The sequence below is a fragment of the Helianthus annuus genome, chromosome 14 (genome assembly GCF_002127325.2).
Source record: "Helianthus annuus cultivar XRQ/B chromosome 14, HanXRQr2.0-SUNRISE, whole genome shotgun sequence".
Lineage (NCBI taxonomy): Eukaryota > Viridiplantae > Streptophyta > Magnoliopsida > Asterales > Asteraceae > Helianthus > Helianthus annuus.
Genome location: NC_035446.2, coordinates 151408907 through 151553085, shown reverse-complemented (window position 1 = coordinate 151553085; position 144179 = coordinate 151408907). Strand labels below are relative to the sequence as shown.

Sequence of the window (144179 nt, the reverse complement as noted above, 5' to 3'; positions counted from 1 at the left end):
AACTGTTACCAAAACTCTTTAAATCTACCTCTTAAATAAATTTCGGGACGAAATTTCCTAAAGGAGGGGAGACTGTAACGCCCTGCTTTTTCATACTTTCCATAATTAGAAAGCTCGCCTTGTAATGCTATTTTTGGAAATCTTGTATTATTGTAGTCGTCTTTTCGTTGTAAAATCCGAGACTTGGATCATAAATAAAATTCGTATTTCTTTAAATTCGCCATCTACATATTCATACATGTTCATACGTTGGAATTCATTGTACATCGAATCCTTATTTGTAATTCATACTTATACGATACTTATTCACGATGCATGTCCATGCTTGTCCTCAAATTGTTACCTAAAAACCCCTAATAATATGCTTATTTATACAACGGTTAATCATCTAATATGTGACATATACTTGTCACTTACAAACATGTTACATACTTGTACATTACACTTTTTACCTAGTTAAATCATGTTTTATTTCATATTTCACCTTGTTACAAGTTAGGGGAAACATTGTTGCATATTATTACACAACTTAATTAACAAAATTACTCATTATAATGTTTTAAAAGAATAAAAAAAATAAAGAAATATGGCAGCCCCAATTCAGCAAAATTCAGCCCCATATAGTTGGGCTTTGTGGCTAGTTTCAAGGTGTAACCCCTTCTAAACACTTCCAAAGCCCAACCCATTGAAACCCTAATCCTTCCCCCTATAAATACCACTTATAACCAGCCTCCCTACCACTTTTGCAACACTAAAAACTCTCAAAACATCCTCCAAACCGTAGCTGAAAGCAAGGGTTCGAGCAGATTGACACCCCTTCACAAAAATGAGCATAACTCACTCATTTCTTAACGAAATCACTTGATTCTTTTTCCTACTTACTTGGATAATCATGGGGTTCGATTCCTAGACTTCTCCTTGGAGAAATCAGACCTGGAAATGCCCCGAAATCGTCCATAAACTTTCTGTTTGTTTTTATGTTTATCAAAAACTTGTTTAAACCTATGTAACTTGTGTTCAACACATCTCATACCTATGTCCTAATGCTTACAACTTATCTCATGGTTGGTTAAGCTTAAAAACAAGGTTGAGACATTTAAAATCAGAGGATTAAACCTCATAAACTTGGTGTTTTGTTTAGGGTTTCAACCCACAAATCATGTCAAACATAGCCTTTGATACATGAGTGATTATGGAACGACTTGGGTTGTCCTACATACAATCCTCACATGATTTGATGATTTCTCTATAGTTAGGTTGTTTATGTTATTGTGCAAATCCTAGTTCGTGACCCTCCTTGGTTGTTGTTACACCAAGTGAAGTGGTGAACATTCAAGGGGTTCCTAAATGGAAGCATGTCCTTCCTACCCCATACATGACATCTATGATAATACGAGGTGCCTAAATGAAGATCCTAATCTTCTACCTCCTACTTGAATTATTGGACTAAATAATATGTAGTACCTAACCTAAGTATATATATACACTCATTCGAACCTTTGATGTTGAACTTGTGTTTATATGTTAAAGTAGTAGAACATCACCTAAGACCTAAACCTTGTTGTGATTCTTATGGGTGTTCAACTCATGAAAACATTATCATAACCCTTGTGGTTACCAAGTGTCATACAAGGGTTAAGTGTTGAAGATGATTATTTTCACATGCTATTCTCATATCTTACTTTTATGTTGTTTTAAATACCGAATCTCGACTTTAAGCATACTAGAACTTTAACCCTACACATTCAACTTTCTAACCCCATCAACTTCGTCACATTGGATAATCGGAAAGCATATGCAAATTTGTGAGTATACTCGCAACCCCCTTTTTATGTTTACCACTTTTTGGGGTGTAACATGTTTTAGTATTAAACTACACTTAAACTTATTCTTTATGCAATGCACAAAACAATCCTTATACATGAATACTATGTTATGATACTTGATGCTTACGTGGACCATACTTATGTGATATGTTTTAGTCATTAGCTCTCACGAGCCTCCCTTCGACATGTATAGCACTATAGGAGTAACGCACCGCCCCCCTTAAACTTGGGTCATGTTGAATTAATTAAACTTTCTTGCGTAAACAGAGGTTGGCTAGAAATATTGCATGCCACGATAGGTTGATCTCGTATAAACTAAGTTGTCATGTGGATTCGTTTTAAACTTTTATACTTATACTTATACCTATGCTTAAACTTGTATACTCGCCTTTACTTTTGCATTGAATTGTATTTTAAACATGTTACAGGTTGATGATGACGATGGTATGAAAAGAAGTAGCGTTGATGCCTAGATACACATATAGACGTTTAGGTTTAATATGTGGTATCAATTTTGCTTATGTTGTTATGTACTTCTTTGAACCTGTTGTATTTGAATTTCTTGTAACATTGACAATCTATTTTATGAAATGAAATCGGTTTATTAAATATTATCACAAATAGCGTTATGATGTCTCTAGCAATCTTCACACTTCGTCTCATCCCGATGTTTCCGCCATTGGTTGGGGTGTGACAGGTTCGACTTGGATTAGAGGCGATGTTTTACCGATTATTCCACCGTCGTGCCTTCGGGCGGGTGGAGGTCGGGTTTCCGCGCATCTGGGGAGAGCCAAGGGGCTGGCGGCGATCGAGTAGTCGACCTTGGCCACAGTGTCCGGTGTCACGATGGTTGGCACGTCGTTCCATGCCGTTCAAAAAAATGCGGCATAGCAGGCTATAAATAGTATTTAATATGAAAATGCCATATCGAGAGTGTAGTATTACTGTATTACACAATATATGGAATATGATCGTATGATATTATAAGGTATAAATATATATATTAGATACCTAAATAACATAAAATAATTTCCACGATAAGAATAAGATTAAGATAATTCCTACAATTATGTTTTGTCAAAACACATGATATTAATGCGTGTTGTGATTTTATTAATGTGTGAATACTTTTAAAAATATATACAGTTTAGATTTCATAACCAGAAGTCCAGAATTCTCAGTTCGTGAAAAGAACTAGACTCGTCACCTTTTTACAAAGTTAATTTAATTAATATAAACGCTTTTGTCTAATATGTATTTTCGATTTATTCTTAAAATACATATACAACAACAGAGATAAGATTTGTTGGCAGCTCCTCTTGGAAAATTTGCATGGCATTAAATGAAGCGGTGTCGGTGTATTCTAACCTGTTTTGGAGTATAAATTACGACGATGACATGTCGTAGCATCAATTAATAATATTAAAATATATGGTAAGTTGGTAACATAAACTTACGTTTCTTATTGTCCAACGTTTTCCGTGAAAGAAGCGTAAAAACCTGGAAGTTACATTATAAAGGGAGCTTTCAAATTCAAAACTCTACAAATAGAATAGTCTAAAATAATTGATATAAAATAGAGTTGGAGTAACATTTCCTGTTAAAAACATAAAATATAGATACTAACAATTATAACAGACTAAAATTATAAAAAAGAAAAAAAAAATTTGAATCGTTATCAAGATAAATCAATGTTGGTTGGCCATGTGTAATGGTTTACATCAAAATCACGCCCTATGCCGCACCTAGGATTTCTAACCCCCCCCCCCCCACTCGTGCCCCATACACTGCTCCACGCTAGATTTTCACGAGCGTGAGCCCTCATTTTGCATGTAGAATTAATATACAAGACCAGCGAAAAACTCCATCTCATCAACCAACTTCCCTTTCAATTAACCGATTAAAAAAATCCACATGCAACCTTATTTTTAGTTTTTAAATTTGTATAATTAAATATTATTTAATTGCATGATGGATAGATAAAACTTGTGAAACCATTATACACTAAGACTATACAGTGACATGGCGTAGAGAGAGGAGGGTAGAGCCCATGCACGCCCCAACACCACCCCATCCTTGTGCGCACATTTAATTACGAATGTCATTGGTTGATTAAGTAAACACATCAAAATTTTTCCCATAAAAAGTTTATGAATACCATTGGTTGATTAAGTAAACACATCAATTCACTCATTTTTATTTCAACAGTGAAGGGGTATGGTCCCAAAAAGTCGCGCAAACCTCATAACAGGTTGCACGTGAGACCATACTCCTTAGCATAACAACTTGATAATAACAGCCTCGCGCAACTTACGTCACATTATGACTTAGCCCCGCGCGAGGAAGAGCACATAATGAAGACAGATAGCAACACTTAGCATGAAAACAATGGTATAAGTGAACACACTAGCCCCGCGCGGGTTAGTCGCCACCAAGCAAAGTCATCTTCATAAGAAGACGCGCTGTTACCTACAGAGGTACACAGGGTACGAGTGGCAGGAAAAAGAGCCAATGAACGTCCAGCAGGCTCTGTTCAATCGTGCGCCACGATCTTCTGACGATAAGTACACAAGGACGCCTACACGGCACCAATCAAGAGACGGGGACAACTGTCCCACGATCTCCACTTGTCTGCTGATGACAGAAGGGACAACAAGGCCGACAACAATGACACGTGGCTCCAATCAAGGTGCGCCAGCACCGACGAGCATCTAGAAGCCACTAAGCAGTCGAGGCCAGCGAGGCAAAGAGCATATTCGTTGTCCGTTTCTGGCCCAAGGCCCATCAGCCCACAACCTCTTACACCACTCTGGCTATAAATAGAGAACTCCATCCCTCAGGTTATTCATTCTATTCTCTCGGCTCTCACTCTTTACTACTTAATTACTCTCAAAGCAATCGCTTATTCTCACGCCGGAGCCCGGTTAAGAGGGAAACCCCCACATTCCCCTCTTAACGAGGAACGGTGTTCTGTTTTGCAGGTTGAGTAACCAGTCGGAGCTCAAATACCTAAAAGAAGATTAACCTCCATGAAAGGAACATAAACCCATCTAATTAATACCTTAATTAGAACCCGTGTTTCTTCAAACAGCAAAGCAATTTTATTAAAAACGATCGACAATGAGTTAGAAAAATAACACCGAAAATGTGAGAAAGAGGTGCCTCTCCATAATCTATTGAACAATCTTAATGCAAAAACATCAGACATCACTGAACAACCTTAATGCAAAAACATCAGACATCAGGGTGGAGGGAAGCGCCCTATGCTCCCAAATTTCCATGTGTGTCATATGTGCATGACTGCACCACATTATTTTTTCTCCACTTTCCTTAGTTTTTCTTAGTTGAGAATGCACGGTGTCCTCTTTGTTATTCCCAAAACTAATTAATTTAATTTAATTTAAACATTAATGTATTTTAAAAAGTATGTAAAATTTTATTAAGATTCTAATAATGTACCATTGTATAATTTACTTACGACGAAATTACAAAAAAACTTGTTCTTTGTATTTATATCAAATTTCAAAGATTGTCCTTACCTTAAAATTGACAGGATTCATACTATGTTTACAAATATTGAACATTACGTCCTTTGTCCCTAACCCAATTGAAAGTTTATGTTAAATCTTTTACGGTATATAAAAATGATTTTTTTCATAAATAAATATGCCCTAAATATCAGGATTATTGAGATATCAATAAAAATCACACAAGTAAGACCATCCATAACGGTTAATGCCTCCTTACGGGCATTCTCTGGCACATCAGCATTATAACGCGGCTTAAAAATTGTGTAATGGTTAACGCTCATTAATGTCCTTCAATCATTTACTTTCCAAACTAATTCTCCTAATTGGGCGTTATACTAGAAACACTTCTCCCCTTTCATGTCCCCATAACACATACGCGAGCGATATTGAAGACGTTATCAATCCTATTCACACCCATGCCCGGTCTAAAAAATACGATTTCTATAAGACTATAATATAATAACGTAAAAATAGAACCACTGTGTCAACTCATCCTCCGATTTAAGTGGCGTATTCCGATTAGTGTACAGGGTTCATTGACTTAATACAAATACATAGACAACAAACAAAATCAGTACAATTAGCCGCAAACTTGTTACAAATCTTACAAACTGTGGAGAACTTGTTTGCGTTATCCTTCTTAGTGAAAGATCCGTGGGCCCTATTGTCGGATCTGTGACTCCATGGAAGATGTGATTAAGGTAACTACTGAATCACACCAATTCGTTGAAACCACACATTCGTGTCTTGTAGTTTGGAAAGATGACCGAATAAAAACTAAATGACTTATGCATTCGAAGATCCTTGCACTGGGCACAACACACTAAAAAATAAACTTCAAAAATTAAAAAAATAATACGATACGCTATAATACGATACTTAACAATAAAAAAATAATAAAGATTTTAACACTCATTAAAACAAAAATAACCAATAATAAACACAAATAACAAACCCAAAACACCAAAAACCAAACACAACACATAAAAAATAAACTTCAAAAATTCAGTGTCTTAATACGCATCGTATAGGCTTATACGATGCGTATTATGCCAGCCGCCAGACAACACCTGCATCTGTTAGTCTATCATGTCTTTTTCAATACGCATCGTATAGGTATAGTACGTATTGAAAAAGCAAAGTGCATGAATAGATAATTAGGTGTGACAATACACAATTTTATTACATATTAATAATATTATTTTCTTGGAAAATTGGTATTTAATAAACCAACCTTTGCCCAGTTGGTAAATAATAATCCAACGTACAGAATTGGTATATAATAATCCTACCTATCAACATGTTGGCACTCAATGGACCTCCGTTAGTTTTTTTTTAACTGAAGTTAGTTTTTAAGTTTTATTTATTACACAAACAGTCCCTGTAGTTGTAATTTACTAGTTTTAAGTTTTATTTATTACACAAACAGTCCCTGTAGTTGTAATTTACTAGTTTTAAGTTTTATTTATTACACAAACAGTCCCTGTAGTTATAAAAAAAATCATAAAAATCAAAAAAATTCTAAAAATTATAAAAAATTCAAAAAAATTCTAAACAATCAAAAAAATTATAAAAAATCAAAAAAAATTCTTCATCTTCATCATTTTTGAACAAACCCTAACTCCATAACACACCCACATAAGCAGCCGACACCCTCAAAAACCTCTCTCACCCTCACCTCGTCGGAGGTAGACAGACCAGGCAGCAGCACTGCACGGCAACAGACGAGGAGGCTCCGGTCACGGCGCCGCCGCGTGCGGCGGGGGCGGTGATGCTGTGACGATGATGGCGATGGCGGTTTCTCCAACAACCCAGCCGACAACCCTCACCCTCCTTCCTATATCACATCCACAGCCACCTGAACAGATTGAGAGAGAGAAGCCGGAGAGAAGAGAGACGGCGACGGCAGCGCCGCCGCTGCGACGACGGTGGTGGCTCTGGTTCGACATGTTTTCCGGTAAAAACAAACCCCTGTTCTCTTTATTTTTGTTTTTTTTAGAATGTGGTGATAGTTACGTTACTGTTTCTGTTGGTGACGGCGACGACACAGCGGCCGGAGCCACGCCGGCGACGGCGTCAGTTGTGATGAGGGTTATTTTTTACTCGGGTCATTGTTTTTCCAGCTTCGGTTCAAAGTAGATCTGATTGGTTCGAGTTTTGTTTCAGATTCGGTTCTAATTTAGTTCGGTGCGCGTCAGTTGTGGTTCGGGTTCGTGAAACGGGTCGACACAGTCAAAGTAGGCAACTCAGTTCGATGTTCGGTTCAACAAGTCAACGGATAGCTCGGTTTGGTCAACGACTCAGATTTTCGGGTTTAGAATTTTTTTTGATTTTTTAGAATTTTTATGATTTTTTTAGATTTTTTTTGAATTTTTTAGAATTTTTTTAGAATTTTTAGATTTTTTTTGATTTTTATGATTTTTTTTATAACTACAGGGACTGTTTGTGTAATAAATAAAACTTAAAACTAGTAAATTACAACTACAGGGACTGTTTGTGTAATAAATAAAACTTAAAAACTAACTTCAGTTAAAAAAAACTAACGGAGGTCCATTGAGTGCCAACATGTTGATAGGTAGGATTATTATATACCAATTCTGTACGTTGGATTATTATTTACCAACTCGGCAAAGGTTGATTTATTAAATACCAATTTTCCTATTTTCTTTTACGATATACAAAATTGCTTCTAGAATTCCTTAACCACATCCCTTTTAACTTACCCATACCCCTTTTAATTTACGCGTGTGTGTGTTTTCTTTGACCTTAATTCACACACTCACACACTCTCTCTCTCTCTAAAATAACGGCATATTCATCTCTCCCAAAACAATTCGAGCTTTCTCCGGAGACACAATAATAATCCATTCAAGAAAATACCCACATTGAATTGAATCTCTCCAAATTTCTCGAAAAAATTCCTCAAAGATCCGAAAACAAAAACACCCACATCCTTAACTCATGTAAAGTTTTCATCTCTCTCTAGAATGGTGGTGAATGTGATCAAATGGAGGCCGTGGCCGCCGCTGCTGTCGAAGAAATTCAAGGTGAAATTGGTGGTGAAGAAGATGGAAGGGGGGAGGTGTGATCCTGTGCATGAGAAGGATTACCATAATAATAGGGCTGTGGAAATTAGGTGGAAGGGCCCCAAGATTAGCTTGACTTCTTTTAGGAGGACTGTCAAGAGGAATTTCACAAGAGAGGTGAAAGTTATGGAGTCAAACGGTGTCGTTCAATGGGATGAAGAGTTTCATACAATTTGTACCCTTTCTGGTTCTAAAGAAAATGCTTTTAATCCTTGGGAGATTGGTTTTACTGTCTTGAATGTGAGTTTCTTGATTTTTACCCCCCTTTTTTAATTTTTTGATAATTTATTATTTTTATAGGTTGATTATAATTTTTATATATGAAATTATGAATCCATTTTCATGCTTCATGGTTTAAATTACTTTGAATTGTTTTCCCCTTTTTAATAATTGGATTTTTTGTTCACACTTTCTTGATGGTTGTGTTTATACACATACACTATATCTATATGTTTCCACACATTCAAGGGTGCCTTAATTAGGGTTTCATTGTTCCTTTGATGATGGTAAACCTTCATTTGGGTTATTTTTCAAACAAATTGCTATAAATTTTAAATCTTTTTTGCTTCTTTCGGCTAGAAACTATGATATGCAGCTGTTTCTTGGATCAACTGAAGTACTTAAAAGAACAAACCGATGGAGATTATACTAATTTTGACAAAATTTATTAAGGTTGTTTTGTTGTCCTAAGTCGTCGTAGGTATATAAATAAGTTTTGCTATATTATAAGATGTTGAAAGCCCTAGTTTAGCTCAAGATATGATCAGTGTGTAATGTTGTTATGAAATTTTTGGATACGTATATGGATGACGCAGATAGCAGATTGCCGCGTATTACGTACCGCTAACTTGTCGCATTATACGTATCCTATAATGTTGCATTATCTATATAAATAAGTAAAACCGACCGCTGTACTGTATGTCTGTATGATGTATTTATGTATCCAATTTGTCATTAAACTAGATGATTTGTTTCTAATAAACAGATTCATTGCATGCATACATGTGTGCAGAAAGTTAACCATAAATGCCTTAACCTTCTTCATGATTTTTTCAGGAAGTTCATGTTTTCTTGATAAACACGTTTTATTATATTTCGGAACGCAATGCCAAACACCCCCTTAGCAGTTTCAATGAGGCAATCTCTATATAAAGCCTTTATGATATTGAATGCTAATAGATTCATATGATTTCTTTTAATCCCAGGGATTAAGCGCAGGACCAAAAAACAAAATTCCTATAATTGGAACAGCATCGTTGAATCTCGCTGAATTTGTTTCTGCCGCCGAAGAAAAAGATCTTGACCTCACCATTCCGCTCACCTTATCATGTGAAGCAACCGAACCTCACCCCACTCTTCACGTATGTGAGCTTTATATATTATTTTTATTATTTTGTTTTTTCACAAACGGGAATACTAACACACCGCGTTTATATTTAGCATTTGTGTATATATTAGATGTTTTCATTATACTTGTGTACTTAAGTGCTATATGCATGTAGGTCCCGCAAAATAACATCGTTCTTTCTTTTGATGTACATATAGAAATACTTTACCTTTCCCATGAGAATTTAATGTCTAGCTATAAATTTTAGTAATATCTGTAGTGGTCAAAAAGGTAAATTCTCCTTTGAAACTTTTTCAGAAAGGTAAATGTACATCTATTGAACTACTCGACCCATGGAATTAAAATCGTATGTTTGACTCGGTACATATTTTAAGGAACACAATTACCAAAATACCCTTAAACAGAGTCCGAAAAGAAGAAACCAGTGGCCCTAAATGGCTAAATCAATAACATCGTTTATCAGAAAAAGTTGATATGAAAATATGCAAAAATAAATTTAAATCTTTTTTATAATCTTGAGGTTGGTTATGCAGATACAACTTAGTTTGATGGAGTTGAGAGCTGATCAGGAGCCAGCAGAACCTACACAAAGTCAAAGTCAAACATCGGAAAGTTCATCAGAAGAGAAAGACGAGCTTTCTGCACTCAAAGCCGGATTAAGAAAAGTCAAAATCTTTACCGAATCAATTAGGCGAGGAAGAAAAACGTCCGGTGACGATGATCATGATAACAGGAGTGACGAAGGCGATTTATCCTCGTACCCGTTTGATTCCGAATCACTTGAGGGGTCTGAAGAAGGCGAGTTAAACGAAGTCAAAGAAGACGATGACGCAGCGTTCAGGAAATCGTTTAGCTATGGTACATTGGCGTATGCTAATTGTACCACTGGATCCCTTTATGAAGACGGTGTTTATTACAGTAATAGAAAATCTGATGTGGGTTGCTCTCAAAACGATGATTCAAATGCTTCGGTTTCCGAACCGTATGTGATACCTAGTCAAAAACGTGTTATCTTTCCTTGGAGGAAAAGGAAAATGAATTTAAGATCACCGAAAACTAAAGGTGAACCACTTTTAAAGAAAGCATATGCTGAAGAAGGCGGTGATGACATTGACTTTGACCGCCGACAGCTAAGCCCTGACCAATCTCTTGCGGTAAAGCCTTAAACTATTTTTTATTTTCAACATAAAAAGGTTCTTTTTCTAAAGTATTTTCATTTTCTTTGAACAGTGGTATATGTTGAATAACCAATCTTCGGTATCTGAATTTGGGGATGATGATTTTGCTGTCGGAAATTGGGAACAGAGGGAAATAATCAGCCGTGACTCTCACATGAAGCTTCGAACACAAGTTTTCTTTGCTTCAATAGATCAACGGTCTGAACGAGCCGCCGGTGAGAGTGCATGCACCGTCCTAGTGGCAGTCATAGCCGATTGGTTCCAAAATAATCATGATCACATGCCAATTAAGTCCCAACTCGATTCTTTGATCCGTGAAGGCTCGTTAGAATGGAGAAATCTTTGTGAAAATGAAATTTACCGGACCCGCTTTCCCGATAAACACTTCGATCTTGACACCATTCTTGAAGCCAATTTACGTCCTCTATTGGTTGTTCCGGAAAAATCTTTTATCGGGTTTTTCCACCCTGAAGAAATCCAAGAGGGTAGTTTTGACTTTTTGCATGGCGCAATGTCTTTCGATACTATGTGGGATGAGATTAGTCGTGAGTCAGAGCCACGTGTCTACATAGTGAGCTGGAATGACCACTTTTTCGTCTTGAAAGTTGATTCTGACGCATATTATATTATCGATACTTTAGGGGAGAGGCTTTTTGAGGGGTGTAATCAAGCTTATATCTTGAAATTTGACCGAAACACGGTGATTTATCAACTTCCGTCATCCGAATCCGGTTCTGATGATTCTAACAGAAAGTCAACTTCAGAAGCCGTGGAACCGGTCAAGAATACGATCGAAAATGAGGTTATCTGTGAGGGAAAAGAAGCTTGTAAGGTGTATTTAAAATGCTTTTTGGCGGCCATTCCTATTAGAGAACTGCAAGCAGATATGAAAAAAGGTTTAGTTTCTTCAACACCGCTTCATCACAGGCTACAGATCGAGTTTCACTACACTCAGTTACAACCACCACCTGCTGATACATCTGCGAGTCCCGACCTCGTTCCAGTTGTTGCCACAGCAAAGCCGGTTGTCACATAGGATAGTTTTACAAAGGGCAATGCGGTTTTAGATTTAAAGTTTAAAAGTTTAAACTAGCTTTGTTTCTACTAGTTATTTGTTTTTCTTGAATGTTCATAGTGTTTGTTTTAAAGACTCATAGGATGGAAAGTTAAGGGGAATCCTAACTGTGTAGTCTCTGTTTCCATCTTTCGCATAATGAAGACGTTGACTTTTTTGGGTCAACTTTAGTTTTTCGGTTTAAATTTTGTTTAGTGGTTGATGACTTTGTGTTTCTGATGATGGTGTTAGGTTTGCTGCAGATAAAGATATTGACTTTTTAGTCAACTTAATTCATAATATGTGGTTTGGTACCAACTGTCTTGATTTGAACCCACTTGTGATTGTAGTTTCCATGTTGAGGGTAATTGGTATTTTTGCAATAATGTTGATTGTTTTATGTAACCAACTAACTGTGTGTCTCTTGTGTTTAAAAAAGACCTCAACTTTTTGGTCAACTTTCTTTTTTGTGCTCCAAAGAGTGTGGTCTGAATCCAATTATCTTGATTTGAACCCACTTTCTGATTCCAATTCCAAGTTGAGGGAACAATTGGTCAGTGATTGTAATGATTTTTTTTGGGTCACCATGTGATTCTTTTTATTGTCTTGGGCATGTATTTGCTGTAAAGTTTTCACCTTTTCCATTTGTGGACATTGAATGTTGATGGTGACTTTTTGTTATCTGTAAAATTTCTTTTTGATAAAAATCAATTATTTGTTACCAGAAAACTTACTACACCCTACCAATACAAGCTATTTATAACTTCTGTTGTTTAAGACATATTAGGGTGGAGGTAGCGGTCACCCCTTGGTGAGTGTTTAAACAGTTTTCTAGCCAATAATGTCATGTCATGTCAAGTCCATACTCTACTCTTCATTTTGCACTCAATCACTGGTAATGGTCAAACACATGGGTAATCTATTTCTTTTTTTTTTAATATATTTTTTATTCCTCAAACAATCACACTCAATCACTCGGTGACTAGTCACCGCCCTCCCCACTCAACGATCACCGATTTGGGGCCGGCAATACATTACCTCGCAACAAAAACCTATCCCCGCCCCACTCCCCGCTACCATACCGTTCACCCTTAGTAAAAACCGATGGAAAATTGGATTTAAACCTAAAATCTTCGCTAGAGGGACTCAAGCATGTATACCACTACGATGCCCCTTGAAGATTATCTCTACAAAAATTTTATAAAATCAAGAACTTAAATTTTAGAGTTAAATGCCTACAAAAATTTTATAAAATCAAGAACTTAAATTTAGAGTTAAATGTCATTTTAGTCCCTGTGGTTTGGGCCATTTTATCAGTTTAGTCCAAAGGTTTGAAATGTTGCCATTTTAGTCCAAATACTTTCAAGCGTTGCCATTTTAGTCCACTTGGTTAACTCCGTCCATTTTTTATGTTAGCTAGAAGGGTAATTCGATCATTTTATATGGTCGAATTGCCCTTCTAGTTAACAGAATTACATATAAAATGACCGAAATGCCCTTCTAGTTAACAAAATAAAGGGACTGAGTTAACCCAGTGGACTAAAATGACAACGTTTAAAACTATTTGGACTAAAATGGCAGCGTTTCAAACCTTTGGACTAAACTGACTAAATGGACCAAACCACAGAGACTAAAATGACATTTAACTCTAAATTTTAAATCTAATAGATATGTATTGAAATATTATTATATCTATAACCTAAATATATTCTTACACATGTTGAAACTCACTTGTTAAATATCATGCATTCGTGATGTATTTTGTATGGCATATCATTATTCCATAAGTTGGTTTTGTTTAAAAGTACAATGCACATGGTACAACTTGTGATGCACTAAAAGTGGCATCATTCTTGCTACATGGCAATTAGCATATGCCATATCGTACAATGTAAAATTCTGTCTGAAAACCAAGACCACATGTATACAAATCAAATTATATTTTTAAGTAGGGACAAATATTATATTCTTCTTTACATTATTGCTATACTTGGACCAACAATGCATAGTTCATTACCCATTGCTTTGGTAAAGAGGTGCTTAACGAATCTAATTTTGAATACTCGAATCGAACTATTTGAAAGTTTGAAGTTGCATTCAAATTCGATTACTGGAAATCGAAATCAAAATTAATTTTGAGTTTTTTTAGTCCGATTTGAATACAAACAACCCTGAGACCGTTGACAAACTACGATGAGATTGTTGACTTCAATGATAAAACTATAAGAGATGAAAAGAAAGTCTAAATGATTTCGAAATATTACAATGTAACAAGCTAATGAACTCGAAAATGAATATATAAAATCAAAACCGAGTTAATGTTGTCAACTAGAGTGAAACTGTAGAAACAGCTTTGCGAACTAGCTTCGAGGGTTGTTGAGGTCGAGATAGGGGCACGGTTGGGTTGTTCATTTATTTATCGTTTTTGCATTGGAGTGTGATTGTGGAAGCAGCGAAGTGGATTCTGATTTTTTAGGTATATACGTTTTTGACCTACAGGTTTTGTAATTTTTTTTAGTTATATACATTTTCGCCTGAAAGAGAATTAAGTGTTTAGGTTCAGTTATTAAAAAAAATAAAGGGTTGGAATTTGAAAAGTTTTAAATGTATTATTTTGGAAAGGGATATAAAAGGTAAAAAGAGGAGGTGCATTTAGCCTACCGCTAGTGAAAATATCGGAAACATCCACAGATAACTTTTTTATTTATTGAAGTTTTTTAAAAAAAATTATTAATTCTTGGTCTAAGATTCTACAATTTCCTTAATTTGTACATATTCTATAACGTTATATTTCTATTTTATACTTTATAGTAGGGGTGTCCCGGTTCGGTTTGGTTTTTGGGTAAAATTAATACTGAAACCGAAATGTTGGTTTTCGGTTTTTTAAAACCATTCGGTTTCAGTTTTTTCGGTTTTTATGTCGGTTCTGTTTTTTTGATTATTTCGGTTTTTGGAATAAAATTATGTAAGATTCAAAAAATAAAAAAAATATATAATTTAAAAGATAAGAATCTTTCTTATATGTTTACATTTAAGTTATTATATTTAACCTCTTTAATTAATATTGCTTACATAAACCTAACCTTTTAATCTATTTTTATGTTTCTCTAAAATTTTGATTAAGACATTTGCTTTTATAATAATTTGAAGATCATTTAATTTTTATTTTAAATTTTGTTATTTCTTGTAGGTAATAAATAGATCATTTCAATTACAAATAAACATGTAATGTTTTTATTATAAACACTTAACATTCAAGAATAAAATTAATAATTCCTACTAGCATTGGGTTAAACACTTAAGTTTAAACATAAAAATATATGGATTGTAACTTATCGGTTCGGTTCGGGTTTTTTTCGGTTATTGAAAATGGTTATTCGAAAACCGAACTGAAATTTTCAGTTATTAAAATTTCGAAAACCAAACCATCAGTTTTTGTTTCAGTTCGATTATTTCGGTTACGGTTCAATTATTTCGGTTTTTTCTCAACCCTATAAACTTTATAGAGCAGATTGGCTATTACAAATTTACAGGTTTTTAATTGCTTACAATCTTACATGTATAGTAATGGGCTTATATTTACTAGACCAAGAGCTCGACCCAGTAAGCTTTCTTTAGTTGGGCCAATTTTTGGGCCCCGTTGTCTGTATTAACTATTAACATTTGAAACTATCAATAAAATTTTAGTAATTAAAGGGGAAAAATAACATGATAGTTAAACTGTTAATTCGAGTCGAACTAAGCTGATAAAAAAAACATTAATCTCGTCTTCTTGCAATTGGAACTAGCGAAGCCAAAGAGGTCGAAAGTGGTGTTGCCATTGTCAAAGTTGGCTTTTTTAGGCACGTGGTGTTCACCCGCAGCCACGGGTCACCAGGCTCGACATGAACAATATGACCACAAGTCCACAATCAGGAAGTTGTCTAACCATATCACTTCCTTTGCAATCAGCAAACAAATAGAACAACAAGTGAGAAAACCTAAATCTCACTTATTGATCTTCACATGTATGTGAGACGTGTAGTAATTAAATAAAACACTTATAAATTAATTATACATAACAAGTTTTACATTGTTATGGTTTAACCTAAAAAAAACTACTTTTAAACCATATATGAAAGTGAGCAAACACTAGTTTTTAATCTAGAATTCTAATTATCTAACTCTAATTTTCTAAGACATAAAATAATATAAAAAACGTGTTAATTAAAAGGAAAAAGTCTTTACATAAAAGAGGATAACCGAAAACAAGTGTGAATCAACATGTATACAAGATAATTACAAATTAGACAAAATCAAAATGTATTTAAGAATACTTAGAAAATTAGGCACTTTGTCAATCTCGTAACAATTAATGTAACTAGAACAAGTAGTTGCCCTAAAAAAGTCAAAATTGACATTTTTATTGTTTTTGATGTATTTCTATTAAAGAGCATGGTTTCCTCAAAAGATACCTAACTTTAAAAAGTGCCAATGAGAAGTCTAATAAAACTTTAAAAAATGTAACTCAAATAGTATAAAACTTAATAAAGTGTTTCTCAAATCGTCTAAAACTTAAAACAGATGCCTCTCAAGTTGTCTAGAACTATTAAAATGTGGTCCACTCAATGAGTCGAGTCTAATTAACCTTTGGCTATGCCTTTGGATCCGAATGTGGGTAGCTGATGATGGTGATAATGGTTGCATATCTCGATTGCAAAAGCAAGAAGCTAGAGTTGTTGTGATAAGCATAAGAATCCCTACTGAGATTTTGATGCCATAACCAAACCCGCTGATGTTTTGCGACCCGGGGAATCCCCTGAAGAATGGATCCAGTGACATCGTGTTAATCTTCTTGTTTAGGAAATAGGTGAATGAAATGGTGAGTTGTTGATTTTGCCAGCCATTTTTGTTGGGTGTAATGTGGAGTAGGGCTGACAATAGGTAACCTGCATAAGACACGATTAGACATGTTTACTGAAAAATATACCATTTGATTTTTCATTTTTTTTTTAAATAATAAAATTAAAAGGTTAGAATCCGTCATTTCTCCTTCTTATTACATAAAATATACAACTGTGTTATAGACATTGGATATAACGTAATTCATATTTATGTTTAGAACTTGTGTTGTCTACGTCGTCAAATAACTGTTAAATCCTTTAAGACACGATTTGTCAGCCTAACGTGAAGAAATGGCTATCTGGTGGGGTTGATTTTTGAAATATTATTTTTCATGTTCAACACTTAAGTGAAGACCAACGTGAAGACGGAATCAAACTTCAAAAAGTAAAAAGAAAATAGTGAGGAATTAAGTGTCATCTTTCAGATTTTAATATTATTAAATTATAAAAAACTTACTTTAAAAAATGTCAACGGTTTCATTTTTAACGTATATATTATTGAAATATTTGACATATAGTTAATTTATTTCTCTTATCAAATCGTTATTAATTTATTTGACATATATGAATTTTTTTAATTTTGTTTTTAAACCGACCGGTCGTTTTAAACCTTTTTTAGTCGTGTTGTTTTTTAAATTGTCTGACGTTCATCTCTAAATACATCATTACGACGTGTTTTTTATTTATGTTTAAACCGACCTATTGTAATGTTTGGCCGTCGTTTTTATCTTTATATACGTTTTGGTGAAAGCTTTTTTGAATAACTTGGCTTTCGCATACAACGACGTAACTTTTCCGTGATTTTCGAATACACCGTCGCGACATGGTTTTTTAGTAAGGCTGGCAAATCGTGTCTTAACAGGTTTAACAGGTTTCTGACGGCGCGCACAACATAAGTTTCAAACATGATTACGACTCGTTTAACTACTTTCTACCTCATGTTTATAAAACAGTTTTATGTTTTATGTACAAAGATGAATAAATTATAGATCCTAACATTATAATTTTAATTATTTTAAAAATTAAAAAAGTCAAAGAATGTATTTTTCAGTCAAACAGGTCTAATTGTGTCTTAACAGGTACCCAATTGTCAGCCTTGTTTTTTAGCATAACATTCACAAATTAGTTATTATCTACGTTTCAAACGCACCGTGAAACACGATTGACAGCCCACTAGTTATTAATAAGCCCTATATTAACACTCAACAACTTATACCATTTTCTAAAACATCCCCAATGCCGCCCGTGAGGAGTGTTCGTAGGAGCCCGGTTGGATATGACAGCATTATACTAATTACTTTAGACTATCCACTATGGTGACCAAACTTCCCAAACGGTTGCCAGGTGGATAATAAGACAAAAAAACAAGCATTTTTTTAATTTAATAATTAATTATTTCTCACAACCAGGTTGTGTGGACAACCCAATGTTGCAACCACTTATATTAATATTTAATTGTTTTTTTTGTCTTTTTCTTTGTAAACAATAACTATAAATCATTTTTATTTAATAAAATATTAGTTTAGGTTGGGTTGTGATTGTGGGTGAAAAGTTGAATTGGGTTGGGTTGTATAGGTGGAAGAGAGAGAAATTAGTATTTTAATGAAAGATTGGGTTGGATTGGGTTGGATTGGGTTGTGATAGTGGATAGTCTTAAAGGGTCGCACGCTAATCAATCTTTATTAACTACACTAAACGTTATACATTATTATTTGGTGAAATCTATACTATATAATAAAAGAAACCACTTTGGTGACACATGTCACTCATTGGAGCCATCTATTTTTTAGCCTATTAAAATTAAATAATTATTTATGAGATATACGTAGAGATATACTATTTAATATATATAATTATGAGATATACATAGAGATATAGTATAGATTAAAAACTTATTTAGAAAATATACTATTAATATTAAATTATTATTTTTATAATATATTTCCTTAGACATAGGAATAGGTTACATTATAGTTTTATTATATCGTAGAGAGATTTTATTTTAATATTTACGTTTATACTTTTACATCCGAATTTAGGTAACATATTTAAATTGTCTATGACTCTTTATAATCAGTAATATGTTTTAAATATATTTAGCTCTTTATAATCAGTAAACGTTTTAAATATATTTATTTTAAATAAAATATTATATATTTTTTAAATATATTTTATAAAAATAAGAATATGACTTAAGATGTAATTTTAAGGAGAGAAAAATTATTATTATTTAATAGGAGAGAAAATGCAGGAAATCAAAATCTGAAATTAATCAGAACTCAACTCGTGTATTACACGAGGTTTTTTAAAGATATAAGTTTTTATTATTTACTATATAAAATTACATTTATTCAACTTATCCAACCCGTGTAATACATGAGGTATTTAAAAATATAGTTTTTTTTTATTATTTGATATATAAATTCAACCCGTGTAATACACGGGGATTTTTAAAGATATAACTTTTTTTTTTATAAATTACTATACAAAATTACATTTATACAACCTGTGTAATACATGAGTTTTTAAAAAAATATAACTTTTTTTATTATTTGATATATAAAATTAGATTTATTCACTCCGTACAATACACAGGTTTTTTAAATATATAAATAATTTATTATTTAGTTTTTTTTTCATTATTTGATGTATAAAATTATATTTATTCAACCTGTACAATAATAAAAGGGGTTTTAAAGATATAACTTTTTAGTTTTTAGTATATAAAATTATATGTATTCAATCCATGTAATAAGCAAAGTTTTTAAAGATATATTATTTTATTATTTAGTATATTAATTCACATTTATTCAGCCCGTGTAATACACGGGGTTCTAATCTAGTAATGAATATGATCAATGTTAAATAATAATTGTTATTAATTATAATATATATTACTAGGTTATAACCCCGTGTATTACACGGGTTGAGTAAATAAATTTATATACTAAATAATAAAAAATTATATCTTTAAAACCACATGTATTACACGGGTTGAATAAATGTAATATTGTTTACCAAATAATAAAATAATACATCTTTAAAAAGCCTCATTTATTACACGAGTTAAATAAATGTAATTTTATATACCAAACAATAAAAAAGTTAGTAAATGTAATTTTGTATAGTGAAAATAAAAATATTTAATATATTAATACAAAGTTTGGTTTTCGTGATAAATAATTTGTTTTATTTAAAATGTTTTAAATTAACAATTTACAATTTCGGATAATATTTCATTAGAAAAATAGAAGAATAGTATTCGAAATTTAAAGCAGGATAAAATTTAATATTAGCTCATTATTCATTTATTTATATAATTAAGATAAAATAAGTTTGGAAGTGAGGCGAGAAAATCATAAAATAAATACCTACAATGAACGACATGTGTCACACATTAATGTTTTATTATATAGTATAGTATAGATAAAAATTTAGATTGATATAAATAGATTATTTTGTTGTAGCAAAATTTGTTAACAAAGTCTCAATAAATTTAACCCATTATTTAAAACCCCATAAATGTATAAATGATAAATAATATTAGTTAGAGTAAATTTTAATTTTGGCCCCTCTGGTTATATCACTTTTACCCTTTTAGCCCAAAAAAGAATTTTTTAACATCTGAGCCCCCAACGTCTTTTTTTCTAACCATTTTGGCCCGTAACACTAACTTCATCCATTAAATGTTAGGGGCCAAAAGGGTTAGAAAAAAGACGTTAGGGGCCAAAAAGATTAGAAAAAAAGACGTTGGGGTTCAAATGTTAAAAATTCTTTTTGGGCTAAAAGAGTAAAAGTGATATAACCACAGATGTCAAAATCGTAATTTACTCTATTAGTTAAATAAATAATATTATAAATGAGAAGGAGATTAAACTAAATAATAATTATCCATAAGAAATTTTACTTAATAATATTTAGTAGGAGGATTATCTATAATTAATTAGAAAAGATTAAACTAAAATAATACTTATCTATAAAACATGGCCTAATATGATGACAAGTGTTTCCAAAATGGTTTCTTTTATTATATAGTAAGTATAGATTGAATGCAAGTTAAAATCATTAAATAGATTTGTGTGTGTAATTTTATTCAAGTAAACAAGGTTTGCTTAAATCTTCTAAACAATCGAAGTAAAATACAAATTTTATATGTATATTAATGCACTTGAAATTCTTGAATATGTTAAAAGAATATTTCTAAAATCTACAGTGATAATTGTCCATCTTCAACGATTGCTTATCCTTCTTTGCATTCTCAATTAATTAGTGTTTTTCTTCCTATTCATATTTATATTCATATTCATACTAGGTTATCATCCGGGATTACTTTCCGGGCTCAAAAAAAAAATTATATTAAAAACTATTTATTATTAATACATATCATACAAAAAGTATGACATATTACATATCTTGGTTATAGATAAATTATAAACTTAATCACGGATTATAAACATGTAATAAAAGTTATAAGCTTAGTGATTCCTTATGATTCATGTTTTAAATTACTTTTTATTAAAAATGAATTTTATTTAAAGACAATTGAATAATAAAGCAGTAGATTGCAACAAAAAGTATGGAATTAGAGAAGATAAATGTTCCTCAAGACTACCAACAAAATAGCTATTAAAATACAAACAGCAAATCTTTATGAAAATAACCTATGCTACTTATTACATAGATGTAATAATTCCAATTAGCAATATTCCGAACCAAAATATGTAAGCTTCACATCTAGAAACATAAGCAATTTCATAAAAAACAACCGTAAATAACATAAAATCAAATGTATACAAAAGAAAGCAATAAAAATTAGCAGGTATCATATTTGTACCTGTACAAATCAAGATCATAAAGCATTCAGCCTCAATTTTGTGTGATGCAAGCAAAATCTGCAAACTTCAATCTAAAAACCATAAGCATTTTTATAAAACCACAAACGTAGCTAACACAAACGCAAACTATAATCATTGTATAGGTTTCCTGGTGGGTACAGGTTGGGTTCGGGTAGGTAGAATGTTTACTCAGGTTTTCTGGTGGCTTTGGGTTGGATTCGGTAATTGAGTTCGGGTTGGATAGGTCATACATTCTTACTCAAGTTATGAGTTTCTTTCTCCCTATTTTATTTTGACCCGCTTACGTTTTTAATCGTAAGAAATCGCCAAAAATGACGCAAAACCACCCAACCCGAACTCGATTATTGAGCCAAACCCATCTAAAGAAACCTATTAAAACGATTCCGTGTTATGCTATCATAGTTGTTTAGACTCGGTAATAGCTGTTTATGATTACTCAATTCACTATATGTGAATATAAATGTACATATATGTGTATACACATACATGTAGGCCATACAGTTCACACATAGTTTATTTTGATATATTAAAAACATAAATAGCTAATTAGTTGATTATGTAATATTTTAAACAAACCTTTAAACTCCGTAACGGCTGCTGAAGTGATCGCAAGAACACCTCCGGGTTAGAAAAACATAACCTTCGAAGAGATTATATATAATAAACCTTACACAACGTCAAAACAATAGCAACACAACTTTACATCTGCTGGATCTGTCACTCCATATACCTTGGTAGTTTTAAACAATTCGCAACCAGGCTTCAACACCCATTAAACTCTTGAGCAACTTGTCAAAGTGGAATCTTGTGATCTACCAAAAATTATGATAATTAACTAATTATTACAGTTTAAAGAGGTTAATTGAAATAAGCGTGCTATTATGTAAAAGAAGAAAGGCACTTAGTAATAAAGCTTGGGTGATGATAAGAGGATTGACATCCTCAATTTACTTTATTTCTCACCATTCTTAATCAGCATGAGAACCGGGTCATCCTAAACCATTCCATAGAACAACACGTATGCACTTTCATAGTCACAAGAGTTGGGTACAAAACCAAAATAAACAAACGTTACCTCATAATTAAGAAAACCTCTCTCGCGCAGAGAAGAATCGACTTCTTCTATATTGCACTTTAGGATCAACTTCAATGGGCAGATAAGAATACCTGTTAGTCGAAAAGTCCCGAGTCGCTAAAGATTCTAAAGAGGCATTCATCTCTTTCCTTTCTAACTGCTCTCTCCAGAATAAAAGCATTTCATCATCTTTTTCCTCAGTCTCATTCAGTTTAATTCTATATCTATCAATCCACTCTTTGATTTTCATTCCTCCTACAGCTGATTTTTTTTTTCAAAAAAGCTAACACAAATTATCAATCAAATCACATTGGGAAAACTCTGTAGAATAGTAACACAAATCATGCATGCAAAACTATCATATCAACATAACAAATCATCTAGTTGCAATCTGGTCATACTAACCTCTACATAACTAAAACTTACAAATATTCCTAATTATCTACATCAATTAACCATATTTAACACATCACAAGTATTCACAACACTATTGCATTCAAAATTAGTTACAACTGGCATCAAAAATCAAAGAGTAGCTCTCTCAAGATTATAAAAAAAAAAAGTTTAATTGCAAATCAAAGACATAACCTGCATACAAAAGTAATAATCATAGACAAAATCACATAGTAGCTCTCATTCTAAATCATCTTAGTAATATTAAAGTAATCTAACTCCACAACCCTAACTTTTGCTAGCTCTCATTCTAAATCATCTTAGTAATATTTAAGTAATCTAACTCCACAACCCTAACTTTTGCCTAACAAAGTTCGCACAAAACCCTAACTTATCCTAACAAATGAAAAGTAAAAACTCACCACGATATGGAAGTGATACAACATTCCCACTTATAAATGAGATTTGTAGTGTCCGGTAAACGAACGGTTTTAGGATTCAATTTTTCGTGCTATCTAAGTATACGGGTCCATCTATCAGCATATACTCAAAACCTCATATTTGCTTTTTTACTGAAAAAAAACCCTTATAATAAACACATGTGTTAGAATTAACTTCAATTCATTTGCATAAAAAGGAAATTACAGATGCTAACTTATCGACCCATGATGAAGTATACTACTAATTAAAGATTTAACCTTCAAGTACTTTTATGGAGTGATGAGATCTAAAGAGTGAGAATGAAAGTAGGGATCTGGATGAAGATGAAGTATAATTGAGAAGAGGGTTGGGGTTGTGGGATTAAGCGATGATGAAGATTTGAGTTTCAAAGAAAATGAGATGGAGGAAGAAGAAGCGTATGATAGTTAGGGTTTCAGGAAATTAGGATATTGTTTTTATAAGATCCGAATATAACATTGGGTTTGACCCACTTTAGGACCCATATAGAAAAAAAAAGCACGCTGCACTTTCCCGCCAAAACCAAAATGTAGAAGCCCTAATATCGTGACACGTGGCCCAAATTATTTTTATTTATTATATATAATAGATAATAGATTCACATCGTTTAAAAGAAAATTACCTAGCTGGTTGAATATGTTGTCAAGTCATAATGCCTTTAATTATTCACGACATGCTCAATCAACATTCTCTTCGCGTATTGAAAAGCTTTAATGTTTATCAATGTGTTTTTAGAGTTTTTGCCAGTGTGTTTTTGATGTCTATCATGGTCTTGCTATTGATTACATATAGTTTTTTATTTGACGCTCAAAGTCTTTGTGGGCATGAAAAACGAACGAGTTGCATGAACCGGGAACGTATTATTGAGGCCCAAAGTCTTCATGAGCAGGAACATAATTAAATATCATGTCTATTAATGTTTATAACAATATGAATAACTGAAGGGGTATCGTCTCAAAACCTGCGCCGACTAATCAGGTTGTGTGCGGAATCATACTCTTATCAGACTAATTTGGTAACTTTTTCAACCTCGCGCCAGCCAATCAAGTGCAATCTAGGTCGCGCGCGAGGTCAAAGCAATCACAAGACCAGATTCCACACTTGGCTTCTTGGATGAAAAACCCTCACTTCCTGGACCTTGCGCCAGCTACACGGGATATCCCCGATGGTCGCGCGAAGGACAGAAGCGCAGATAATCCAATGACAAGTACCAAAGGTACAAGTGGCAGAGCAGTGGACCAATGAGCGTCCAACAGGCTGTATCCGATCATGCTCCACGATTAACAATCGTACATGAGACAAAAGGGTACACAAGGACGCATACGTGGCACCAATCAGCGTGCGCCGACAATTGCTCCACGATCTCCACTTAGCCGTTGATAACAGACGAAATAACAAGGACAACGGTCAGGCCACGTGTATCCATTCAGCGTGCGCCAGCTTCCCTCTCGCCTAGAAGCACCAACTATAACAACCCTAACATAAACCGACACCCGCATAATTTTTCCAACACCCTAAAAATTATTTAAAATGTCCCAATATGTCCTATATTACGTCCCGTATGTGAAAACCGAGCCCAAAATAGATCATAACATATAAAATAAATTTAAAACAAGAAAATCAAGTTGAGGCGGGCCGCGTAGACCCACCCCAACATCTCACGCGGGCCGTATGAAGATGTAAACCGGATTCCTTTGATTTTTTTAAGTCGAAGCGGGCCGCGTAATAGTTCTCGATAGTTAACGCGGGCCGCGAGTGACCTAAGTTGTGGCGCAGCCCTGAGCTGACACGTGTCGATATCGTGTCGAACCTAGTAGATGACCGGGCCAAGCTATTGTGTTGACCAAGGTTGATGCGGGCCGCGTAAACCTGGCCTGTGTCTTACGCGGGCCGCCTGGAAGTCTGATTTCACAACTATAAATAGAACGCATCAGTTTTCGATTTCCGTCGCTCACAGTTCAATTCTCAAATCACAATTTCTGTAGGAAGTTATTATACCCGGGTATTATACCCCCTAAATAGCGAGGTTCTGCTCCGTTGTAAGTATTATAACCCCTGGATACGTATTAGATACTCTGCCCGATTGATCTAGGGTTCCGTAACGGCTGTCGTGGTTCTGCCCGACGTAGTCGTTGGAATACCGTCTCGGGGAGGGTATTACTAATGTTAAAATGGGTTATTATACTAACACACGTGCATTTGTGTAATTTATAGATTATTCCCAGGAAATCCTTACTGAAAACCCTAAAACAGGAATGTGAGTAATCCTCTTTTTGTTAACTGTTTTTACAAAACCTTAAACATCTTTCCATGCGAATAACAGTTATTGAGTATTTGTAAGAATACAATTACAGTCGGTAAATTTGGGGTTTTGTATACAAAATTTGTTACCACCTGGTAAAGGAGTAACATGACCATAAGTCGGAACGACATTACCGTGTGGTAGTAATTGATATAACTTGGAAACAAATGTAATTGCGGATGCGCCCTCAATACTGTTCACTGTGGCTTTTTATTTAAACTTGATTAAACTGGGATTCACTCACCAGTATTTCCCACTGACAAAAATGTTTTTAAAACACGTTTCAGGTAACAAAATGTGAAAGCCAATTAGAAGCCAGCTGGACAGCACTGAAGGCTTGGAAAAGTGGCAATAAAGTTACCTAAAGATAAAATAGATGTTTTTATTTAATAAAATAGGATTTATTACTATGAAATGTGTGTTCTGAAAACTTGGGTTTTACCTATGTGTTTAATGTTATAAAACGTGGTGGTTTACTCTGATTAAATATTTCCTAACTACGGTCCTGATGAAAATTTTCCGCTGCCAAATTGAATAAATAAACGTGATACCACCAAAACTGGCTCGCGGCCGCCCGTTCCCGGGGATCAGGGATCGGGGGCTGTGACAGAAGGTGGTATCAGAGCTATGCCACTGATTCAGCCACAGAAGTGTTATGCTGACATCAAAATTCAAAGTGTTAGGAAATAAATTACGAAAATACGTGCATAATTGTATTTTCTTGTTATATGTTATCTGATAGTTTACAGTATGAGCGACCAAGGACCATCTGACGCGTATCGTCAATTGTCTGGTTCGCCTAGAAGAGAAGGCACCTCCTCCTCTCAGCCTGCCCTCTCAGGGTACTCTGCTGATACTGAAGAAGGAATCTTTGTGTTTCAGGCTCAATCTGAAGAGCCATTTCCTCAGAAAAAAGAGGGGATGGTTCAATAGGGGAGCACACGAGCATAGGAAATGTATGAAAAAGTTGCAGGAACAGCGAGTGTTAGCCACAGATAAAAGAGAAACTGATGCCTATGCCCAGGATATGCTCAATAGGGGTATAGCCAATATCCATATTTTAGCAACTACTGCAGCTGACCCAAACCTGGAGCAAATGCTAGCACCCCAACCGCAACCACTGATTCTTGACCAACCCATGGAGCTAGAAAACCCTGAAACCAAATAGAAATGCCTGATTACAACCCGGAGGAGATACCTAGGGTACCTGCACCAATTCCCCTAAACCCAAACAATTACGACCCCTGGTGGGACGATGTTAGGGACTATGTGCAACAAAACTCGATACAGGAAAATGTGCAAATGCCCAATCTAGGAGCCTACCCAGGGTTAGTCCTCAAGATCCCTATTACGTTAATGATGCATACATTAGAGAGATCCTAGAGAATCCCTACCCATACCAGGCCCCGTATCAGGAACCCGCACCTCATATTCCAAACCCAATCCTAGAACCTGCACCCCCAATGAGTGTAGAAAACGTACAAGAACTTAGGACTTTCGGTGAGGAAATTTTAGAAAGCAGTGAGAGAATGCGACAGGTGGGAGAGCGTCTCGTATGGAAATACGACGAGCGCAATATGGATTTTTGGATGAATCCATATCAGTAAATGTGATGGTGGAAACGGTAGTAATAATAATAATAATAATAATATAATAATATATGTGTGTACGTGTTAGAAAAAAAAAACACTACGGATGCATACTACTAGTATTGTAGCTTTACATTTCAGTCGGTATTGTAATTTTAATTTCAGTACTGGTGTGTAATAGATGCATAATATATGAATAGATTAAAAGTTGCAATGCTCGACGCTTTTGACTAAAAGTGCGTGTCATGTGATTGGCTATATTCAAATATTATTTGTGATACTAAAATTTGGTAAATGTTTAACATTCAGATGGCCGACGAGGGAAATCAAGATAATCTGAATAACGATAACCAGAGTAACAATAACGTGGTTAATGAGAATCCAAAAAACAATGGAAACCAAATGGATAATAGTGTCGTTCAACACATAGTGGCACAAGCAATTATAGATGCAATGCCATGTATTATTCAAAATGTTCAAGAAGCGAATAATAAAAGTAAGCATAGCAGTAAGCGACCAACTGAACCAGAACACAGCGTGAACAATGGACCCATACTTCAAGCGCCCATTCCCAAAAAGAAGAAGAACCATGCCATATGGTTGTTCTTATAAAGAATTATGGTCCTGTAAACCAATAGAATTCTCAGGCAATGAAGGACCCATTGCAGCTCTACGCTGGATAGAGAAAACTGAGGCTGTTCTGAAAATAAGCAAGTGTGCTGAAGAAGATAAGATAATGTTTGCTTCGAATCTGTTTAAAAATGCAGCTCTAGAATGGTGGAACACTACCCTCCAGTCAAGAGAAGTGATAGGATTTATAACATGGAATGGGAAGAATTCAAAAACATGGTAGAAAGGAAATTCTGCCCTCCCAATGAAAAGGAACAGATAGCAAATAAGTTTCTGAATCTTAGAATGACCGGGTGGACAGTAAGGGTTACACTACCATATTCTTTGAATATGCTAGGATAGTACCAACCCTTGCATCACCTGAACCGGTATTAATTTCCCGTTACATCTGGGGATTAATTGGGGAGATTAGACATGTAGTCAAGGCAGCTAGACCTCAAACCATAGAAGAAGCTGTAGAACTAGCCAATACCTTGACTGATGAACTAGTGCGAACTAGAGAAGAAGACCAGAGAAGAAACCTATCCCAAAGGCTTACTCAAGAATTCTGTTCTGGGAATTACAACCGTAGAACATACTGCAAAGCCTGCAGAAAGAAGCATTCAGGAAGATGCTCTACTTACTGCAATTTCTGCAAAGCACCAGGACATAAGGAAGAAACCTGCAGAAGGAAACCAACAAATGGATTGTGCTTCAACTGTGGAGAAAAAGGTCATATCAAGCCAAACTGTCCAAAGTTAGCTCCAGCTGCAAACAACAAGAACACTAAAAATGCTAGAGCATTCGTTCTAACTGCAGATGAAACCAGGATGATTCCGGACGTCATAGCTGGTACGTTTTTAGTTAATGATATTTTTGCTAAAGTATTATTTGACTCTGGTGCAAACCAAAGTTTTATTAATACTTCGTTTTGCAAACTTCTAAATCAATCATTAACTAAACTACCCCAAGAATGTCTAGTAGAGACCGCGAATGGAGAAACCGTTAGAATTTCGGAAATCTTGCAGGGAGCAAGAATAGAAATTTTTAATCAAAAGTTTATTGCAAACCTTTACCCAATGAATCTGGCTGAATTCGATGTCGTGTTAGGAATGGATTGGTTAATAGCCAATAAAGCCAATATTTTATGTGATCAAAAGTCAATTCAAGTCAATTCACCAAGGGGTGAAAAGATCACAATTAAAGGAGATAAACCATCTAGATCCACTAAATTCATCTCTGTGATGAAAACTGCAAGTTATATAAGAAAAGGATCTATAGTGTATTTGATTTCTATAATCACTAACACTAAAGGAAAAGAATTAAAAGATATTCCAGTAGTGTCCCAGTTTTCAGATGTCTTTCCAGAGGAATTGCCAGGACTACCGCTAGACAGAGAAGTTGAATTCAGAATCCACCTACTACCAGGGACAACACCGATTGCCAAAGCACCTTACCGTTTGGCATCCGCCGAAATGCAGGAACTGAAGAAACAGTTAGACGAATTATTGGAGAAAGGATTCATACAACCAAGCTCATCGCCATGGGGAGCACCGATATTGTTTGTTAAAAAGAAGGACGGATCAATGCGTATGTGCATTGACTACCGTGAATTGAACAAGGTCACGATTAAAAATCGGTATCCATTACCAAGGATCGATGATCTGTTCGATCAACTTCAAGGCGCTCGATTTTTCTCTAAAATTGATTTAAGATCAGGATATCATCAATTAAAGGTACAGGAAGAGGATATTCCTAAAACCGCATTTAGAACAAGGTATGGTCATTATGAATTTACTGTCATGCCATTTGGTTTAACCAATGCCCCAGCCGCATTTATGGACATGATGAACCGAATATGTAAGCCATATTTGGATAAATTCATAATTGTCTTCATAGATGATATTCTAATTTACTCTAAAAGTAAAGAGGAGCATGCAAAGCACTTGCCCTTACTTTTAAGTTTATTAAGAAAGGAAAAGCTTTACGCTAAGTTTTCAAAATGCGAGTTTTGGTTAGAACAGGTACAATTTCTTGGACATTTAGTTAACCATGAAGGAATCCATGTGGATCCAACAAAGATCGAGGCAATTACTGTTATGGGTGAAATTCTGAGCTCATATCCTGATTTTGTATCTTGATTTTTTATTAGTTGTATATGATCAGGATACCGGATCAGGATACCGTATCAGGATACCGGGCCAGGATATTGGTAATATCCTGAGGCAGTATCCTGACTATTACTAACGATTGGCTTGTAAAACGTTGGTTGCAAGGTACCAACGTTAAAAGACTTGATCTACCTGAAGATTCGCTCAAGGTGGTTGAAAAATGGACGTTGATGGTGGAAGAATGGGTCTTGTAATGGTCAGAAAGGCATATTCCGCGAGAATATCGGATGTTGGTCAATGTTATTGACATTGTAACGGTTATATGAGCTGAAGACCCGGTTTTGTAGTCAATAAGCACGTGGAAAACAAGTAGAAAGAGTCCCCCAACGTTCAGAATGGAATATTCCCAGCATCCCGGAATAATAGGAGAGTTAGTTTGTTTTTTGTAACTATATAAAGGGGCAATCGGATCATAGGTAGACACAACTTTTCACACACTTTCACTCACACTCTTTGCTCTCTAGCTACTAGCAACCACTACGCACAAACACTTGTACTCAAATCTCATTGTAACACTTAGCGATCCGATCAATATCCTGCACTGTATCCTGACGTTTGAAGTAATAGAAGAACAAGGCAGCTGCGATTGTCAGCTCCCGAGGTTTTATGCCGGCGATCTAGATTGATCAAGGGCTTTCCTCGTACATCACGTGTCAACCTTTACTTTTTTGCTCATTGTTTGATCACAGATACGGCTCTATATCCTGAGCCGTATCCTGAAACTGTTTTTGCAAATAACTCAATTAACATATTTTTGAACACATTCTCTTAGCACACTACCTCACTTAACTAATTTGATCACTTAATTGCTTCGGTAATTTTTTACCAAAACAATTACCAAATGGAAAACCCCTGAGTCACCAACCGAGGTTATAAGTTTCTTAGGATTGGCCGGTTATTATAGAAGATTTATTCGATATTTTTCTAGAATAGCCATTCCCTTAACCAAGTTAACCTGTAAATCTGTTAAGTTTGAATGGGGACCAAAACAAGAAGAAGCATTTAGAATCCTTAAGCAAAGATTAACCCATACACCCATATTAGCGTTACCAGAAGGAACTGAAGACTTTGTAGTCTTTTGTGACGCTTCTAAGTTAGGTTATGGATGTGTATTGATGCAACGTCAAAAGGTTATAGCTTACGCCTCTAGACAGCTTAAGAGTCATGAAGAGAATTATTCAACCCATGATTTGGAATTAGGAGCTATAATTTTTGCTCTTAAGATTTGGAGACATTATCTTTATGGTAGTAAGTTTACCATATTCACAGATCATAAGAGCTTAAGATATGTTTTTGGGCAAAAAGAGTTAAATATGAGACAAAGACGCTGGATGGAATTGCTTAGCGATTATGATTGTGATATCCAGTATCATGCAGGAAAAGCAAATGTAGTGGCTGATGCTTTAAGTCGAACGTATCACGAAAAACCAAAAAGGGTACGTTCTCTTAAATTAAATCTACAAGTAGATTTAAACAATCAGATTAGAAAAGCACAAGAATCAGTAATCAAGGAGGATACTGAAAAATTAAAAGGAATGATTAAAGAATTAGAACAATGAACAGATGAAATTTGGAGGTTCCATAAAAAGAGAATGTGGATACCTAAATTAGGAAATTTACGTCACCATATATTAGAAGAAACCCATAAATCTAAATATACGATGCATCCAGGAAGTGATAAGATGTACCAGGATTTAAGGAAAAATTTTTGGTGGATAGGAATGAAAAAGGATATAGCAGCTTATGTTTCTAAGTGTTTAACTTGTTCACAAGTCAAAGCTGAACATCAAAAACCCTCAGGTTTGTTACAACAATTAGAAATTCCAGTTTGGAAAAGGGAATTGATAATAATGGATTTTATTACCAAGTTACCAAAAACAAGAAAAGGTAATGATACAATCTGGGTGATTGTAGATAGGCTAACCAAGGCAGCTCATTTCTTACCAATGAAGGAAACTTTCAGTATGGAACAATTAGCCAAGTTATATGTAAATGAAATTGTTTCATTACATGGAATACCTTTATCAATTGTTTCTGAAGGGATAGCCGTTTTACTTCTCATTTTTGGTCAAGTTTCCAAAAAGCAATGGGAACCAAGCTGAATCTAAGCACCGCTTATCATCCTCAAACAGACGGGCAAAGTGAAAGGACAATTCAGACAATGGAGGACATGCTTAGAGCTTGTGTAATTGATTTCGGAGATAATTGGGACGATCACTTACCTTTAATAGAATTTTCTTATAATAACAGTTATCACACAAGTATTAATGCTGCACCATTCGAAGCACTTTATGGACGAAAGTGCAGAACCCTAGTCTGTTGGGCAGAAATTGGGGAACAACAACTATCTGGACCCGAGATAGTACAAGAAACAACTGACAAAATCATTCAAGTCAAAAAATGACTGAAAGCAGCACGTGATCGACAGAAGAGCTACGCTGATAACAGACGTAAGCCGTTAGAATTCCAAGTAGGCGATAAAGTGTTACTAAAAGTCTCTCCTTGGAAAGGAGTGGTAAGATTCATCAAAAGAGGAAAGCTAAGTCCCAGGTATATTGGACCTTTTAAGATTATTAGAAGAATAGGACCTGTAGCCTATCAGCTACAACTGCTAGAGGAAATGGCAGGAATACATGATGTATTTCATGTATCTAATCTCAAAAAGTGCCTAGCCGATGAATCACTAGTAGTACCTCTCAAGAATATAAAAGTAAATGAACAACTCAAATTTGTGGAGAGGCCTCTACAAATTGAAGATAGGAAAATCAAGAACCTCAAGCATAAGAGATTAATTCTGGTCAAAGTGAAGTGAGACTCCAAAAGAGGACCTGAGTACACATGGGAGCTTGAATCAGAAATGCAAAAGAAATATCCGCACTTGTTCCAATAGATCTCGAGGACGAGCTCTAAAACAAGGTGGGGAGGATATAATAACCCTAACATAAACCGACACCCTCATAATTTTTCCAACACCCTAAAATTTTTTTAAAATGTCCCAATATGTCCTATATTACGCCTCGTATGTGAAAACCAAGCCCAAAATAGATCATAACATATAAAATAAATTTAAAACAAGAAAATCAAGTTGAGGCGGGCCACGTAGACCCACCCCAACATCTCACGCGGGCCGTATGAAGATGTAAACCAGATTCCTTTGATTTCTTTAAGTCGAAGCGGGCCGCGTAATAGTTCTCGATAGTTAACACGGGCCGCGAGTGACCTAAGTTGTGGCGCAGCCCTGAGCTGACACGTGTCGATATCGTGTCGAACCTAGTAGATGACCGGGCCAAGCTATTGTGTTGACCAAGGTTGACGCGGGCCGCGTAAACCTGGCCTGTGTCTTACGCGGGCCGCCTGGAAGTCAGATTTCACAACTATAAATAGAACGCATCAGTTTTCGATTTCCGTCGCTCACAGTTCAATTCTCAAATCACAATTTCTGTAGGAAGTTATTATACCCGGGTATTATACCCCCTAAATAGCGAGGTTTTGCTCTGTTGTAAGTATTATAACCCCTGGATACGTATTAGATACTCTGCCCGATTGATCTAGGGTTCCGTAACGGCTGTCGTGGTTCTGCCCGACGTAGTCGTTGGAATACCGTCTCGGGGAGGGTATTACTAATGTTAAAATGGGTTATTATACTAACACACGTGCATTTGTGTAATTTATAGATTATTCCCAGGAAATCCTTACTGAAAACCCTAAAACAGCAATGTGAGTAATCCTCTTTTTGTTAATTGTTTTTACAAAACCTTAAATATCTTTCCATGCGAATAACAGTTATTGAGTATTTGTACGAATACAATTACAGTCGGTAAATTTGGGGTTTTGTATACAAAATTTGTTACCACCTGGTAAAGGAGTAACATGACCATAACTCGGAACGACATTACCGTGTGGTGGTAATTGATATAACTTGGAAACAAATGTAATTGCGGATGCGCCCTCAATATTGTTCACTGTGACTTTTTATTTAAACTTGGAAACAAATGTAATTGTAATTGCGAATAGTGCCAGGCAGCTGCCTGACACTCCCCATTGGACCAACATGTTTATTGTTTTATATCAATTTTAAAATTACGTTTTTGCCCCCAGCTCAAAATTAAATTACGCTTTTTGTCCCCATCTCAAAATTACGATCTTGCACACAATTCAAAATTACGACTTTGCATGGCACTCTCTCATTGGACCAACCAGTTTATTATTTTATATCCATTCTAAAATCACGTTTTTGTCCCTCTTTAAAATTACGGTTTTGCCCCTAGCTCAAAATAAAATTACGCTTTTGTCCCTATCTCAAAATTACGATTTTTCCCTCCATTCAAAATAAAATTGTGGTTTTGCCCTCAGCTCAGAATTACCTTTTCGCCCCCAGTTCAAAATAAAATTCTGATTTTGCCCCCACTTAAAAATTACGATTTTGCCCTCTTTTCAAAAATGTGATTTTTCCCCGTTTAAAAATTGTGATTTCGCCCTCAATTCAAAATTACGTTTTTTCCCCAGTTCAAAATAGAATTATATTTTTGCCCTCCAACTCAAAATTACAATTTTGCCCTCGGTTCAAAATAAAATTGTGCTTTTGCCTCAAGCTTAAAATTTTGATTGTGCTCTTAGTTCAAATTTATATTACTTTGTTACCCCAAGTTAAAAATTACGAATTTGCCCCTGTGAAAATTTACAATTTTGCCCCATGTTTAATTTACAGTACTGCCATTACTTTAGATTGTAACACCCCAAAAATATTTAATATACATAAGCTAAATGTAATATTAAAGGATGATGCCTAAATTTAATTATGATGAAAATAGAGGGATCAAAGTTGTAACTATCTAAAATTGGATTAATAAAAATAACAATTAAGAAAAGCCCACACACAGTACGTGTGTGGGAGTTCTGTGCGATCGAACAAGGCAAAAGGAGAAGGGAAACCCTAGTTCAAGAAATCAAGCAATCCAATCCAAATTCATAAGCTAATTTGATGCATGATCCCTAAATTGTGATTAGTTAACCCTAATCTTTTAAGTGGTAAGTTCAATTTCTGAAAATCTTGATTTGTAGAATGAGGGGATTAAACCCAATCTCGATTTCTTGAATCAAAATAGGGAAATCTGAGTTGTAATTGCCTTCTAGAGCAAGAATTATGCTTGATTTTAGGTTGTATGAAAAGTGTAGTGAAAACCCACTTTGTAAAGATTATGTTACTAATAGGAAGTTAATAAGGATTATGATCATGTGTTAGTTGATGTGTGAAATTGTTGTGATGCTTGAATGCTAGATAAACTGATTTAGGATGGAAATTATGTGAATTCAAAAGAAGATGATTCTTGTGTTGTGATGAACTAGTAGGAGCATGCTTAATAAACTTGTACCTTGTACCTTAAACATGATGCTTACCAAGTGTTCGATGAAATGCCTAAAAGAACAATGTATGTGGAAATAGTATAACGAAATGACAAACTAAATGAAGTGAATGAATGTTCTAATGTAGGCATAAAGGAAGAAGGTACAAGCACCAAGAAAACGGAAGGAGCGCAAGATAGAGGTATGTTTCGTTGCATACAAGTCCTTGTTATATTTTCTTTTTATATAATTTGATGTAAAACTATCCTTGTATAACAAATGCGACAAGTAGTAAGTAAGCAACAAATCCCTAGTGGATTTGGGTATGCTAACGAAAGTGGTGATAAGCTATGCGTTTTGATCGATTGAAATTCAATCGTGTCAAGTAAAGATGAACGCCATCCGTTCTAACGGATAGCTTCGAATGTTAAAATAAAGATGAAGGTTATAATCCGTTTTACCGGTAGAAGGAAAGAGTAATGTTGAAAGCAAATAAACCCAATTAAACGGGTTGAATGTGTATGCTTAACTCTCGATGAGAGTGTTTATGCTAAACCCAATTAAACGGGTTGGATATGTATGCTTAACTCTCGATGAGAGTGTTTATGCTAAACCTAATTAAACGGGTTGGATATGTATGCTTAACTCTCGATGAGAGTGTTTATGCTAAACCTAATTAAACGAGTTGGATATGTATGCTTAACTCTCGATGAGAGTGTTTATGCTAAACCCAATTAAACGGGTCAAATGTGTATGCTTAACTCTCGATGAGAGTGTTTATGCCGAACCCAACTATTGGGGTAGTCGAATGTGTAAAGTAAGAATGTTTTCGTATGAATAAAGCTAAAATGAAAGGTTATGATTTACTATGGTGATAACTAACCCTTTAAAATTTTTGGTGGTTAATGTAGGTAAAACACCTCTATAGGCGATTTGGAGATATGGAGCGAGCACATGTTCAAGCCTTTTTATACCAAGCGCTTCCGCAAGTTTATATGCATGCTTTTGGGTCCATGTTTTTGTTACTTGTTAAACCTTGTTAAAAGTTTTAGATTTGAAAACTTGTTGTTTTTGTTTAGGATGGTTTAATGTAAAAAGGGTCTTATGTGAACGTTGTCTATTATGTCAAAAACAGGGGTTACGTCCGTTTTATGAACGGGTCATGCCCAATTTTTGCAAAATTTTTCATTATGTGTTAAGTTGGTATTTTGATTGTCCGAAAAATCATCCTTTTGTGAGTAATCTAACATTAAAGAAAAGCGGACCTTACAAGTTGGTATCAGAGCCAAGGTTTGAGGGATTCGGGCAAGAGTCCTAGCGCTCGAACTCAAACCAAATGGCTCGTGCTAATGTGCTCGCTCCAAGATCGCCAAAGAGGTAATAATTTAAGTTCCCGATGAATACTAGTATATGTAATGAGTTTGAGATGTAAAAATTAAGTTAAGGATGTGAAGTAAGTAGTATGGGTAGCAAAACAATGAATTCCAGGTACCGTATGGCTGGAAAACGAACCCGAGAAAGAATTAAAACGTTAAAAATGAAGCTGCAGCGGATAAGCAAACGGCTGGCCGTCGCCGACGGCCAGACACCCGTCGCCGACGCTGTACCCCCACCCGACGCCTTAACACCCTGCCGACGGGTGATCATGTCCGACGCCCATTTTAAGAGCCCGTCGCCGACGGGCATTCTAGCCGTCGCCGACGGCTTACACAATGCCGATTTGCTGATTCTTTTGTTTCTCACGTTATGTGTTGCCGGGCTACCCAAAAACTCATTTTATGACTAAACAGAATTCATATAAGGCTTAATAGGAGTATGTAATCACAAATGGTGATTTCAACAAGAATGATTTCGTAAGAATATAAAGTGATAAACCGAATTGTATGAGATGAGCTAAGTAAATGCTGATTAATGAACAATGATATATACCGAAAGTTTGTGATTTGTATTAAACGAAAATATGCTATTGTATAGATGGCTGATGCAAGCAACGTTAATGATGATGATGATATGGTTAGACAAGAAGCATTTGAGAGCAAGGTCGCGGAAGTAGCGGAAGGGGTTATGCAAGCCAATCTTCCACGGTTGGCTCAAGAAGTAGAAAGCCGAGTTCTTGGGGTCGTGGATGCCATGATGACCAGTAGGTTTGAAGAGTTGAAAGAATTAATCGAAGAGTCCAAGGGTAGAGGTAAGGAAAGAAGGTGCACTTACAAGGATTTTATGGCATGCCATCCGGCGACGTATGACGGTAAAATCGACCCAGTCGAATGTCAAAGATGGGTCTCGAATATAGAGGCGGTGTTTATACGAAGCCGGTGCGATAAGGAGGACCAGGTGATGTTCGCTACCGGTTTACTAACCCATCAAGCGAAAGATTGGTGGGATGCGCACAGTAAGGAAATAGGCGACGATAGGCTGCAAGTTATAACTTGGCAAGAGTTCAAGGGGCCCTTCATGAGATATCATTGCCCTCAGTCGGCCATCGACAAGATTCAGGAGGATTTCTTGCGCCTCCGGCAGAAAAACGAATCAGTAAACGAAATAGCAAACACTTTTATGGATAAGATGAAGTTCTGTGGGGAATTGGTAACCACCGACAGAATGAAGATAAATCGTTTCTATGGCGTGTTAAAGGCAGAAATTAGAGAGTTCATCACTCCCTCAAAATGTGAAACCCTCGAGGAGCTCATTGATTTAGCACGGGATAGGGAGATCGAGATTAAAAGGCAAGAAGAGCGAGGTGAAAAGAGACCGAGTGAAAAGGGTGCAAGTTTTAGTCCATCTAAAAAGGGGAAGTTTCAGGATCAAGGAAGAAGGGGTAAGTCGAAAGGTGGAATTACACCATGCAAGACGTGTGGGAAGCTCCATACCGGAGAATGTTTGTTAGGCAAAAAGGGGTGCTTCAAATGCGGGAAGGAGGGGCATTCGTCTTATCAATGCCCGAACAACCCAAAGACTTGTTTCAACTGCTTCGAAAAGGGGCATATCAAGTCGGAATGCCCAAAGCTTCAACAAGAGTCGAAGAAAGAAGATAAGAAGCAAGAGGGTTCTAGGGCAAAAGGGAGAATGTTTCAGATCACATCTGAAGAAGCCAAGTCCCAGCCAAATGTGGTCTCAGGTATCTTTCTAATAAATTCTATACCGGTTTATGTTTTGTTTGACACCGGAGCCACTATGTCGTTTATCTCTAGTGAAATCGTTCAACATCCATCCTTTAAGATTGAACGAATGTCGATGCCCTTAGAAGTAGAAATAGCAGATAGTAAAAATTATTTGCTGCACGAAATATGTAAGGATTGTAGATTAACCATCGAGGATGAGGAGTTTGCCATTGATCTCATACCTATGATCTTGGGGGAATTTAAAGTAATAGTGGGTATGGATTGGATGTCCCAAAACCACGCGGAGATAAATTGTGAAACCAAAACTATACACCTCCAAGCTCCAAGTGGAAGACGATTATATGTACAAGGCGAAAGAAAGATGGAAGCGAAGTTATGTACCCTCGTTCAAGCTACCAAGTATGTGCTCAATGGGAGTAGAGCATATTTAGCTTACGTAATAAATACTCAACAAGGCTCCCCGAAGCTCGAAGATGTTGAAATTGTGGACGAATTTCCGGATGTATTTCCGGAGGAATTGCCGGGACTCCCTCCCGAACGAGAAGTAGAGTTTAATATCGAATTGAATCCGGGTGCGAAACCGGTTGCGAAGGCTCCCTATAGATTAGCTCCCACGGAAATGCGAGAATTAATGACACAATTACAAGACCTCCTAGACAAGGGCTTTATACGCCCTAGTGTGTCGCCTTGGGGAGCACCTGTCTTATTTGTTAAGAAGAAAGACGGGACGATGCGCATGTGCATTGACTATAGGGAGCTAAATAAGCTGACCATAAAGAACCGCTACCCTTTACCTAGAATTGACGACCTTTTTGATCAGTTACAAGGGGCGAGTTGGTTCTCCAAGATAGACCTGCGATCGGGGTACCATCAAGTTAGGGTACGGGAAGAAGACATTCCAAAGACCGCATTTAGAACCCGTTATGGACATTATGAGTTTTTAGTTATGTCCTTCGGGTTAACAAATGCGCCGGCGGCATTTATGGACCTTATGAACCGTGTATGCCGACCCATGTTGGACAGGTCTGTGATTGTATTCATAGATGATATTCTGGTTTATTCACGAAGCAAAGACGAACATGCAGTACACTTGCGTGAAGTACTTGAAGTTCTCCGTAAGGAGAAGCTCTACGCAAAATTTGCAAAATGCGCCTTTTGGCTTAGGGAAGTGCAGTTTCTGGGGCACGTGATAAATTCGGAGGGTGTTTTGGTTGATCCTTCAAAGATCGATGCTGTAATGAAGTGAGTTTCTCCGAAAAACCCAACAGAGATAAGAAGTTTTCTGGGTCTTGCGGGATACTACAGAAGGTTCATACAAGATTTTTCCAAGATAGCCTTACCCTTAACAAAATTGACAAGAAAGAAAGAGAAGTTTGTGTGGGGAAAAGAACAGGGGGAGGCTTTTCGAATGTTAAAAGAGAAACTATCACGTCCCCCGGTCTTGACATTACCAGACGGAACTGAAGACCTGGTGGTCTATTCAGACGCTTCACACCAAGGATTAGGTTGCGTTCTAATGCAAAGAGGAAGAGTTATCGCTTATGCTTCACGACAATTGAAGCCACATGAAGTGAACTACCCAACCCACGATCTAGAATTGGCTGCGGTAGTGTTCGCATTAAAGATTTGGAGGCATTATCTATATGGGGCAAAATGCACCATTTACTCGGACCACAAAAGCCTTAAATACTTCTTTGAACAGAAAGACCTAAATATGAGGCAGCGGAGGTGGTTGGAACTTATCAAAGATTATGATTGTGATATCCTTTATCACCCGGGAAAGGCAAACGTGGTAGCCGATGCGTTAAGCCGTAAAGAGTATCCATCTCCCCTTCGAGTGAAATCCATGAAGATGACAGTTACGCCACGATTACTCGAGACGATACGCGAATCCCAAATAAAGTCGCTCGGAGCGGAAGACCTGAAGAAAGAACGATTAAAAGGCGTGATCGATAATTTAGAAGAGAATTCGACCGGACTTAAGACGCGGTTCGGCCGAATTTGGATCCCACGATTCTGTGAGGTCAAGGTCGCTTTGCTCGACGAAGCACATAAGTCTCGATATTCGGTCCATCCCGGGGCTACAAAGATGTATCGGGACTTAAAAGCCAATTATTGGTGGCCGGGCATGAAGCGTGACATAGTTAAGTACGTCGCGAAATGCCTAACATGCTCTCAAGTGAAAGCAGAACATCAAAAGCCGTACGGGAAATTACAACCCTTGGAGATACCGGTATGGAAGTGGGAGGAACTAACGATGGACCTGATAACCAAACTTCCTAAAACAAAGAAAGGGCACGATACAATTTGGGTAATCGTAGACCGACTTACAAAAAGCGCTCACTTTCTACCCATCAAAGAAGCTTACTCTTCCGAGAAGATGGCAGAAATTCATATGAACGAGATCATATCCCGTCACGGAGTGCCTGTGTCGATTGTCTCGGATCGGGACACTAGATTTACTTCTCGTTACTGGAGAAAGTTTCACGAGAGTGTGGGTACGAAATTGCACATAAGTACCGCCTACCACCCTCAAACTGACGGCCAGTCAGAAAGGACCATTCAAACACTTATCGATATGTTGAGGGCGTGTGCCTTAGATTTTGGGGGAAATTGGGACGACCAATTGCCACTGGTCGAATTTTCTTATAATAACAGTTACCATAGTGGTATTCAAATGGCACCTTACGAGCTACTATACGGGAGGAAATGTAGGACTCCCGTATGTTGGGGTGAAGTAGGACAAAGAGAACTTGCACCAAGTGATTTAATAGCAGTAACGAATGAAAGGATCAAATGGTTAGAACAAGGTTGAAAGCAGCTCAAGATCGGCAAAAAGCTTATGCAGACAAGAGAAGGCGTCCTATCGAATTCCAAGTCGGAGATTTTGTCTTGCTAAAAGTGTCCCCATGGAAGGGTATAATCCGTTTTCGCAAACGGGGAAAGTTAGGTCCTCGTTACATCGGGCCGTTTAAAATCTTAGCTCGGGTTGGAAGGGTTGCGTATCGACTAGAATTACCGCCTGCTCTAGACGGGATTCACAATACCTTCCACGTGTCGCAATTAAGAAAGTGTCTTGCGGATGAGACAGCACTAGTACCACTCGATGATATCGAGTTGGACGAAGGGTTAAATTATGTCGAAAAACCCATAGCCATTAAAGACGTCAAGGTGAAGAAACTCCGCAACAAAGCTGTTAAACAAGTGTTGGTCCAATGGCTTCACCGAAAAGGGTCGGAGCTTACGTGGGAATCAGAAGACGAAATGCGTAGACACTACCCTCACCTTTTCGGTATGTCAATGTTTAAATAGTTATGTGTTCAGGTTTCGGGGACGAAACCTCTTTTAAGGGGGATAGACTTGTAACACCCCAAAAATATTTAATATACATAAGCTAAATGTAATATTAAAGGATGATGCCTAAATTTAATTATGATGAAAATAGAGGGATCAAAGTTGTAACTATCTAAAATTGGATTAATAAAAATAACAATTAAGAAAAGCCCACACACAGTACGTGTGTGGGAGTTCTGTGCGATCGAACAAGGCAAAAGGAGAAGGGAAACCCTAGTTCAAGAAATCAAGCAATCCAATCCAAATTCATAAGCTAATTTGATGCATGATCCCTAAATTGTGATTAGTTAACCCTAATCTCTTAAGTGGTAAGTTCAATTTCTGAAAATCTTGATTTGTAGAATGAGGGGATTAAACCCAATCTCGATTTCTTGAATCAAAATAGGGAAATCTGAGTTGTAATTGCCTTCTAGAGCAAGAATTATGCTTGATTTTAGGTTGTATGAAAAGTGTAGTGAAAACCCACTTTGTAAAGATTTTGTTACTAATAGGAAGTTAATAAGGATTATGATCATGTGTTAGTTGATGTGTGAAATTGTTGTGATGCTTGAATGCTAGATAAACTGATTTAGGATGGAAATTATGTGAATTCAAAAGAAGATGATTCTTGTGTTGTGATGAACTAGTAGGAGCATGCTTAATAAACTTGTACCTTGTACCTTAAACATGATGCTTACCAAGTGTTCGATGAAATGCCTAAAAGAACAATGTATGTGGAAATAGTATAACGAAATGACAAACTAAATGAAGTGAATGAATGTTCTAATGTAGGCATAAAGGAAGAAGGTACAAGCACCAAGAAAACGGAAGGAGCGCAAGATAGAGGTATGTTTCGTTGCATACAAGTCCTTGTTATATTTTCTTTTTATATAATTTGATGTAAAACTATCCTTGTATAACAAATGCGACAAGTAGTAAGTAAGCAACAAATCCCTAGTGGATTTGGGTATGCTAACGAAAGTGGTGATAAGCTATGCGTTTTGATCGATTGAAATTCAATCGTGTCAAGTAAAGATGAACGCCATCCGTTCTAACGGATAGCTTCGAATGTTAAAATAAAGATGAAGGTTATAATCCGTTTTACGGGTAGAAGGAAAGAGTAATGTTGAAAGCAAATAAACCCAATTAAACGGGTTGAATGTGTATGCTTAACTCTCGATGAGAGTGTTTATGCTAAACCCAATTAAACGGGTTGGATATGTATGCTTAACTCTCGATGAGAGTGTTTATGCTAAACCTAATTAAACGGGTTGGATATGTATGCTTAACTCTCGATGAGAGTGTTTATGCTAAACCTAATTAAACGAGTTGGATATGTATGCTTAACTCTCGATGAGAGTGTTTATGCTAAACCCAATTAAACGGGTCAAATGTGTATGCTTAACTCTCGATGAGAGTGTTTATGCCGAACCCAACTATTGGGGTAGTCGAATGTGTAAAGTAAGAATGTTTTCGTATGAATAAAGCTAAAATGAAAGGTTATGATTTACTATGGTGATAACTAACCCTTTAAAATTTTTGGTGGTTAATGTAGGTAAAACACCTCTATAGGCGATTTGGAGATATGGAGCGAGCACATGTTCAAGCCTTTTTATACCAAGCGCTTCCGCAAGTTTATATGCATGCTTTTGGGTCCATGTTTTTGTTACTTGTTAAACCTTGTTAAAAGTTTTAGATTTGAAAACTTGTTGTTTTTGTTTAGGATGGTTTAATGTAAAAAGGGTCTTATGTGAACGTTGTCTATTATGTCAAAAACAGGGGTTACGTCCGTTTTATGAACGGGTCATGCCCAATTTTTGCAAAATTTTTCATTATGTGTTAAGTTGGTATTTTGATTGTCCGAAAAATCATCCTTTTGTGAGTAATCTAACATTAAAGAAAAGCGGACCTTACAAGTTGGTATCAGAGCCAAGGTTTGAGGGATTCGGGCAAGAGTCCTAGCGCTCGAACTCAAACCAAATGGCTCGTGCTAATGTGCTCGCTCCAAGATCGCCAAAGAGGTAATAATTTAAGTTCCCGATGAATACTAGTATATGTAATGAGTTTGAGATGTAAAAATTAAGTTAAGGATGTGAAGTAAGTAGTATGGGTAGCAAAACAATGAATTCCAGGTACCGTATGGCTGGAAAACGAACCCGAGAAAGAATTAAAACGTTAAAAATGAAGCTGCAGCGGATAAGCAAACGGCTGGCCGTCGCCGACGGCCAGACACCCGTCGCCGACGCTGTACCCCCACCCGACGCCTTAACACCCTGCCGACGGGTGATCATGTCCGACGCCCATTTTAAGAGCCCGTCGCCGACGGGCATTCTAGCCGTCGCCGACGGCTTACACAATGCCGATTTGCTGATTCTTTTGTTTCTCACGTTATGTGTTGCCGGGCTACCCAAAAACTCATTTTATGACTAAACAGAATTCATATAAGGCTTAATAGGAGTATGTAATCACAAATGGTGATTTCAACAAGAATGATTTCGTAAGAATATAAAGTGATAAACCGAATTGTATGAGATGAGCTAAGTAAATGCTGATTAATGAACAATGATATATACCGAAAGTTTGTGATTTGTATTAAACGAAAATATGCTATTGTATAGATGGCTGATGCAAGCAACGTTAATGATGATGATGATATGGTTAGACAAGAAGCATTTGAGAGCAAGGTCGCGGAAGTAGCGGAAGGGGTTATGCAAGCCAATCTTCCACGGTTGGCTCAAGAAGTAGAAAGCCGAGTTCTTGGGGTCGTGGATGCCATGATGACCAGTAGGTTTGAAGAGTTGAAAGAATTAATCGAAGAGTCCAAGGGTAGAGGTAAGGAAAGAAGGTGCACTTACAAGGATTTTATGGCATGCCATCCGGCGACGTATGACGGTAAAATCGACCCAGTCGAATGTCAAAGATGGGTCTCGAATATAGAGGCGGTGTTTATACGAAGCCGGTGCGATAAGGAGGACCAGGTGATGTTCGCTACCGGTTTACTAACCCATCAAGCGAAAGATTGGTGGGATGCGCACAGTAAGGAAATAGGCGACGATAGGCTGCAAGTTATAACTTGGCAAGAGTTCAAGGGGCCCTTCATGAGATATCATTGCCCTCAGTCGGCCATCGACAAGATTCAGGAGGATTTCTTGCGCCTCCGGCAGAAAAACGAATCAGTAAACGAAATAGCAAACACTTTTATGGATAAGATGAAGTTCTGTGGGGAATTGGTAACCACCGACAGAATGAAGATAAATCGTTTCTATGGCGTGTTAAAGGCAGAAATTAGAGAGTTCATCACTCCCTCAAAATGTGAAACCCTCGAGGAGCTCATTGATTTAGCACGGGATAGGGAGATCGAGATTAAAAGGCAAGAAGAGCGAGGTGAAAAGAGACCGAGTGAAAAGGGTGCAAGTTTTAGTCCATCTAAAAAGGGGAAGTTTCAGGATCAAGGAAGAAGGGGTAAGTCGAAAGGTGGAATTACACCATGCAAGACGTGTGGGAAGCTCCATACCGGAGAATGTTTGTTAGGCAAAAAGGGGTGCTTCAAATGCGGGAAGGAGGGGCATTCGTCTTATCAATGCCCGAACAACCCAAAGACTTGTTTCAACTGCTTCGAAAAGGGGCATATCAAGTCGGAATGCCCAAAGCTTCAACAAGAGTCGAAGAAAGAAGATAAGAAGCAAGAGGGTTCTAGGGCAAAAGGGAGAATGTTTCAGATCACATCTGAAGAAGCCAAGTCCCAGCCAAATGTGGTCTCAGGTATCTTTCTAATAAATTCTATACCGGTTTATGTTTTGTTTGACACCGGAGCCACTATGTCGTTTATCTCTAGTGAAATCGTTCAACATCCATCCTTTAAGATTGAACGAATGTCGATGCCCTTAGAAGTAGAAATAGCAGATAGTAAAAATTATTTGCTGCACGAAATATGTAAGGATTGTAGATTAACCATCGAGGATGAGGAGTTTGCCATTGATCTCATACCTATGATCTTGGGGGAATTTAAAGTAATAGTGGGTATGGATTGGATGTCCCAAAACCACGCGGAGATAAATTGTGAAACCAAAACTATACACCTCCAAGCTCCAAGTGGAAGACGATTATATGTACAAGGCGAAAGAAAGATGGAAGCGAAGTTATGTACCCTCGTTCAAGCTACCAAGTATGTGCTCAATGGGAGTGTATGCTTAACTCTCGATGAGAGTGTTTATGCTAAACCCAATTAAACGGGTTGGATATGTATGCTTAACTCTCGATGAGAGTGTTTATGCTAAACCTAATTAAACGGGTTGGATATGTATGCTTAACTCTCGATGAGAGTGTTTATGCTAAACCTAATTAAACGAGTTGGATATGTATGCTTAACTCTCGATGAGAGTGTTTATGCTAAACCCTATTAAACGGGTCAAATGTGTATGCTTAACTCTCGATGAGAGTGTTTATGCCGAACCCAACTATTGGGGTAGTCGAATGTGTAAAGTAAGAATGTTTTCGTATGAATAAAGCTAAAATGAAAGGTTATGATTTACTATGGTGATAACTAACCCTTTAAAATTTTTGGTGGTTAATGTAGGTAAAACACCTCTATAGGCGATTTGGAGATATGGAGCGAGCACATGTTCAAGCCTTTTTATACCAAGCGCTTCCGCAAGTTTATATGCATGCTTTTGGGTCCATGTTTTTGTTACTTGTTAAACCTTGTTAAAAGTTTTAGATTTGAAAACTTGTTGTTTTTGTTTAGGATGGTTTAATGTAAAAAGGGTCTTATGTGAACGTTGTCTATTATGTCAAAAACAGGGGTTACGTCCGTTTTACGAACGGGTCATGCCCAATTTTTGCAAAATTTTTCATTATGTGTTAAGTTGGTATTTTGATTGTCCGAAAAATCATCCTTTTGTGAGTAATCTAACATTAAAGAAAAGCGGACCTTACATAGATTTTGTCAAATTACGATTTTACCCCAGTCAAAAAATACAACTTTCCCTAAGTTAAAAATTACAATATTGCCATTGTTTTAGTTTTTTTAACAAAACTATAAAAGTGTTTTGTTTTAATTGGTTGACTCGATTTAATTGTTTTTCGTGTCAATGGGCTGACTAACACTCGCTCATTATTCGACCATCGCCCCGCAACGCGGGCGGGGCACCAACTAGTTATCTTCACATTATCACAATTTAGGAGAACTAGTTATAAAAACCGTTGCCGCGTTGCGGCGAAATTGTTTTGTTATTTAGTCTGCGTTTATATGTGTTTGAAATCATTACGAGCACGTTACACACGGAATCGCTGACAAGAAAAAAATGTAGAAAAAACACTAAAAAATAAATGAAAGAAAATCAACTAAAAAGTTGTATGGTAATGATGTTGTTTAATAGAAACCCGTAGTCAGAGATGAGCAAATAGTAATGGGTACCGGTACCAAATTTCCTGAACCAAAAGATCCTAAGTACCAGTTTGGTACTGACGTTTGGCGTTCCTGGTACCGGTTCGCTGCCGGTTTTTACCTTCATATACCGATACCGTAACCGGTATTTTCTGTACCAATACCGATTCGGTATCAATTGGCACCGAGCTCATCACTACCTTTGAATCTAAAAAAAAAGTTGTACGATACCGTTGTTGTTCGTACGGTACCCGTGATCAGAGATGAGCAAATGGTACTGGGTAGCAGTACCAAATTTCTCGAACTAAAAGATTATTAAACTCAATCCGGTACCTACTTTGGCGTTTTATGTACCACGCTGGTGTTGGTTTTTACCTTCACGTACCGATAACGAACCGGTATTTTCGATACAAGTATCGGTTAACACCAAGCTTATCAAACTTAAAAAGTAAAGAAGATAACAATCTGATAGTAGTGACATCTCTATTCCTATTGGTGGAGATGTAGCATTTCTTTTGGCATGTACCTTTTTGGTGATCCATTGTTTTTGGGTGATTATGTGTGTCCCTTTTAGTGCTCGGTCTTTTTGGGTATATTTATTATCTTTCTGGGTCGGGTCTTAATCCTTACCTCTTCACGTATGTTTCGAAACATTTTTTTTAACTGCAAACTAATCTACCATAAATATACCGTTTGTCTACAATATAACTAGAACTCTCACCACTTCGGAGAAGATACACCTTAACAAATACTTTGATTTTTTTTTTTGAAAGGCAAATTTCATTAAAACACCAAAGCCTGGGGAATCTCCAAGGCGGAAATCCCCACAAGACCAAACAATTACATTACATCAAAAAGGAAAGACTTCCAACCCTTCCAATCCACTACGCCAAATCTACCCCTATTACATAACCACAAATACGTCAACGATTTAACATCTGCCACAATGTCTACCACTGACCTGGACGTCGATTGAAAACCTTTTCATTCCTAGCTTTCCATATCCGTCAGCAAACCACCATGAAGATGCCGTATAAAATTTCTTTCTTTCTCTTCGACCATCCCGATTTAGATACCACCTCAACAATATCTTTGACCGTGAATAAGAAAATAGGAGGTAAGTGCACCCAATTCGCTATCCCGTTCCAAACACCATTCGCCACCCTACAAACAGTAAAAATATGGTCCGCACTTTCTTCAACCCATCACAAAACTCACAAAGACATTCTCCATGACTGATGTTTCTTCTCCGCAACGCTACTTTAGTAGGAATTCTATCTTGCAAAACCCTCCACATAAACACATTACACTTTAACGGAACCCACTTGCACCAAACAAAATCAAAATCACTTAGCGAATCAATCGGACGACCACCTTGCAGCCATTTTTTACCTCTTGGACCGTAAACTCAGTCGGCCCATCAAGATCCCAAGCCCATTTATCTCTATTATCTGCCACTCGTTGATCTGCTATAAACCAATGACAAGATATCAGGTCGCTGACTTCTTGATCCGAAGAAGGTGTCACACCCCTATTTTCCACATGTCACCGGTGGGCCCGGTGGGGAGTATCGTGACGTCATTGATATCATCATAGTCAAACGACACAACATATAGAATGCACAGCGGAAGCAAAATATATAGATTTATTTCAACTGAACAAAAATGTAATGTTTAAGTATTGCAACACAGTTGAAACAGATCCACAGGCGGATCAAATAAAAAGGAAAACTGTTCAACAGACTTTGACATCTAAAGCTTGCGAGACTTGAGTAATGATGCCTGGAGTAGCCAGCCTATTTCGTCTAGCACCTGCACTTAGCCTTTTTGGAAAATACGTCAGTTTGCACTGGTAAATACAACTTAACTGACTCATTTTAAAAAGAGTTTGAAAATTGATTTAAATGCACTTCGGCAAAAATATTTTATAAGTTGGGACAATTATTCAAAATAATCTTGTATACAGTTTTACTCATTTGTCGTCCATTAGGGCCGGTTTGTAGGGCCGGACTTAAGTTAACTGACACGCCACAGGTATAATGCCCACAAGGTCGATTCCTTATAGTGGGATACCAGTTTTTACATAATGCAGCTGTCAGGTGTACGCCTACACCCCGTGCTTAGGTCGTGGCCATTTCATGAATGATGCCAAGGATATCCGGGACATGGTCATTTAACCCCCAAGGGCCATACACCAAATAATACATATCAAACAGGTTATGCAAATACATCAATCACAATTCGATTTAAATGACTACATACACCCGACCAAGCGGTACTTTTATAGCACCGTATCCCAAGCCCGTATAGGGAAAATAAGTTAAGGGTATTTACCTGAGCTGAATATAAATTCAATCCCAGCCGTATATCAGATCAGAAAGTACAAATAGCTTTTACTGGGCTCCTAATCTGGAACGAAGGTTTTTAATAACCTATTAGAATCCTAACGGGTCTTTAATTTAGCCTAAGCTTTAGATCGGTTAGTTTTCAAAGGAAGGCACGGTTCAACGCATGATAAAGCGAAGACCGGCTTAGAATGTGGTTTTGACCCAACAAGCTTGTATACTTGTTTAATATGGGTAACTTAAACACATTCTGAATTTTGAGACAAAAACGATTTGGTTTGACCCGTTTCGGCTTATATATGCAAACTAGTCACATAGGCCGATCCGAACGCGAAACATGCGTAACGGGTAACCATAAGAGTCATGAACATGTTCCATAAGTTAATATGCCTTTGATATGTTGTGATATCAGTATGATACCTTCCATTATGCCCAAAACGAGTTTAAAACCAACTTATGCCCCGTAGGGGTATTTTGGTCATTTTAAAGGTTATAAAAGAGGTTAAATAGTAATCTGAGTTTTGGGTCTGATTATATCAGTAAAAATACTTAATTTACTAAGTTACATCAGTAGGGTATAACCTATACGTGAAATTTATCACTTATAACCAAACTATGCATCTTAAGGGCATTTTGGTAATTTCACATAGGCTTAAGAAGGTCAAAACTAGAATTCTGAGTTTAAGACTTTTGCTTACTGTTAAAGTATGAAAGTTTACTTAAAACATCAGTAGGTATCAAGTCTTATACACCTAAAATGGTTTTAATACATACTATGCGTTAAAAACGCTTAAAAGGCGATTTTGGGCTATTTCCGGGTTCTAGAAGGGAAGCTGATATTTTTTATTATTCCAGAAGGCTCAAAATACTTTATTTATCATATTAGATCCGTATAAAAAGGTTTGGGGTCAAAAGGTTTTGTAAAACTCATTTTATAGCCTAAAAGGGCAAAACCGGCAATTACCGAATAAGGCTTAGAACTCTAGGTTACGATCAGCCTAAAAATAAATAAAAATCTTCAAAAATCCCAAAATATTATATTACATCAGTGGGTAATAAGTTTGGTATTAAAAATTGGGTTTAGATAGGCTATATGCTAATCATATGGTTAATTTACCGAAAAGCTTCTTAATTACGCTAATGAGCATATCTCCTAATCTAGACCTCAAACTGATGTGAAATTTTATGGACATGCTTATAGATCAGTAATAAAGGTTTTAGTCCTTTCACATCTTCAAAAATCTCGTTTTAATATCAAAGGGCATTATGGTCAACATTTCGGCATTATGGAAACATGCGATGGTCTTTAATTCTAAAGAACCAAGTAGTATAACTTTGGGGGGTTATACTATCATATAACATGATCACAAAGGACCCTAAGGCATAAATAAACTCAAGCTAATTCGGGTCAGAACTGAAAGTCAAAGCAAAGGTCAAACTTTGCGACTTTCGGTCGCGAACCGAGCCTATACTTAGAATTGTCGGGTTGAATCATGTTTAGACATGATCAACTAATATTTACCAAGTCATTAAAGTGACAAAACTGATTTTAAAGAATTTATATCATTAGTTATGAATTTTATTTAAAACAACCCGATTAACTTTAATTTGACCCGACAATTAAACTAAGTAAACGTGGTAATTAGGAGATGCCCTTTAGAGGGTTAAGCACCTACCTAATTACGATCACGTAGCCATGTTCAACGCGAACCATGGATCAACCGATTAAAAGTCAAAGTGTTTATCGATAACGCTTGACTTTTCGGTTTAAACGCTAAACAAATAACTAAGCATGAAAGGAATCACTTACATAAGTCCAAAGGACTTGGAAGAGGTTCTCAAGAAGCTCAAGACCCTCAAGGAATGCAGAGAAATCAGAGAGCAAACCAGAAATGAGAAAAGGTGCAAGTGAAAACCCAAAATCTAAGGGGTATTTATAGGATTTTGAGAGCCGTTAGGATCGTTCATCGATAATCGTGCTTAAATCTCAGCCCTACACTTCATACCCATGGTTTACAAAACATTGGGCTGCCCCTAGATTCGTTTATGAGAGTGTGAGAGCAAAACCAAGGCTGGTTTCCAAAAATCTGGTTGCTGGGCAAGCTATACGGACCGTAAGGTCCCCCATACGGTCCGTAAGGACCTTGGCTGCAGATGGAAACTTTCAACAATTGACAGTTTTGGCCCCTGCACTCCCAAATGTCATTTCCGACACATTTGAGGCCCGTTAAACCATTTTTAAGGCTCTACAATGATGCCTAAGCATATGGAACATGAAACATGCTCAAAAATATGCCGGATGTCGGTTCGTTTGGTCGTACGGTCCCGTTGTTCGGCTAATTACGACGAAACACGGACGGACGCTAAAAACGATCCAAATTACGCGACGAATGGAATTTTATCAAGCCAAACACTAAAATAAAATATTTTAGTGCTTACATAAATTTTTGGGTGTCCGGGGATAATCAGAATGCAAGATATGCGCGAAAGTGCAAACTTGTGCACTTTTTGACACTTTTAGTCCCTGCATGACATAAAAGTTTATTTTTGCGCACCAAACACCTCTAAGCCTATACCTAAGCTATCTAAAGGTTAATTAGAGTATACTAAACTCATGGTCATATTTCGGAAGGTCTGAAACCTTACGAATTGACATACTTTTGCAGTTTGACGCTTTTAACCCCTCGCATACGAATATTGTCATAACTTTCTCATACTTCATTGAAACCTTGTGAAATTTTTATCACACATTCTTGTGAGTATAATTAACCATTACAAAGCTTTGGGTCTGCTAAAAGATCACTCAGAGGTATACTTTAAACATGTTGACACATTTAGCCCCTGTAGTTTGTAATTCCTCACTTTCTTTCACAATTGGCTTCGTATGATCCATGATTTATTCGTTTAAGGGTATAAACATCATGTAGGGTTATTGAAAGATATATTTACTCATTGTTGACATTTTGAACCCTTACATTCACATACTTTTCTTGTTTGTCAACTTTAGTCCTTCATACGTAATCTTTCACACGTTCAAAACTGATGACACGTGTCAATACATTATTGGACATAAATTTTCGAGGTGTTACAGAAGGATACGTTTTCCATCTCCAACTAATCACCCCAGCCAAGTTATTTGACCCAATTCTATCCGCAACCACACACTACTTATCTTGCTCTAGCCGAAACAAAGCAGGAAACAACATTTTTAACGGGACTCGAGAAACCCACGGGTCCAGCCAAAACTTAATATCCAAACCATTACCAAGACGACCCATAATCAGATATGACTCGTACATATCACCAACCTTCAAACGACAACAGCTATTCACTAATTTCGACAATGTACCTGAGAACCTAGCTTTAATCAGATAAGTCTCCCACCTCCTCATGGATCCATGAATGGCATCAATAACTCTTCTCCACATGGAATTCCCTTCTATACGATAACGCCAAAGCCATTTATACAAAAAAGCACTGTTACTATCTCCAAGTTTACTGAGCCCCAACCCACCTCGATTCTTTGGTCTAGTAACTTTATCCCAAGCTACCCAATGAACTTTAGAAATATCCAAATCACCACCCCACAAAAAATTCTTTATCAAGGATTCCAAGTTGTTAGTCACCCCAACTGACGCCTTATACAAAGAAAAATAATACGATGGCAAACTTTCCAACACCGATTTTATTAACGTCAACCGACCTCCAATAGAAAGAACCTTTGATTTCCATTTAGATAGACGAGATTTGAACACCTTTGCCACCGGATCCCAATTGCTTATTCTACTCATATTTGCACCAACGCGAATCCCAAGATACGAAAATGGGGTCTCTCCTGAACGACAACCCATCCCCCTCGCCTTTTCACTAATTACATCCATACTCTTCCCCACCCCAAAAAGTGTAGATTTGTGAATATTGATTCGAAGGCCCGAACATAAGTGAAACACTCTAAGTAAGCGCCTAAGAGTAGCAAAATTATTATCCGACCACTCCCCCATAATCATCGCATCATCTGCATAAAAAAGATGAGAAAGAGAAGTACCACTGTTCGGAAGCCGAATGTCCACAAAGGCCCCCACATCACACGCCTTCTTCATCAAACCCGCAAGCGCCTCCATGACAATAATAAACAAGAAAGGAGATATAGGATCTCCTTGTCTCATACCCTTCTCACAAGAAAATTCAAATGTTGGGGAACCATTAACAAGAACCGACGACCTAGCTGACTCCAGGACACCTTTGATCCACTCGCACCAAATCACTGGAAAATTCATCTGTCTCATGACCGATATCAGAAATCCCCAATTAACATTACCATACGCTTTTGCAAAGTCGATCTTGAACATGAACAACTCCTTCCCACTTCTTTTAGCCCAAGACAGAACTTCACTAATGATAAGGGGCCCGTCCAAAATATATCTCCCTGCTATAAACGCTGATTGAGTTTCCGATATAATACAATCAATCACCATTTTCAAACGGTTAGCTAGAACTTTTTAGATAACTTTGCTAACAACACCAATCAAGTTAATCGGCCGATACTCCCCCAAGTCCACCGGGTCCTTCACTTTAGGAACCAAAGTGATAAACGAGGACCCCACTCCCCGACTAATGACCCCCGTCTCAGCAAAACTATTAAAAATATCCACAAAATCACCTAAAAAAAAGAGACCAAAATTTTTTAATAAAACGAAAGTTAAACCCATCAGGACCCGGCGCTTTATCACTCCCACATTCAAACACCGCTTCTTTGATTTCTTTCTCTAAAAAAGGAGCCACAAGACCTTCAGCAGCTTCCGGAGACAAAGTCTTTAAACCGTGCACTCTAAGAACGGGTCGTTCTTTGATATCTTCGACAAACTTCTCTTTAAAAAACCTGTGCACCTCCTTTTTGATTTCTTTTGGCTTCGTAACCTACTCTCCGTTAATGGACAACCCAGGGATGGAATTAGATCCTCTACGAGCATTAATAACACCATGGAAGAAACGAGAGTTTTCATCGCCCTCTTTCGCCCACTGAACTCTAGCTTTTTGTTTCAAATCCCGGACCTTATACGCTTCCAACTCTTTCAACCTGTTAGAGGCTTCTTCATAAACCCATCTTTCATCTTCAGTTAAGTCCCGGTCTTCCAAAATTAATTCTAAGTTGCCAATGTCAACCACCAGACCACTAAGCTCCTCCATTTCTATGTTTTTCTGCTGCAAATACCACTCCTTGATCTTCGAACTAAGAATCTTGAACTTCGACATCAACCTCATATCTGGCGAACCATGCATGCAAGTGGACGACATAACCTCCTCAACCACCTTATCCAATCCTTCTCTATTTAACCACGAGTTATAAAACCTAAACGGCTTAGGGCCAAAATTCCGCATCTCAATCTTCAACAACAGTGGGCTATGATCCGATTCAACCCGGTCCAGAACTCTATACTCCGCATTAGGCCACTTGTTGAAAAAAGGCCAGCAAACAAAAACCCGATCAATACGACTAAGCTTATTCCCGCAAGATACGTGAACTTTCGACCCCTCAAAGATTACTCGTATAAGCCAACATCTTCCAAGAAATCGTTAAACTCTTCCGTAGCCGCTTCATTAAACTTCGAGTTTCTGCGCTCCATACGATCTCTGGCACAGTTAAAATCACTCGCAACAATCCATAACCCATTATCATCCATGTCGAGCGACTTAATTTCCTCCCAAACCACCCATTTATCAACCAATTTTTGCGGATAGTACACGTTTAAAAAAGATACCTTCTGACCGTTTTGTTTCAAGTACCCCGAGACCACAAGAACCGATCTACTTTTAAACACCAAAGTCTTAACAAACACTTTAGGATCCCAGAAAGAAATCAAACCCCCCGATCTACCAAAAGCATCGACAAACTCAAAATCAAACTCAGCAGAGCCCCAGAATCTACTCACATCCACACCTTCTAACGATTGAAATTGAGTTTCCTGAAGCATTATGAACCCAACCTCATTAGCCACCTTAAGTTTCCGCACCCATGAATTCTTTCCCACTGACCCCAACCCTCTAATGTTCCAAGATAGACAATTCATTGACAACCAGATTGAAAACCTTCTTCATTAACGATTTACACAATAGATGACTCGAATGTATCAATATTTAAGACTCCCAGATTCATACCCAAAGCAACCGTCTCACCTACTTCTTTATCAACATCCTCAACAACCTGATTTCTACCCTCCTCCCGGATCATCGATTCCACATTAAGATCAGGCGTAACAAACTTTTCTTGAACGCCCGCATTATCCTCGACCTCTTTAGAACTCTCCTGGATATTAAAAATAAACCGGTCGATATCAAACGGGTCATCACCTTCTCTAGACCTTTTCTTAGGCCTTTTAAGTCCCGTAGGCGACGGCGACTTGTCAGGCCTTGGTTTCTTCCGAAATCCACCTCTCTTTTTAATCTTACCACCCTTAGCGACCTGGCCACCAGAAAAAAGCACACAAAAATTCTCCTGGATACCCACCTCTGACATATTAGAACTCGGTTCATGAACATTCGAGTGATTCTCTTCAACATGCACATACTGGAACACATCATTCCCCACATTCCCATCATTAGCCAAACCTACATCGCTGCCTTCTTTCTCAGCCAAAACCTCTACTTCCGAATCATCCGTCAAGTCTACTCCATCAACATCCAAGCAGTCTGGAATCCAGTCTCCTAACTCTTCCTCTACAACAACCGAAAAGAAGTCATTCCTCCATTTCAACGAAATCTCCTGATTAATCCTTTTAGCTGAGTTACACAAGACACCGACCAAAGCATACGAAATATCTAGAATCCGATCGCTAACTCGAGCTGATTGAATAACCTCACCAACCTTGTGACCAATACTATCAAACACACTATCATCATACAATTGCAGAGGTACCCCGAAGATCTTCAACCATGCAATACGCTCAAAAGGAACCTGTTGGCCTTCCCAAACTTCTAATGATACGAAGACCGAACTCCACACTTCTTTCGTCTGATAAAACTCCAACATGTTCTCCTTGTCTTTAAACACCAGAACAACCGATAAACCACCCACATATCTAATCCCAACCGTTGTCAAACGAATCGAATCCAACCACATCCTCAAGGTCGTTAATTCTTCGAGCCCTCGAACCCTACCAATCAAACCCATCCCATCCCAATGAATACTCCCCTGAATACCATCATCTAGCACCACCTCTACCTGACCACAACCTGAGTCCTTATCAAGAAGAGTATCCTTAAAGGATCGCTGCTTAAAAGAACTCGGACCCGGTTGAACACCCCCACCACCTTAACTGTTTCATTGGCATGAGTCTCAGACTTCTTCTCCTTCATCGGAACCCATTTTTTATCCTCCTTCCATGACATCCTCTCCCTATCCACAAAGCGAGCTAGCACAATAAACAACTTATACGACCCTATCCAAACGTCTTTTAAATCCTTCTCTAAACTCAACGGGTCCTTGACATTGGCAAATGAAATGAAACCAAACCTTTTACCAAGTTTATCATATTTCCTCGCAATATACGTACCGTGAATCTTTCCAAAACCCTTGAGAATTGAACTTCATGCAAATCTGAAGACGCACATCCTCCCGGAAGATTGGAAACAAAAAATTCCGTAACCAAGACATCAGAATTCTTCACATCCCCGTCTTGTCTTGATTTCCTACCCTTCTTTGTTGGAGCATCGTACCAGGAATTAAGCTTGTACTCGTCCCTGCCGGACATGCTTGAGCCGGGGAAACCTGTTCAACAAATACTTTGATGCCATTAAACTTTAAACCCAATGGTTATTGAAACATTTGTTAATAAATTATTGTGTAAACTATGTATGTAAGATTTAATCAAATCTAAAGATATTCAAGATCGTATAAAAAATTAAAAATACTACTTCTTAAAGAGGTTTAAGTGTTTAACTACGAAATAATCATACTTCTAAATACGCCTTCTCAATTGAAGATTATCAATATACAATTAGACCGTCTTTATCATTTTAGACGGCAATGTTTAATACAAACGAAGAAATATTAATTACAAGAATGACTTAAATACCTTTAATGAAAAGGACATGTCATCATCACATGAAAACTTTAATATATATCTTTTTTTTAATATTATGACATAGTAAATTTGTAAAAGAGACGACTGTAATGTCAAATGGAGTTGTGACCGGTTCAAAGTAGTTTTTGACATATAGTCCACCAACGGTTTTTGACCTTTTCTAAGACCTTCATTTTCTACTAGTATTGATGAATCTATATCTAAAAAAACAACATGCTGTAACTAGTTGAAAGAAATCTTTAATATAAGATTATTTTATGTAAAGAAATATATAACCTTGTGTAACAAAGATTCACTCTATTTCCTACTCGAGATCGAGTTACGAAGAACGAAGAATCCCACACTACCATAGAGTCGACTCTATCATTTTGAAGCCCAAAAGTAAAAACTATAAGTCTTTAAAAAACCGTTTTGAGTAAAGTTATGTATAAACATAAAAATCAAGCAAACTCAAAATTTTGTTTTAGCTATATTTTGGATCCAAAATTTTTTTCTAATTGATTCCTTTTGATAGATTATCACTATTCTGTTCTAAATTATATAAGGCTTTTACTAATTCTCACTAATTTTTTCTAAACATTGTATTTAATAAAAGGAAACAGGGCCGTTCCTACGTTTTTGGAGACCCTAAGCGAACTTTGAAGTAGGGGCCCTAATTTCGCCAATAAACTCTCCTCCAATCCCGACGCAATGGGTGATTGCCCTTATCTTTTTCGTCTAGTGAAAGCCGCTAGCCTAGAAATTAAAAGCAAGTTGCGATGGGAAGTGGGAACGATGATTGCGGCTTTATTTAGGGACTTTAGGCCGCTAAATATTGATGATTAGGTCGATGGTAGTTGTGTTGTAATAGTTGGAAATCAAGGCGAAATGAGTTTTGAAACTTGACCTTTATTTTCTAAACAATATTTATTTTGAACTCCTTTAATTAAAAATCAGTTTAGTTTTGAAATAAACGTATTTATGTGGGCCTAATACATACATATAGTATATATTAAAAAAATTTAAAAACTTGGAGGCCCTTATTTTATGGTGACCCTAGGCCCGTGCCTAGGTTGCCAGGCCTATAGAGCCGGCCCTGAAAGGAAACATGCACGTAAGCAAAACATGAAAAGTTGAGTTGTTTTCAACTGATATTACTAATTAACAAGAATAATTTGTTTGGTATAAAAACCAAAATAAAATAATAAATACGATAATTTTTTTTTGAACGACAAATTTGGATCACTAACGGACCATTGAAGTATCTTCGTTTCACCAGCGGAATCACCCGATCATATCCATCTCCACTAGGCATAATGTATATATACCAATTTAGGAGGAAACCCAATAAATATAAAAAATCCCCTTGTAAGATAATTTCATAATTTTTTAAGTTAATCACGAAAAGTCATCAATCTTTTTAATGTAAGTAATTTAATGAAAAAGTCACAATAATTGTCAAAAGTCAAATTCAGAAAAAATAAAAATGAGTAATTACTTTTTGAATCTTGCAAGCTTCTCACCAGAATTGGTATCCTAAATGCATTGAGGGTAAATTTGTCATTCTACTAAAAAAAATCTGCAATAAAATTGTCATATTATAACCTTAACATATGAACCCTCAATTTAAGGACTAAGTCTGTTATACAAAAGGTTTCAGGAAGTTGTAGCATTTATAAATATTTATGAAAGACTCATCTGACCATTTTCCTTTATAATGTATTAACAAATTAATATGCTAACTATGTATGTAATTTATACAAAAAAAACCAAGTCACTCTGTCCGTTTGTGAACCAACTCCACCCACCTTGACTTGACCCGTTAGTCAGTCCATAGCAGTGAGGAGTTAAAAATACGGGTGTCAACTACTTGCATCGTGATGAGAACATTTTTATTTAAAAGCCTTACAATCTTAATTATCTTGTCTACATGGATCACCAGAATCAACCCACTCTTCAACAACTAGTAAAACCATAAATAATAAAAAAAAACTACAGGTCAAACTAAATGATAATATAATTTCATTTAAACCTGACAATCTTGACCCGAAGAGGAGCAAAATGGGTTGGATTGGGTAAATAATAACTTCAATATATTGAGCTGGACTTGGCACTCATTTAAAGATAGCCCATTTGTATAACGAAGGGTTCAAATTGTCGCCTCTAGCCGCAATGTAAAAGGCAATGTTACCTGAAGGAAATATGCGTATGCTAAACCAGCACATGTGCTTAAACATAATATAGTTCCCCACCTTCTTGTGTTTGTTTTCTCTTCTTCATATACCATATAAGCACGAAAACCCAAAGGAATAGAAACACCAAAGGGTCCACACTAAATATGCTTAAATGACCATAGCTTAATTCACCTTAAAAATATTACATTTTTTAACCTGGTGGGCCCACACTAAATACGCGTAAATGACGCAACCATATAGGATTTGACAAATATTCTGAGAACACTAACCAGGGTAATGGTGGCAGGCATGCCAAGGCTTTGTGAAGAAAATGGTCTTGCATCTATATCATTTTCTATTAGCACAACCTCACAACCTGTACCATTTGGTCAGTTAAATTAGAATTCCCGAAAAGAAAACCCATATATATTTAATAAGCAGATACATTACAAATATAACATACCTTTGTTTTAGTTTCTCAATCACCAATATCTCCTATTGTGCGAACATAATGACCGGAAGGGTATTTAGATTGGCAATCCCATGTATGACAGCAACAATAATTCTTTTGTCAAGAAGATTCCCGTGTTTGCGAGTTTGAATTCGTATCTTAGAGATCTTCGATCCTTAAAGACAAATATGCATAATATATGCATTCGATTGATACGGGTTGGGTCAATATCCATTTGAATAATAGATTACTATCATAACTCAGTTTGTCAAAAATGCATAATTTAACATAGTTCAACATGATAAGTTAAAGGCGATGTACCTTTGTATTTGAGTTGAGATCGGAAGCCCACCTTAAACAAAGGATTCCATAGAATTGAGATCACAATCATTAATGTTGCAACTAATATTTTTTTTTTCAAAAAAAAATTAGTAAAAGATAAAAAGGAAGTGAAGTGGGTTGAGATACCTTCATTGCATTAGGATGTGTAGCAATGCTTACGATCATGGCACCAGAAAGACTTGGGAATGCTTTATTTTGGAAACGTTCACCAAATTTTCATGGATTTTGGTCTCTAGATGGCTGATGACCGGCCAACACTTAAACTTGTCATGACAGAAGCTTTTGAGATATTTCCTTCAAGACATACATATACAACAAATGAGGAACCACCATACATATAATTAAATATGAAGCTAGAACAGAACTACTTCTGTTTAGAAGTGAAAAATAGACAAACCTGGATGACAAAAAGAATATATGCGAGCTGATTTCCTGATTCATTGACAGGACCTGTACACAAAAAACTTAAAAATATAAATACATCTTAACGTATAAACCGCAAATCCTAAACAATACATCAAAAACTTGTGTAAATAACTAAACATTCATGTATTAAAAAGCGAGTAAAATCAAACCTTATAAAACGATAACGCCACATTAGAGGAATGATATCATTCTCAAGTACATAATTAAAAGCTCCAATTCGACTAAACCGATACCAATCATGGGTAAAACACTCTCATTTAGGTACTGCATAAAACATCATCGATAAAAACTTACAATCACAATCATAAAAATTCATTTCACCATAATTAAACCTAACCTAAACATTTAACAGTTACAAATTCTTTTAATCTGAAAACAAATAATATATTTGTAACAAAACATCAAGCAGTTACATATTCTCTAAATCCCAAAACAAATAATCCAATTGTAACAATGGTTTTCGAAGGCACACCGACAGCCCTAAAGGCTTTAGAAATATGAAGCATAGAGAGACAATACAGATTAAAAGAGTAATCCGTAACTTGAAAAACATTCACAAAAATGATAGAACAAAAATAAAACAAATCGATCCAGTGCTAAACAATTAGGGTTATAACAGATTCACATACCAGTTAAAATAGATTCAAAATCGAAATCGGATCGTCACCGGGAGACAAAGAAGAGCACGTGAGATGAAGAAGACAAAAGATCAGGTGGATAAAATCTAGGGTTCCTTGAACATACCAGGATAAGAGGAAATCGACATAGATGAATTCAAGAGATGAAGTCGCCATAGATGAAGTCGCGATAAATCAAAACCGGATTCAAACAGCAAGGTTTAGTTTTAAGCCCTAATCTGGGACTACAGATCTATGAATGAAACATGAACTTCAAAAACTTACCAGTATGAGATTAATCAGATCCGGATTCAAATCGAAAGGATTGTAGCGGTGGATGATTAGGGTTAAAGAAAATATGGGGGAAAGAAGAGAGAGATAGAGGTGGAAAGAAACGTACGTGAGAAGGAGATTAGGAAAAGAGATTGGCGCCCAAGAGGGAATTCTCTGGCCTAAGAGAATGTCCACATCAATTAAAAATGGTTTAAGAAAAGGACATGTGGCATTAAGTGTATTCTTTTAGTATAATAGGTAGATTATTGTTCTATTTTAAAATCAACATTTATGAAGTTTTAAATGCAATACTTAAAATAATATTGATTAAAATAATACTATATCTATCTATATATCTTTATTAAGAGAACTGGGTTTTCTACCCTTTTAGTAATTTTGCTATACGTACACATCTTCAAGCAACATGTACAAAAGAGTCAAGCCATTTTAGAGGGGGTAAAGTTGCCAATTGTTCAAAAATTTAAGACACTTTAGGGGTATTTTAGTGATTTTGGCACATCATTAATTGATTTTTTTTTCATGAATATTATTAATGTAATCTTCTAGAACACAAACTGTCCAAATTCTAAACCGACTTTGATAGTTATTGAGGATATATGATGAAAATTAGATGTTCAAGCTATTAAACGGTTCTTATACAATCGTTCAATTGTCTCCGCAAGCCACAACACCCACCCACTGTGGCTCCACGAATACAAACCGATTGTCACCGTTGCCGCCGCTGTCACCACCGTCCAACCAGACTCACCATCGCCTCTGTTCCCGGCGTCACAGGCTACCGACGCCATGAAATTATTCTATATATACATTTTGCGTAGGATGTTAGAAACAGTACCAACACGTGTCATCCATCGCTCATACTACATCCATATTTAGGCCATCGACACCACTCCTCCACTTAATACCACTAATCACCAGCGCTCTGCCGGCAGCCACACCGCTACTCCACACGCGCTGGCTCAAACCAACGTTGCCTCACCCTCGATCTTCCCCAAATCGAAGTCGGCGAGATTAGGGCTCCACAACCCAAGCGACGGTTTCGTCAGAGATTAGGGCTCCAACAGGTACGAACAAGCTTTCTAATTTCAGTTATCTTTAGGTTAATGTTCTTATATTTGAGTGTTTTTTTGGGCTCATGCTTGAGTGGAGATGAATTTCAATAGGTATGATTTTTTTTTCTAATTATGTGGCGATAAAGAAAGAAAAGTCTGAGTTTTTTTTTTTTTTTTTTATAGTTTGCAGAGCAATGCTGATTTGTTGTTTGGAGGAATTACAATTGTGGGGGTAGTAGCCATGTGAATTTATCCTAGATCGCATGAAATCCACTATCCCTAATGCTTTTAAGGTGAATGTTTATATTTTTCATGTTCATTGTGGCTCTGTAATTTGTTTATTAATTAAACATTTTAATAAATGTTTTATAGTGTCTCTCGCCGGCAACCTTTTTGGGTGCATTATTTTGCTTCAGTGTGTTTTGTTTCAACAACCCATATGCGTGCATCTATAGTTTTCTTTCTGATTAGAATTTGTGATGCAATGCTATTTTTTTGTTTAGGAAACAGGTAAGCTGCCTTGGGAAGTATAGTGTGAGGGTGTAGAGCCAGAGTAATAGCCGATCATCACTCGATTCGCAAGTTTAGGTACACACTCCTATTTTAATCATTTTTTTACGAATATAAGAATTTGTCGATGATCATGCTTCATATTGCTTATTATTCGTAAAGATGAACTTAAACGGGAATTGCCAAGACAAGCTGACACGATTGATAGGTTCATGAAAATTCAGGTATATTTATGCTAAAAGCCTCCAATTATGTATATACTTCATTAATTAATTGTTTAAATGGACATGTTTGGTATATGCTTTATATCAAATTGGCCAAATATGAGATGTTTTTGCAAATGGCTAATCATATGTGCTTTGCGCATTCTTGACTTGCATATTTTTTCGTCGATATAGGATAGATGCTGATTAAGAGTTACTTTAATTGGGTTTTCTATTATTGTTGCACGACGGAGGGTTTTGTTTTATCAACGGATTTGACCCGATAAACAAAACAATCTGATAAAAGACTAAAGATAACCAGATTGACCAGCAGATCTTGAAGGGGTAACTGTCACTTTTGTTGGGTTGTTGATTAATCACCGCATCCAAATAACTATAAGGCAAAATTTTCACTGCAAGTAAGTTATATAAAAATCCACCATAGTTGCTTAATGTTGAACGTTTCCTATAATATTCCCATATGCAACTTAAACATTGATCGTTTGTTGTATCTTGGCTCGAGCTTAATATTTTGTTACTAATATAGTATACTGAAAGTATGCTGAAATGTTTTCCCATGACCGTGAGGCGTATGAGGTTGCCTGTGAGCATGTACACTCATGTTGTGTTCTTCTAGCAAAAGTGGATTAAGTTTAAGATTAATGGCCAATGGCACACATGGATAGACTATGGAAATTTATGACTTGATTTGTATTTTTTATCTTTTCTTTTATAAGTTAGTAATCTTTGTATTTTTATATTTATCTAATTTTATTTTTTAGATATTAAACCAGGTGGCTTGGGAAAAGCCTTGTGCCTAGAAAAAAATGGTTTCTTTGTGCCTGGTAAAATATGGTTTGCTATTTTGAGACAAGAGTGTAATGATTGTATCTATATAATGCTGCAATTGTTGTTGATGTCATAGAGGAAAGCCCTCAACTGAAATTGTGAGAAAATTCAGAATTATTAAGCACATGTGATAGATTTTACCCCATCACATGCTCTCTTTGATAAAATCAATTGTCCTACAGAAGATGAGGTTAGATGATATTAATTTTTTGTGGAAATAAAAGATACTCTGCCACAACTGCAAGAATGTCCTGCTAGATGGGGATGGTTGTAAGCCCTTTGGTTCTTCCACACCTCCATCGATCCCAGCTAAAGACAAGGGGGTGCTACCTATACCGACACCAGTTAAGCGCGTTGAAGCGATCGTAAGGTATATATCGGCTTACACTTTATTCGTGCCCTGTTTAATAAACCATTTTAATTAAAGATGTGCTATTTACCTTTCTACTCGATCTGAAATGTTATTTACATACCTGGTATATGTTTATTCTATTTTAAAATTAGGAGGCTACAACAGTCGGAAACTTGAGTTCATAAATATAAAAGTGCATTACTCTACATTAAAAAAATAGGAATAAAAAAACTTGGTAACGCGTCACTTCGAATGTGTAAAGACATATAAGGGGAGAAGTTGGCTTTTGAAAAAAAATAAACTTGGTATCGTTATAAATTGAAAGGCAACAAAAAAACTTTCAACTGTAATTGATTGATTTCCATAAACAATGTAATTGTGCATATTTATTTTTAGATAATCGTCTACATAAATGTTTCGTGCTTTTCCTTCGCAGGCCTGCTTATGCAGATTCGGATTCAGAAGAAACAGTTGACAGTGACCCACATGAAAGGTATGCCGTCTGCACTTAGTGTTAGTAATGAAAACCTGTACTACTTTTCGATGCATATATACATAAACATAGTATACCATTTTTAATAGTTTTCTTTTCGTTATTTCGCTGCAGTCAGTTGGCTGGTGATGGGATTGGGGATGACGTTATCCAATAAGATAGGAAGGCGTGCGAGAGTTTATCCGTTTTCCCTTTTTCTGTTTCATGTTTTTTTCCCTTGGAAGACATCTTTTTTCACTTCTTTTTGGCCGGCAAGTTTTGCCAAGAAAACAACTTATGGCCCATGGTTTAATAAACTTTAATCACTCCCCTTTGTAGGCATATTGTCTTACATGTTATGCACCGGCCGTGTCAGACATCTTACCACGAACAAACAATAGCTATTATGCATGCCGTGCATCGCACGGGCTTTTTCCCTAGTAAAAATGAGTAATGTAACCAACACTTTTCTTTCCTCCCCTCACAAATTATTCCCATCTTGATTCTTGAGGTTTGTGATTTTGAGCTAAAAGCATGTATTAAATATTGTATTTAACTATTTATCATCAATTTCATTATTATTTTTTTTCCAATTTCATTGTTCTAACCATTCTTTTTGCATCATGATATGTGCTTTCTAATTTGATAATTTCGTGAACTACAAAGTGAAGTAATTCAGGAGCATGCCATGTGCCTTCTTAAATCCATTGTTTATAAGTTGTAGCATCATGATATGTGACTTCTCAAAACTATTGCTTATATCTATTAATTTTAAAAGTGTACTAAGCAAAATCTCGGACTCTGTCCAATCCAGAAAACCAACTAATCATAATCGAATGAGACAAATCGATCCGGTCATCAATCTAAATTTAAATGCTTTAGCATCTTCGTTTGGGTTTGGTTTAATCGCTTGATGTTTTTATTTGATCGTTATTGATGGTGTATAAATCGCATCCTTTTAAAAAGGAAAATTTTTTATATTTATCTCTAAACTTGCAACATGTCAATATACCGAAAACATGGTCTAAAAGTAATTACATCTCATGCATTTAAAACCCGTTTCTTAAAAATATCCGATATTTAATATTTTACCAAAAATAATATATATATATACATATATATATATAGAGGAAGGTTAACATACAGTACGGCTTAACGTACATCACATACGACAGGTAATTACGCACGTTCATTTTTAAATCACGCACGTTATAACTCAAAAATCCAAAATCACGCATGTTGAAACACAATAATCGCGCATATTGAAAACATTAATCACGCATGTTATAGAACAAATCACGTACGTTGTTGTACGTGAAGTACGTTAAGCCATAATGTACGATATACTTTTTCTATATATGGTTAGGGTAAAATAAAAACTCCTATAAGTTGTGAGAACTTAGAGAACCCGGTCTACGAAAGGTTTTTTCAAAAAATTATTTTACCAAAAATCCTAAAAAAATCATTTTTTTTCTAAAAAAACTACTTTTTTTAAATTTACACCAGCCGTAAATGCTGTAAAAAGCTTATCTGATGGTGATGTCATCAGCTTTTTACAATTGTTGTAAAGGGCCGAAAAACACCACTTCATTTTTTTCTTTTTACAGCCGTATTTGTTACGTTTTAATCTAGGGGTGTGCAAAAAACCGGGGCAACACTCGCATGAGAATGTCGAGTTCTTTAAGTTCTCACAACTCGTGTGAGTTTTCTCTTTATTCGAATGTTATATAGAAAAAGTATATCGTACAATATGCCTTAACGTACCCCTCGCTTGCAGTATGCGCATATAATGTATATATGTGTGGGCGCTCAGGGGACAAAAGTGAAAGTACACCAATTTTAACGTTATTTTACTAATTTCGTGAAAATAATGTTAAAAGAGGGGGATGATTAATCATGCATCATGTGGTGGCGCTGATAGCCGAAAGACAAGGGGTACATACATTAATCGGCAGCTGTCTCAATTGCTGAGTGTTATGTGTCTTATGTCCAAGGTTTGATGCAAAACTACTATCGAGCCGGGGGGTCTTAGTGGAAGAAGTCTCTCTATTCCTACGGGGTAGATATAAGGCTATCTACATCTTACCCTCCTCAGACTCTACCTTAGCTTTGCTATTGGTGTGATTTACTGAGTATGATGATGATGATGATGATGATGATGACGACGTGCCTTAATATACGACGCGTACGCGATGGCAACTTGCACGTTGTGTTTTAAAAAAATAAAATCACATATACAGTAAAATAGTGAAATCGCATGTACAAAATAAAAAAAGTCGCATGTACATTAAAATAGGGGAAATCGCATGTACATAAAAAAGTAAAATCGTATCTACCAATTTTTTTTGCATGTTATAAGGCAATCTCGTACACGTCGTACGATAAGGCATATTGTACAATAACAGGCATATATATATATATATATATATATATAACATTCGAATAAAAAGAAAAATCGTATGAGTTGTGAGAGCTTAATCATAGTAAATTTCTTTTTTCTTCGTAAACTATAACTCTAAAACTAATATAAAACTAAAGGGCTATAAACTCTAAACTAAGGTGAGCAAAAGAAAAAACCTGACCCTACCCGATCATTACCCGACCCGAGAAACGATTAAACATAAATTACATAACCGATTCACTACCCTAAATATAGGGTCGGTTCCGATCCATAGGTCCAAGTCGGGTTTCACCATGAAAAGAACCAAGAACCGCCCCGATCCGACCCTATTTTATATGAAAAATTGGAACCGATCTAAATACCTAGGTACTTGGGTTCGAGTCGGGTTGGGTATATTTTCGGTTCGATTCTCGGTTATTTTCGGTCCGGACCTAAACTTGCTCACCCCTATTCTAAACGATTCTTTCACCATCCAAACATCATGACAAGTATGCAACCAATACTTTATATCTTTTTATATTATTATCATCAATCAATTTTTATCACAAACCAAGGATTTATAAAAGGCATACACTTCGTTGACCTACCATGTTAATTAATTTTATAAAATAAACCTTTTTAAAGTCTTGAGTTCATTACCCAATCACCAGCAAATCACTTGTTATTTATTATTTTCCAAACTCAGAAACAAGATTTTTATTCAATTTAATGCAATATAACCTACCATAATTAACAACAAAATCAACACGGGTCCAGATGTGATTTCTCATTTCTCCCCTTTCGTTCTTCAATTCGCTTCAAAATCTCTACACACACACTTCTCATCTTACCATTTTTTTTTTGTTTTATAAAATTACAAAAGGGTTTTGTTTTGTTTTGTTTAATTGTTTGATCCTCTGGATTTGTCATTTCTTCATCGGTTATTGTAACCCCGGATCAGATTTCAAGACTGTTTTGTCTGTCTCTCGTTTTTCTTGATCTGAGATAGATACAAGTCCTGTATCTATTTGTGTGTATGAAATTGGGCAATTGTGAGTTAGATGGCTCAATTGTCTGAACCTCAAGGCTCTTCTAATGCTGTTCAACCAAGGGGTTTTCGTCTTCAAGCTCCACTGGTGAGTTTACATATAGCTTTTCTGTTCAGACGAAACCCAGATGAAATTGTTGTGACATGAGTGATTTCTCTTGAATTTTTGTCAATTGGGTGTGATATAGGTTGTGGGTTTTGTTTCTTTTACTGAATCTGTTGGTTTATGAGTGGTAATTAGAGATGTGTTTAGATGAAATTGATTGAATATTTGAAGTTATGATGTGGGTTTTTGCTAATTTTAACTTAATTTTGTGGGTTTTTGTTTTCACTTGAATTTTGGGGATAAATGTATATTTGGATTTGTTGAATGTTGAGCATGCTTGTTTGAGTACTACCTTAGTATGTGTACTTGATTGTGTTATCTGTGAATATATTCCATCAAATCTGAAGTCAACACTGCAAACAGTGGGTCAGATTTGGGGTATTTGTGATGAATTTTACTGATTTTTGTCTCTTAGATGGTGATTATGAAGTTTATTGCTGAATGTTTGCAGCAGGGTAATGTGTTTTATTGAAGTTATTTATCAAATTTGAGAAAGTAAAATGAGTTTATTTATATATATTTGCGTCCTAACACGGATAAACGATTCAGGTGGAGTCGGTTTCTTGCTACTGCAGAGTTGACGCAGGTTTAAAAACAGTAGCTGGAGCCCGAAAATTCGTCCCCGGGTCAAAACTATGCATCCAGCCGGATATCAACCCGCGTGCACACAAGTCGAAAAACGGGCGCAGGGAACGGACCAGGATTCAACCGCCTCTCCTAGCTGGACTCCCAGACGACCTAGCTATTGCGTGTTTAATCCGGGTCCCACGAGCCGAGCATAACAAGCTTCGCTTAGTATGCAAACGATGGTTCAGGCTTCTCTCTGGTAATTACTTCTATTCCCTTAGAAAGAGTCTTGGAATGGCAGAAGAATGGGTTTACGTTTTCAAAAGAGACCGTGATGGAAGAATTTCGTGGCATGCTTTCGACCCGGTTTACCAACTCTGGCAACCGCTGCCACCTGTCCCGGTGGAATACGGTTATGCACTCGGGTTCGGGTGTGCGGTTTTGAGCGGGTGTCATTTATATCTATTTGGAGGTAAAGACCCGCTTAAGGGTTCTATGAGACGGGTTATTTTCTACAGTGCGAGAACGAATAAATGGCATAGAGCTCCTGATATGCTTCGAAAAAGGCATTTTTTCGGAGCGTGCGTGATTAACAACTGTCTTTATGTGGCGGGTGGCGAATGTGAGGGGATTCACCGGACCTTACGGTCAGCGGAAGTTTACGACCCGAATAAACATCGATGGAACTTTATATCAGATATGAGCACGGCTATGGTGCCGTTTATAGGAGTCGTTCATAACGGGAAGTGGTTCTTGAAAGGGCTCGGGGCCCACCGGGAGGTCCTAAGTGAAGCGTATAGTCCAGAAACAAACACGTGGGGGTCAATAACGAACGGGATGATTAGCGGTTGGAGAAACCCGAGTATTTCTATGAACGGGCAGCTTTATGCGTTGGATTGTCGTGATGGATGCAAGATTAGGGTTTACGATGAAGCATCGAGTTCTTGGAAGAGATTTATTGATAGTAAGGTTCATTTAGGGAGTTCACGCGCGTTAGAGGCTGCGGCTCTTGTTTCGTTAAACGGGAAGCTGTGTATTATTAGGAATAATTTGAGTATAAGTTTGGTTGACATATCGAGCCCAAACAAAGAAGTAGCTAGCAATCCTCAGATTTGGGAGAACATTGCTGGAAAGGGTCAGATCAAAACATTGTTTACAAATTTATGGTCGAGTTTATCGGGTCGAAACAGTCTCAAGAGCCACATTGTGCACTGTCAAGTGCTTCAAGCGTGATGAACCGTCAATGTCGATTGTTGAAGAATCTGTGTTTCTGTACGTGGTGTGGCGATTGATTCAATGGGTGCAAATAAGAACACAATGAGGGAGGATTCAAGAGACGAGGGGCATGATGGCGATTGGCAAATTAAGAGGTGAGGTAGGTTTGTACAAAAATTTAATGTAAGAACTCAATGGTGAGAAAGCATGAATCTTTAAACTCATTCTGTGGCTGTTATGCCCTGTTTTTGAGATCTTTGTGGCTTGCGTAATTGAATTCTGTTTTGATTACTAATCTTGAATAATTTTGTTGGGTCGGCGGGTTGACGGTTTTGAGTTGAACTGATCAACCCGAAACAACCGATATATTTATTTTTGTCGTGTCGGACCCGCTTAAAATCATGGCATGTCTGGGTCGACCCGTTTAGTGGTTATTTGCATATCTAAATAATGCTAGTGACTTGGTAACAATTTAAACAACCACTTACTCTGAATCAAATGAAACATTTTTTTGGTGTGTTTTTAATTGTTTTTATTTTGTGAACATTTAAAAACCAGTTTTCTATATATGGATAGTTTTGAACTAATGAATAAAGTTGTTGGAAATTAAGAGTTGATAGAAATTTCAGGACTGAAAATTAATAGTTTGAGAGAAGTTTAAAAATTTAAACATCTTACTTTAAATATTTTCAAATGACCACTCTAAAATTATTTTAAAAAAAGATAAAAACAAACCCTTAAACAGGTTAATAGGTTAACCAACTAATTGATGAGTTGTGCTCACTATATATTAAACGTGTCATGTTCGAGTTGACCTGTTTAATAGATCGGGTCGTATTAGCTGACCCATAGGTCGATTGTTTTCGTTTTGTGTCAGGATTTGCCACCCTTGTTTTAACTCGTCTCTTCAGTGGTGAAGCTTGAGATTTTGGACCGAGGGAACGGAAATTACCGGACCTAAAAATTTCTACAAAACCAGGGGGTTGAAAACGTATATACCCAAAAATTTCTATACAAAACTAGATACTCTCCACTGCTGAGCGAAAAGTTCGGGGGGTCGGCCGCCGCCCCCTCCCACTCCTTAAAAGCTTCGCCCATGCGTCTCTTGATTGGTTACGTTGAATGTGACTCGAAAATTAGAAAATGGGTCGTGACTACCTTCTAAACGAGTAAACAACTCAACGGTTTTTTTTTTCATTTATAGGGTGGAAAAGAAAACTGGAACCTATGAGACTACCCGAAACATTTGTACGCCTATGAGATTGGTTTTAAAACTTCCGCAAGCTTGGAACGACTATTGCATTAAATGACACCAGCTTGATTATCTGATCATGTTACCCGAACGGTAATCGAATATATTAATATGTTATATAATTATAAAAAGAACATAAGATCTAATGTTGAAGTTGTTAGAAACTTAAAACTTTAAAATAACTGAAATTTTTAAAGGGTAGCCTGTTATTAAGACATTTCAAGTTGGTCTTTTTTTAAGTGAGTTTAAGATGAGATCATTAGTAATAGGCGTTCCAACGTAAGACTATAAGACTATAAAAGGGTATAGCCGCACACAGGAGCGAGCAACGGGTCAAAACTAGACCACCGAACAGAAACCAAAATAGAGCCAAAAGCAAACGCGTATAGCCGCACGCAGGAGCAAGCAACGGGTCGAAACTAGACCACCGAACAGAAACCAAAATAGAGCCAAAAGCAAACTCGAGGACGGGAACGTCAAAGTGCGGGCCGTCCCAGGTTTTTTTTCGGGTTGATTGGGTCGCTGCAAGGCGCGCTCGACGGCTATGAAACATGAGTTCATAATCGAGTATGAGCGGATTATCAAATCCAGTCCCACTGTTGTCCCTATTCATTTACTCTTGAAGCTAATTGGTAACACACAACACTAAACACATTCATGAGTTGCTAATACAAGATATAGTAGTCATTGCATAGTGGAAAGTTAATACAGACACAATATTATACACTTAGTATTACTAGACTTCAAAAGCTTTTACACAATTATACTTGAACAGAGGCTCAACGGGGCTCAAACATTAGCCTAGCCCAGTGGCTTCTGATCTTCAAAACACAGGATACAAATACAGAAAACTTATTATCCGGTTTTACGTCTACAGCATGACTCCATGGTGCCGCATCTACTCAGTGATCAGCATTTCAACCTCATCAAAAGTCGCCGGAAGCTGGAAAACAACAAAAACTATTAGGAGACTGCCATTTAAGAACTCTACTATATAATCAAAAAAGTACAATCTATAGCAGCATTTTAATCCAGGTCAACAAATGTACAAAAACAAGCATGGATAGCTATAATGAGTTCTGTTTAAGAATTCTACTTGCTTAACACAGGCATTCAGATTAGATGCAAAACTGCAAATACACCATCAATCATCTCCACCTACGGTCACTCCTAACTAGGAATGTACAAAATAAACCAAACCGCAAAACAGGTTAACGTGCAATGTGGATCTTTTCCGGCTGGGAGTCTGTAATATGTAGTTTGGTTTAGATTTTAAACTTTGAAGAAAACGTTTAACCCGAAAGAGTTCAAAAGAACTCAAAAAACTGTACAGATGAAAAATATTTTCTGTGTATTACATAAATGAAAGCATATCTCTTTACATAAAAAGATTACTATAAAAAAAGACTACAATTAAAAGAATAACGATAAAGCTAACCAACTAATGATAATTAAAAACTGTTGATAACAATCCTAATATTCACATACAGCATTAAAATTACAAACAAACAACTAACAGATACATGATAACATAACCTAACCACTTATATACATGTATACACACATATATATATATATATATCTGTATGACTATTAAATACATATACATGATTAAATATGTATATACAAGACATTATTATAGAAACAAATCAAATGTTTAAGATAAAGTGTGCATTTGGGGGTAAATTTGCTATCCACATCAAATCTTACAAATCAGGTGTTAATTGAACACTCCATTATCTAAATCAATCTAGCATTTAAAAACAATTAATATACCTGAGAAACAGGTTTAGATGATTGACCACATGACGAAAGAGCGTTATCCGTACAGGAGTGAACCGTCTCAAACTGATCAATATCAAGCTTCTTATTAATAATCCCAACCGTAAAGTAGATATTATCAGAGCTGGGTAAGTCAACCCTAATTTCATCAACACTAAACCAAAACAAGAACCTCTTGACCTGGATCCCATCCAGATCCGTAATCGACCCCACGTTCAGCTTGCCAGTGATCTTAGTATCGTAATAAACAAGATAATCGAACTGGATGTAGCAAGGTTGTTCGAGTTCAACAACGAAACTTCCGTCATCGGGAGAGAGAGAGTAGGATTTGACGGAATCGGGTAACAGGCCGGTGGGAAGACCGTATTTTTCGAGGATCTGGTAGACGGTGGGTGGATCGCCGGAGAGTGCAGAGGTGGAGGAGATGAGGGTGAGTGTGAGTAGGGTTAGGAGTGTTAGGGTTTTGGCAGCCATTGTTGGTTTGCTGTGGGTGTGGTTGAGTCGGTGGTGAAGTTAGGTGTGGGGATATATATAGAAAGGGATGTTTGGTTAGGTGGACGGATGATGCGTCGATTTTGACAAGATTTGTTGAATGATCGAGCGGTTTTAAGTGATGTGTCAAATTGTTTGGGCGTCATGTGTAAAGGAGTTGAGTCAAGCAAGTGTGAGTTCCACTAGGTTTGAGCTTGTTTCACTTATAAACGAGCATAATGTCACGGAGTAACTTCTGACTCACGTGTATCGACTTAGACTTGATCTAAGTTAAGCTTTTGTGCCCAACGATGATAAGGTTTTGTGGGAATCAAGTGATGATTGCAAGTGTTGCTTACAAAGAAACAACTTAGTATTGATTACACGATGTTTACAAGGGAGAGTTTACAAGTACAAGTGTGGTAACTTGTTAAGATGTTGGGTGATCTCCAAATGAGACCCTTTCACCTATTTATACTAGTTAGCTATTCTAGAGAATTCTCTAACTAGAGAATTCTATACAAAATATCTTGGATTTTTATAAGCTGCATTCTAGAATGTTCATTCAAAATATCTATGCTTTCTAAGTGATTTCATGGGTTTTCTAGAGGATTCTTGGATGCGGAAATATCAGCCCTTTCTAGATCCTTAAAGGCTGTTCTAGAACCTTCCGATGGTGCCAGATCGTTCCAGCAACTTGTAGGCTGTTCCGGAAACTTCCGGGCAGCCCTAGACACCTCCTTAGTGTTCCGGAATCTTCCGGAACTCACGAAAAACGTTTTGTATTTAGGCGGATCGTGACATTCTCCCCCACCTAAATTCACGACGTCCTCGTCGTGGTACTTGCGTGGCTGATGCCTTGTTCTCACGATCCGCATGGCGGATAATGCTTTGTGTTGGTACCTTATATCCGTCTCCAAGGGTGCCGTGTGAACTTCTTTGCCCTTAATGATGTACATGGTGTTGAGAAAGGGTGCTGGAATGGCGTTGGATCTCCGGAAGAATGCCATCCCGAGCACGATCTTGTAGTCATCCATGGGAACGACCGAGAAAGTGACCTTTCCGTTCCATGTCCCGACCTTGGCCTTAGCGTTATAGGTGACTCCTTCGATTACTTTGGGGTCTCCGCCAACAGCCTTCATCATTAGTCCCCCTTGCGTGCTGATCCGTAAACCAAGTCTTTTGGCCTCGTCCCTAGTAATGAAATTGTGACTGGCTCCGGTATCAACTAAGGCTTTTGCGTGTTGCCCGTTAATCTCGAGTGTTATGAATCGAAGGCCTTTTGGGTCCTCATTTGTAGAATTTTCCTTGGTCTTACTCGAGCGTTCATGGGCTATTCTTAGCGGCTTTGTTTGTTGTGTCCTTAAAGCATTAAGGACTTGGAGTTGCATCGCTCCTAGACGAGCCTCCCCGCTATCTTCGGCTTCATCGTCTTCAGCCCTGATAAGGGCTGTTAACTTAGACTTCTTTGGACAATTGCGTGCATCGTGCGGCCCTTCGCAAATGAAGCATCCTCTTCTCGCAGGTTGGTTGTTGTTGTATCTTGGGGGTTTTGGACCTTCTATCCTCCGAGTGTAACTTTGTTTTGCTCCCCCACCAATGTCGTCATCAGGTTCTTCGACTACGGGTTTGTTTGGGCGTTTTTCTTTAAGATCGATCAAGCTTTCAGCTACGGCGATGGCAGTAGCTAAATCTTGAACATTGCGACGATCCAATTCTGTTCTAGCCCAATATTGTAACCCGTCGAGGAAGTAGAAAAGGGAATCCTTTTCCGACAGATCGGGGATTTCAAGGACAAGTGTTGTGAATTCTTTGACATAGTCCTTGAGGGTTCCGGTATGCTTGAGCTTTCTCAATTTGCTCCTAGCTTCGTGCTCAGCATTGACCGGGTAGAATTGTTTCTTTAGTTCTTGGACAAATTCAGCCCAAGTGTTAATAGTGCACGTACCTTTGGTGATGTCCGTGTAGCGACGTCTCCACCATAGTGCTGCTGTGTCTTTTAGGAACATGCTGGCCGTCTTGATTTTGGTGGCATCGTCCTTGATTTGCACTCCACCCAAGTATTGTTCCATCTCCCATACGAAGTCGTCAACCGCTCGTGCTTCTCTTTTGCCAAGGAACGGAGATGGTTTTGGGATCTCCACCCTAGGAGTGAAGAGATCGGTGTTGGCTGAATGCACAACTACTTGTTTATTTTCCTTCACTTTTGCTTCTAGGTCCAAGAAGCTGTGGTGACAATCTCGAATACTATTCTCCACCTCATTTCGTAGCTTCGACATTTCCTCCTTGAACAATGTCGTAAGCTCGTGACGCCAAACTCCCATGAGAGACTTGACGTCGTCTTTGAAAGTTTCGAAATCAGTTTCCAACGCTTGTACTCGTTGGAATGCAAGATCGAGTTGCGCACCCAATTCAGTGACTGCCACCTCGGTGTCACCAATGCGCTTGTCATATGTTGCCTCTCGTTCTTTCTTAGTGGTGCGTCTTTCATCGCCTTTTGTTTCGGTTGCCATCCCGAATGAATCGTCCCGCTCTGATACCACTTTGTCACGGAGTAACTTCTGACTCACGTGTATCGACTTAGACTTGATCTAAGTTAAGCTTTTGTGCCCAACGATGATAAGGTTTTGTGGGAATCAAGTGATGATTGCAAGTGTTGCTTACAAAGAAACAACTTAGTATTGATTACACGATGTTTACAAGGGAGAGTTTACAAGTACAAGTGTGGTAACTTGTTAAGATGTTGGGTGATCTCCAAATGAGACCCTTTCACCTATTTATACTAGTTAGCTATTCTAGAGAATTCTCTAACTAGAGAATTCTATACAAAATATCTTGGATTTTTATAAGCTGCATTCTAGAATGTTCATTCAAAATATCTATGCTTTCTAAGTGATTTCATGGGTTTTCTAGAGGATTCTTGGATGTGAAAATATCAGCCCTTTCTAGATCCTTAAAGGCTGTTCTAGAACCTTCCGATGGTGCCAGATCGTTCCAGCAACTTGTAGGCTGTTCCGGAAACTTCCGGGCAGCCCTAGACACCTCCTTAGTGTTCCAGAATCTTCCGGAACTCACGAAAAACGTTTTGTATTTAGGCGGATCGTGACAATAAGCTCAAAAAAAAAAAAGTTTGTTTAATAAATGAGTTCAAGACCGAGTTTTAATTATTCAATAAAAAAAAGGTAACGAATGAAAATTATTAGAAAATAGTTGAATTAAGACCACTCGTAATGGTTAATGCCGCCTAAGGGGCATTTTCCGTCATATGGCATCATAACGTCCCTTCAAAAACATGTAATGGTTAAACGCCCCTAAATGCTCTTTCAATCATTACTTTCCAATGTTTTTCTTTTCATTTGGCGTTATACAAGAAATACATCTCTTTCTTTGTGTCCATATAACGCCTAAGAGACAGTGTTAGGGGCGTTATCAAACACCTTCACTCTTCTATAAGAGTATTCACATCTATTAATATATCATCATTCCTATAATTATACTAAAAATCACTATTTATTCTCTCTCATTTTCAGTTAAATAATAATTTTTTGTACCTTGATTATTATCTTTTTTCTCCTCACCACTTACAAACAATTTCAAAAAATATTAAAAAATTAATATGGGTGAACAATGACCCCAAATATACATATAAACACTAACATTTTCTCTCTTATCCACTTACAACCATTTCATATAGTATAAGGAACTCACTCACAAATATATAGGGGAAACGAATGTGAATGCTCTAATGCCCATTACGCATGATTTAAATAAAAACCAAATAAGTTAAAAACGTATACTATTTAGATTATATGGGTCAAGGCCAAACATTATTTTACTAAACTAGGCCATTGCCTAACGCCCCACAATACTTTGGGGCCTCCAAATTCTAACAAGCTTTTTCTTTATAACTTTATATTGATAATATGATTTAATTTAAACAAAAAAATTTGTCATCTTGCAAGGCCATGGAGTCAATTATATTCACAAGAATGAAGATTGAATTCTTCATCCTAAAACTCCTATTTTTTTTTTAAATATAAGAGGCTCCAAATTTTATTTTCTTCTAGACCCTAAAATGATTAAGTTGGCCCTCATATGGGTGAAATTTAAACTTAAAAACACATATTTTGTAGCAAAGTTTAAATAAAACATTAAAATTGAAAACAAAAAACAAAATACCCAACCCGGCCCATCCCGCCACCTCATTTTGACAGCATCCTTTTCCACAAACAAGCCGGCACAAGGCAGCGGCCCATCTTACCAAAGCATCCTTTTCCACATACTAACCAGCACAACGCAGACATCGCTCCATGGGTTCCCACAGTCGCCTTATCCTCCTCGTAGTAATAATTTCTTTGAGTATATCAGATTTAACGTAAGTACCTAACTCAAACTCATGGTCACAAGGGATGTAAATACTAACTGAATATATAACTTGTTACGTATCTTATTTATTTTAGTTTTATTACTATTGTTAACTCAAGGGATTAGGATGTTATTTTGGTTTAGTTTGGGGGTGTCTTGTGTAAGTGTCTTATTTATTTAATGGGTTTACGTATGGAATGAAAATCAAGCAGAATTTGAGTCAAATTTCCTTCTATCTCTTAGCTTTCTTCTTCCCCAAGGTTTTAACCCTATCAAGGGTATCAGAGCCGTTCCGATCTCCGGTCGGAATTACTTTCGGTTACCATGACTAACACTCGCAATCAAGAAATTGACAGCACTCTCAAGGAACATGGCAAGGCAATCTCAAATCTCCAAGAAACCCTAGCCGCCATGTTGAAACAACAAGAACAATCGATGAAACAACAAGAAGAGATCTTACGAGCACTCAAGGAGTATTCAAGCGGTGGCAGTTTTAGTGGCGGCGGAGGCGGCTTCAGCGGCGGCGGCCCTGATAAAGGGCTATTTAGCGATGATTCGCGGACGGGTACTCGGCCTATGCGGGTCGGGAAGGTTGAATTTCCTCGGTTTTCAGGTGAAGATGTGGAGGATGGGCTGCAACCCGAAGATGTCAAAATAACACCTCCGGTTAACGCTTCAAAACTTCCGTTGCTTCCAGATCCAATAGAAGTCCCTAGGCCACCAACTTATAAACCAGCAACTATTAACGCGAAGCACTTGTCAGGTGAGGAACTAGAGTTAAAAAAGTCAAAAGGAGAATGCTTTTGGTGCACTGAAAAGTTCGTTCCAGGACACAAGTGCAAAAAGAAACAACTTTTTGTGATTAATGTGGGAGGCGATGAGGAAACTGAACAAGACGACAATGGTTAAGGATTGAATTGAAGAGCTTACTTTTTGAGGGCAAAAAGTAGGTTAAGGGGGGAGTATTGTTACGTATCTTATTTATTTTAGTTTTATTACTATTGTTAACTCAAGGGATTAGGATGTTATTTTGGTTTAGTTTGGGGGGTGTCTTGTGTAAGTGTCTTATTTATTTAATGGGTTTACGTATGGAATGAAAATCAAGCAGAATTTGAGTCAAATTTCCTTCTATCTCTTAGCTTTCTTCTTCCCCAAGGTTTTAACCCTATCATAACTCAATTACAGTTTGTATATTGATGTTGTGACCCATAACTAACAAGGTAGAGATTACAAGTTTAGAGAACCATTGGCTGGTTTTCTCCTAATGATTTAAGTATAAATTTATTATTTTTAATCAAGAGAACATATATGATCTCACCATTAAGCTTTTATGCGTTGTTCTTTCTTTGTCTATAAAGTATAAACTTGAAAATGTTGTTTTAAATTTTGTCTCAGAATTTAACTACGGTACTAGCTAGTATGTCGTAGCAAATAAAAAAGTATTGAGTCCAGTGGTAGATCCGTAAACCTTTTTTCATTTGCTTCATTGTGGTAGATTCACACTAATATTTTCCAAATCAAGGTTCTCACTATTTTTTTCCAAAACCGAATGGGTTGCTAGAAACCCATAAAACAGGGCTGGACCCCCCACTGATTGAGTCTAAACACCGATTAAGATTAGTTTAAATATCATATCTGTTTTGTATTTATATTTTAAAGCCTTATGCCCAGGATAGACCAGTGTGTATAGGCCTCTTGTCACGTTATGTTAAATTTGTATTGAGAGACAATGTAAACTTAGGAATGAATTTAGAGATAAGACTAAAGAAATTGTGTTTATCTCGATCAACAAGTCCCTTAATTAACGGATTACATTATTTTCATTTTTTTTTTAATCTAAACAACACTAGTTAGATAAATCTTGAACTACTGAGAAAAGTTGATATTACATGGTAACAAGGATTTCCCAAATACTGGTACACTTTTTATTAGAACGACTAATCCACACACCCTCTAAGCATACTACTCTTAATTCTACACCAATAGGCTGAAACCCTCAACCACTTGGGAAGAAACACCGTTACTTTTAAACAAGTAATAGTTCTAGGTAGCTAACTAATTATATTAGGAACTTGTACAAATTAAAGCTAAAAAGAAAACCATGGAGGGAATTGAAGGCTAGTGGGATATGATGAAGAAGAGTACAGCAAGAACCAAGGTTATGCCCCATGGAGACCCGCCTGCTCGATGAATGTCATCTGGGTCGGACCCTGGCAGAGGAATGCTGAACCGGTTAGGCGTTGAGGAGAGCCAGTGAACCACAATGATCAAGACCAAAGGTGCAATCATCAGCAGATTATGTAGCATCTCAGCTGCTGTACACATGACAGCCTCATACACAAAGTATCCCAAGATAACACATAACACCATCAGTGCTATGGTCATGAGCCACTGGTCCCATGGAACGAAACTTGAAGAAGGGCTACTTGTCCCATGCTCATTGTCTTCTGAACCCATTGATCGATGAAGGAAAGAGATGAATGATGATGTATTTCTAAAGATTCACAATGTATTGATATGCATTAATCATTATAATTGGCAATTATTGTCCTTTCTACTGTCACATTTAGTTATATGGACCATTTATTGATGGTGATTTTACAAATGGCAGTACTAAGATACGAATCTATGAGCAATTTTATCGATATGACGATATTGGGCTTTCGAAACCCCCAAATCTCTCACTCATTTCGTCTACCCGCTGGACTGTGGTGGTCCTGGCGGGTAGGGGTCACCTCTTCAGACTGAAACCCAACTCGAATTTAGCCCACATGAATATATATTGGGTAAATAGATTAATGAAGTTTTTATTATTTACAAATTTATAATTCTAGAAACTACTTGTTTTTATCTAACCTTTTCACTGTTTAAAAAACTTCCTGCCTTTTAATAAAAAAAAAAAAAAAATCTTTCTTATTAGAGATTAGTTTACCCTTGATTGTTGATGAGTTTTCCCAAAGGAGATTTGATGGATTTTGAAGGAATATTATTTGATCAACATTGTTTTAGCTTGGATAAGGAAACCTAACCTTCTTAATAATAACAATAAAATTATGAAAAAAAAAATAGAGTAAATTCTCAAAATTATCGTGAGATTTAGGTATGTTTGTCAGTTTCATCCAAAACAATTTTTTTTGTACCATATTGCCCTTCATTTTTTGGATTTTTTGTCATTTTCATCCAAACGTCTAGCTTTTTGCCAAAATCGTCCCAGAGATTTGAGATTTTTTGTCATTTTCATCCAAATATTTGACAAAAAAAAATAAAGCAAATTAGACTTTTTGATGAAAATGACAAAAAAATCTTAAAAGTGAAGGACTATTTAGTACAAAAAAAGTTGTTTTGAATGAAACTGACAAATATATCCAAACCTCATGGACAATTTTAGTAATTTACTAAAAAAATTTTAATATGAATATTAATAATGGGACACTTTCAATTCAAATGAGAGCCCCACTTAAGTATAGAGAAGTCAAGAGAACCCTACTTCTTGAATGAGTTTTGCAACTAAATTTTGCACAAAGGTAGAGTAACATTTAACAAAGACATATGTAAAAAAAATGAAAAAAAAATTACGAGCTGACTTTTTTTCAACTTGTAATTTTCATTACGGTGTTGTAAATCACTGTACCCAGGATGGCAAAGTGAATCTGCCTCACCGTAAAAGATGACCTACGAAGTTTTTTTTTTTTGGAAAGGCACTTTAAAAAAGTGGCGAATTTTTTTTTTTTGAAAAAAACTTTTGGAAGTCAGGTTCTCACGAGTTCTGTCAACTCAAGATGATTCTTATATAAACCATCCACTGTTGAGTGATAGTTAGAAAATGGTGGAAACTTCGGAGAAAACATTGTTTTAATATGAAAATGCTTAGGTGCCAGCATAGTATTTGTATGGTACTCGGTATAAATAACCAACTATGTTGCTTCAATCATGCATATTGGTTTCAACTTAGTGGTACAGGGGAGTGGTTATTGGGAAACACTAAAAAAGTAGAGAACCGGAAAACCATGCATTTAACAAGTTAAAAATTCAACTTAACATGTTAAAAATCATTCTTTTTTAAAAATATTTTCAGCGTTTTTCCTTATAAACACATGTAGAAGCATTTTTAATAAAAAAAATTCAAAAATTAAAAATATAAACAAAAAATGTTTAAAAAATAGTTCAAAAAATGTTAATTTTTTTTACAAAAAAGTTTTTTATTGGATTAGCTTCTACACATTTTTCTATGCAAAAGGGTCGAAAAAAATTAAAAAATTAACATGTTAAGTTGAATTTTTAAGATATATTTAACATTTTAAATGTATTGTTCCCCAATGAACCTCAATCTAGTGGTATAATAGTATTAGTCTTCTCTGGAATATTCGTGAAAATAAAAAAAAGAAAAAAATTACTTTTATACTTGACTTGAATTTATTATTGTTTCTTTTAGTATCGCTGAAATTGAATCTTACAAATTTTAAAGAGTAAACTGTCAAAATGGTTGGTTACTTTTGTCACTTTATTCCAAAACTCAAACCTTTTTAAATCTGGGTCCCTGTGGTTTCAATTTTGTTGTCATTTTCATCCAAAATCAAAATATGATCAGATTTTTGAATTAACATCCACCTTTTTTGTTTTATTTCTCCCTTTTAATGAAGGGGCAAAATGGTGAGATGTTTTTAATTTTTTTATAATAAACCGTTTAAACACCAATTTGCCCATCATTTAAAGGGAAGAAAAAGACAAAAAGAACTGGATGTTAACTTAAAAATCTGCCTAAATTTTGATTTTGGATGAAAATGGCAATAAAATTGAAACCATAAAGACCTATATTTAAAAGTTTTGAGTTTTTGACTAAAGTGGTGAAAGTGACCAAATCTCAAGGACCATTTTGGCACTTTACTCAATTTTAAAAAACTGCCGCATCACACATGTTTCGTCCCGCCCGTAGCATATCATAAACCGCCTCATCAAGATACGCTATGTTGTGACTAGACTTGGCAAAACAAGCTCATTCATTCCATTTTGGGTTGATATGGGTATTTTAAATTTTAAGATGGGTTAAGATGGCTCAAACAAAATTAGTCACTAGGTTAGGATGGGTTATGAAATGGTGGATAAAAAAGAGTAGGTCATGATGGGTATGAGATAAAACCCAAGCGTGTCAGAATGGGTGTGAGATAAAATTACCTAACTCATTACTACTCGTAGATATCTATTCACAACTGTGACTTCACCGATCGCCGCCGAAGTACTCTCCCGTCGTTCTTCGTTAAAAAATAATAAAAATTTTAAAAATCATAAAAAAATTAAAAATAAAAAAGAATTCTAAGAAATCTGAAAATTCTAAAAAAATCAAAAAATTCTTAAAAATCAAAATATTATAGAAATTCTAAAAAATCCAAAAAATTTAAAAATCCAAAAAATTCTACAGAATAAAAAAATTCTAAAAATTCCAAAAAATTATAAAAAAAAACTAAAAAATCAAAAAAAAAATAAAAGTCCAAAAAATTCTAACAAATCGAAAAAATTCTAAAAAATCAAAAAAATTCTAAAAAATCCAAAAAACTCTAAAAAATATAAAAAATCAAATAAATCAAATAAATTCTAAAAATAAAAAAAATATAAAATATCCAAAAAAAATAAAAAATTTAAAAAATTCTAAAAAATAAAAAAAAATTAAAATTTCCAAAAAATTATAAAAAATAAAAAAATTCTAAAAACATCAAGAAAATAATAAAAAATCCAAAAAATTCTAACAAACCCCAAAAAATTCTAAAAAACCAAAGAAATTATAAAAAAACAAAAAAAAAATCTAAAAAATCCAAAAAAATCTAAAAAAGTAAAAAAAATTCTAAAAAATAAAAAAAATCTAAAAATCCAAAGGCAAATTGGAAAATAATAATACCATCTTTTTGAAATTGGCCGATAATAATCTCAAGTCAGTTATTAGCCAATAATAATCCGACCTCGTCCAATTTTTTTGTAAAATAGACCGCCGTTAAAATAAGCTTAACGGAGTTAAGTTTTTTTTTTTCCGAATTACAAACCGATGTTTTAGGGCTTTTGATCAGAACAAGGATATGAGTCGATTGATGTAAAACTTGACTCGAAAATAAAAAATCAAAAAATTCTATGGTTTTTTTATTTTTTATATTTTCTATAATCAAAAAATTTGGGCTTTTTTATAATTTTTTTTTAGAATTTTTTTGATTTCTTATAATTTTTTTATTTTAGATTTTTTTTTGATTTTTTAGATTTTTTTTTATTTTTTAGAATTTTTTTTTAAAATACCCATTGTGAACTATACTCGTCCTAACCGAAACTCATCTTGACCCATTACTCATCCAACTCTTTTTTTTTTAAATATCTTTTCTCATTCTAACCTAAACTCATCTTGAGGCATTACCTAAACTCATCCAACTTGTCCACTTTGCCACCACTAGTTGTGACTTACGGTTTTTATCGGGTTTCATAGTTTTCGGGTCAGGTAGTTCAGGTTCGGGTGGGGGAAAAGTAAACCGATAATCGACCATATAAAACTCAGATAGTTCGGGTTCAGGTTAATTATGGATTTAACACCTAAGTTTCTAAACTTAAACCTTTAAATAATCAACTTTCTTTCATCATGTTATTTGCAAAACCTAAAAATCGCACCCTGATTTTATTCCTAATCAACATCAATTTTTCTTTCTAGGGTTCTTACTTCTTCCTTTCGATTTTCCTTCTCATTTAATTTGCATACTTGGCAAATATTCATCTATACTCGCTCGAGAATCTCAGTTATTTGGTGCTTACTAACTTACAGGTTTGGATCTACTACGTTTACAACTGAATTATCCCTAACAATCACAATTTCTCCCAGTAATTGCTTCAAAAATATCGTAATGGAGAATGCAAACGAGGATCGAACACCACCAGATTCTGTTGAAACTTCAGGTATATGCTTTTATCAATCAATTTAAATATGATTCTGTCACAATGTCAACAGACATCTTATAATTGTAATGTTTACTGTAAAATTAAATATCAAATTTTAAGGCTGAAAATTAATCAATGTTTTTAATTCAGATGATGTGAAAAAATACTGTGTTCAACAAAGAGAAGCTTTACCTGGAGAACCTATATGCATAGAGTGTGGCCGGTTCGGTGAATATATATGCGATGAGACCGATGATGATATTTGCAGCCTTGAATGTAAGCAGAAACTCTTGCTTAGAATTAAACAACCCAAGTTGCCAACTGAACTCCCACCGCATCTAGTAAGATTACCCGCCACCGATGAATGCGTTTATGTTCAAGATGGTATTGCCAAATCAGAGACTCGGTCATTAACCACGAACCAAACAGAAGCGATCAGGGCTAAGTTTGAGATTGTTGTAAGGGGTAATGGTGTTCCGCCTGTTCCACCTCCGGTTTTATCTTTCGCTCATTGCGATCTTCCACATAAGCTCCTGCAGAACATAGAGTCTGCAGGGTATGAAATCCCGACGCCGGTTCAAATGCAGGCGATTCCTGCTGCTTTGAAGGGTCAAAGCCTGCTTGTTTCAGCGGAGACTGGTTCGGGAAAAACAGCGTCGTATTTGATTCCCATAGTTTCTTATTGTGCAAATTTTAGGAAAGAGGCGGTTGCGGTTACAAACTTGAAAAAGCCGTTGGTGATGGTGTTAACGCCAACGAGGGAACTTTGCATACAAGTTGAAGAACAAGCTAAGGTTCTCGGAAAGGGTTTGCCGTTTAAAACAGCATTAGTGGTTGGTGGTGATGCAATGCCGAAACAGATCCATCGTGTACAGACTGGAATAGAAATGATTGTCGGTACGCCTGGCAGGCTTATTGATCTTTTAACCAAATACGAGATTGAATTAGACAGTATCTCGGTGTTGGTGATAGATGAAGTGGACTGCATGCTCCAAAAGGGCTTTCGTGAACAGGTTATGCAGATTTACAGGGCTTTATCTCAACCTCAAGTTTTGTTGTACTCTGCAACGGTTCCAGTTGAAGTTGAAAAGATGGCAAGTTCGTTAGCAAAAGATGTCAACATCATCACCGTTGGAAAGATAAATAAACCGAACCAGGCTGTGAAGCAGGTGGTCATATGGGTCGAGTCGACCCGAAAAAAGAAAAAGCTTTTTGATATATTGACTAGCAGACAGCATTTTAAGCCGCCTGCCATAGTGTTTGTTGGGTCAAGACTCGGGGCGGATCTACTTTCTGAGGCTATAACTTTAACTACTGGGTTAAAATCATTGGCCATTCATGGTGAAAAGAGCATGAAAGAAAGGAGGGAAGCTTTAAATTTGTTTATGCTAGGTGAGATTCCAGTGGTTGTGGCAACCGGGATATTAGGTCGAGGGATTGATCTTTTGCTTGTAAGACAAGTTATCGTGTTTGACATGCCAAATTCCATTAAGGAATATGTTCACCAGATTGGTAGAGCGTCTAGAATGGGAGTTGAGGGTAGTTCGATTCTATTTGTTAACGAGGAGAACAGGAATTTGTTTCCGGAGTTGATTGGAATTTTGAAATCATCTGGGGCTGCTATACCTCGGGAGATTACGAATCCTAGGCATTCAGCAGCAGCCTCGTTACCTAGCAACAGGGGCAACAGGAAAAGGAAGGCCAAATACTAAACTGTTAAAACGATTTGGTACATGTTTTTGCCAGATCAGGTGTTGCAGCAGATTGATTTTCAAGAACAATGTGTGTACATCTTATCTGATGATGACTCGGATTATGGGCACCGAGAATGTTAAAATGTCAAAGTGCTTCTATAGAACTGTGATATGGCACCCAACATATGTAGATGGAGCATCAAAAGATCCTTTTTTTAAGAATTAAAACTAAGTTAATGATTTCATTGAACAAATGTTGTTGGTGTTAGATTGTTTGGTAAGTTAAATATGTGAAGTTCGATTCACTCTTGTAATGGAGATTTAATACAGTGGGTGTCTTTACATAATCCAACAGTGTACCCAACTTTGCATGTTTGATCTGTTATTGTAATGAGTTTCGTATGTAATGATTCGTCTAACTTCTTGCAATGGTATGTCCGACTTCACAGATTTGATTTTACTATTTTAGCAAGTTTTCAAGCGCACGTATAAGCATCAAAATAGGCAAAACTTGCAAGTTAAATTTCTAAATTAAGTTGAACATCAGCAGTCATCACTGACTGCCGAGTTGTCTGTCCACGAGATCACTGCAAGTGTTCGCAGCTTAATACACAACTAAAGAAAACCAGCTAGCTACCCAAAAATACAGGCCTTGAAACAAGTTGATGTTACTACATATCGTCTTTAAATTACTCTTTGTTCCTGGCAGATCGATCTTTCCTATGCCCCCCAAGAATACGAGATATTTGCAAACCTCTACTGAAAGCTTGGTTGAAGAGCATACGTGTTTGGAATTCTGAAACAAAAGGAAACCATGCAAGAAACGCAACTGGTGTGAACAGAAGTAGACCCATCACTATCTCATACCCACGTGCAAGTGTTTTCACCGATCCCCAGAATCCAGCTGTCTTCACTACCGGTTTGCATGCCTGTGCAATCTGAAAAAAAAAAATATGTACATGTGTAAGTCTCAGTTTCATCTTCTTTTCTGAGTTTATATAGTGTATGAGAACCGAGAAGAAAGAATGTTGCACTGACCAGTAGCAAACCCCATCCAGTTGGCATAAAAGCGAGAATGCACACAATGATGTCTTGTAGTGTCATGTGGGGGAGTGCAATCAGGATCACAAGAATAGAGACAAACATGATGAAGATTGCTCCTTTAATCAGCCGGAAAACAAGCTGAAATTTTGCACTGAATTTCATCCGCCCAAACGATATAGCCTGCAAGATTTAAACAACTAAAATCTCATTTCTAGTCTTAACACTTAACTTTTAGGATACGTATCATCTTAGCACCAATATCAAATTTCAGAAAAAAAAAAAAAACAATACTAAAATTTTATTTAGGTGAAGCCGGTCCTCACCTTGACCACCAACAAAATGGCAAAGATGACGACCCATGATATGCCATAAACCTGTCATACAACGAAAAACCATTTAGCGACATTTCTTTGAAGTCATGAAACAGAGTATACAGAAGAGCTGACGAAAACACATACCAAGACGCTTTTCTGATGCTTTGTCATACTTAGATGATAAACAAGACCATACTGATAAATAAAAAAGCGTAATGCTAACAATATCTCTACTATAACACCGCGCTTTCCAGAATAATGCAGGTGTTCTTGTTCCTCCTCCCACCATGATTCCCAACTCTTCTCAGGAGGAACCCCAATACCACCCTGATTACTGATCCACTTATTCCAATCAGTCCAATCATCAACGATCTTTTGCCACTCGAAACCCGAAGGATTGAACAAGAACGGAGCAAACAACCATGTGCCAACCATAAACCATATCGAAATGGTGATCAGAAGGTATGCAAGTGATCCTCTATATGTTTGACCAAATATTTGGTAAACAAGAAGCAAAATCATAAGCTCGATTCCCTTAACGAAATGACTACGAGAGTAAAGACGATAGTTTTCGGCAAACTTTGCATGAAACACAACAAACCCACGGCCCGTTCCTCTGTATTTTGCACCTCCGTGAAGCAATGTTCTACCATAGTAGTGAGTCTTTGTTCCAAGTGAAAATGTGAAAAACACAGGGGCGAGTTGTAGTTGCATAAGAATGAATTCACTTAATGCTGTACGGAAACCTCGTTCTAGACCTATTTCCATCATCATAGGTAACGCCATTAAGAATCCAATTTGCACAAAAGATTGTGAAGCAAGAGCCACTTGAAGTGGTTTATTGTGACGAATTGCAGGTTGGGTGCTAAGCCCCTCCTCAAGTCCACTAAGTACAAGATAAAGCCGCCCATAAAGAAACACGTACACGGTCCATACAGTGATCTGCAAAAGAAATGTAATTACTGAGAACTCAATGAAGGAATTACATTACCTAGATGCGACACTATTGACCCATTTACATATATAAACGGGTCGACCCATACAGAAGTCCAACTGGGCTATTTTGTGACATCTAATAACATGAAGAGAATAATTATAGTGAGCATTTTACCAGAGTACTAAAGTAGAAACCAATTGTAGTGAAGTAACAAGATAACATCCTGAAGAAGTCAAAACGGTGTCCAAGCCTGTATACGTCGCGGCTAAGTGTTTGTTCCCCATTTCCATTGGCAATTTTAGCCTCAAACAAAGATATTTGATTAAGGCCGACATCCCTCCCTTTACCAACTTGTATATATTCGTGATGTGTCACATTGCCTTCACGTAGGGTAGAATTAAAACCTGTACACAGGAAGAAAATGGTTAGCTGTGGGTCAAAAGTCAAATCACGAGAGACATTTTAGTTTAAAATTACCAGCAAATATGTCCTCGCTTAGATTTATAATCTTAGAGGCTTTGCTGACACCTCCTCTGGTAAGGTGAAACAGCCTATCAAAAACATCTGGATGACCGTAATGAAAACGAACCCTAGAGGAATCAAGTAATTATTTAATTAATAAACATGTCTGCAACAGAAGTATGAAAAGGACCAACAGGATATGATTTAGATCTTACTTCAAAGGGTTGGCCAGCAATCTTTGACCAATTGTTACAAAACTTGTTTCTTGATTAGACATAAACCATGCAAGAGAAGAAACACTGCAACAAGAAAGGATAACAATAAGCTTAATGAACAAAGGGGGAATGTTTAACAACTTTCGACGCACCTTCCAGTGAAAATATGCTCCCTAAGTCCCAATATCGTCGGGTACCTCACATCATCATGTTTTTTAAGAAATTCTTGAAGCAAGTTCCTCATTTTTAACGCCTCTTCCATGTAATTATCCTGGATGTTTGATTGCAATTATGGAATGTATATAGATATAGAAGTAGATATTTGACAACATACCTGATTCATGTCTATAGTCTGCAAGCCCTCTCCACGTGTGAAAATGATTGCATGATTCTGATTCTCAGGCTTTCCTTCTCCTAATATTGCAGGCCCTGGCAATTTTATCTTATAAATCACCTGCACATTGAGATCACCTCTATTGTTACCAAACCACTTCTTCAAAAGAATTATATTTTTTTTATATAATGAAATCCCAATTTTTACCTGATCCAAGTTTTGACCTGTCTCAGAAGCATTGGAGTTTGGCATAGCTTTGACAAGAGCAGAGTAATAAACTTTATGGTTTATCTTTTTGGTTGCGTCTTTGCTAGGTTCCTCAACCTCGTCAATGTAAGCAACACGTAGAGACGGGTACTCTGTCATTAGTCTAAGAACATTTTGTGCACGAGCATCACCAGATCTCTTTTGTATGCCATACTGTTGGCATGAGACCACGTATGTAAACTTCATATCAGCCACTGCTTGACACTGAGCCCACAATGACCGTTCTCCCTTCATCTGATCCTCATTTAATTCGATCGCCTTATACCCTTCCATCAAATCTGGCCAAAATCCATAACAGAATTAACAATTCTGTCAACGTCAAACTTCATTTATAATCACAAAACGGCTATATACCATCATCTTTAGCCATATCAAGGAAAGCCTGAAGCTCCAAAGCTTTGCGATAATACATCATCCCCCTAACTGCCATAAATTAAATGGGATCAGTTTAACTAAATTGGTAGAATGTCAAAGGCGAGTAAACTAAAGGTCAACATGTACCAGTTTTGGTCAAGGTCTGTCCTCTATATGAAGCCCAAAGACGTAGTTGATCTTCTAACTCATCGATTCCTTTTAAGTCATCTTCATTGTGACAACCCACTCTCTCAAGAAAGTTGTTCCACTCATCTATATAGATCATCACCGGTCAATTACATACATGCATGTGATACACACACACACACACAACGGTGCCATGTAAGCACCTGACAGAATATGACAAACCTGGGAAAATCTTTTGCAAATAGAAGAGGATTGATACTCCATCCTCGTTTTGGACTTCCAAATCATGCAACGAAAAGAGAACCTCCTCATTGTAGTAAGGGGTGAGCACACTGCCATAGTACCATATAAATACACAGATTTAGAAACATGAAAAAACACATTGTTCATGTTATACTCGTGCAGAATGGTCTAGAGGATATGTTGCATAAATCATACAGACTTACGAGAAAGAAAGCATATTGCGAACTTTAGGGGCTGAGGGCATATCCATAAACAATGAATTGGAGAAGAAGGATATTCGTCTTCTCGCTTCCAAGTTTGAAGGCACGTCCATAGCAGATTCCTTAACTGTAAGCAGTAAGTACAACCTATTGATCTACAAAAGAACACCATGTGAGAAGAATATACTAAGACCTCAACATGTGTGTAATTTTTTGGAAAACTTACTTTTTCCTTCCAAGCTTCTGATTCTGGAGTCGGGAACAGGATTGCTCCTGCAGGTTGAAACAACTGGTATTGTTCATCCACCTCGTATCCTTGCCCATCCATACTACACAAGGAGAGAAAAAATACAATGTAAGAATTACAGAAAGTAAAATACAACTATAGAAGCAGATACAGGAAAGGTTTTACTTTGATTCTTCCATTATGTCTCTGGTCACAACTTCATGCATATCCTGGAAAAGAATTACAACTTGATCCCTGTCCTCCTGCTTATTTGTTAACTGCGAATACCAAACATTTTGTAAGCTATGTAAAGATTATAAAAAGTTGTTACAAAGAGCTACTAAAACACATACCAAGTAATTAATAAGCTTGACAACATGGTCATAGAGGGTAGGGAGAGCACTCATATTGAACTCTCTCACTAGATCCCCCTCTGCAATATGCTTGTCAACTTCGAGAAATATATCGTTGATAACCCTGAAATTAAAAAAAAAAGTTGCAGAAATCCATTTTCATGATAAATAGTTGTAATAAATATGTACACTTACTTCTGCTCACGACTGCCACGAACTAAATACATAATAATGTTACGGAATGAAGCGTAGCATTCACGAACAGCACAAGACATATAACTGTCACTCTCAATTCGTTTTTTTAGCTCACGGTCTTTTCCATTGCTGTCTTTAGCCATATCCAATGCAATAGGGATCTATCCAATAATTAGGGAAACAATAAACGCATTTTCAAAAGCTTTTGTAAGTACCAATTTTCACTGTTTTTGTATCTAATCTACAGACATACCATGCTAGCAAGAAGAAATGGAGGCCACTGAATTAGGTCCAACTCTCGGTCTGCCCAATATGGAACAAGCAAGAGGTTCATTTCCCTGTAGCCACAAAAAGCTTTTCATCAGTTATAACTAAAAAAACATAAAATTCAATCCAATTCTCCAACAAATCTATTTAATCACCTATTATTAATAAGATCTTCCTCTCTGAAACTTGTGATAATTTTATTCCATAACTGAGCGAACCTTGCAGCTTCTTTCCCTTTCTGGGACGTGATCTACAGCAATAACAAGAAGCATTGCCTTGATATCAATGGAACATTTGGTTTTATATATGTTTATTTGGTTTTAAAGAAGATATCATCTAAATTCATCTTAAAAGGTCATAAACTTACGGCATCATAATTACGGGACAAGGTAGCTTTAAGTCCTTTCTTTTTTACTGGGTCACTTTTCTCAGGTGGAATTAAGCAACCATTAAATGCCCCAGGCAAAGCATCAAAACGCGACCGCAACATTCCTAGAGTTCGAATCTGTAGAAGCATAACTTTTAGATAATAACTTAAAGTAGTGAGATTTAGTTTTTTTACTTAAAAAAAGCACAAACCTCTCCAAGACGACGGAAAGCCCCGTAAACACCTCCAAATATTGTAGAGAAAATAGCATACCAGATTTGAGTATCCATAAAATACACCTGTAAACATTCGGGTGTTAATAGCTACGACAGAAAATATATTCAAATAAAATATACAGCTAAAGATAATATTTGTTCTCTTACAAGAATGATTGGAGCCCAGAGGGCGACCACCACACCAATATTATTCCTTGCTGCAAAAGATCATAATTTAATTTCAGAAAACAAACATAAAGTATTGCAATTTTTCATTTTATGTCATTATCGTTACCCTGAGGGAAGAACTCATGCCACGCGTAAACATTGATATGAACACTCATAATAGCTTTTGTAGGACCCACAAGTGGCTTTATCTGAAATGATAGTTACAACCGTCAATGATTAGGAAATCACACAAGACCAGATCTTAAAGTAGGGATGAGAACAGAACCTCTAAGTAGTAACTGAAAGCGAGCTTTGTTATGATGAGCAGAATCCAAAAGGTTGTGTACCTGAAATAATAAATCAATACTATATGTAAAAGTGGCTCTCAAATAATTAGGAGATATAATTCATGTTTAATATCTTACTTGAAAAGTGAAAAGGTGCTTTCGTGCATTCCCCTCCCAACATAAAGTCGAGGCTGACATATTTCATCATATATATCGAAGTTAGCATTTCCTTAACCAATAATTGAGTAGTAAATCTCAAAAAAGATGGGGAAAAAGTCAAAAACATACTTGAGACCACCACATCATGAGCATTACAATCCTGTAGTCTGAACTCTCAAGGTAGCGTCGTACGAAGGGGAACAGAAATAACACAGCAGCAAGCATGTTTGGTGACAAGTAGATAACAACCGCCAAAATGAACAATGATGGGGGACCTTGGATGTTCCCGAACCAACCTTTAAGGGTTTGAGCAAATCCAGGATCTTTTGATGTATAAGCATAAGTAACTGGTAAGATTACAACCCAAGCTGCAGCTGATACAACCTTCAAAAGGTATCTTAGCTTGACATAAAATGGCATGCATTGTCTTGCTTTCCAATTTAGCACCACATCCAAAACAGCTACAAAACAAATAGTTTAGTATTCTTTTCCTGAGTTGAAGCAAGTGATAATAAGATGTAGAGAAATTAAACTATTAGTGCTCAACATACCTTGACCAAGCTTCAATATTGAAGCAGTTATAAAAACACTCAATACTTTTTTAAACACATCTGATTCAAAGATTGAGGTAGGGTTTCCATCACCATTCCAAGCAACAATAATCATGGCCTAAAAATAAATATAAAAAAGAAACCGACCAGTTATGATAATTTTTAGTATGAACATAAATTATAGCAGTATCAACTATCAAATATAAGATATTACCTGTAAGCACAATATAAAGAAACTCCACATTCTGTCAAAACTTCTAAAAACATGCCAATATGATCGTATCTCCACAAAATTAACTTTAGCCGCCCGTCGATGCATACCAATTGGTTTGCCATCCTAATTTATGATATAATTTAACACGTGAGTTCAGCCCTATGTGAATATCAATATGAAGTAGACTACACAGTACACATCAATGCAGCTTACCCCATTTTTTTCAAGCTCGCGTGATTTCTCAGGCTCACAGAAGAAATCAGCATCAGCACGCATTGGCCAACCTAACCGGAAACAGTCTACAGACCTAAAATGCTCAAGTATGCTTAGTAACAATATTACCTAAAACAAACATGTTACTATTCTCACACACAAGAAAAACATACCAGAAATATTCATTTAGATCGTCATAATTTCTCCACTGCGAATGTTTTGATTTCCCTACTTTGCCCCAGGCCGCTTCCTATGGAACAGTGGGAGCATATGAAATACTTGCATTGCAAACAAATATAGCTTCCAAATCAAGGTGAGGCAAATAGAATGCTTGGATACCTTTGCTATCACATCATAAATAGGAGTAACCACTTTTGTCAAAAATGCTTCCTCATCTCCTCCATAAGCTGGTTTTACATTCTCACCGGTCATTGGACTTACATTGCCAGCTAGCATACCATACAATTCGAAAGCCATCTACAACAAATGGCAGCTATTACATATCAATACAAAATAAATAAAACAGTCATAAAATAAATGCAAGTCTCTAACTAAATAGAGTTGATATATGCATAAAGAAAACATACATGATGATAGATGTAGCAGAGGCACTCAGGCATAAATCTCAAATTTGCAGCCTCCCCCCATATGAGAAGATATAGCCCCATATATAATAATTTACGTTGTTGAACTTCTTGCTGTATTGTTGGCAACCTATTATAGCACAGCCGCACAGGAGAAAACTATATTAATACAACATAATGGCACCTAGTATAAAAATTGAGTCTGCTTTTTTTTTCCTCATAAAAGAATGGACTTCATTTTAGTATGTTTCTGCACTATTATCCAGATTATTAACTCTGAAAAAAGGTTGCAAGTGAAGCCTCACCAAAGGCTACTTTTTCTGTCCAAGTACTTGCACCATTTCTTGTAGTTCTTAAAAAGCTTCTTCATCACTTCATTTAATGCACGTTCATCCAACTAGTCAAAAAAAAACATCAGAAGGAAGAAAGCATTAAGGTGTTCACAACAGATCTCAACGGCTAAAATGTGAAATCTTAGCTACTGCAGAAATTTACTACACAGTAAATTTATGTGACTGACCTTGGGCTGCTGATCAGGTTTTGGAATTTGCCGAATATGAACATTTGCAAGCAACAAAATCAAATGTTCCCGTTGATTTGCCACATTATCTTTCTACAAGTTAAAAGTTCAGGTAGGGTCATGATGCTGAAAACATAGCTCCAATAAAGTTCATGAAGGAGTTATCATTCAAATCTTTCTATGTACCCCATGAAACATAATAAGTTGTCACACTTACATAACCGTCATTAAAATACATCATAGCAACATATGTTACCTGAAACCCAAACATAGCTTGAAGCCAATCCAGAATGTCTTCCTCATTTTTCTTCTTGTATTCCCTGGGCCATGGAAGACCCCTCGTGTTACGAAGGGAAACAACAGCAGCTTGAATCTGCAAACCCGTTCAGCGATTTTTTACAAAAACTATTTAAAATGATAAAATATGAACAGAAACACAATGGTAGATGCAAATATACCTCTGGGTATCTCATAATGGCCTGATTGGCACTATCAGGGTCAAGAGGTAGTATATTGTATGGGAGATAAATCTCGGTCTTCTGTGCCACTTTATCATGTGTTTCGAGAATCTGTGTGACAGTTATTTTAAAAAAGTTTATAATAGAATATAGCCACAAGAGTTTTTACAATAGAACCAAACAATTATGCAAGAAATATTCTTTTGTACCCACCTCACGGTCAACTTCCACTGATTGTGTTTGATTAACAGCCTTTAAAACCTCAAAGAGAACATTAGCAGTTTGGTATGCTTTGGTAAGCTGTGCGCTGAACATATATAAAAGTCAGATACTGAAAAAGAGAAGTAAAAAACAAGGTGCAGAAACCAGTGACACTGTTTTAAGTTATTCAGTTAGAACCACTTCGCATCTTAAGACACTCACCGGTCTGCCTTGTCAGCAGCACTTTGCAAAGCTTGGATGTACTTTGAGTAGTAATGTCGATAAAAGCTCTGCATTTCACGTGCATCGCTTTTTTTCATTCTCCCAATCAAGGTTGGATCATTTTCCTGATTCAAATGAAACATTAGTCTTCACTGATTGAAAATAGAATGCAAAGTGAAAGGAAGGAAGAGTAACCGAGGGAGTTCTTAGTTCTTACCCTTTCAAGTCGCTGAAGAAGGGCAGTTTTGAACTGACGAACACCACGTCCACTAGAAGTGGGGTCCAGTCTATGGGCTTTCTCAAATGCATAAAACCGACCTGCAGCAAAACCATCATTAAAGAAAAAGAACAAGAACAAGAAAAATGAAAAGCGCAACATTGTGCATATGAAATGACACGCCTGGAAAAAAGAAGATAACAAACCATGTATAACATAACCAAAGTAATAAACAGTGTCCCAAATGGACAAAGTCCATGAGTGACAACCCAAGCCAGGAACCACTTCACAACGCTCGTGATCTCGCATAGTATTATTATATGTATTCATCATGTATTCACTTTATCCTGATTAATAGTTATAAACCCTTGACAACTTGAATTTAAAATTATAGCGGTGTATAACTCTCCTCGATTCTCATACAACAGAATCTCTGTATATCCTTGCCAACGTACCTATTAGCTCAGCTTTAAGGGAAATAGGCAAATAGCAGGCTATGTTGTCAAAGACGCAAGGCGCAGGCGAGGCGCCTCGGCCTCGCCCGGAGCCTAGGCGCAAGGCGCAAAAAAAGCGTGGGCTTTTTTAAGAAAAGCGCACATAGAGAAAAAAATATAAAAAATATGTTATGCTTTGAAAATAAATAAGATTCCACATATAAAATTAAAAAAACTATTATATATGCCATTTAAGATCATGTAGCTAATAGTTAGTAGCAAAAGTTTAGGACTTATATGTTGTAAGTTTTGGGTGTGTGAATAAAAGTCTCAAAAGGTGGTACATACTTTGTCCCACATTGGTGTGGGAACAAAGTGAGTGGTTGTTTATAAGGTAAAGCCTTTACCTTAAGTCCTACCCGCGCGAGGGGGGGGGGGGGTGCAAAAATGAGTTTCTGAGCTGGAATTTGGTTGAACTCGTGCGTGTGCGGCGAATGCAGCTCCGAAAACCCGGGACCGTGTGAGGCAGTTTTTACACGCACTCGGTTTCGTTTTTTTCTTTTTTCAGTTTTCCTGCTTATCCACGCCTTTTTGCGACTCAGCAGCGTTTTTTTCAAAAAAAACCCATTTTTGCACCTAGGCTACCACCAGGCGCTATAGGTGCGCCTCGCTGCGCCCGGGCGCCTAGGCGCGCGCTTTTTGCGCTTTTGACAACATAGCTAGCAGGTTCGATGACCAGCATATTTAGAAGATAAATAATCAATTGAGAAAGAAAAAACATTCTCTTTGTAACACTGTAACAATGAGTGAGAAAACAGCTACTGGACATTACTGGGCTGATATACAACCGTCTTTATTCGACTGATATGCGAAGGTATTTATCTCAAATCATTTAATTTCAACACTTTTGAATAGCTATGCACTTATGTAGTGCTAATGTAATATACAGATATACATAAGCAGGAATGACGACTTGATATTATCTTTTTTACTAGATTGAAAATCAATGGTCCTATTTTTCTACAACACATGTTTCCTATAAAACCCTTGAACTGTTGAAAACAGCTCCTGGAGGAAAAACCAGTCCCACTGTTAAGAACTTGACCAAAAATCAGCATCAATTGGATCCATAAAATAATGCACGGCACTTTCCTTTAAACCAGAGATAAATAATGCATGTCGAATGGATTGGCACTTTGGCAGAAACCTACAATAACTATCTACATGGAAACAGCAGAAATGCCTTTCAACCACATTCACTAATAAATGATGAATTCACATTAACAATAGCCTTAATTGAACTTCAAAATAGAAATAATGATAATATAGTCCAAAAACGGTATAGTGTAGGGATGAGAACTTTTTACTGAATGCCGATCCCGTACCAAACCAACGCCAATCGAAATGCCTTTCAACCACATTCACTGATAAATGATGAATTCACATTAACACTAGCCTTAATTGAACTTTGAAATAGAAATAATGATAATATAGTCCAAAAACGGTATAGTGTAGGGATGAGCACTTTTTACTGAATGCCGATCCCGTACCAAACCAACGCCAATCGAACACCGTCGGTACTCGTACCCATGTACGTTTTCATGTTTTCGGTTTCGGTTTTTTTTCCATAATTCAATGATACCAGTACCGAACCGACAAAATTGTTATGGTATTCAGTTTATACTTCCACTCGACACTTGTTTCAGTTCAGGTCTTTTCAGTACAGTACCGGTACAGATCTCATCCCTAGTGGGTGAACATTGCCCAAATTCACATGAATAAATACTTAATTTGCCACGATAAGCTACTTTTCTAACTCATTGAATCAGATATAGAACCATCAAGAGCTAGACAAAACCTAATGATATAAAAAGAATAAAGAGAAACTAACAGCATTGTTAACTCATTTAACACAATTACGCCAAAAACAAAAATAAAAAACTTACAGAGATAAGCAACCCTAGGGTTACTAGGCTCAACTTCATTAGCCACACGCAGAATCGGAGCAATCTCCACCAGCGACGACGGCACCACCTCACTATCAAATATCGACTCTCCGAGATTCCCCGCCGTCTGCGTCCGCATGATCCGCCGCTGCGGTGTCGGCGTCGGTTGATCCGACGGTCCACCAGCACCGCCTCGTGACGTCATTCTTCTTCAACTTCAAATCAACAACTCAAAACACAGCAACTGCACTGCACCGACAAACTTCAAATCTACTACAAAAATCAACATATAAAGCAAAAACTAACTTAAAAACACAGAATTACACAAAACTAATGCCCTACAAACACTAGAAAAGTGTGTAATATGAACAAATTCGAACGGGATGATGAACCTTGTGAGCTACATTCGATTACAGAAGGAGGTTATGGAGCGATTGATGCAAAGTTGCAAACCCTAGGAGAGATAAAAGGGGAAAAAGGTGAGATTCGTGAGGAGGTGGTGGGATGGGAGTTTGTACTGCAACTTTAAGCTACTTTGAATGAAAGAAGACAGAGAGAGAGAGAAATGGAGCCAAGAGATAAATAGAATATTAATTTTTGGATTTTACTGTTGGTAAGCATGCAGCAACCGCCTTTGTTTTCCACTAATTTACGAATCTGCCATTCATTGTGACCCTACAGTTAGCTTTTTCATAATTTTTATTATTATTATTTTGTGACCGATGTTTCGCAATGCAATCTATGAAGATATCGAATTAAATATTCAAACGGGCTTTTATTCTTCTCAAGTCAAATAGACGATTTGTTGATGATTATTTTTAAAATTTTAAAATATGGCAGAAATTTAAGTTTTTATAACTAACATTAACATTTTATTTTATTACCACACTATAAATAAGCAACATGTTGCTTCATATGTTTGTACCCTATGCATAGGGTGTTTCCCAAAAAAAAAACTTAATTTTTCACTTACAACCTATAAGTTTTTTATCTTTTACATTTTAACCTTTCAAATTTTTTTTACTTTGAACCCTAAAACTTTTCATCTTTTACAATTTAACACAAACACTTTTTTCTGTTCAACTTTAGTCCCTCATACTTTTATCTTTCACGAGTTATTCGTTTTATTGCGAGTCAACACGCCGCAACGTGCATGGGTGTTCAATGTTTTTTCGTCTATTTATTTTAGTTTGACAGGCCCCGTCGCAACGCGTCTATTTTTCTGCGTTTGACAACTTTATCACAACGCGGTGGTCCCAGATGAACTTAGTTATTCTTTTTTACGTTTTACATTACGTCTAACTTTTGCATTAACATGACGCAATAGGTGTGCGTGGTTCAACAATTTTACGTCTTTTTTTCGTTCGATGTTATTTATTCCTTTTTTATTTATTTTATTTTTAAAAGCTTTCTGATGTTGGTGGTTGCTGGCAATGGTGTGACATTAGTGCTACTTGACATGATTTTACGAACGTATTTAACCTATTAAGTTTTCTATTAATAATTTGTTTCGAGTTTACCCCTATACCTCCTTTACTTAAAAAAAAGTATTTTTTACGTGCATATTTTTTATGTATGTGTTGGTATGAATTCAATTTGCACTACGTTTTGACGTAAACTTTTTCTGAAAACGAGCTAGGTCAAATATAATACGTTTTCCTATAAGAAACCCATTTTTAGGTACATATTTTTATGTACGTTTCGGTATAAATTGAAGTTGGTGTATATTTTGACGTAAACTATTTTGGGAAACGAGTCAGGTCAAATATAATATGTTTTCGTGCTTATTTTATGAATGTTTTGTAAAATTTGTTTCGAATCGAGTGGAGTCAAATCAAAGTTTCTTTTTTTACGTTTTTTTTTTCAAAAGCTCTAATTAATCTCTTTTAATTATATGTGTCAACTTTTCCGTTACATGTGTTACGTTTTTTATGTATGAGTCGGGTCACATATAATACGTTATGATTCGATATAAATTTGATTTACTTTATGTTTTGATCCAATCACAATGCATATATAAGTTACATTGATTGAAACAGGCTTAAGTTGGTTCATACCCATGATTGTTTGTTATGTGATTAACCACAGTGCGCCTCACAATAACTGAAACAACTGAATCGTTTGTAGCCGGTAGAGAAAATTAAAAAGGTAAAACACAGACTATAGAACGACTTTTATTTATGATCCAATAAAATTTATTTATGATCCAATAAGATCAACCCATAGTCGCCAATATATGAAGCTATAAAATAACTATCACTTCTAATTTGTCTACCATCTCATAAATGTGTCACCTAAATAGAACATATACAATGTTTAGCATAATCTCATCAGATGTATATGATAATGTATGCATTTATTCAAGGCATGTTTATTTATTAGGTTGGATGGTATCTATCTCGTTCCACCTCACTCACAACTCTCTAACGATGTGTTCCCGAAACAATGAGGTGGAGCTTTGTCTTCTACTGCATGTATGTTTTCTTCTTTGGTTCCTATCTCGTTTCAAATAAGATCTTGCGGTGTCTAGAAATGGACAATATAACGTTTTATGAAATGTCTTAGGCATTGGGTTTTACACTTCATGTTTACCTTTATGTTTTACCCTTTTTTTATAATTGTCTTTTGCACATTGTGTTTTACACTTTTTTTTGTAGTTGTCTTTTACACATTGCGTTTTATGAATCATGTATTCTCTTACTACACGTTTCCACCCGTCGCGCTCCGCCGCAACGCGCGGCAGGCAAAATACTAGTTATATCAAACAAAAATATCATATTCATTACAATATTAGCATAGCAAAGCTAATTAAGCTCGATGTATTACCTTTTTTTACGTTTGAGTTGGAGACGTATTTAATGAAGCTTAATTTAAAAAAACTAATCTCGATGTATGAAGTTAAACTTGTTTATTAAAGGAGCTTTAGTTTAGACTCAAGTCTATACTCAAGCTTGTTTAACGGGTTGTTTGGCAACTTCTGAATGGTTAATTGCTGAACAAATAAGAGGTCTGCACAATTAAGAGTCGGTACTCATAGGCAAATGTCTAACCAACTCAAATTAGAGGTCTTAAGCATTCAGACTTAGTTTAATGCTTAATCATTCAGAGGCAAATGTCTGAACCATTCAGACATCTACTCTCAAAACAAACAGTTTGAACCATTAAGTACTCAACCAATAAGAGGTTTGAACCATTAAGGGTCTTATTAAAAGCTAAATAAACAGCACTAAGCTTTAGCTGATGCAAATCATTTACAAATTACGAGCAGTGGCAGACTTATAGTGTGAGTTGGGGTAGCACGGGCCACCTCTCAACCCCGTCTCCGTAGTGTAAAAATACCACTTAACTCCATTTCCGTAATGTAAAAATAACCCTCAACTTCGTTTCCGTTATATAAAGGATACCCCTGATCCTAAAAAAATAGGATACCCTTAACTTTTTAGGCTAGTTCCGCCACTAATTACGAGTGACTCGACTTATTTACCAATAATTTATTTATATGTTGGGAGGGAGAGGGAAGACTATTTTGATAGCAGGGTGATATCGCCATTTGGTTGATGAATGCATGATGAATGCATATACGGTGATATTGGTGTAAAACTCGGAACATACGTGGGCATTATTGGAAACTTGAAATTTAAAATGAAAGTTCGCTATAAAAGAGTTGTTGTGATAAACATGTTTTTTCAATAAAAAAGTTTCTATTATTCTATTCTATACTAGTCTATAAACCCGTGTATTACACTGATCTATACATATAATAAAGTAAACCAATTTGAGACACATGGCAATCATTGAGGTTATCTAGAATTCTATTTTCCCGCCTTAAACATAATCCTTTTAGTTTCGTTAGTTAATCCTAAATTAAAAAACAATTAATCCTTAAATCTTCGAAAAAATAATTTAATCCCTACTCAATATTTTTATTCAAATTTTAATTTTCAAAATCAATTACGATGATATGTTGTTAATCATGATAACATGTTACGGAAAAATTATACAGTGTCTACCAACTAATTTTACTAAGTTAAAGTTTCAATTCATATTAGGTTTTATTTAGTTGATTTACTAAGTTATATATTTCGATTTTTTTTTTTTTTGAGAATTAAAAATATACTATAATCTATCTATACATATAAGTAAATCAATTTGAGACACATGACAATCGTTGAGGTTATCTAGAAAAGAAAAAAAATCGAAATATATATAGGGGTGAGCAAGTTTAGGTCCGGACCGAAAATAACCGAGAACCGAACCGAAAATATACCCAACCCGACCCGAACACAAGTACCTAGGTATTTAGATCGGTTCCAATTTTTCATATAAAATCGGGTCAGGTCGGGTCGGGTCGGTTCTCGGTTCTTTTCATTGTGAAACCCGACTTGGACCTATGGACCAAACCGACCCTATATTTAGGGTAGTGAATCGGTTCTGTATTTTATGTTTGATCGGTTCTCGGGTCGGGTCGGGTAATGGTCGGGTAGGGTCGGGTTTTTCCTTTTGCTCACCACTAAATATATAGAGATGGTAAAGTTATTAATAATTAAAAGTAGAGACGGGGTAAAACTACTAATTCTAGATAGAGATGGTAAAATTATGAATAAAAGATTTAATGTTGTGTACAAATAAATATATAGATACTTATGAATTATGTGAATATTTTTTGGATTCAAATTACTTTCGGTAATGTGCGAGTTATAATTGTAACCTTTTATTTCTCATTACATAAGTGTAATGTAATACGTAAATATAATAATGAGTGTTATCTAACATATTTATTTTTATATTATTTTAACCGACAGTTTGATTGCATGTTTTTTTTGATGAATTTTATAGTACCAACATAAATCATCTTTATATTAACTCATTTATGTCAATTTGGTATATAAATGTCTTCGTCTTGGATTTGCGTTTACAAGAAATATTTATTATAAAGTTCAAATTGTTCAACCCGTGTAACACATGGGGAACTAACCTAGTTAAATATAAAGAAAACTTAGATTGAATAATGTTTTAATTTATAAATGTTACAAGCCCGTGTTTTACACACGTAAAATAAAAAAAATGTAAATCATACTTCTATATGATCCTGATCACATAGTTAAAAAAATGTAATATTAGTATAATCTAATTATTGCGCTTTTTTCGATTAGTATTAATATAAAGACGGTTTAATAAAAAAGATCTAATTATTGTATTTTTTTATTTTACGATAATAATTAATAAAATACATTGTATTTATCTATAAAATTAATTAAATAGTGCATCATAATATGGTTATTAACATAACTAAATTAAATCTATTATATTAGTAAGGATAAGGACTAAAAAAATATTTTTAAATATAATGTAAGTCTAAATTGTAAGATTGAATGAGAGAATGACACGTGACAAGAATTGGAATCTTATATTAAAAGTTAAATAAGATTTGATATTTATTAAAAGTTAAATTAGAGTCACATCTGACATCCAGGGGACTTTTTTATTAGTATATTTGTTACTTTATCATCTTTATCAATAATTTATATTTTAAATCATTTGCTTTTAGAAGTATACGTGGTTAATCTTAATGAGATGTTATATTATCAAATAAAGTAAATATAACATTGCATAAATAATTAAATCGAAAATATTAATAATAATAAAAAATAATATTAGTTTTTTTTAGAGATAATAATAAACTAATGATTAAAAGTCTTATGATTTTAAAGGATATTCATATTAAATACAGACATATTAAAAAATATAATGACCATTTATCGTATGTCATAGAGATGAAGATAATCTTGATCTTTAATATGTAAAATCGGTATATTCAAGAGATAAAGTAATTTTTATATTTTTATCTATATATCATATAATATAATTTATTAACTCAAGCATGATGGTATATCAATTTCTTTTGAGTAAGATGATATATAAATATAATTATTTATTAAGGTGGATAATGGTCTTTATATTAATTTATGTATTATTTATTATTATGGTTGATGTTTTATGATAAATTGCCACATGGCATTTTGGTAAAATTCTTTATTATGAGAGAATGTCATGTGGCATTAAAGAGACTTCTTTATTAGTATTAGATATGGTTTCCAATATATTCATCAGCCTTTGAGATAAATAAAGCATCCGATGAGAGATTAGCTATGAACGTATATTAGGGTGGTGGGTGTCGTTCTTAAAATCCATAACATCTTTAATGCTCTTTTATTTTTTCGTATGAGTGTCATATCATTCATCCTAAATTACGTCTTTGGTCAGATCATCTTTCATATCCACTCTCTTCCTTAAACCTTTTTAAAACTATAAACAAAAGTAAATTAACTCAAAACTATTTTAAAACAAAAAACATGCATTTCATTAATTGAATACATAAATAGAATACAAAAGTTTAAAAAGAAAATACATTTTATTAATTAAAAAACAAACATAATAAATAAATATATATATATATATATTATATATATATATATTCTGAACCCTAAGGTTTGCTATTTCTGCCTTCATTTTTAATATTGTGTTTAGCTCCGACAAACTAAAATAATCGTGGGGAGTAATAAAGAAATGATGATATCTCCCTTTTTGTTTCCGGTTCATGTGCTCCTCCATGAGACGAATCTTTTGTTCTCCGCTGGAGGTATGGCATGCCAAATTTATCTTTAAGCATAAACCACACCAACTAATGTTGGAAAGGTTTGCTTTTGTATCATATACTTAACATGTGTCTCACACTAAAATAATCGAGGGAGTAACAAAGATATGTGATATTTCTCTTTTTGTTCCAGTTCATGTGCTCCTCCATAAGGCGGTCTTCTGTTCTCCGTGGAGGTATGACATGTCAAATTTGTCCTTAAGCATAAACCACGCCGACTAGTGCTGGAAAGCTTTGGTTTTTGTTTTGTATCTTATACTTAACATTTGTCTCAACTCTCAAGTAGTACATCTTCATTGAATTGCCCGCTACGCCGATTGGTAGCTTTGATGTCGTAGATGTCATTGAACTTGTTGATCTTCCTTTGCATACCCTTCTACTTTGAATTCATTTGGTGGATGAGGCGATTAACAGTTCCCTATTCTTGTTTGAAACAATAAAAAAAAACCCACACCCAAAAGCCAACCGATCTTTGTTGATTTTCAATTATCGGGTGTTCAGATATGTGGACCCAAGCTTTCACCAACGCTACTTCTTCGGTGTTGTTCCATGGTCTTGGATTTGCTAAAACCAAACACATGGAGTTTGGTTGTTAACAGGGAGTCGGTGGAAAATTCATCACTATCATCATCGGGCTGATCACCATACTCAAGATTTGCTAAAATGTTCTTGTAGAGTAATTTTGATTTTGTAAAATCCTCATGCATCATGTGGTGGCGTTGATGGCTGAAAGACAAGGGGATACATGCACTAATCGGCTTTTGTGACAACTGTTGTGTGTTATGTGCCTTATGTCCAAGGCTTGATACAAAACTACTATCGAGCCGGGGGTCTCACTGGAAGCAACCTCACTATTCCTATGGGATAGAGGAAGGATGTTTACATCTTACTCTTCTCAGACTTTACCTTAGTTTTGCTATTGGTGGGATTTACTGAGTATGATGATGATGATGACTCTACAAGATCAAAATTACTCTAAAGAAACATTATACAAAATTACTCTAAAAGATCAAAATTACTCTATAGGATCATCTGTAGAGTAACTTTGAATTGTATGTTTTTTAATAAACTTGCAGAGTAATTTTGATTCATTTGTAGAGTAATTTTGATGCAGAATAATTTTGATACACTTGTAGAGTAATTTTGATAATTACCATACAAGATCAAAATTACTGTACAAAAACATTTTACAAAATTACTCTACAAAGATCAAAATTGTTGTACAAGAACATTTTACAAAATTACTCTACAAAGAGCAAAATTACCAGGGCCGACCCTGAGAATTCATGTACCTTGTTCGAGCTCGAAAAAACGTGTCCTTAGACCTTCACGAAATTGGGTATTGCGCTCACTAAAGGTCTAAACCTAATGCCAATGGGCTAATAACTAATTTAAACCATAATCATAGTTTTGTAAGTGGGCCTATATTGGTGTTTGTATGGGTATACTTTATTAATTTATTTATTTTTACATTTACATATCGAAGTTTTTTTTAAAAAATAACGTGCCCTTTGAAATATCGGGCCCTGGCCGGTGGTCCTTCCCGCCCACCTTGCCGGCTATGAAAATTACTCTACATGATCATTTATAGAGTAATTTTGATAATTACTAATAGTTACGAATATGTCACCGCGTTTTTTCAGCAAAACTTTCAGTTCGTATGTTTTATACGTTAAAATTATTTGTATTTGATCTTTTATCGTCTAATTCTAAGTCATATTGGCTTTATATAATTCGACCCACCTTAAATATCTCGACTCATTTTAATATATTACTTAACCTTTTGAGCCGTTTGTTATCAACTTTTATAACATCTCATTTAACTAAACAACACTACGGGTTAAGGGTGTAGGGAATGGTTAGACACTTGAAAGTGGTAAACTTTAAAATCAACCAATGAGAGTGTGCCATATCATTCAATGAAAAATGTTTAAACTATGCTCAAAAGTGTTGGCAATGGTTAGACAGTTCATGAATTGGTTAACTATTTAAAAAAAAAAGGTGTTATTGGTTTAGATGACATGGACCCCACTACACACACCCCCTCTCTCTCCTTCCCTCCCTCTTCCCGATCGGTAACCAAACACCGCTTCTCCATCTTCACCGAGCGACAAAATGGGTCAGCGATGGTATTCCCGTTCGACAAATCCATTTGCCGCTTATGATTTGCCGTCAACTCCGTATCCCCTAAGACAATGATGAAATATTGAAATTTTATTCCATGCAGTGATCACTGATCACCAAGCAGAGTCATGAAAGGAATATTTGTCGGTTTGCTTGTCAACATGTGACTTGGGGGCCACACAGTGGTATCACATATTCCTCCAACCTTATAAATATTTAATCATCCTTCAACTGTTGAAGTTTGGGGCAGGAAAGCCTTCTATAAATTTATAATCATCCTCAATTGTTTAAAAATTTTTAGAGATTTTAATTTTTGTCAAGATATTTTTCGTTGAAAATTTTGCTTTATCATTTTAAGTTATTAATAACTAGGTTAGAACCCGTTGTATTACACGGGTTGAATAAATGTAATTCTATATATTAAATAATAAAAAGTTATATCTTTATAAACCTCGTATATTGTACGGGTTAAATAAATGTAATTTTATATATCAAATAATAACAAATAGTTATATCTTTAAAAACCATGTGTATTAAACATATTAAATAAATGTAATTTTGTATACTAAATGCTAAAAACGTCGTATCTTTAAAAAAACCGTGTATAATCGGGTTGAATAAATCTACAAAATAATAAAAATATTACATCCTTAAAAACCCCGTATGTTACACGTGTTGAATAGATCTCAAAATGAGTTATATCTTTAAAAACCATGTGTATTACACATATTAAATAAATGTAATTTTGTATATCAAATACTAAAAACGTCGTATCTTTAAAAAAACTCGTGTATAGTCGGGTTGAAAAATCTACCAAATAATAAAAAAAATTGTATGCTTAAAAACCCCGTGTATTACACGTGTTGAATAAATCTAATTTTACATAGCAAATGATAAAAAGTTATATCTTTAAAAACTTTGTGTGTTATACGTGATATAAAAATGTAACTTTGTATAGTAAATAATAAAAAAAGTTATATTTTTAAAACTCCTGCGTTTTACACGAGTTGAATAAATATAATTTTGTATACCAATTAATAAAAAAAAGTTATATTTTTAATAAACTAGGATAACATTTAATATTAATTTATTATTTATATATTTAATATAAGATAAGTAGAAAAGAGAGGTATTTGTTTTAAAAAATATATTAAATTAACAATTTAGATTTAAGGATAATATTTTATTAAAGTATGATAAGATTTAATATTAATTTATTATTTATTTATTTAGTTAATATAAGATAAGTATAGATTTGAGGATACCTTCTATGAATGACACATATACAAAACTTGGTTTCTTTTATTATAGTAGATAGATATGTATAAAATTAGATTTATTACGGTTTTTTAAATATAATTTATATTTTATCACTCAAATAGCTGGTTATATGTTTCTTAAATAACATGTTTGACCACTGTATATTCTTTTCAATAATCATCTCCGCAATCACTATATTTATCGCGTACCAAGTATATCCATTAGTTTTTTTAAATATAATTTTCTTATATTTGGTATATAAAATCATATTTATTTAACCCATGTGATACACGATGGTTTTTAAAGATATAACTTTTTTATTATTTGGTGTACACATGGTTTTAAAGATACAACTTTTTATTATTTTGTATATAAAATACATTTATTCAACTCTTACTATACATATGGTTCTTATTGATATAACTTTTTATTATTTAATATATAAAATTACATTTATTCAACTCATGCAATAAATGAGGTTTTTAAAGATATATTGTTTTTAATATTTAATACATAAAATTTATTTATTCAACCCGTGTAACACACAGATTATAAGATAGATAGTGTAATGATAAAGTAGGTTAGTATAAATGGCTTTATTAATAAATATTCGATGAAGATAATTTAAGTTAAAAAGGTTAAAGTGGATCTTTTAAGTGAAGATAATTTAAGTTAAAAAAGTTAAAGTGGATCTTTTAAGTATATGGTTGGATCGGAGAGAATAAAAAACTGAAGAATGAATATTCTAAAAAATATGTTATTTTCTTTTCTTGCGTACTTGGATACTGAGAGGAAGATACGGTTAAAAAAAAGGGACCATGGATGATTGGATTCCCACTAATTCATAACTCCATAATTAATTAGAACAAATCCTTAAAAGTTTAGTTGTAAGAATATCTCCCAAGGTTACACACGAGTCACGACATGTAAATGCGATGGACGTTATAGGCTTTCCAAGGTAAAACTCGACAACTATAAATACCCATATCTACGAGTACCTCTGAGGAAGTGACGTGAAAGGGGAGATGTCCGTAAAAATTTTGGGGTCCGTATGGGTATTTTGAAAGGTTGCTGATGTGGAGGTCCATGTCCCTTTATCGGTTACAGATGCACTAAGTATATTTTTAGTTTGTTCGAAAAACATCTAGTGCGGGCTTATGAGATCGTTCAAAACGCTATTCCTCTAATGTGAAATCCGGAGCAATATAATTATTCCTTTAATCAATCGGTATTATGCATAAAAAATTTGAAAGATATTTATCTTTTTTATTTCACAAATATTACTTTCAAGTAAAGTTTATTTTATTATCTTTTTTAAAGGCCAACAAATTTTATTCATCTTGATCTAACAACCGTTAGACCACACCAAGTATAAAATGTAACAATACCAGGTTCATACACGACAATTCCATATTACACCAATGATTCCATGTTACCGAGTTAAACCCGAAAGTTCCTAATCGAACAACCAAGAACTCCTTTTTTACTCCTATTTTTGAACAGTAGCCATCCATGCTCCTCGTAATTGCCGTCTCTTCCAAACAGTAGCCGTAAATAATAATCCCATCTTTTCTCCAAGTGGCACAATCGATTGGCCCATCTAAATTTCTTAATGGGTTTGCCAGTTTTAATTAATTCACCTTCATGCTTGATCTTTATTTTAATTGGGCCATTAACCTATCCACAAATACACTCCATCAAAACTTCATTTGTTCTAGTGTTCCAAATTGAAAGTACAAATATGAATTCATTTCCTAAAAATAACTAAAGCAATTTATCTTCGAATCAAATTTTTTTTGAACGGCCAACAAACTTAATCCCGAACACTTTTGGGGCACCCACTGGACAAACGGAGTATTCCGAGAGTAACCCGAGTCCACCACCAATTCCGGGGAAAACCCGGTAACCCACCCGTCCGTAGGCACGACAATGAAATTACCAGTAAAACCCGTTTGGCTCAAGGATCCAACCCAGGTTTCCCTGGGTCTCCTATCATTGCCCACCAGTGCCTCACTCTGCACCAAGTGAGAATCTCTCAAGAGAAATGCAAGTCCTCCACCACTTGATCTAGAGATCATTGGCTATCTTCGAATCAATTAACTTCGTTTAATTATTCTTTCATAATTATTTTTTTTTTCATTCTTTTTTTCTCTACAAGAATTAAATCTTCAATTTAATATAGCTTTTAATACTTCATCTCTCAAAACCCATATAAAATAAATATAAGTAAATTCGATGTATTATTCAGTAATAAGTAACCCAAAAACTATTCAAAGTGTAGGAAATATCTACATAAATTATGTATAATTTTGGCCACATCAATTTACCATCATAACCCGTTTCTATTATGTCAAGTTTACGGTTTATAAACTTAGCTAAAAATCTTTTGTTTATTACCAAGTAATAAGATTTTGAAATATGTACGCAATTGTGATTTTAAGTAAATAAAAATGCGTTTGATTTTGATACGTGCCCACTACCCCTGTTCATGCAACCCACGATTCCAATTATAATTCTTATTTTGTTTGTTTTCTTTTTACAAGTGTAAGGGTTAGTGGGGTTTAACCATTAAGTCCATTATCTATTTTTATTCAGTTTGTAAGCCTTTATATAAGGTAGAATATTTATGTAGAAAGATATGCAGAAAATTATTATCCAACTTCTTTCTAAATTTCTAGTCTGGAACCTTTCTATTTTCTTGATTATTAACCAGCCAATCGGTACTTAACAATTGGTATCAGAGCCATCGTGATCCCCCGACCATGGTTGCTCACACTCTATCCGAAACCGAGTTCTACCAATGGATGAACGAATCCCTTGCGAAGCTCGAGTCTCAGTTGCAAACCCTTCTCAACGAGTTCAGATCGATTCGAACCGCATGGGAAGCCCCCCAAACCCATATCCAATCACCAACCGCTTTCGTTTCCAAACCATTACCTGCATCAACAGCTGCAAAATCCACCCATTCTGTCCAACTTCCCGCGACAACAGCCGTGAAACCATCCCCAAAAAACATATCAGCCCTAAAACGGGTGCCCGCAACCACACCGCCAACAACTACAACACCCCCACCAGCTTTTGCAACGGTTCCAATACTGAACCATAATGGGTTGTTATGTGGAATCCATCTTTATCATCAACTGTCATACTCCCGACCAAAGGCACAAAAACCTGAAGCCAAAAAAATTCCATCATTGTTGGGGTCCCAAGGTTACCGTCACCATGTTCAAACTTATGTAGGAAAACTGGGAAAGTCTCATGAACAAGTGGTACATGCTGTTGGGTTTGGTGCTACATCCATGAAAAAAGCTTTTACAAGGATAAGTGATGTGTGGAATAACTTTACTCCAAAGCAAATTCGAAATTACAATGACAGTGGCAAATATAAGATTCCTAGTCAAGATGTGAGAAGTTCAAAGGCTTGGAAGGGGCTTGTTGCTGGAACCGAACCAAAGGCGAGTCCCGTAGTCGACTGGCGCCCACCATGGCGCACCACTAAGATTCGTTCGGATAACCCTGGGATAACGGAGTGGCGGCCCCCGTGGTTTGTCACGAAGAACCATCCCGATTTTATCCTTGAGGACAAGGATATTTTAACGGGGAAGGATTGATACGTGCCCACTACCCCTGTTCATGCAACCCACGATTCCAATTATAATTCTTATTTTGTTTGTTTTCTTTTTACAAGTGTAAGGGTTAGTGGGGTTTAACCATTAAGTCCATTATCTATTTTTATTCAGTTTGTAAGCCTTTATATAAGGTAGAATATTTATGTAGAAAGATATGCAGAAAATTATTATCCAACTTCTTTCTAAATTTCTAGTCTGGAACCTTTCTATTTTCTTGATTATTAACCAGCCAATCGGTACTTAACAGATTTATATATTAAAAATAAAACATTCACATAGATATTAGTATAGTAAACATTTCATAACTTTATAATAATTTATGAGTGTTGTAATATAAACAAAGTACAACATAAATATTTCATAGGTTATCAACTAAGGGTTTATGAGTATATATATAAAACATGTGATACAGTAGGCTAAAATTAAAAAAAATAACAATCGGATAGTTGTTTAAATAACAAGCAAATCTTTTTAAAGGGGGATGTATTACCGCGTGACATTATTTGGAACTGTTTATTATAAATTAAAATTATTTAACGTAAGATGATTTTTTAAGATAAACAAATGTAACTTTTTTTATGATTGGCCACTCCCTATTTTACTAATCCACTCTTTTATTGATTAGAGGAACATGGGTCTCTATACCACGAGATATCTAATTACTATACCAATTAATACACAACGTATCTAAACATAAGGTATATACATATACGTAGCTATACGCTCATATACTAGATCTTTATGCCTATAAAAGATTGATGTGACAATGGAATATACATCAAGTAAACACCAATTTTTAGGTTGTTGTTTTTAACATTCCCATGTATGAAATTTTTATTAACCTATCTTTTAGACCAGACGGTATAGGGGTTGGCTTAGACCCGGCCTAGCCTGGCGCCGGTCCCCCACACCGCCCCCCATAGGGTCGGCTCGTCCCATCCGTCTCCCATAAGCCGGACTCGCCATGCCTCCTTCTCTCACATACATACATAGATGCATGCATGCATGCATACATACATACATATATAAAGGGTTCATCCCCCACCCCTCTGGGTCCATCCCCTTCAAGTCCCGCTTACGTGAGGGTGACGTGACGGCCCATCCCCTTGGGGATGAGGCTCTCCATACCCTCCAGTCTTATATGTCATCTTGACACCACACATTACTTTTTTACTTCACGGTCGTACCATAACTAACATAACTAACAGCTAAATGCTATTCTCCATTCAGGTTCATCTTTTAACACTGACGGGCCAATGGATTGCTCCATTTACCTGACTTGGGCTGACGCCGCAAAAGCCCAACAGACAAGGCCCACAGATAAGCTTACTTCCCCATTAAGGTTTCCCTCATATGAGTATGGGCGGGAAACGAGGATTCAGAAAAGAAAAGAAGCATTTAATGTCCGATGTGAAGAGCATCTTGGCTGGCATTGTACTTCTCCAGCCGGAAATATTAAATGAGGCTACCATCCCACCGTTGGGGGCCAGACACGTGTCTGAGCCCCCCGAAGATTATCAGAATCCGTTGGATCACCTTAACAAATATCCCACATGCAGGATAAGGTCTAAGACTTATATAAGAAGAAAGAAACGATAGCAAAAGGGGACCGGAAGGTATCACATTTAATACTCTCTCATTTACTCTCCTCTCATTGATTCCGACCAATATTCTTATACATTAAACACACACGAACTGTCACGGCCCCCGACCCAGTTTGACCCGTTTCAGGAGCCGCATGACAGAAATCTCGTGGTATTTAATTTAGGCGACAGCGGAAGTCTTTTAAAACCAGATCTTTCAATATTTAAAACTGCCCGTTTACATAATTTAGGGATAAAACCCCGGTAATTTACAATCATTGGATTTCACTGGGAAATCTTTTATTTTACAAAACATGTTTCTTTATTTTATCATGAGTCACTTTCTTAAGCTTGTAGTGCTTCACGGCACTTTTCCTGGATCATAACAGATCACCTGAAACATGTTTGAAAAAGGTTTTGTCAGCGGAAAATACTGAGTGAGTTCATTCAGGTTTTATAAAATGACCCTTAGTTATAAAATTACAGCATAAGAGCGATTACAATGGTTTATATCTTATTTTTATTTGGCGCCGTGTCACAATGGTGACATGTCACAATGGCGACGATGGTCATACCACTATTAGGTCAATGAACCCAAATAGTGATGATTATCCCTAGTAGGTCAATGAACCTAACTGGGAGAAAATTAGTAATGTGCACAATACCCCACTAGCCAGTGATTCAAGATATCCACGACTTAGTCCCTGTAATTATAACTTTTGAAAATAATTTGGAGTGTTGTAAAACAGTTGATAAAAAGAGAATGACTCACATTGCAGATTTAACGAGCAGTGTATAAGCCTACTGATTTAGCCTTGTTTAACCTAATGTTAATAACAATACACACAAACTGGGTTAGTAACTAATATAGCAGTTACGACAATTCACGTGATTAAACCCTCACAACGATTGACAAAGTGTAATACTTAAACATCCAGCAGATTCACAACGAATGACAGAGTATAGCCCGAATTTGGACAGCACTCAAACATTCAAGTCGAAATCACGACGAATGACAAAGTATAAACTCAATTTGAGCAGCACTCAAACAATCGTTGGATAGTTACAATCGATCGGACGTTGAATCGTAATAGCGATCGAGTTAATACCCTGTTTGCGGCAGCAATTAGTGATCCGTGTGTGTTTTTGATAGTAATTCTATGATATCTCAGCGTGTATTTGGAGTTTTTACGTCGTTTCAGTGCCCAAAATCAAGTCCCAATGTCTGCTATTTATACACAAATTTGAACATGCTTACGGACCGTAAGCATTTTTTTCCTTACGGTCCGTAAAGGACACCTAATGGTCATAGGGTTGCCACGTGTGGGACTGGGCCTGTTGAGTTGATGATTTCTCCAAATTCGAATTCGACAACAAGTTATTTAGATAATCGTCCACTAGGGTTTACCCCCCCCCCTGGGTTTTAGGGGCCCTGATCCTGATTCCGATTGTTCTGAAAATTTTAAGGTTTGTGCAGAATCACTTGGGTGTCTTAATTAGGGTTTCCTATTGGATAGTTAAAATAATAATTAAGACTTTTTGATAGGAGTTGTTACACGAACATTTATTGGATTCACACCTTAGAGGAAATATTCCGGTGATCACGCTCATCGGAATAGGCTCCTCTCATTCTCCGGCAAGTTTACTTACTCTCACGTCGGAGCTTGGTCACGGATCCCCCTCCCGGGGTCCTCCGTGGCGAGGCTAACGGTTTATTCTTTTGTAGGAATGAAGGCAGGGGTATCTTGACGTCAGCGAAGATCCATTGAACGTCAGCCGGGATTTGGGTACTCGACATTGGCGCCATCCGTGGGACATCAGTTTGACCGGTGTCTCTGCACTAAACTCCGACGTTAAAGATAGCCCATTTCACAAACAGCAGCATGACAACTCCACCCAACTCACGTACCATCCAGACGGTACAGAGCGATCATGATAAGGTCACGGTGGAAGATATAACTCATGAAGAAAAGAACGAGAATCAAGTGGAAAATCTGGAAAGAGAGGAACCTATCACTCCAGATTTCGTAGCCATGCACAGGGAAAAGTTAAAAAAGTGCCTCGAAGATTTATAGAGGCAAGAAAAGCTTAACAGCCTTAGGGCTAGACTGTCCTTCGACACACCTTCCAACCAGGAGGGGACAGACCCTCAAAACAAGGGCACTGGTAGTGACCCACTGGAAATGTTCATGACAGCCCTTAGACAGATGTCTTCGGAAGAGAGGGAGGATCTCATCACGGGAAAGAAACCGAAAGGAAAAGAAAAAGAAAAGGAAAACCAAAACGATGATGGCCTAGATCAACCCTACCTCCCACGGGACTTAGCTAAAGTCTCAAAATTCACCCGGAGGATTGCAGAAGCACCAATGCCTCCTAAAACAAAACTACCTCCAAACTTTGACTGGTACGATGGGACGAGAGACCCTGAAGATCATCTTCATGCCTTCAGGGGTGCGGGACAACTGGGGCGGTGGCCCATGCCAGTTTGGTGCCATATGTTTGTACAAACCTTGATGGAGGGAGCCCGGCTTTTGTTTGACAGCCTTCCTCCCGGAGGGATTGACAACTATGAAAAGCTCTGTGAAAAGTTCTTGAGAAACTTTGGTCAGCAGAAAAAAGTGGTCAAAAATCCAAACGAAATTCTGCACATAAGGCAGAGGGACAATGAGCGGATAGACCAATACAAGGAGAGATTTGTCAAGGAAAGCATGAACATTAACGATGTCCCGGAGGTCATGAAGACCAGCAGCTTCATAAACGGATTAAAGCATGCACAGCTATGTGAGAAACTGGGGGAAGAGTTCCCACACTCGTTTGACAATCTCATGGACAGGGTCAGAGCCTTTGTCAGGGGCAAAGACACAGTCAACAAAGCTAAGGAGATGGACACCCCACCCCGAAGGGTCACCCCGGCTGCAAAACCTCTCGATAAAGGTACACCTTACTCCAGAAAACCTGCTTTTGATAGAATGTTGCATGATAGAACAAGGCCCTCGTACTCCCCATATAGGCCTCGGGGGAGAGGCCCACCCCCTACTCTGATAGTTTCACCACTCTCACCAAAACCCCAAGCGAAATATTGGCCACTGAGAGGGTGAAGAACTCCTTCCCAAGGCCACCACCCATAAAACCTGGGCCAAAGGCACAACCAAGTGAGTATTGTGACTTTCACAAAGGGTTTGGTCATAAAACTGATGATTGCATGTATCTAAAGAGAGAAATATAGGCCACAGTGAAAACGGGAAGACTGGCCCATTTGGTTAAGGAAATTAAGGAAGGGGGGGACCGCAAAGGGAAAGATGCAAGGGAGCCTGGGAGGGCAGATGTAGACATGATTAGAAGGAGGAACGAATTTGATACCACCAGGAGTGTAAAGGCCAGAATCCTGGGCTCCCCGGACTGCATGAAAGCTCCCATCCTTATGCCACACTTGGAGGAAAACGAGGTACAGCGGCTCCCACTGAACATCTCTGCCATAATAGTCGGCCACAAGGTGGCCAGAATACACGTGGACGGGGGATCAGGGGTAGAAGTTATATACGTGCATTGTTTCCTCAGATTTGATAGGGACGTAAGAGATCGGCTTGAGGAATATTCTATCCCCCTAGTAGGATTCAACAACAGTGTGTCACACCCCTTGGGAAAAATCAAATTCCCTTTCACAGTTGGGGTAGGGGATCGCGTTCGAACTATAAACCTAACTTTCACAGTGGTCCGAGCACCCTCAAAATACAACGCAATCCTGGGAAGACCTGGAATTGGGGATTTGCAAGCACAAGCATCCACCCCACACGGAGCCTTAGTGTTCCAGACGCCAAAGGGCTTGGCTTGGGTAAAGTCCGCATATGAAGTAATTTCCTCCGTGTCTGAGGGGGAAGCATCCGAGAAGCCCAGGAAGGAGGGTGTCGAAGAATGGGTCCTTTGTGATAGGTTCCCAGAGCAGACGATTAAAGTAGGGAGTCACCTGAGTGACAAGTGTAAGAGTGCCCTTAAGGAATTGCTCCTTCTCAACATAGATGTATTCGCATTCCAGCACGGGGATATGACAGGAATTCCAAGGAGCTTAACTGAACATCGGCTCAATACGTACACTTGGGCAAAGCCAGTAAAACAGAAAAAACGAAGCATGGGTCCCAATAAGAGGAGGGCCGCCTGTGAAGAGACCAGGAAGCTGCTTAGAGCTGGGATAGTAAGGGAAGTGAAGTACCCATCCTGGGTTGCTAACCCAGTTAAGGTCCAGAAGAAAGACGGAGGGTGGAGGATGTGCATTGACTTTCAGGACTTGAACAAAGCATGTCCCAAAGACTGCTACCCCCTCCTAGAGATAGACGTCCAAGTGGACTCTTTATCCCAGTATCCCCTAAAGTGCTTTTTGGATGCCTATAAAGGATACCATCAGATTCAGATGTCAATGGAAGACGAGGAGAAGACCGTCTTCATCACAGACGAAGGGACATTTTGCTATACCAAAATGCCCTTCGGACTCAAGAACGCCGGTGCCACCTATCAAAGATTCATGAATGCCCTTTTCAGGGAACATCGGGGACGAAACTTGGAGGTATACATGGAAGACATTGTTATCAAAAGCCTGACCGAAATGGCTATGATAGATGACATAGCCGAGACCACCCGAACCATGCAAGATGTGAATATGAAGTTGAACCCTGGGAAATGTTGTTTTGGGGTAGAAGAGGGGAAATTCCTGGGGTAGTGGTTACCAAAGGCGGAATTAAAGCTAACCCGGAGAAGACCCAAGCCGTGGTCGAAATGAGGTCTCCCAAGTCCCTGAAAGACATCCAGCAGCTGAACGGAAGGCTAATCGCATTGAACTGTTTTTTTTATCAAAAGTGGCGGACAGGGCCCTTCCCTTCATGAAGGTGCTGAAGGACTGCCTTTAAACGGACATGTTTAAATGGACCTCTAAGGCGGAAGCCGCTTTTCAAGAAATGAAGGCCTATATATGTAAGCTCCCAACCCTGGCCACCCCCGTACCCGGGGAACATCTGCTCCTATATCTATCTGCCTCGAAAACAACCATAAGCGCGGTTATGATGGTGGAACGGGAGGGAAAGCAGATACCAATATACTTCATCAGTAGAACACTCAAAGGCCCCGATGAACGTTACATGCCCCTGGAAAAGTTAGCGTTGGCCCTTGTTTTTGCATCCCGAAGACTCAGGAGGTATTTCCAGGGACACAAGATCACCTTGATGACAGATCAGCCCCTCCAAAGGTACTTAGGAGGCCGGAGCTGTCGGGACGATTGGCTAAATGGGCCGTGGAACTGGGAGAACATTCCCTGGAGTTCAAACCCAGGACAACCATGAAAGAACAGATACTGGCCGATTTCTTAGCAGAAGTCCCTGAGGATGAAGAAAGAGAACTCCTAAAATGGGAAGCCTTGGAAAGGAAAGAAAAAGAGGAGGAAGACGAGGCTGTGTGGAAGTTACTCACAGATGGAGCCTCCAGTGAAAAAGGGAGCGGAGCAGGCGTTACTTTGGTAAGCCCTGAAGGAGTTGAGTTAACCTATGCCATAAGACTGGACTTCGAAAACACCAACAATACCGCGGAATATGAAGCCCTTCTAGCAGGGATGAGGCTAGCAAGAAAGATGAAAGCAAAGCACGTGGAAGCTATCACCGACTCACAACTGGTGGTCAAGCAGTACCAAGGAGAGTATGAGGCCAAAGACAGCATCATGGCTCAATATTTGGCAAAAGTAAAAGAAATGGTCGGAGTGTTCAAAACTTTCAAGCTGAAATACTTCCCCCGCGGGAGAAACAGAAAGTCTGATGCCCTTAGCAAGCTGGCCTCAGTAGCATTTGATCACCTAGCAAGAGAAGTCAAAGTGGAAGTCCTGACCTCCCCCTCCCTCGACACAGAGGAGGTAGCTACAGTTAAAAACGCACAAGAAACGTGGATGACACCAATTGTAAAGTTCCTCAGAGACGGAACTCTACCCGAGGGAGATTGGGCAGCCAGGAAGGTGAGGGTCAAGGCCTTGCAATATGAGTTGGTTGATAGGGAACTGTATCGAAGATCATACCTGGGCCCATCCCTAAAGTGTGTTGACAAGGAAGAAGCTGAGTATGTGATCAGAGAGATACATGAGGGGATTTGTGGAATGCATTCGGGGCCAAGGACGGTAGTAGCAAAGGCAATGAATGCGGGATTCTATTGGCCTAGAATGTATGAGACAGCATCCGAAGATATTAAGAAATGTGACAATTGCCAGGTACATGCACCTATGACTCATCGACACAAACACCCAATGATACCCGTCTCAACGTCCTGGCCTTTCCAAAAATGGGCCATCGACATAATAGGGCCATTCTGTAACACCTCGAAAATTGCGTCCTATAAAGTAATGACACGTGTCATAAGTTTGCACGTGGTAATAAATACTACAGAGGGGCTAAAGTTGACAAACATAGAAAGTATGTGAATTCAAGGGTTCAAAATGTCAACAAGGGATAATTATACTTTACAGTAACCCTACGTGATGCTCGTACCTTCAAACGAATGAATCATGGATCAAACGGAACGAAATCTGGAAGAGAGTGAGAAATTACAAGCTACAGGGGTTAAATGTGTCAACATGTTTAAGTTGTACCTCTGAGTGACCCTTTAACAAACCCGAGGCTTTGTAACGGTAAAATATGCTCACTAGAATGCACGATATAAATTTCATCAAGTTCCGTTATAAAATGAGAAGGTTATGATCGAATTCGTACGCGAGGGGTTAAAAGCGTCAACATTGAAAGTTATGACTTTTCGGGTAGTAATAAACTAACCGAGGATTAATAAGTTGGGTAAAAAGTCACGAGGCCCTTATACGTAAATAAGAAAGGCCCAAAGTGCAAAGTTACCCCTTCGAAACGCCAAGAGCCAGCTGCAATTATGTAAAAAGATTTGAAAAATCTTACAGCAGGCCTCAGGCGGGCCGCGTAAGAGTTGCCGTAAGGCTTATGCGGGCCGCGTGGACAGTAAAAGATATGGGTTCTGTCAGAGAGATTCAGGCGGGCCGCGTAAGCCTTGTTAAAGTCTTACCCGGGCCGCGTCAGCCTCCCAGATACAGAAAATGCGGACAGAAGCACTGTTTGGTGTTTTAACCGACTTAGAAGCCATTATTATCAGCATGGGCGCCCCCTAGACGACCCCTAGACCTCAGGGACACTTGTTGATGATCTGGTTACACTTGTAGACTTAGTTGTCAAGGATCTAAGGTGTTTGGATTACTATATAAAGGCTTTGTATGCACACATTGTAACCACACCTCATTCCTTCACTTCTGATCATTTCTGGAGCTCAAGTGTTCTCTCTAAGCATCTCTGGTCGTGCATAGGACTTTAGTAAGTGTGCTTAACCTTTCTCAGTTTAGTTTTTGCTTAGTTTTAGCTTAAAAGTCAATCCGTCGTAATTAACGATTAATCACAAATGGTCCAGTGATTAGTCGAATCAAAGGTAGTTATATGTTGGTAATTATGTGGGCATTAAACCCTTAAAAGGGCACCCTCTGATTCCCACTCTAACTAGTCCAAATGTCGGGTCAAAGTTGCTTAGAAAAAGTCAACAGAATGCTAATTTTCGATTTAATGCATAATTAACAATGTAGATGGCATGTAACCTGTTTTATCACTCATATAACTTGATAATAAGTATTATAACTGGTCTAAGCTTGTTTGATCCGACCATTTGCTGTTTCGACCCGGTTCGGAACCGAAAGTCGCAAAACTTTGACTTTTGCTTTGACTTCAGTTCTGACACGTTTTGGTATGATTTAGATATGCCTTAGGACTCTCTTAGGACCAGGTTACATGATGGTATAACCCTCTGTGGCTGGTTCGTTGTTTGTCCGAGTCGTTTACACATTTTCCGTTATATGCTTAAAGTTGACCATAATGCCCTTTTGACCTTAAAACGAGAATTTTGGATATGTGAAAGGACAATAACCTTAGCTACTGATTTCTAAACATGTCCCTAAAATTTCATGTCAATCCGAGGTCTAGAATAGGAGTTATGCTAGATAGCGCAATTAAGAAAACTTTTGTAATTAAACGGCGCAATTAGCATAAAGCCTATCTAAACCCAAATTTCGACACCAAACCTTTTACACCCTGATGTAAAATAATATTTTGAGATTTTTAAATATTTTTAATTATTTTTAACCTGCTCATAACCTACGGTTATGGCCTTGATTCGGTAAATACCGAATATACCCTTTTCGGCATAAAATGAGTTCTACATGGTATTTTGACACGAATTCAGTTGCTACTGATTTTAAATAATAAATAAAGTATTTTGAACTTTATAACCTGATCGGAAAACTCAGATTTCCTGTATAACCCGGAAATCTCTTTTATAACCTTTAAAATGACCAAAATACCCCTACGGGGCGTATATTGGGATTAAACTCGTTATGGGCATAATGGAAGGTATCTTACTGATATCGCAACCTCCTTAGAGCATATTAACTTAGGAAACCTGTGTAGGACTCTTACGGTTACCCGTTACGCCATTTACGCGTTCGGTTCGGTTTATGTAACTAGTTTACATAAATTAGCCGAAACGGGTCGAACCTTGTCATTTTTATCTCAAAATCCAGAATGTGATTGGATTACCCATATTAAACAAGTCTTCAAACTTGTCGGGTCTAAATCACATTTTATTCCGGTCGTCGCTTAATCGTGCGTGCGAACCGTATCTTTCGTTAAAACTAACCGGTCTAAGTTTAAGCTTAATCAAAGACCCGTTAGGATTCTAATAGGTTATATTAAACCTTCGTTCCAGAATAGGAGACCCGGTAAAAGCTACTTGCATTAGCTGTTTGTGAATTATACTTGCAAAGGTAAATACTTTTAACTTATTTCCCTATACGGGCTTAGGGTACGATATATAAATTACCGCTTGGTCGGGCATTTGACCTTAACCGATTAGTGGTTAAGTATTATCAAGATGACCCGTTAAAAATTTGATTTGTTTGCTTAAAGCCTTTCGGGGGTTAACGACCATGTCCCGGATATCCCTGGCATCATCTTACGAGATGGCCACGACCTAAGCACGGGGTGTAGGCGTACACCTGACAGCTGCATATGAAAAATGGTATCTCACTTAAGGATTAACCTTGTGGGCATTATACCTGTGGTGTGTCTATTAGTCTTTAACCCGGTCTACAGAACGGGCTACTGAACGCAAAGAAACATGTAATTCGTTTACAAGTATTATATTAAAATAATTATCCCAAGTTATAAAAGTTTGTGCCACGTGCATTCAAATCAATTTTATTAAACCTTTTACAAAAGTGTCGGTTGAATGTATTTACCAGTGTAAACTGACGTATTTTCCCAAAAGGTTAACTGCAGGTACTAAACGAACTAGGCTGGCTTTCTCCTAGCGTCCACAATAAGTCTCGCAAGCTTGGACGTCAAACTGTTGAACATTATTTCCTATTTATTTTTGATCCCCTGTGGATTATTTTCAACTATTTGTGATACATGATATTACAATAACATTCAGTTGAAATATATCTATCTTTTGCTTCTGCTGTGCATTTATATATTGTGTTGTTTGACTGTATTGTTGCCAACTACGTCACGGTAATCCCCCACCGGTGAAACGTGTGGAAATCGGGGTGTGACACATTCCCGGAGGGTCCAGGAGGGGTCAAGTATGTGGTGGTCGCCATCGATTATTTTACCAAGTGGATAGAAGCAAGACCCTTGGCAAAGATAACCGGGGAACAGATGAGGCGATTTATACTAGACAACATCATCTGTAGATACGGGGTTCCAAAGGAGCTGGTAAGTGACAACGGCGTCCAATTTGCTGGAAGGCCCTTCAGACCCTGGTGCGAACAGATGCACATACAGCAGGTGTTTACTTCCGTCACTCACGCCCAAAGCAACGGACTGGTGGAAAGAGCCAATCAAAGCGTTATTAAGGGAATGAAAGGGGGACTCGAGAGGAAACAAAAAGGATGGTTGGAAGAGCTACCATTTGTACTATGGGCATACAGGACCACCCCCAAGGACTGCAACGGGGAAACTCCTTTCAGCTTAACCTATTGGACGGAGGCAGTCATCCCGGCCGAAAAAGGATCCCCGACTGCAAGGATGAAGCTCAGGGAGGCGGAAAACGAACAAGACCTCTGGATGAACCTGAACCTGCTGGAGGAAAGGAGAGAGGTGGCAGCAGTCAGGGAGGCCAAGTACAAGAAACAGCTGGAAAGCTATTACAATGCCAAGATGAAAAAACTTAGCCTCGTCCCGGGGGATTTGGTTCTAAGAGTAAACGAAGCCAGCCTACAGGAGAACACCGGAAAACTAGGTCCCAATTGGGAAGGGCCATACCGAGTCATATAGGCAAACGACAAAGGAAGCTGCAAATTGGAAACGCTCCAAGGCAAGGAGGTCCCCAGGACATGGAACCTCATGCAACTTAGAAAGTACCACATATGAGGGGTGAACCCCCAGAAAAAACGTCAAGGAACCACTTTTGTAATATTTAACTATTAGCCTGGGGTTTGCCCCCAAAGACAGATCTTTTGTAACAACTTATGCTGGGAAGTTTAATCCCTAAGAAATGAATGACAAATGGACAACTAACTTGTCCTCTTTTGACAAAATAACAGGTATTATATCTAGGAAGACGTGCCCAGAAACATTATAAAGCCTAACTAATAAATGAACACACGTGTACAAGGTATATTAAACATACCAAAAACCCGACCGTGGGGCAAAATAGGGTCTAGCTAACCCAAAGAAAGCGGACAAAACAAACCAAAAACATAATCCTACAGTATAAACTTGTCCAAGGATTGGCCTCGAACAGACAATCCTGGCTTATCATAAGCACAACACACTTCTGTAAACAAGCTATAAAAAAAAGTTTCTCTTTATTTATTCACAAAGTAAATGAACAACGAGAAGCCTTACTGGCTTTGGCAAAAAAAAAACAACTAACATACAAGTCAACAAACACGATAAACAGACTAAAGCACAGCTCCTTGCTAACAGCTTAAAAAGTCTTTAGAAAAAAGTGCTGACCCAATCCCTGGCAAAAAGCTCCTGCAAAACAAAAAACACAACAAAAAGCAAGCAAGAGGCAGGATAACAGCATATAGTCATAAGTTATATGATTAGGTACTAAGGAGAACCCCTACACAAAGGTTCCCCTTCCAAACACCAAAAAGTTTAAAGTATTCTAGGGAAAGTAATTATCCATGTTACAAGCATATCGAAAGAAGCTAATGTTCAGGAATCACGGGGAACCACCCCCAGACACAGACTTTAAAGACGAGGGACCAACAGAGGAAAACAGGGCCTTCAGTTCATCTATGGATATCATGGGATGCTCCAGGATCTTCTTCAGAAGGACCGGGGTCTTGTTCCCCAGCTCCTTATCCAGCCTGGACAGCCGCTTCTTGGCTTTGGAATCATAAAGCGGGGTCTCCTTCCTGCCCAGACCCTGAGCGGAGTAAATGTACCCATCCTTTAACCCAGCCTGGTAGCCAGCATCCCGATACGCCCCATACACCTCCTGCAGGCCATTCTTAAAGTCTTCCGACTGAGAAACAACGGTAAGGAAAGCTCCGAAACCTTCGGTGATCAACCAATGTTTCTCCTTAGCCAACCGCTGGTTATCATCAGAGGTTATCCCATAATCTGCATACATGGTGTTCAACTACTCCTGGGAAACGGAACCAACCTCCTTCAGATGCTTTAACTCAGCAACCAACTACTCCTTCTCCTCCACCAGCACCGCCATCACCCTCTCCCAAGCTTGCTCCTTCCGCTCCAACATTGCCCCAGCCCCCTGAGCAAGAAACATCACAAAGAATCCAAAGGCAATCAAAAAAAAAAAGAGGGGGGGGGAGGAAGGCTATGTACCTTCTCCTCTTGCAGTTTTCGCTCAGCCTCAACCACTTGACATTGAAGCTCGGCAGCAACAGACTGGGAAGCCCTGAGTTTACCCTTGAGCTCTTCATTCGCCTTCCTCAAATCGTCAACCCGCTGCAACATGCCGGCACCCCTGAAAAAGCCTTCACAAAGTGACATGCTGAACTGGTCCTCAAAAAGATCATCCCTCAAAGCAGAATTCATGAATCTATGAGAGGGAGGAACAACATGATTTAAAGAATCCCTGGCAGTCTCAGGGGTCCCTATCACCGAAGAACGAGTTATTTTCCACTTGGGAACATAGGTGAAAGGGAGGGTATCAGCAAACAAGGGAGCCAAAGGGGATCGCTGAGCAAGACCCTCAAACTGAGAAGGTTTACTCGTCCCAGTAGCATGATGAGGTGAGACCTCAAAAGCCGAGGCAATACGGGCAATGCTCACTTCTGGAGTCTTGTCCCGAACACGAGAAGAGGAAGGGCCGGTAGGGATCTCTATGGGATCATGAGAACTTCCCTGCTTAGTCAAAGAAAGGAAAAAGGAACATCAAAAACCTCCCCAAAGCAAAATGAACGCAGGGCAACAGATGAAAGAGAAAACAAACTTACCAACAAGGGTGCACTCACAAGGCTAGAGGACCGCAGGTGCTTAGATAACGAACCCTTAACCCCAACAGGGGGAAGCTCAGAAGCTGCCTTTGTTGAAGGAGGGAGTTTCTATCCGCTAGCGCTCCAGAGCCTTTGACGGATGTCACGGGGAACAGGGGCTGGTCTAGGACTTACAGCTTTCCTCTTGCGGACCAAACGGACTCCAAATCTTTATCATCACTTTGACCAGTATGCTCAGCAAGGGGAAGATCAGGGGAACTCTCCTCCCCATCAGAGGAGGCCCCCTCACCTCCTTCCACAACGACAGAACCCCCAGCCTGGGCAGACCCCCCGGTGACCTGCATCTCCACATTCCGGTTCAAGCCCGGATCAACTTCATCACCAACTATAAACTTGACATCCTTGGAATCCCCTTGAAGCAGTCTCCACAAAGTTAACTCTGCATGAGAAGAACACTAAAGATGACTGCACAAATACCAAGGCACAAAAGCAAATGACAGCAAATCCAGGATAAAAGATACTTTTTTTGCCGAAAAAGGCCTTGGGACGAACTGGGTAGGAAGGGCTCACCCCCCCCCATGACCAAGATTCCCTCGGAAAAAGTAAAAGCCCTCGTTGGGTTTTCGTACATTCGTTTCCATTGAACGGTCTCGGTAGCAGACAAGGTAGGAACAACATCTTCAATAACGGCCTCAGCATCTCTTGGTAGTGGAGACTCTGGTATCATGGCAGCAGAGACAAAAATGAACCTACTCTTCCAATCCTTCGGGTAAGTGGAAGTTGGCATAAAAGAGTAACAGGGTTTCGACACACTGTTCTGTCGCTTGGCAAAAGTAAACCAATCCCCATCGGAGATTAGTTTATAAAACATGCAGAACAAGGGGACAGAGGGCTCGCCGGAAACGGCTGCACAAGACAACTCAAAGTGTACCACTCTCATAAACCCTACGGGATGCAACTGAGAAAAGTGAACCCCGAAGTGGCGAAGTAAAGCAACCTTGAAAGGTGAAAGAGGATACCGGACTCCACAAGAAGAAAATGCCAGTGTATAAAGGGGAATTTTATCCGGTGTACACTCAGCCGATTCGTTAGGGCTCGGTAAGGAGGGAGAAAACTGCTCAGGAATGTTGTATGTCTCGACAAAGGACTTTAAGTCTTTCGCGGTCAAGACCGATCTAATCGCAGAACGACCGGAGCGACTCATACATACATACATACATACATACACACACACACACACACACACACACACACACACACACACACACATCTGAGTCCATCCCCTTCAAGCCCCGCTTACGTGACGGTGACGTGGCGGCCCATCCCCTTGGGGATGAGGCTCTCCATACCCTCCAGTCTTATATGTCATCTTGACACTACACATTACTTTTTTACTTCACGGTCGTACCATAACTAACATAACTAACAGCTAAATGCTATTCTCCATTTAGGTTTATCTTTTAACACTGACGACGGGCCAATGGATTGCTCCATTTACCCGACTTGGGCTGACGCCGCAAAAGCCCAATAGACAAGGCCCACAGATAAGCTTACTTCCCCATTAAGGTTTCCCTCATATGAGTATGGGCGGGAAACGAGGATTCAGAAAAGAAAAGAAGCATTTAATGTCCGATGTGAAGAGCATCTTGGCTGGCATTGTACTTCTCCAGCCGGAAATATTACATGAGGCTACCATCCCACCGTTGGGGGTCAGACACGTGTCTGAGCCCCCCGAAGATTATCAGAATCCGTTGGATCACCTTAACAAATATCCCACATGCAGGATAAGGTCTAAGACTTATATAAGAAGAAAGAAACGATAGCAAAAGGGGACCGGAAGGTATCACGTTTAATACTCTCTCATTTACTCTCCTCTCATTGATTCCGACCAATATTCTTATACATTAAACACACACGAACATTTATTGGATTCACACCTTAGAGGAAATATTCTAGTGATCACGCTCATCGGAATAGGCTCCTCTCATTCTCCGGCAAGTTTACTTACTCTCACGCCGGAGCTTGGTCACGGATACCCCTCCCGGGGTCCTCCGTGGCGAGGCTAACAGTTTATTCTTTTATAGCAACGAAGGTAGAGGTATCTTGACGTCAACGAAGATCCATTGAACGTCAGCCGGGATTTGGGTATTCGACAAACACAAAGCTCTAAACATGTTTATGCACGTAGTTCTTTCTAGTATGTCTTATATATCGTGTTGATGTGACATACTTCTTTTTTACTTCAAAGTCATATTTTAATTGCATCAAAAACCTTCACGTTCACAAACACCATATGCCAATGGGACATCATAATACATACCGCCCAATACTATTAGGGTTGGGGCTAGTGGGAGAGTCAAAAGAAAAACTTTAGAAGCACCATTTATGGGACGATACTAGATCTATTATAGACAAGTGTAATATTTGGGTGTAATGGGCGTAGCTCAGTGTGGGCCAGGGATCCCCCTCCACCCGTCTTTCGCTTTGTAGTGCAATCCGAAAATTCTATATATAGAGAGTCCGACTCTCCTATATTTTTCTTTGAATCTTTTGGCCATGTGTAAAAGTTTAAACTCTGCCATTATAAGGTGTAATTTAAAAGCAGAAGCATGTACCGTTAAAGAAACCACCCATTTCCATACCACACAATTTTTGTCGAGTGTTGTAGTATATGCTAGTAATCCTTAATGCGTATCCAAAATATCCATTGAAATCTCCAATAACCACCACAATCCCCACCACAGCTTCACCTTAACCAAAAGCCCCATCAGAGAAGACCACAAAAAACCCTAATCTAACCCTAACTACCACTTAAAAGCCCTAATCTAAACAATCCGAACTTACAAAGATTTGTTGGAACCTGCAAGTCGCCGAAATCATTTCCTCAGGCCATAACCACTGTCGTTTGTAGATCGGTACCGTAGATTCTAGAAGCTTCATGCGTGATTCGCTGTTGATATTGATTCAGGAAGACGGTGGTGAAGCAGGGTGGTTGTGGCAGTGTCGGCGGTGGCAGGAGGAGGTGGTGGAGGTGGCGATGGTTGTGGCGGAGTCAGGAATTTTTTCATAGGGTGCAGAACATTTTTAAAAATTTTAGGCCCTAGGTATATAAGTAAAAAATCGGTTCGTATCAGGCCGGTTCAGGTCGCTTCGGGTCATGTAAAACAAAAGAGCATCAAACTAAATTTATATAATCATCAAAAACACGTCAAACGTTGTTACAAACATAATTAAATCGTCACCCTACAAATTTTCATTTTTTTGAAATCTATCCAAAACATCATCTAAAGCTACTTTTGTAAGCAAGTCTTTCTCTATATAACATATACAACTATCACTTAACATCCCTACTCATGGTTCCTATCACAAACAAATTGATCCATAAGTTCATCACTCCATAACATAATGTTTTGATTTTAACTTTCAACTATTCAAGCCCTAAAAATCGTGTGTAATCACCCTAAAAATCATCTAAACAACATAATCACCCTAAAAATCATCTAAACAACCATAAATAACGTCAAAGCACATGAAATTTCAAACCTATTTAAGATTTTATTACCCCTTTTCTCCTATAATATCAACTAAAATCATCAAAAAACATAAAAACTTACCCTTTATCGGATTCCAGTTAGTTTGGTGTGATGTGCTGGAAGTGGTTCAATTAAATTAACTAAATTAAACCCTAATCTAGACTCTCTAAGTTTTAAATTTATAAAACTAAGACTCTCTAAACCCTAAACCACACGACCGGCAAGTGTACGGATCGATGCAGTATAGCCTAAGGAAGTCCGAGTATCGAACCCAAGAGACTCTACTGATTACGCTAACGACTCTATCTAAACTTAGACTGACACGACTCAACTAATTGTTTATTGATTGGGGGGGTTTCTAAATAACCTAAATAAAAATATTAAAATAATACTAAATAACTAGACGAACTAAACACGATCACGACGATTGAACTCAAGGATGATGAAGGAACTACCTAGGCTAGACGCAAGCTAAACTCAGAATGGGTTTCTATTCGATGATTTTGTGGTGTGGAACCGGGATCTTTAAATGCTAAACCTATTAAGACACCACTAAGCCCCTCAAACACTCTCGAGGCGATTCTTGTGGCACTACCTAGGATGTTATGCTCACCGGCTTTCTAGATTTCCTTACAGTCCTCTAGATTTCTTGAAAGTGCCTATATAAGACGCTCTACCTTACAGCGCGAACGTCTAAAGCAGCTACGGGTTTTAATCTTGGTTTATTAGACAATGGAATGTTAAGGACTTATAACCAAACCGAGACCTATTAATACCCTCGAGCCTCACAGCGACGATGTTTAGCAACACACTTGATTTTATTAAATTACCGAATATTACTTCTAAGGTTACTTCACGTGATTTTCACCCTAAAGGATTAGAGATTTATTATGTGATATAGACACTCACCAAAACCTAAAACCCTAGCCCGACCCTATTCCGTGATAAAGACCGTCACCAAGAATCGAACGAAGCAATAAACAATAATCAAACAATCACAAGCACGCATACGCACCAAGTTAAATTCCCACAGCTTTTACAGTACAAGAAAGACCCACAACCACGACAAAAACCGAATAAAAATCCAAACTTTATTATACTATTGTCATAACCTAGGCAGTACGAAAAGTCTAGCCAATAATCATTGTATCAAAAGACATAATAATCATAACTAATCCAGAATTCATCATGAATAAACAAAGAACAAACGAACACAAAGAATAAACGAGAAGATAATAACCCGAAAATCTTCAAACCCGAGTGCTCCCTAGCCTTCCACGATGATTCCACGCCTTCCCGAACCTTCAAAACCTTCAAAAGATGTCCAATTTTCGCCTCCCAAACTCGTGTATATTCGTCCGTGATCGTCTGATGATATGTTCCGTATGCGGCTCCCCTCTTTTAGATCACGTCTGATCTCCTTAGTAAAATATGGTTACCCTCCTAATTCAATTTGTCCCAGTTATATTCGAATGGGATATATGCGGCCCATGATATTACCAATTGCATGCGGCTGGACTTGAATGATTATTCACTAAATGCGTTGGACATGATGCCCTATCACGGCCCACACAAGATCCTTCCAAGCCCAATGAATTTCATCCTTGATGATATATCTTTCTGCTCCTAACCGCCTTTTTAGAAATTGTTCCCTGCACCTCCACAGCCGTGTATGGAATCTTTTATATTATTCTCATAAATTAATTCTCTATATAATGGATGATACATTATAATATCTATTTCCAATTACTAAACAATCAGATGATGGACCTAGCTCCATGCGCCACTAACCAGCCCAACATAACAAATATATGGCTATCAACCCACAAATTCTCGTTTAACATGTTTGTTTTTCAATCTTTGGTCAACATCTTTTAAAATTCAGTAAACAAACACTCATACAAATCCTTCTTTAATGCCATGAATTAATTTCAACTTTAAGCATTTTGGCATTTTTAGACCCTCAAGTTTCAATAACTATTTTTAAACAACCCTTGGCTTTATTTAGCTTGACCCTTCAAGATTTCAGCTTTATTAATTCTGGTCCCTCCACTCTATTATTATATAACTCCCAGTTCCTCTCATTTAACCTCTTTTTTTTATTACTTTTCTCACCGGGATCTGTAATAATAACAAAATAATAAAGTATACAATATAACTAACAAAACGACTCCAACTAATTATTCATATATACAAAATACATAGGCTAAAAGTGTGTGTTTTACAACACATCATGGTGTCGGACGGCGGTGGTTCGCGTGTCACACCCTGACTTTTGCGGAAGCGTGTGCGTGTGACTTGACCAGTTTTAATTGCATTCGATTATAACAAACAACTATATGATTAAAATGATGTTCATCCATTCAAAAGTTTAAAACATTACAAACACAAGTCATTTAAATTTTCAATCCACACGACCTCCGGTTAAGTTACAAATCAACAAAAGTGGATGACATCTAAACTTGAAATTTACATCTTGAAAACAACAGCCGCGCCCAAGATCCATCTTGTTTTCTGAAATACATGTAATTTTGAAAACATCAACAAAAGTTGAGCGAGTTCATGTGTTTTGTATGAGTTCCAATAAACTTGTAAACATTTGAGAGATTTCTTTGAAAACAGGTATGTAAAGCGTCTTTGAACAGATCAATTAATGTTTTGCAAGGACATTAATATATGTGAAGACATAGGGAGTACCCAACCCGAGTGGGCTATTATTAGTGTCGAATCCCCTCGACTGTGTAGAATCCCCTCGATTGTATCAAATCACATTGACTGTGTCAAATCACCTTGACCGTGTCAAATCCCCTTGACCGTTGTCGAATCACCTCGACTGGGACACAAAAGCACTCTAAGTAGTCACAAATGGACCATGAGTGGGGCTCGACCGTACCCGTTAGATCTAACCTTTGTCCATGTTTCTAATGAGAGTTATTGGGATTTCAGTTTCAGTCTATGCTCATATGATCTAATAGTTCATTTCATAGCCAAATCATACCATTGAAACATATGTAACATGTATTTCACCCCTAAGAGTTATAAATCCAAAAACAGTTAAGAGAAAGGGGGACATGAACTCACTGCTTTGCGTTCCTGAGAGAGAGAGATATTCAATCAACGTGTTCCGTAAATGCGAGTCAACCTACAAGGGTTCTAACTCATTAGACACATCGGTCCTTTCTAGACCTTGTACTCGTTGTTCATTTTGAACGTTTATTATTTTCATTTCGTTTTTGGAACACTTGTGTAATTTAATAATATGTTGGCATTTGTTTCTGGTATATTTTGATTCGAGACTTTATATTTGTTACACAAATGTAAGTGTATATCTTTACTTGATCAAAGTGTTGAAACTATTTATTTTTAACGTCGAAATACGTTGTCGTATGTGTATGACATTAGTGAGGGAGTACACTTCAACAAGTGTATGTGAGTATATCATCATATACTAGAGTCTTTTATACATATACATATATCGTATGTATACTTGTATTTTTGCGCTTTATACGTGTTCGTATACCGTATTTATACGTGTAGGTATACCGTATTTATACGCGTAGGTATACCGTATTATACGTGTCATGTACATTCTTTGTATTTAAAATGTATTTTTACAATATATATTTTTATAAAAATATACATGTATTTCTTTGGGCCTAGCCTACATTATTGTGTTATTAGGCTTAACCCAAGTTCTATTGTAAATGGGCTTCCATAAGTGTTTTGTTGAAATGGGCCATGCCCATGTATTTAGGAGATTGGGCCTAGCCCAAGATTTATTATACAAGCCCAATATTAAAATTATAAGCCCATTTTTGTGTTATTTGTATTTTTGGTAGTCTTTCACTAACTGTGATATTATTAATAAACATGCTAGTAACTTGTATGATTATTCTTGGTGTTGTTTACATATTAAACCTTCCGGTTTTCGTTGTCGTTACTATATATAAATTAAGTGTCTAGAAATATTTTATTTTTAGACTTGTCATCGAAATCGGTTAATACATATAACTTTTGTGTCGAAGTTGTCCAAACGTCGTAGTAACTTTTCGAGGTGCCGATACGTCAGTTTCATCGATGAAACATGTCACAGCCCCCGATCCCTAGTTCCCGGGAACGGGCGGCCGCGAGCCAGTTTTGGTGGTATCACGTTTATTTATTCAATTTGGCAGCGGAAATTTTCATCAGGACCGTAGTTAGGAAATGTTAAATCAGAGTAGACCACCTTGTTTAATAATATTAAACATATGGGTAAAACCCAAGTTTCCAGTACACACATTTTATAGGAATAAATCCTATTTATTTAATAAAAACATCCATTTTATTCTTAGGTAACTTTATTGCCACTTTTCCAAGCCTTCAGTGCTGTCCAGCTGGCTTCTATTTGGCTTTGACATTTTGTTACCTGAAACGCGTTTTAAAAACATTTTGTCAGTGGGAAATACTGGTGAGTGAATCCCATTTTAATGAAATTTAAATAAAACCATTTTCACAGTGTACAGTTTTGAGGGCGCATCCGCAATTACATTTGTTTACAGGTAATACCAATTAACATCCATGGTACTGTCATCTGACTTATGGTCATGTTACTCCTCTCCCCAGGTGGTAACAAATTTTGTATACAAAACCCCAAATATACCATCATAATTGTACCCTTACAAATACTCAATAACTGCTTTGTATATATTTAATTAAGTGAGGTTTTGTTAAAAACAGTAAACAAAAAGGTTTACAAAAAGTGAATCAACTCACATTGCTGTTTTAGGTTTTTCGTAAGGGTTTCCTGGAGATAATCTATAAATTACACAAATGCACGTGTGTTAGTATAATAACCCATTTTAACATTAGTAATACCCTCCCCGAGACGGCATTCCAACGACTACGTCGGGCAGAACCACGACAGCCGTTACGGAACCCTAGATCAATCGGGCAGCGTATCTAATACGTCTCCAGGGGTTACAATACTTACATCATAGCAGAACCTCACTATTTTAGGGGGTATAATACCCGGGTATAGTAACGCCACTACAGAAAATTAAGAAAGAAAGAAAGGAAATGAGCGAGACGGACTGAAGGCTGATGGCCTCTATTTATAGGGCTGTAATCGCGTCTTCACGCGGCCCGCGTTAAGTAAGGCTAACCCTTACGCGGCCCGCGTCAATCTCCGGTCAACGTATAGCTTGGCCCGGTCACCCTCTAGACTTGACACGGTGATGACACGTGTCATCACCGGGCTGCGCCACATTCTAGGTCGCTCGCGGCCCGCGTGGACTTAAGCGAGATCATACGCGGTCCGCATGAACTTAAGGTTTTGGCGAAGTCTGGTTATATCCTAATGCGGCCCGCGTTAAGTTGAGGTGAGGTCTATGCGGCCCGCCTCAACTTAATAATTATTGTTTTTAATTTATTTTATATGTTATATTGTATATTGGGCTCGATTTTCACATACGGGGTGCATATATAGACACGTTGAGACATTTAAAGATATATTAGGGTGTCAGAACTATTATGAGGGTGTCGGTTTTACCGAGGGTTGTTATATCCTCCCCACCTTGTTTTAGAGCTCGTCCTCGAGATCTACTGGAACAAGTGTGGATATTTCTTTTGCATTTCTGATTCAAGTTCCCATGTATATTCAGGTCCTCTTTTGGAGTCCCACTTTACTTTGACCAGAACTAATCTCTTATGCTTGAGATTCTTAATTTTCCTATCTTCAATTTGTAGAGGCCTCTCTACAAATTTGAGTTGTTCATTAACCTCTATATCCTTGAGAGGTACTACGAGTGATTCATCAGCTAGACACTTTTTGAGATTAGATACATGAAATACATCATGTATTCCTGCCATTTCCTCTGGCAGTTGTAGCTAATAGGCTACAGGTCCTATTCTTTTAAGAATTTTGAAAGGTCCAATATACCTAGGACTAAGCTTTCCTCTTTTAATGAATCTTACCACTCCTTTCCAAGGAGAGACTTTTAATAATACTCTATCTCCTACTTGAAATTCTAATGGTTTGCGTCTGTTATCAGCATAGCTCTTTTGTCGATCACGTGCTGCTTTCAGTCGTTCCTTGACTTGAATGATTTTGTCAGTTGTTTCTTGTACTATCTCAGGTCCAGATAATTGTTTTTCCCCAATTTCTGCCCAACAGACTGGGGTTCTGCACTTTCGTCCATAAAGTGCTTCGAATGGTGCAGCATTGATACTTGTGTGATAACTGTTATTATAAGAAAATTCTATTAAAGGTAAGTGTTCGTCCCAATTACCTCCGAAATCAATTACACAAGCTCTAAGCATGTCTTCCATTGTTTGGATGGTTCTTTCGCTTTGTCCGTCCGTTTGAGGATGATAAGCTGTGCTTAGATTTAACCTGGTTCCCATTGCTTTTTGGAAACTTGACCAAAAATGGGAGGTAAATCGGCTATCTCTATCAGAAACAATTGATAAAGGAATGCCATGTAAAGAAACGATTTCTTTTACATACAATTTGGCTAATCGTTCCATACTAAAGGTTTCTTTCATTGGTAAGAAATGAGCTGATTTGGTTAGCCTATCTACAACCACCCAGATTGTATCGTTACCTTTTCTTGTTTTGGGTAATTTGGTAACAAAATCCATTGTTATCAATTCCCATTTCCAAACTGGCATTTCTAATTGTTGTAACAATCCTGAGGGTTTCTGATGTTCAGCTTTAACTTGTGAGCAAGTTAAACATTTAGAAACATAGGCTGCTACATCCTTTTTCATTCCTATCCACCAGAAATTTTTCCTTAAATCCTGGTACATTTTATCACTTCCTGGATGCATTGTATATTTAGACTTATGGGCTTCTTCTAATATATGGTGACGTAAATTTCCTAATTTAGGTATCCACATTCTCTTTTTATGGAACCTCCAAATTCCATCTGTTCCTTGTTCTAATTCTTTAATCATTCCTTTTAATTTTTCAGTATCTTCCTTGATTACTGATTCTTGAACTTTCCTAATCTGATCATTTAAATCTACTTGAAGATTTAATTTAAGAGAACGTACCCTTTTTGGCTTTTCATGATACTTTCGACTTAAAGCATCTGCCACTACATTTGCTTTTCCTGCATGATACTGGATATCACAATCATAATCACTAAGTAATTCCATCCAGCGTCTTTGTCTCATATTCAACTCTTTTTGCCCAAAAATATACCTTAAACTCTTATGATCTGTGAATATGGTAAACTTACTACCATAAAGATAATGTCTCCAAATTTTAAGGGCAAAAATTATAGCTCCTAGTTCCAAATCATGGGTTGAATAATTTTCTTCATGACTCTTAAGTTGTCTGGAGGCATAAGCTATAACCTTTTGACGTTGCATTAATACACATCCATATCCTAACTTAGAAGCGTCACAAAAGACTACAAAGTCTTCAGTTCCTTCTGGTAACGCTAGTATGGGTGTATGGGTTAATCTTTGCTTAAGAATTCTAAAGGCTTCTTCTTGTTTTGGTCCCCATTCAAACTTAACAGATTTACAGGTTAACTTAGTTAAAGGAATGGCTATTCTAGAAAAATCTCGAATAAATCTTCTATAATAACCGGCCAATCCTAAGAAACTTCTAACCTCAGTTGGTGACTCTGGGGTTTTCCATTGGGTAATTGCCTCGATCTTTGTTGGATCTACATGAATTCCTTCATGGTTAACTAAATGTCCGAGGAATTGCACCTGTTCTAACCAAAATTCGCACTTTGAAAACTTAGCATAAAGCTTTTCTTTTCTCAATAAACTTAAAAGTAATTGCAAATGCTTTGCATGCTCCTCTTTACTTTTAGAGTAAATTAGAATATCATCTATGAAGACAATTATGAATTTATCCAAATATGGCTTACATATTCGGTTCATCATGTCCATAAATGCGGCTGGGGCATTGGTTAAACCAAATGGCATGACAGTAAATTCATAATGACCATACCTCGTTCGGAATGCGGTTTTAGGAATGTCCTCTTCCTGTACCTTTAATTGATGATACCCTGATCTTAAATCGATTTTAGAGAAAAATCGAGCTCCCTGAAGTTGATCGAACAAATCATCGATCCTCGGTAATGGATACCGATTCTTAATCGTGACTTTGTTTAATTCACGGTAGTCAATGCACATACGCATTGATCCGTCCTTCTTTTTAACGAATAAAATCGGCGCTCCCCATGGCGATGAGCTTGGCTGTATGAATCCTTTCTCCAACAATTCATCTAGCTGGTTCTTCAGTTCTTGCATTTCCGCGGGTGCCAAATGGTACGGTGCTTTGGCAATCGGTGCTGTCCCTGGTAACAGGTGAATTCTGAATTCAACTTCCCTGTCTGGCGGTAGTCCTGGCAATTCTTCAGGAAAGACATCTGAAAACTGGGACACTACTAGAATGTCTTGTAACTCTTTTCCTTTAGTGTTAGCGATTATAGAAATCATATATACTATAGATCCTTTCCTTATATAACTTGCAGTTTTCATCACAGAGATGAATTTAGTGGATCTAGATGGTTTATCTCCTTTAATTGTGATATTTTCACCTCTTGGTGATTTTACTTGAATTGACTTTTGATCACATAAGATATTGGCTTTATTGGCTATTAACCAATCCATTCCTAACACGACATCAAATCCTACCAGATTCATTGGGTAAAGGTTTGCAATAAATTTTTGATTAAAAATTTCTATTCTTGCTCCTTGCAAGATTTCAGAAATCTTAACGGTTTCTCCATTTGCTGTCTCTACTAGACATTCTTGTGGTAGTTTAGTTAATGATTGATTTAGGAGTTTGCAAAGTGAAGTATTAATAAAACTTTGGTTTGCACCAGAGTCAAATAATACTTTAGCAAATATATCATTAACTAAAAACGTACCAGCAATGACGTCCGGAATTAGTCTAGCTTCGTCTGCAGTTAGAACGAATGCTCTAGCATTTTTAGTGTTCTTGTTGTTTGCAGCTGGGGCTAACTTTGGACAGTTTGTCTTAATATGACCTTTTTCTCCACAGTTGTAGCAGAATCCATTACTGGATTTCTTCTTGCAATTCTCTTCCTTGTGTCCTGGGGCCTTGCAAAAATTACAATAAATAGAGCATCTTCCAGAATGCTTTTTCTTGCAGTTTCTGCAGTATGGTGCAGAGGTAGAACCTATATTCCTACGGTTGGAATTCCCCGAACGGAATTCTTGAGTAAGCCTTTGGGTTAGGTTTCTCCTCTGGTCTTCTTCTCTAGTTCTCACTAGTTCATCAGTCAAGGTATTGGCTAGTTCTACAGCTTCCTCTATGATTTGGGGTCTAGCTGCCTTGACTACATGTCTAATCTCTCCAATTAATCCCCAGATGTAACGGGAGATTAACACTGGTTCAGGTGATGCAAGGGTAGGTACTATCCTAGCATATTCAAAGAATGTGGTAGTGTAACCCTTACTATCTACCCCGGTCATTCTAAGATTCAGAAACTTATTTGCTATCTGTTCCTTTTCATTAGGAGGGCTGAATTTCCTTTCTACCATGTTCTTAAATTCCTCCCATTCCATGTTATAAATCTTATCACTTCCTCTTGACTGGAGGATAGTGTTCCACCATTCTAAGGCTGCGTTTTTAAACAAATTTGAAGCAAACATTATCTTATCTTCTTCAGCACACTTGCTTATTTTCAGAACAGCCTCAGTTTTCTCTATCCAGCGTAGGGCTGCAATGGGTCCTTCATTGCCCGAGAATTCTATTGGCTTACAGGACCAGAATTCTTTGTAAGAACAACCATATGGCATGGTTCTTCTTCTTTTGGGAATGGGCGCTTGAAGTACGGGTCCATTGTTCACCCTGTGTTCCGGTTCACTTGGTCGTTTACTACTATGCTTACTTTTATTATTCGCTTCTTGAACTGTTTGAATAATAAATGGCATTGCATCTATAATTCCTTGTGCCACTATGTGTTGAACGACACTATTATCCATTTGGTTTCCATTGTTATTGTTGTCCGGATTTTCATTAACCACGTTAATGTTACTCTGGTTATCGTTATTCAGATTATCCTGATTTTCCTCGTCGGCCATCTGAATTTTACACAATTACCAAATATTAATATCACAAATAATATTTGAATATAGCCAATCACATGACACGCACTTTTAATCAAAAGCGTCGAGCATTGCGACTTTTACTCTATTTATATAGTATGCATCATTACACACTAGTACTGAAATTTAAATTACAATATCAACTGAAATGTAAAGCTACAATACTAATAGTAGGCATCCGTAGTTTTTTTTTAACACATACACACATATATTTTATTATTATTACTACTGCCGTTCCTGTCATCACATTCACTGATATGGATTCATCCAAAAATCCATATTACGCTCATCGTATTTCCATACGAGGCGTTCTCCCACCTGTCGCATTCTCTCACTGCTTTCTAAAATTTCCTCCCCAAAAGTCCTAAGTTCTTGGACATTTTCTACACTCATTGGGGGTGCAGGTTCTAGGACTGGGTTTGGAAACTGGGGTACGGGTTCCTGATACGGAGGCATAGGGGCCTGGTACGGGTATGGATTCTCTAAAATTTCCCTAACATATGCATCACTAATGTTGTAGGGATCTTGAGGATCTAACCCTGGGTAAGCTCCTAAGTTGGGCATTGGCACATTTTCCTGTATTGGGTTCTGTTGCACGTAGTCCGTAACATCGTCCCACCAGGGGTCGTAGTTGTTTGGGTCTAGGGGATCTGGTGCAGGTACCCTAGGAATCTCCTCCGGGTGGTAATCAGGCATTTCTATCTGGTTTTCTACTTCCATGGGTTGGTCAGGATTTTGTGGTTGGGGTGCTAGCATTTGTTCCAGGTTTGGGTCAGCAGCAATGGTTGCTAAAATATGGATATTAGCGATACCCCTATTGAGCATATCCTGATTATAAGCATCAGTCTCTCTTTTTGATGCGGCTAACACTCGCTGTTCCTGCAACTTTTTCATTCTTTTCCTACGCTCGTGCGCTCCCCTACTAAACCATCCCCTCTTTTTCTGAGGAAATGGCTCTTCAGACTGAGCCTTAAACACAAAGATTCCTTCTTCCGTGTCAGCAGAATACCCTGAGAGGGCAGGCTGAGAAGAGGAGGTGCCTTCGCTCCTAGGCGAACCAGACAGTTGACGATAGGCGTCAGAAGGTCCTTGGTCGCTCATACTGTAAACTAACAAATAGTCAGATAACACATAGCAAGAAATACAATTATACACGTATTTCCATAATTTATTTCCTAACACTTTGAATTTTGATGTCAGCAGAACACTTCTGTGGCTGAATCAGTGGCATAGCTCTGATACCACCTTCTGTCACAGCCCCCGATCCCTAGTTCCCGGGAACGGGCGGCCGTGAGCCAGTTTTGGTGGTATCACGTTTATTTATTCAATTTGGCAGCGGAAAATTTCATCAGGACCGTAGTTAGGAAATGTTAAATCAGAGTAGACCACCTTGTTTAATAATATTAAACATATGGGTAAAACCCAAGTTTCCAGTACACACATTTTATAGGAATAAATCCTATTTATTTAATAAAAACATCCATTTTATTCTTAGGTAACTTTATTGCCACTTTTCCAAGCCTTCAGTGCTGTCCAGCTGGCTTCTATTTGGCTTTCACATTTTGTTACCTGAAACGCGTTTTAAAAACATTTTGTCAGTGGGAAATACTGGTGAGTGAATCCCATTTTAATGAAATTTAAATAAAACCATTTTCACAGTGTACAGTTTTGAGGGCGCATCCGCAATTACATTTGTTTACAGGTAATACCAATTAACATCCATGGTACTGTCATCTGACTTATGGTCATGTTACTCCTCTCCCCAGGTGGTAACAAATTTTTTATACAAAACCCCAAATATACCATCATAATTGTACCCTTACAAATACTCAATAACTGCTTTGTATATATTTAATTAAGTGAGGTTTTGTTAAAAACAGTAAACAAAAAGGTTTACAAAAAGTGAATCAACTCACATTGCTGTTTTAGGTTTTTCGTAAGGGTTTCCTGGAGATAATCTATAAATTACACAAATGCACGTGTGTTAGTATAATAACCCATTTTAACATTAGTAATACCCTCCCCGAGACGACATTCCAACGACTACGTCGGGCAGAACCACGACAGCCGTTACAGAACCCTAGATCAATCGGGCAGCGTATCTAATACGTCTCCAGGGGTTACAATACTTACATCGTAGCAGAACCTCGCTATTTTAGGGGGTATAATACCCGGGTATAGTAACGCCACTACAGAAAATTAAGAAAGAAAGAAAGGAAATGAGCGAGACGGACTGAAGGCTGATGGCCTCTATTTATAGGGCTGTAATCGTGTCTTCACGCGGCCCGCGTTAAGTAAGGCTAACCCTTACGCGGCCCGCGTCAATCTCCGGTCAACGTATAGCTTGGCCCGGTCACCCTCTAGACTTGACACGGTGATGACACGTGTCATCACCGGGCTGCGCCACATTCTAGGTCGCTCGCGGCCCGCATGGACTTAAGCGAGATCATACGCGGCCCGCATGAACTTAAGGTTTTGGCGAAGTCTGGTTATATCCTGATGCGGCCCGCGTTAAGTTGAGGTGAGGTCTATGCGGCCCGCCTCAACTTAATAATTATTGTTTTTAATTTATTTTATATGTTATATTGTATATTGGGCTCGGTTTTCACATACGGGGTGCATATAAAGACACGTTGAGACATTTAAAGATATATTAGGGTGTCAGAACTATTATGAGGGTGTCGGTTTTACCGAGGGTTGTTATAAAACATATGGTTATAAAATGTGTCATCCGATGTTCGTCGTCCAAATGTCTGCGTCTTGTTTTATGATATCTCATGAGTGAGCGTTTTAAGTGTGCGCGAAGGTTCGTGACCGTCGTCATACTTGTGAATATTTGTAGAGTTTCGGTCATGGTGTAGGTGTATATTTTTCTTAAGCATTGTATTTAGTATTTTAGTATGTATTTCTAGCACTAATGCATACACATAATATACACACATTATACACCAAATAAAGTGTTTAAAGTATATAATTTTTGCCAAAAATTATATTAACATATATTTATTACTTTTACTCTTTATACTTAGT

General features: G+C 37.1%; 9 protein-coding genes across 12 annotated transcripts; 6 read left to right on the top strand and 3 right to left on the bottom strand.

Annotated features, from left to right (window-relative positions):
- The first annotated feature begins 8104 nt into the window (after positions 1 to 8104).
- On the top strand, positions 8105 to 12233 carry LOC110904353. Its single transcript, XM_022150198.2, has 4 exons — positions 8105 to 8682; positions 9648 to 9803; positions 10324 to 10944; positions 11021 to 12233. Exons 1-4 carry the CDS (start codon positions 8344 to 8346, stop codon positions 12002 to 12004), a joined length of 2100 nt encoding a protein of 699 aa, XP_022005890.1. The 5' UTR covers positions 8105 to 8343; the 3' UTR covers positions 12005 to 12233.
- Positions 12234 to 37676: 25443 nt separating this feature from the next.
- Positions 37677 to 42136, top strand: LOC118486585. Its single transcript, XM_035983126.1, has 4 exons — positions 37677 to 39501; positions 39868 to 40066; positions 40184 to 40853; positions 41615 to 42136. The coding sequence occupies exons 1-4, from the start codon at positions 37677 to 37679 to the stop codon at positions 42134 to 42136; spliced, it is 3216 nt and encodes a 1071-aa protein (XP_035839019.1).
- A 2639-nt stretch (positions 42137 to 44775) lies between these two features.
- LOC110907597 lies at positions 44776 to 46911 on the top strand. The gene is made up of 2 exons (XM_022152555.1): positions 44776 to 46322; positions 46902 to 46911. The coding sequence occupies exons 1-2, from the start codon at positions 44776 to 44778 to the stop codon at positions 46909 to 46911; spliced, it is 1557 nt and encodes a 518-aa protein (XP_022008247.1).
- Positions 46912 to 63469: 16558 nt separating this feature from the next.
- Positions 63470 to 66012, top strand: LOC110906098. Its single transcript, XM_035983125.1, has 6 exons — positions 63470 to 63596; positions 63807 to 63891; positions 63976 to 64037; positions 65090 to 65235; positions 65655 to 65710; positions 65825 to 66012. The coding sequence occupies exons 3-6, from the start codon at positions 64026 to 64028 to the stop codon at positions 66010 to 66012; spliced, it is 402 nt and encodes a 133-aa protein (XP_035839018.1). The 5' UTR covers positions 63470 to 63596; positions 63807 to 63891; positions 63976 to 64025.
- Positions 66013 to 68683: 2671 nt separating this feature from the next.
- On the top strand, positions 68684 to 71300 carry LOC110904354 (F-box/kelch-repeat protein At1g55270). Its single transcript, XM_022150199.2, has 2 exons — positions 68684 to 69205; positions 69773 to 71300. The coding sequence occupies exons 1-2, from the start codon at positions 69131 to 69133 to the stop codon at positions 71021 to 71023; spliced, it is 1326 nt and encodes a 441-aa protein (XP_022005891.1). The 5' UTR covers positions 68684 to 69130; the 3' UTR covers positions 71024 to 71300.
- Positions 71301 to 72890: 1590 nt separating this feature from the next.
- LOC110904355 lies at positions 72891 to 74594 on the bottom strand. The gene is made up of 2 exons (XM_022150200.2): positions 74034 to 74594; positions 72891 to 73200 (listed from the first exon to the last, which is right to left on the bottom strand). Exons 1-2 carry the CDS (start codon positions 74511 to 74513, stop codon positions 73156 to 73158), a joined length of 525 nt encoding a protein of 174 aa, XP_022005892.1. The 5' UTR covers positions 74514 to 74594; the 3' UTR covers positions 72891 to 73155.
- Positions 74595 to 80993: 6399 nt separating this feature from the next.
- LOC118486584 lies at positions 80994 to 81332 on the bottom strand. The gene has a single exon (XM_035983124.1). The coding sequence runs from the start codon at positions 81330 to 81332 to the stop codon at positions 80994 to 80996; it is 339 nt and encodes a 112-aa protein (XP_035839017.1).
- A 4154-nt stretch (positions 81333 to 85486) lies between these two features.
- Positions 85487 to 87897, top strand: LOC110904358 (DEAD-box ATP-dependent RNA helicase 41). The gene is made up of 2 exons (XM_022150205.2): positions 85487 to 85796; positions 85929 to 87897. The coding sequence occupies exons 1-2, from the start codon at positions 85745 to 85747 to the stop codon at positions 87488 to 87490; spliced, it is 1614 nt and encodes a 537-aa protein (XP_022005897.1). The 5' UTR covers positions 85487 to 85744; the 3' UTR covers positions 87491 to 87897.
- Positions 87898 to 87961: 64 nt separating this feature from the next.
- LOC110904356 (callose synthase 3) lies at positions 87962 to 100340 on the bottom strand. Of its 4 annotated transcripts, none has more exons than XM_022150204.2 (42): positions 100179 to 100340; positions 99787 to 100059; positions 97407 to 97507; positions 97190 to 97314; positions 96980 to 97073; positions 96767 to 96877; positions 96565 to 96681; positions 96309 to 96401; positions 96094 to 96185; positions 95792 to 95918; positions 95544 to 95681; positions 95378 to 95454; positions 95205 to 95298; positions 94992 to 95114; positions 94778 to 94895; positions 94356 to 94687; positions 94206 to 94258; positions 94067 to 94127; positions 93908 to 93989; positions 93781 to 93830; positions 93610 to 93696; positions 93398 to 93535; positions 93186 to 93280; positions 93017 to 93101; positions 92764 to 92924; positions 92569 to 92692; positions 92402 to 92493; positions 92216 to 92318; positions 91993 to 92144; positions 91769 to 91878; positions 91547 to 91672; positions 91400 to 91468; positions 90986 to 91323; positions 90779 to 90898; positions 90597 to 90715; positions 90445 to 90528; positions 90245 to 90357; positions 89942 to 90171; positions 88975 to 89772; positions 88840 to 88890; positions 88511 to 88696; positions 87962 to 88410 (listed from the first exon to the last, which is right to left on the bottom strand). In XM_022150204.2, the coding sequence occupies exons 2-42, from the start codon at positions 99989 to 99991 to the stop codon at positions 88162 to 88164; spliced, it is 5823 nt and encodes a 1940-aa protein (XP_022005896.1). In that variant the 5' UTR covers positions 99992 to 100059; positions 100179 to 100340; the 3' UTR covers positions 87962 to 88161. The 4 variants fall into 4 exon arrangements, with proteins under 4 accessions (XP_022005896.1, XP_022005893.1, XP_022005894.1 ...); XM_022150201.2 differs by having other exon boundaries at positions 99787 to 100056; XM_022150202.2 differs by having other exon boundaries at positions 99787 to 100035.
- Positions 100341 to 144179: the final 43839 nt, after the last annotated feature.

Excerpts from the sequence above, each read along its gene's own strand:
- LOC110904353 (XM_022150198.2), top strand. The coding sequence starts at position 8,344 with ATGGTGGTGAATGTGATCAAATGGAGGCCGTGGCCGCCGCTGCTGTCG. Across the intron at positions 8,683-9,647 it reads TTGGTTTTACTGTCTTGAAT|GGATTAAGCGCAGGACCAAA; the intron begins GTGAGTTTCTTG and ends TTTTAATCCCAG. Across the intron at positions 9,804-10,323 it reads AACCTCACCCCACTCTTCAC|ATACAACTTAGTTTGATGGA; the intron begins GTATGTGAGCTT and ends TTGGTTATGCAG.
- LOC118486585 (XM_035983126.1), top strand. The coding sequence starts at position 37,677 with ATGGCTGATGCAAGCAACGTTAATGATGATGATGATATGGTTAGACAA. Across the intron at positions 39,502-39,867 it reads CAAGGGCTTTATACGCCCTA|ATGATATTCTGGTTTATTCA; the intron begins GTGTGTCGCCTT and ends TTGTATTCATAG. Across the intron at positions 40,854-41,614 it reads CACGATTCTGTGAGGTCAAG|GATCAAATGGTTAGAACAAG; the intron begins GTCGCTTTGCTC and ends AACGAATGAAAG.
- LOC110907597 (XM_022152555.1), top strand. The coding sequence starts at position 44,776 with ATGGCTGATGCAAGCAACGTTAATGATGATGATGATATGGTTAGACAA.
- LOC110906098 (XM_035983125.1), top strand. Across the intron at positions 65,236-65,654 it reads CGCGTTGAAGCGATCGTAAG|CCTGCTTATGCAGATTCGGA; the intron begins GTATATATCGGC and ends TTCCTTCGCAGG. Across the intron at positions 65,711-65,824 it reads GACAGTGACCCACATGAAAG|TCAGTTGGCTGGTGATGGGA; the intron begins GTATGCCGTCTG and ends ATTTCGCTGCAG.
- LOC110904354 (XM_022150199.2), top strand. The coding sequence starts at position 69,131 with ATGGCTCAATTGTCTGAACCTCAAGGCTCTTCTAATGCTGTTCAACCA. Across the intron at positions 69,206-69,772 it reads TTCGTCTTCAAGCTCCACTG|GTGGAGTCGGTTTCTTGCTA; the intron begins GTGAGTTTACAT and ends TAAACGATTCAG.
- LOC110904355 (XM_022150200.2), bottom strand. The coding sequence starts at position 74,513 with ATGGCTGCCAAAACCCTAACACTCCTAACCCTACTCACACTCACCCTC. Across the intron at positions 73,201-74,033 it reads CATCTAAACCTGTTTCTCAG|CTTCCGGCGACTTTTGATGA; the intron begins GTATATTAATTG and ends GTTGTTTTCCAG.
- LOC118486584 (XM_035983124.1), bottom strand. The coding sequence starts at position 81,332 with ATGGGTTCAGAAGACAATGAGCATGGGACAAGTAGCCCTTCTTCAAGT.
- LOC110904358 (XM_022150205.2), top strand. The coding sequence starts at position 85,745 with ATGGAGAATGCAAACGAGGATCGAACACCACCAGATTCTGTTGAAACT. Across the intron at positions 85,797-85,928 it reads AGATTCTGTTGAAACTTCAG|ATGATGTGAAAAAATACTGT; the intron begins GTATATGCTTTT and ends TTTTTAATTCAG.
- LOC110904356 (XM_022150204.2), bottom strand. The coding sequence starts at position 99,991 with ATGACGTCACGAGGCGGTGCTGGTGGACCGTCGGATCAACCGACGCCG. Across the intron at positions 95,682-95,791 it reads TCTGCTACATCTATCATCAT|ATGGCTTTCGAATTGTATGG; the intron begins GTATGTTTTCTT and ends CATTTGTTGTAG. Across the intron at positions 91,879-91,992 it reads CGCAATATGCTTTCTTTCTC|TGTGCTCACCCCTTACTACA; the intron begins GTAAGTCTGTAT and ends GTACTATGGCAG.